Below are 144,179 nucleotides of genomic sequence, written 5' to 3'. Positions count from 1 at the left end.
TTTTATTTTTTTATGCAAATTTCCGAATTCGCTCAAACTATATCATTTTTTATAGTATTAAAGCCTCGTTTTCTGTTCTTTCTGGCCTCATATGCTTGGCCTCTCATAATATTTTAACCTATTATGTTTAAAAATCACTTTTATCATATTTTATTTTTTATGCTAATTATGGTAATGACGCCATTTTGGCGGGATATTCAAATTTTATTACTACTAATGTACCCTATATAAGTTCATGTATGTCAGGTTATGTTCTTTATTATCTACTTGAAGAAGCCTTTTTAGGCGAAACGCGTCTAGATTTGATATATTTTATATTTGTAATAAAGGAATTTTTTGGCACCAAAATATCTTGTCTGCCATATTCCTCTTACATCTTTATTTATTTACTTATTTTTTTACTTTAACCTGACCATACTTATATTTCAAAACCAACGCAAAAGCGCAAAGAATCCATAGGTGGGGATTATACCACCCACACGCTTACACCGAGCAGTTGAGCCTGCTCTATATACCGTGAGTATATTTCATTCTTTTACCATTTTTATTTGCTATACAGAGAGCACTATATTTTATTTTATTTTAATTATCGGCTGAGCTGGATCATCGCTGGACTCTTCATCTGCACTACTTGCTGATCAGCGTTATCCTATATATCCTTGAGTGGGGATCATTCCACTTCACGCATTCAATATCAGAGCTGGATTTTAGCTCTGAAAATTGTGAGTAATTTTCATTATCACTATTTTATCCCTTTTACCTTGCTGACATACTGTACCATTGGGATTTTGCTTTCCTGTTTTTATCTCCACATATCATCACCGAATTACAAGTGCAAAAGTGTAAAGACTGACATCATCCTCAAGCATCCTCCAAAACCATAATGGCATTCAGAATCCAACCTTCAAATCCAAAAGCTTTTCAGGGCCTCCCTAAGGAAGTCCCATCTGACCCTGTCAAAGGCCTTTTCCGCGTCCAATGACAGGGCCAGTAATGGGGTACCCGACTCATGAGTATAATCCAAAATATCAATCATTGTTCTTAGACTATTATTTGATTGTCTATCCTTCATAAAACCAACCTGGTCTCCATGAATTAGGGACGGAAGGACTCTTTGTAGTCTATTTGCCAAAATGCTTGCATAAATTTTTATATCAGAGTTTAACAAGGATATAGGACGATAGTTCTTTACAAATTCCGTAGGTTTGTCTGGCTTTTGTATGGGGAATATATTTGCATATAATTTTTCTTTGGGTATGTCTTTTTCTCTAACTATATTGTTGAAAAGATCTTTAAGATGAAATGCCAAGACTTAAAAATTGTTGATAAAATATATTCGGATAGCCATCCGGCCCCGGTGTTTTATTTTTTTTTAAGGAATCTATTGCCCACATAATTTCAATTTCTAAGAAGGGTTCATTAATAAATTTCAGTTGTTCCTTTGATAGTTTTTTTAGACTTTTATTTTGAAAATATGTTTCTGGATTATAGGGTTGGTTAGGTAAATTGTACAATTTTTGATAAAAGGAATTAAATGCATCACCTATTTTTTTCTGGTGTTAATTGCATCCCTTCCTCTGTGATAATATTTTGTATTGACCTATTCAGTTTCTCATAACTTTATTTGTGAGCATTTTGTTTGCTCTGTTTCTTCAATAGTACCATTTTATTCTTAAATATTCCAATTTTTTTGAAGTTTGCTGAAGTAAAATTTCATTGATTTTATTTTTTGTTATTGCTATTTTCTCACTTAAATATGTAGTTGGGTTATTGTTATTAGAATTTGTTAATTTATAAAGAGATATATACAATTCTGTCAGAGAAGCTTCTTTATGTTTTTTCTTAATTGAGCCTAATTTAATAAAGTGTCCACTCAAAACTGCCTTATTTGTACACCAAACTATAGCGTCTGATGTCCCTTTATTTTTGTTCTCTTCAAAAAAACGATTTGTTAAATCTTTTATGGTCTTTACATCTTGAGCATCCTTCAACAGAGATTCATTAAGTCTCCAATTATTCCTAATTTTAATATCTGGTGATATAGTAAAATCAAGTATTAATGGGTTGTGGTCTGACCAGGTTACTTCTTGAATCAGAACCTTTTTAATCCTATATGAAATCTCTATAGACCCTAAGAATAAGTTCAATCTGGAGTAAGCACAATGTGCCTTAGAAAAACAAGTAAAGTATTTTTCTAATGGATGGTTAATCCTCCATAAATCTAATAATCCATACTTATTTATCAGGCTTGAGAATTGCTGGTTTTACACATTTTATATCATTCACTGTGTGTAATACTTTAGCTTGGCAAAGATGGGTAAACAGTTTAAATGTTGCTCTATATCTGTTGTGTTCGTTTAACCCCTTAAGGACCAAACTTCTGGAATAAAAGAGAATCATGACATGTCACACATGCCATGTGTCCTTAAGGGGTTAATAAAGGGACACTGAAATATTAAAGATGTGCCGGAGCATTTTTTTATTTTGTCAATGAGCGACACTGGACTCCTGGGCATCTTCACGGCATGTTCTGTTCCACTATTTTCATTTTTAATTTTTGCACAGAACTAACTTAGGCAGTCCAAAATTCCGGGCTGTCTTAGTCATATGTGCTGGAAATGTAACTATACTCTGTCACAAAGGTGCAGATTACTCGGTATGGGCAGCGCTTCAATCAAACACTGCACATACAGATTGTTTGCTCCATGACTACTTCTGAAGGCAGAGGTGATCATGAAGGTTGATTTAACCCTTTAATTATTGACAACTAATTCAAGTAACAATTATATAGGCATCTCCCAAATAGTGTTCTGTTTGCATGTATCACCATTTCCACTACTCTAGTGACATCTAGTGGCAAAATAATATTCTGATTCATAGCAAGGTAGTTAAAGTAGTTAACTTAACCCCTTAAGGACGGCGGGCGTGCTATGCCGTCCTTGGGGACCCAGCTCTAAACGCCAGGGGGTGGTATAGCATGTCCGGGGGGACCGGGATAACCCTCTCCGGACCAGGGGGGTGTGGGGGGGGTGGGACAGGGCTCGAGAGCAGTGTTTACAGGCTTAGGCAGAGGATGGTCCACTTCCCCTGCCTCAAGTCTGTCAGTAGGCCGCAGAAATCTCTTTCATGGGTTGTGCCCACCAGAATCAAGCCAAAGCAGGCCAAACTCACAATGAGTTGCTCCTTGAAAAAAAAAAAAAACAAGCACGTTAAGGCAAAAATATAGTGTTATGTTCCAAGACGGGGCTTATTAAATGAGTTTCCCCCAGGAGCTCCAGCTATTTGCCACCATCTTGGTCAGCTATCATCCCGCCCCTGTTTTTTATTTTTAAGTTTATAACATGTAATGAAACACAATGCCATTTTTCAAATTATGCAAATTGATTGATCTGAAAAATATAACTTTTTTATCTGGCAGAGCAGTCATTTTGGTCTACTGCCAACTGGCCAATTGCTGCTCAACATAACGTTCCTGCTGCTGCAATTGCTTTGTGTTAGGATGAGCAGCAGCTAATTAGATATCAGTACATAACACAGGGTACATTTTAACCCTATGAAGAACCCTTAATTGGAAAGAGCAATCATCCTCAAATTAAAAAAATCCCAAAGCAATTTACAAAAGAAAAAAAAATCAGGTTGTTTCTCTGAAAAATCAGTCCCCTCCCACAATTTTGACATGCCACAATGCCGGAATCATGGGTAATAGAAGCATACAGCTTTTTTTCTCCTTCCTTCCTCCTCTTTCACGTTCTGTCAGTTCAGGAGGGTCCAGATCCCCCATCACAGCAACAGGTAGTGATAAGTTCGGAAGATGAAGGCTGTATTCTCACAATGGGTGCAGAAATACCACGATTTTATGAAAGGAGCAGACGAGCGGATATATCATTACCCATTGATGCAGTCGCCATTCCTCCCTGCAGCCATCCTCCTGAGTTATGTCTACTTTGAACTGTCTCTTGGGCCACGGATCATGGCAAATCGGAAGCAGTTTGACCTTAAGCCATTAATGGTTGTGTATAACTTTGCCCTCGTGGGTCTTTCAGCATTTATTATTTATAAGTTCCCCATGTCAGGCTGGCTAACTGGCTACACCTGGCGTTGTGAGCCTTTTGATGTGTCTGATAGCCCGATGGCTCTTCGGAAGGTCCGAGTAGCTTGGCTTTTTCTCTTCTCAAAGTTCATTGAACTCCTGGAAACAGTTGTCTTTGTTTTAAAAAAGAAGAATGGTCAGATCACAAAAAAATCCCCTCTGGGTTAATCGGAGCAGAGGAAAATCACACGATGCGTCTTAATGTACGGTCTTATTTCATTCCTAAACAGTATCGCAAGTCACCTTGTACTGTTATTAAAGCTTCTTCCACCCTCAAAAACTATGAAAAAAAAAATAGGTGAGTACCACCTCCAGGTCTGCTTCTTCGCTTCCACAGGGTACTCTGGAACAATTCAGCCAAAGTCACCGAAACTTGAGGTCTCTGTGGAACTTTTCCCCTCAACCAGGCTGCAGCTTCTTTCTTCCAGGCAGGTTTTGTTAGTTGTGTCTCTCAGACCTAGCTATTTTGCATGCTAGCCAACGGGTCTCAAGACTCTGTCACTGGGATCCCTGAACAAATCTACACAGGACAGAAAGTTCCAAAATGAACGAACATAACAATTTTTGACAAGGACTAGTGTTTGGGGACTAGTCCTTAAACATGTGGTTTAAATACAAATATGTATAGAACATTACCAAATTAATATTTTGTCCATAGTCTTGCTCACAGACTATGGGCAGGGGATCTTGGGACCAAGTGCATAGTCTGTGGGCAAGAGGCTGGCCTTCAAACCTCTCCAAAAGGCCATGGAATGGGAGCTTCTGTCACAGCCTTTGTTTTACAACGGACATCAGTATTGTCCAAAGTAAATGATTAAAAACAAAAAAAACACTAAAATCCTCCGCCAGTTGTTGAAATATTATTGTTTTCAAAAGATCCACGTCTGGGGCTTTAGCCCCCAGTGATTTTGTTGATCCAAAGAGCATCTGATTTGATTGAGTATGTTTTTCCTTTTTCGTGGCATTATTGGCCATCGTTTTAAATTGTTGTTTAGGGTTTGTTTTTTGTTTTTTTTGCCTTCTTATGGATCTACAGCATAAAAGTATGTGCTTAAAGATTGAACCTGATGGACTTGATTCCTTTTTTCAACTTAGAGTACTAATATTGAATTAGATTTCTCTGAATAAGAAAGGTGAAGTAATTGCAAATAATCAATTTAGCCCCAAAACATTATGCTCAAGCACTCAGCCCAAAAAAAATAACACTTTGTATGGTCGCAGAAAATTTGGGATGTGAGCATATATCAGTTAAAGCAATATCTTTCATAATAGAACAGTAATTTATCTGCATGACTGACTGGCCACATTAGTAAGGTATTTGTCTTTACTCCATGGTAGACATTCGGAAGAGGTGTGCTAAGGCATGCTCTTATGCTTATAAAACTCATTTTATCTCCCAGTATATCTGTTAATTAACATGCTGAGGCGCAATGAGTCTAGGACAGTACTATTTACCACAAAGGTTCAGTAAGGGGTTGAGAGAGAGAGTTGCACCCCACTCAACCAGGAAAAGAGAAGAACAGATAGAGCATAGTACGGGGTATATAGGGTAGTGATGGCATGAGTAGGGATAGTGCTAAAGCTACATATTTTCAAAGGGAATAATAGGGAAGAGTAATGGGTGGGGGAGGGGGTAGTAACTGAGATATCTCAAAATATCTCTGCCGTCTGTGATAAAGGAGGGAAGCAAGGAAAAAAAAAGCCTTGAACATCTGGCCCTGCAATTGTATAGAAAATCTTAAAATGGCAAAGGGGAACCTGTTGTTGTTAGGAAATGTGAGGTTGTCAGAAATGGTCTAATCACCCATCCATTAATTAATAGCTTCCAAGTGGAGTAGGGTCCAAAACAAACCCAGAGGAGATCACAGGAGATTACCCGAGTAGGTAGCAAGACTGTCTGCAAACTAGTGGAGTATAAACAATCTTGTGTGCGTGATATTACTCTCTGACTTACTGAGTGAGATAGTTTTGTGATAAGTGAGGAGGCTGATTCTTTATAGGAGAAAACTGGTCACAGAACAGTGACAGTAAAAATCTAGGTGCAGGGGGAGGGATGGAGAGCAGTGGTCAGGGCTTCCGTCAGAAATTATAAGGCCCTTTACACAACTCAAGACCTTTGTCTCTAGGGGGGCTGCCTCCAAGTACACCCACAGGGCCTGCCTCTAAGTCTGCACACAAGGATGCAGTGTGTGTAGAGTGGATAGAGGGTGTGTTGTGGATGCAGTGTGTGAATTTGTGTATTGGATGCATTGTATGTATGTGGACGCAGTGTGTGTTAGTGCATGAGAAGTGGATGCTGTACACGTGTGGAGTGGATACAGAGGTTGTGTGTGTAGTGGATGCAGTGTGTGTATATTGTTTATATACAGTAGAAAATGTGGTGTAATTAAAACGTCACTTTTAATTCTTCATACTAAAATAAAATAAACTATCAGAAACGACCACATAATCTAAACAAAGGTACAGAAATCACCTGTGATCTTCCCACATATTAAAAGAGAAGAAAAATAAATAGTTAAAGAGATAGTGAACCATAAGAGAAACGTGTGTTGTACTTAGAACAGTATATAATTTGTATCAAGAATTTATACAATTTGGTAAAATGAATTGCAGTTTATGCACTGTTTACCAGGGGTCACTATCCCCCTAGTTACTTGAAACCCATGAAGATCACTATCCAGAAAAAGGTTATAAAACCACACACTTGCAACCACATATACTGTTCTATAGGGGTCACTGTTCAGGTGAGTTAGTTGAAAATGGGCAATGACAGAAATATTAAATCTACCCCACTAGGGGTCGCTGTTTCCCCAAATATAAATAAATAATAATATTTTTTATTAAAGGGTCATATTAGGCTTTATCTCTTTCTTTATTCCTCAGCAGTAAAGAAAGGATATTAATGTATTAATATAAAAACTAAACAAATACCCCTTAACCCCTTAAGGACCAAACTTCTGGAATAAAAGGGAATCATGACATGTCACACATGCCGTGTGTCCTTAAAGGAACACTATAGTCACCTACATTACTATAGCTAAATAAAGCAGTTTTAGTGTATAGATAATTCCCCTGCAATTTCACTGCTCAATTCACTGTCATTTAGGAGTTAAATCACTTTATTTCTGTTTATGCAGCCCTAGCCACACCTCTCCTGGCTATGATTGACAGAGCCTGCATGAAAAAAAAACTGGTTTCACTTTCAAACAGATGTAATTTACCTTAAATAATTGTATCTCAATCTCTAAATTGAACTTTAATCACATACAGGAGGCTCTAGCAAGCTATTAACATAGCAGGGGATAAGAAAATCTTAATTAAACAGAACTTGCAATAAAGAAAGCCTAAATAGGGCTCTCTTTACAGGAAGTGTTTATGGAAGGCTGTGCAAGTCACATGCAGGGAGGTGTGACTAGGGTTCATAAATAAAGGGATTTAACTCCTAAATGGCAGAGGATTGAGCAGTGAGGCTGCAGGGGCATGTTCTATACACCAAAACTGCTTCATTAAGCTAAAGTTGTTCAGGTGACTACAGTGTCCCTTTAAGGGGTTAAAGGGTTAACCATCTAACATATTTAACCAATGGGAGCAGTCCTTGTTCCATATACTCTTATGTGACCTAAGCCACTCCCTCTTTCTTTGCTGCTGCTTCAGCTAAGTACCTCAGAATTTTTTGCTCTGCAGATTTGTGTTGTATTTTGCTATTTTTACTATGTTACTTTTCCATTGTATACTGTATTGATCTACTTTTGTATGCTGTTTGGTTAACTTTTCTTTTACAGTGTTCCTCACCCCTCCCGTGGGGCAAACCCTTCCACTTCTAATTCGTGTTGTTTATAACCAGGTCCCACTGCTTGCGGAAGACCTCGGGGTTCCGAGGTCCCCCTCCTCTCCCTACCTCAGAACGAGCCCCCCTGGCCGCCCTCCAGATCGCGGTCAAAACTGCTATCGGTGCCGCCCGCGCATCGTGGCGCCCATATTGCGATTGGAAAATTTGCTGCACTTTTTGTGATGCTCGTTCAGGGAGGGGCACCAGCTGATTGGCTAGCTAGGTTGTCAGGCAGCTTACTGGTGTTCCCCAGGGGCTAACATATTAATTTGTGCTGCCCATTTATAATCTGAACTGTTCATTACTGGCTCTTGGGTTTCATTTATACTGGTACTGCACCCTGTTTGCAAGCTGCCCTTCATCATCTGGCTCTGGTTTTCCTCCCTAACTCAACCCTAGTTACACCATAAGGTCAGGATTAACCCCTGACTGTCCTCTGTGTTGACTACTCCCTGTACTATAGCCATTATGCAAAACCCTTTTCATATGCAGGCTGCTGCTCCTAATGCCACTGCTAAGCCCAGCAGACACTGCATAGCCTCCTCGTCCGTGGGTCCTTCTGTAAGAAATGATGACCCTCTTACAAGGATATTCTTTTAGGGAATGTGTGATAAATAAGACACAAACACAAGTGTATAATAAAATGTATTATTAATATTGATTTAGGATACTGTTACAGATTTAAAAAGGGATATACTCATTATACATTATAACCATATCCAGTACATAATCAAAAGATACATAATAAAAGGGCAATACTTAGATATTTAAATGAAGATCTTCCCATTGCGCCTTCATCTTGGGTAATCTGGGACAGCCACCTGTGCTTGCTGCGCTGTCCTCTCCAAAAAAGACAGAGAGAAAAAGAGAAGAAGAGAGGCGTCCAACCTCCTTGGCTATTGTCCTTTTAAAGACTGATTCTTGGAGTCATTAAATACAAGTCCCAGAATCCCTTTTCCCTCCCAAAAGTGGTTTATCCCGCCCTTTTTTTCCAGAGAGTTCTGTCTTTACACAAGTCTTTCCCCTTGATCTCTTCCCTCCAGCTATACTATAACGTTCTGAAAGAAGTGACCAGTTAGGCTTGGTTTCTAGGTAGATTGGACAGGATGGCTTGAGAAAACACAAACTGCCATGGTTAAACCTAGATGTTCATTGCTCTTCTGATAACATGCATGGAAAACTGGTTGGCAGGAGAACTGCTGGAGGGATGTAAGCTTTTGATTTAGCTGGGTGTTGTAAAATGCAACTCAAATTTTTCATCATTATCTCACGGTTATCAAGTAAATGACCCCCACTTGTGAAACCAGTCACATACACAGAAAGTTATATACAATATTGCAGTTTTGCATATCAATTTCTTACAATACCACCCCTGGTGGGGTAGAGGAAGCGTCCTAGGAACACATTAACTCTGAAGAGTTCCATTCGCTCCTGGATGCTACCATGAGCCAATCAGTTACCCAAGCCATTTATACAGCCATGGGAGTGATGTCAGACAACTTGTCCCACTCCATCTCTTCAGCTATCATAGCATCTGGCCTGGCCTCCGGGACAACGCTCGCTGCGGCCTCTGATAATAAGCCGATGGTCCCTAGCAGCCGCAAGGCAACGAACAAATCCCACCATGTGACAAAAATTGCCTCCAAAAATTATTTGACGGACAGGTTGCGCCCTGTTGATATAGAGGACGTGGTGCTCCCACGTAAAAGATCCCCCCACCGGGCAAAAGCGGTGCGGATTTGGAAGAGGGCAAAAGCCCTACGTGATTCGTCCGACTCGGATTCGGACTTGGAGGAGGTTTCAGACGGGTCCGATGCCATCGAGCCGGTTTACTTGAAGGACTCTTCCCCTCACGCAGTGTGACTGCACCGCCAGCTTTAGAAGCTAGTCAGGAGGCGGATGAATCCGCCGTCTTAGACCCTTAAGGGGATCCCCTTTTTGACCCTGATTCCCTGCATAACCCTCGCTTGGCTGACTGGTACCTCACTGACCATGTGGCCATATACATTGCAACTAGGGTTAGAAAGCCCCTAGATAAGGCCACAAGGAGTAAACTAAGAGCAGAGTGCCCACGCCCTACAGTCCCAGACATGGCCTGTGTTACCCTGGAAGTGGATCCCAAGATCGCTCAATCTCTGGGTAAATCGGGTTGGAAGGCCAAACAGGGACTAGACTATTACCTGCGACAATGTCAGGACAAAGTCCTGGACGTGCTAGGGCCTGTAGCCAAGATATTTGACATGGTCGAAGCAGCCCTGACGGAGGGGACACACATAGACCTGTTGGTCATCAGAGAATGGATCCAGAGGTGCATATGCCTGATTGGCAACGCTAACACCGCATTGGCCACCGAACGGCGTAAGCCATACTTATGAAAATCGAGCTAAAACTCCTAAACCTTGCAATATCTGATCCTGGCACACAAGCAAAAGCTCTCCTGTTCGGACACGATTTCGTAAAATACCTGGTCAAGTATGTCAGTACCTTCACGGCACAAGACAAAGCACAAATGAGTATGAAATGGGTGTTCTCCCAGAAGGTTTTAAGTGTGGCCGGCAGACATAGGGGCCATCTGTCCAGCAGCTCCACCTGGAGTTCGTACCGGGGCTATCGAGGCTCTGCCACAACAAGGTTCAACCTCCGGAACCTAGAGTACCTTCACCATTCTTCCCGACCAGGGGCAGGTCGTGGCAACCCCGTGGAACCAGGGGATCCTCCTATGGCCATCGGCCTTATGGTGAGTTATTTTCCATCACACACCTTTTCTCATATATGGAGGGCAGATTATCCAGTTTTCTCGATGCATGACACAAACTAACATCAGATGTTTGTGTCCTAGAGACCATTCTGGGTTATCACATCGAATTTGTACAACAACCGATCCAATTCTCACTACCATATTGGATTATTTTTTTCCCAACAAGACAAAGGAGGAGATTTGCACATTAAAAGAGAAAGGTGCGATCTACCAGGTTCTGGCAACCACTACCGGTTTCCCCTACAACATATTACTGGTACCCAAGAAAGGTGGTGGTATGAGACCGGTAATCAATCTTCGACCCCTCAACGCCTTTGTCCTGTACCATCATTTCAAGATGGAAGGGATACACTGCCTTCGGGACCTCCCCAGACTGGGAGATTGGATGGTCAAACTCGATCTCCAGGACGCATACCTGACGATTCCTATCGCGAAAGAGTGTCAGCACCTCCAATTCCAATGGGAAAATACTATGTGGTGCTTCCAATGCCTCCCGTTCGGCCTGTCCTGAGCCCCGTGTTGTTTCACCAAGTTGCTGAAGCCGGTGGTCGCCCTCCTACGCAGCAGAGGTGTCCGTATGATCATATACCTGGACGACATGCTACTCATGACCCACGACACCCAGTTACTGAGTCAACATCTCTCTTGGGCGCAGTCCCTTCTTCAAAATCTAGTTTTTTTTAATCAACTGGGACAAGTCAATCCTGCATCCTTCCCACACCATGGAGTTTTGGGATTCAATATAGATGCAATTCACAGAACGCTCATTTTACCTACCACAAAAGTGAAACTCATCAAGAAGGAAATCTGGCGGACGCTAGCACGACCGGTCTTGACCTTGCAACAACTCGCAAGGATAATCAGCTTTCTCTCAGCCTCCATACAGGCGATTTTTCCAGGACCCCTCCACTGCAGGGTCCTGCAGCAACTCAAAGCCATGCACCTACGCTTGGGTCAGTCTTATTCCAATTCTGTTCCACTAGATTTCTCGGCAAAAGAGGAACTCGCCTGGTGGCTTCAACACATGGAAGCATGGAACGGCAGGACAATCTTCGGAACCACCCCGGATCTCATCATGCAAACTCGGCAGGGGTGCTCGTTGTAGTCCCACCTCTACAGGTGGAAAATGGTCCTCACACTAAAATATACTTCACATCAATGGCATGGAACTCCTGGCAGGGTCGTATGCCCTTCGGAGCCTCATCGGGGGCACAACCAATTGTTCCATCCTACTGCTCATGGACAATATCTCGGCCGTCCGCTACATCAACCATCTGGGTGGCACGAGATCCTCGCTACTCACGAATCTGACGAAAGAGTTTCGGTACTTCTGCCTGAATCGCAACATATCGGTACAACCGGAATACCTTCCAGGATTATCCAACATCGTAGCAGATTGGAATTCCAGGAATCTACAAGACAACAGTGCCTGACGACTGAACCGCACAATATTCCTGCAGCTTCAACAACTCTGGGGCCCAATGCCCATCAACCTCTTCGCCTCCTGATTGAATTCTCAACTTCTGTTATTCTTCAGCTGGAGACTGGACCCAGACACCCTGGCGGTGGATGCCTTCCTACAACCCTGGCTGGACAAATGGCTATATGCTTTTCCTCCCTTTTTTCTAATAGATCGGACCCTCCTACATCTACAACGCTCCCGAGTGTCACTGGTATTAATAACACCGTTATGGACGGCACAGCCTTGGCTCCCTTTGCTCACGGAAATGTCTATCGACCTCCCCAGCCTAATCCCGGGATCCATGGACCTACTATCAGATCCCGATGGGAACTCTCACCCCCTTCTTGTTCAGGGACACCTCAGACTCCTGGCGTGGCTCCTCTCCGGGGACCTTGGGTCATGCCGAACGTTTCACAAGCAACTCTTGACATATTGGCAGGAGCTTGGGCTCAGGAACAAGAAAATCCTCTACCCATGCCTGGAACACATGGAGTGGTTGGTGCATGGAACAACACGTGGATCCCATATGTGCTTCTATAAACCACATCTTGAGTTCCCTTACCGCCCTGTATGACCAAGGCTTGGCCTACCGCACAATAAACGTATATAGATCAGTGATCTCAGCTGGTCATAGCGGATTGGATGGCTTCCCGGCTGGGCAACACTTGCTGATTTGTCGCCTTCTATGAGGCATTAGATTTGCACGTCCACCACAGCCCCGATACACGGCTTTATGGGACGTCAATCTGGCTCTTCGTCTATTGGAAGATTGGCCTACGAACTCGGACCTTAGGGTGTCGGACATCCGAGCTCTGGATATCGATGCATGTTCCTTTACTCCAAACAGTGTTTTGTTTAATATCACCAGACGTACAAAATCGAAGATCACTTCAGTCTTCTACCCCTGTTCCTGGCTCTGAAGCAACCTCATCGCCCAGTATACACTGTGAATGTCAGCTGCTAAAATTGACACAGTTTACGGAGCTCGTTCTACTAGAGGCGCTATGGCTTCAAAAGCATTCACAGTGGGTTGTAAACTGGAAGACCTTCTCTGCACAGCTTATTGGTCTCAAGAATCAACATTCAAAGAGTACTATTTTAGTCCAGCAGAACACATCTCTTCTATGGTTGTCTCACAGCTTTAAACTAGCCTAATATGTGTCTAATATGTGTATAGCCTCCGTGTCCTTTAATAAAATTACCAGATTTTACTAATTACATGACGTAAAGTTATGATTTTATTAAGGACACAGAGGCGAGTATTAGCCCACCCAAAAGACAGGTAAGTCGTAAGTTTTGTCTTCCCACCCAATTTCGACAGCATGTATGATTTGTCTGGACTTTACTGTGGGTTGCCGAATACTTAGAATGATTTGTTTCTTTGCTTAACTCACGGTGTAATGGTATTTATTAATTAATAACTTTACATCATAAAGAAAGCATAGTTAGCGAAATGCTTTGAAGACACCACTAGGGGCAGTGTATAGGAAGACATGTGCTTCTAGCAGTGACATCACAGGCCAGGTTACTTAGGAATACACTGAATAAAAACCAGATGTAGGAGGAACTTTTTTTTTGCCTTATCTGACTGAACTGAAGATGTAGTACCAGCTCTGACTTAATTCCAGCCAAAGGGCTGGGGCCTTGTAAGTAATATGAATCCATTGTAACATTTAGCAACTGTTATAGCCTTTTGTAAGTAATATGTTGTAGTTTTGTATTGTATAATGATTTTAGTACAGTGACATTTTGCTAGCATCTGTTTATTTATTATAGTTATTTTAAATATGCATTTAATATTACAACGTTTTGTGTATTTTCTATCCACATATTCGACCATAATACCACAAACTATAAAAAATATTAATGATGTTACTTATTGCTTAATTATTATATATTAAAAGATTAATATTCATATTTAAGTCACGGTGACATGTTCAATTTGATAAACTTTTAATTGTCACAGTTACAAATGTATGACAGCAGTATTTGAACATATTTACTACATGTTTCTCTGTCTCCTACAGCTTAACCCCTTAGGACACATGACATTTGTGACATGTCATGATTCCCTTTTATTCCAGAAGTTTGGTCCTTAAGGGGTTAAACCTTTACAATGGGTCAATTGGGATTGATTTTCTTCTCTTAGTTACAATGGAGAATGCTCCCTAGAACCCTCTACCAGCGGATCATGTCTTCGAATCTTTCGGAAGTTGGAATCTTGGTCATGTCGAGTCATTTGCTCATGTTGGTCGTTTATTGTTGACTTTTTAGGCTTCGGCATCATCAAGAAAGAGGGAGTGGCTAAGGTCACATGAGTGTATATGGAACAAGGACTGCTCCCATTGGTTGAATATGTTAGATGGTTAACCCTTTAAGGGGTATTTGTTTTTAATTACATTAATACCTTAATATGCTTTCTTTGCTGCTGAGGAATAAAGAAAGAGATAAAGCCTAATACTCGCCTCCATGTCCTTAATAAAATCATGACTTTACGTCATGTAATTAGTAAAATCTGGTAATTCTTTTATATTTAGTACAATAATTGCAATAATAACATATATTCATAATCAACTTAGAATGTCATGACAATATTGGCCCCCCACCAAAAAAAATCATCCCCAGTCCCATTTTGTATACATCAAACAGCACAAAACCAGATAAGTCCTACTTGTCTCTAACAGCAACCAATTGTGATGCCCTCTAAATTCGTAATCTAATTTCTGGTTTGGATGTATATAGGTGGAGGACCAAACTAAATAGTCCAATAGACAGCAGTAATCAACACTGGAGCAAATCTATTAGTCTAAATCCTGATCAAGACAGGTGGCAAGGCTGTTTCCTAACAACATCTCTATTCCCAGCCGCTTTCTAGCTATGCTCTAATAATTTTCCAGCGAGTCACCAGTCCTGATAAATAAATCGAATAAATAAACTGCCTAATTCCAGTGTGAGTCTACTTGCTCACCCGACACACGTCTCACCAGGTCAGTGCTACCGGGATCATCAGGACTGCATGTGCAAACTAGGGGAATATAAACAATCTTGTGAGGGTGACCTTACTCCCTGACGTAGTAAGTGAGATAATCAACAAAATAATCATGCACATGGATAACAAAGTACAAATGTGCATATATAACCCCACCACCAATTAATTCATCAATAAAAATAAAAACATGTATTTAAATGACATACATGATATCATTAGTAAAACATGACATTGAGTTTTTTTCAAAGTATGAAGCATTATAAAGCTAAATATATGGTATGGAATTTGACAAGGCATAAGATGGTATGTTTTAATGTTAAAGGCACAGTGCACCATTAAAGATTATATTCCAGCAAACTAGGGATACCGAAATGAAAATTCTGGGCCGAAACCGAAAATTCAGGATGCCCTTGGCCAAAAAACGAAAATGACTTTTCCCCCCAATTTAAAAAAAAGTTTTTTCCTATAATTTTTTATTAATATTAGACTTTTTAATGAATTTAATTAATCTAATATGAAAAACTTCCCTTCTCTTTTTGTGCCACCCCCCTTAATGTTCCTCTCCCCTCCCTCTTTTTTAGTGTTCTTTCCTCCCTCCTCCCCAGTCCCATAATGCTTTTCCCCCTCCTCCCCAGTCCCATAGTGTTCTTTTCTCTGCTTCCCTGTCCCAGTGTTCTTCCCCCCCTCCACTGTCCCATAGTGTTCTTTTCTACCCCTCCCCTAGTGTTCTTTCCCCGTTCCATGGTGCTCTTTCCCCCTCTCCCCTGTCCCATAGTGTTCTCCCCCCCTCCCCTGTCCCATAGTGTTCTCTCCCCACCTTCCCCCCATCCCAAGTGCAGTATTCTTGACTTTTCATGTTATCATTACTATCTTTCATTGTGATATATAATCATCTGAATTGTTAATGCAAGCATGTCTTTTTAAAAAATAAAAATAAAAAAATTTGGGCAAATTTGACCCGTTTTCAGCCGAAAATGCTATGCATCCCTACAGCAAACTAACAAACATTTAGGGCTATCTTGATCAATATGTTGCAGATGGTAGAAGTATGTATCTATAACAAATGAAGGAAAATCACAGCATTTCATCTGATACAATGTCATCAAGACATTCTCTAAGTAATATATAAAATAAATCTATTTATAATCTTAATATAGGTCATATGCAATTATGTAATATAAGCAGATAGAAACTGTATTATCTGAAGAGTCACGTTCTCACCACCTGTGATCGCCATGAATATGGTGGACAAAAAGTTGGGATCAGACTTCTAAGTCAAACATGCTAAAACGTAAATAGGAAAAGTAATATAGTTCCAGAAGCAGTGTATATAGGTCATATGCAATTATATAATATAAGCAGATAGAAAACAGAATTTGTTTTACCAAATACTTACCGTAATTTTCTTTTCCGGGCTTTTATTCATGGCAGCATCACTTATGGGGTTTATTCCACCCCCAGCAGGAATAAATTAATTAGTTAGACCAGACTGTAGGAATAAAAGGTCCCTCCTCCTTCTACCCCACAGTCTAGTTTTAAAGGCTCAGAACAACAAGGGTGGGTTGCTGATGCTGCCATGAATATAAGCCAGGAAAATAAAATTATGGTATTTGGTAACAATTTTCTGTTTTCCTGGCTTATTCATGGCAGCATTACTTATAGGTAATACCCAAGCTAAAATCCAAGGAAGGGACAACACAAAAACTCTGAAATTGCTGCAAAGATAGTTTATTTGTGTGAGTTAACTGAGGACAATACTTCTCTCCCAAAGGTCGTAGATGAGGAAGCCAGATTCAATTTATAGCTTCTGATAAAAGTCATTGGCGTGGACCTGGTAGCTGCCCTACAGATGTCGTCAGCTGAAACCTCTGCCCAATTAGCCCATGAGGTAGCCAATGCCCTTGTCGAATGAGTCTTCATCCTTTTAAGGTCTTTCAAATAATAAGCCCTTTTTATAGTGTTAGATATCCAACGTCTCAAAGTAGCAGTAGAAGCGGTATCACCTTTTTTGCAACCATTCTAAAGAACAAATGAATGTTGTTACTTGCGAAAATGCTTAGTGACCTCTAGATATTTTATTAGACAATTCTTTACATCCAGCTGGCTAAGTTTTTCTTCTTTAGCAGAACAGGTTGAATAAAAAGACAGAATGACTACTTCCTGTTGTATGTGGAACTGAGACACAACTTTAAGAAGGAATTCAATCCTAGGTATTAAAATGATTCCATCATGAATAACCCGAATATGATCATCGTTACTAGAAAAGACCGGCATTTCCGACATTCTTTTAGTCAATGCTACCGCGCCTGCTCTGATTACCTGAGAGCAGAAAGATCCCTGCGGTCGGCGAAACGTTTAATTTGTTCCTGTCCTGTTGGGGGCGGAGCTAACCCCATAAGTGATGCTGCCATGAATAAGCCAGGAAAGTGGAAAATTTATTCATACTTACCGTAATTTTCTTTTCCTGGCTATTATTCATGGAAGCATACACACATGGGTTAGCTCCTCCCCTACAGCCGATAGGACAGGAAAACCACCAAGGTTTTAAAAGGAGGCTCCATCCCTAAGGTCCTCAGTCAGTTTACAAGCTCTCCAGTACATAAATAGAGACATTAATGGGTGGGAAGTATATGCTGCCATGAATAATAGCCAGGAAAATTACGGTAAGTATGAATACATTTTCCACATTCCTGGCTAATCATGGCAGCATATACACATGGGGAATACCCAAGCTTACAAAGGGAGGGACAGAATAGCCAATCAAATAATCAGAATAATTCAACATAGATAGAAGAATGAACTGAGTTAAATACTTGAGTACCAAATTGTGCATCATAGACTGTTTTAACGAACAGTATGAAATGCCAGACAAACGTGTCTAAAGTGGTTGAAATGCTAGCTTACAAAAAGTGTCAGCAGAAACCATTGCCATGGCAACCCATGATGCTGCAACAGCATGAGAGGAGAGTGCCCTGATACCCTCCAACACAGGTAGAGAACGGACGTGACGTCCAAATTGTGCCTCATTAATTGCTTCAATGTCCAATATGTAATGCAGGACAAACTAGTTCAAAAAGGTCCATATGCCAACTTTACAAAGTTTCAGCAGATACCATTGCCATGGAAGCCCACAAGACGCTGTAACAGCACTAGTGGAGAATGCCCCAAATCCTTTGGTACAGGTAGAGAATGGCATTGAAAGGCTCTCACGTTAGGCAGGATCAGGGCCGGCCTTAGGCATTTAGACGCCCTGTGCGAAAAATCTTCACAGCCCCCCCCCACCGTCATCCATGTATGCTGTAATGTTTGTGTTGTCTGTGTATGTGATAGTAGGTGTGATGACTGTGTGTGATATGTATGCTATGTGTGATATTTGTAATGGGTGTATTAACAGTGTGTGATATGTGTGTATTGGTTGTATGTGACACACACACACACACAGAGTCAGACGGCCATACACACACACACACACACACACACAGACACAGACAGTAATACACACAGACACACACAGTCATACACACAGAGGCAGACAGTCATACACACACACACACACGCAGACAGTCATACACACAGACACACACAGGCAGACATAGGCGTGCGCAGCCTATTGCATTAGGGTGTGCACCCTAAAGCACAAACACACGCCGCGTGTATATGTATGTGTGTATATATATATATATATATATATTTATTTACACACACACACACACACTGCTGTGTGTGTGTGTGTGTGTGTGTGTAAGGGCGCTGTGTGTGTGTGTGTGTGTGTGTGTGTGTGTGTGTAAGGGCGCTGTGTGTGTGTGTGTGTGCTGTATGTGTGTGTGGGTGCTGTATGTGTGAGTGCTGTATGTGTGTAGGTCCTGTGTGTGTGTGCTGTGGGTGTGTGTGCTGTGTGAGGGTGCTGTATGTGTGAAGGTGCTGTATGTGTGTGTGTGCTGTGTGAGGGTGCTGTATGTGTGAAGGTGCTGTATGTGTGTAGGTGCTGTGTGTTTGGGTGTGTGTGCTGTATGTGTGTGGGTGATTGTGGGGGGTGGAGGTGGGGGTACATGACTCAATATCCCCCTCCCTTCTTACCTTATGTAGGGAGGGGGAATTCTTGTTCCTGCTGCCTTCCCTGGTGGTCCAGTGGATGTGAGGTGAGGTGCCGTTTAGTTAATATCCCCCCTCCCTTGTTACCTTATGTAGGGAGGGGGGACCATGCTACCGCCATCCCTGGTGGTCCAGTGGAGAGTGAACTCTACCCTGCGGGGCTAGAGTTCACTCTCGCGAGATTTGAGCGTTGCTGCGGCAACGCTCAAATCTCGCGAGAGGAACCCGGCGGAGCTGCTGGCAAGAGCTCCGCCGGTCCTCTCCTGCCTCCCTCCCTGCCTGTGGGTCGGTGGGGAGGGAGGCTGAGAGCAGAGCCGGCGCTCGGATAGCGCCGGCTCTGCATGAGCCGACAGCGGAGATCCTGAGATCTCCCCCACCGGTCTCAATACATAGGCGTGCTGCGGGGATTAGGGTGTGCCCAGGCACACCCGGCACACCCCGTGCGCACGCCTATGCAGGCAGACAGTCATACACACAGACACACAGAGGCAGACAGTCATACACACACACACAGACAGTAATACACACACAGAGGCAGACAGTCATACACACACAGACAGTAATACACACAGACACACACAGTAATACACACACAGAGGCAGACAGTCATACACACAGACACACACAGGCAGACAGTCATACACACAGACACACACAGGCAGACAGCCATACACACAGACACACAGAGGCAGACAGTCATACACACACATACACACACACAGACAGTAATACACACACAGAGGCAGACAGTCAAACACACACACACAGACAGTAATACACACAGGCAGAGAGTCACACTCACCTGACAATCACAGTTACCTGTGGAGTTCATTGTGGAGGCAGTGCAGCTCCTGGTGACTGTTTGGTGGGGAAGCAGGGACTCCTTCCTGCTTCCCCTGCATCAGTTTCCCGGCGCTTTTAGCTCCGCCCCGCCGCACGGTAAGCCCCGCCCCCACTGCAAATTTTTAAAAAAATTTTTTTTTTTTTTTAAATACCGGCCGGCTGTGCGGCCGCACGGCGCCCCCTGCTACATGGCGCCCTGTGCGGCCGCACAGCTCGCACACCCCTAAGGCCGGCCCTGGGCAGGATCTCTGGTGCTACATGCAAGACAACCATATCCTGTTGAAATTCAGTGAATGGGGGTACACAGGATCAAGCCTGGAGTTCACACATTCACCTTGCTGAGGTACCAGTCACCAGCAACGTCTGTGCCAACATCATGGAAGCTCCTGTTAGAGGTTCAGTCAGAGTCCGTGAGACCAGTGGTACGTCATATTGGTTTCAACAACCTCAGCGGAGGCTTGAGTTAAATTGTTGCTTACATGAAGCAAAGCACCAGGAGCATCAACGCTCAATTGATACCCTTCAGTACAGGTAGAGAATGACATAGATAAGCATTCACCATAGGCAGGATTGTCCGGTGCCAAATGCAAGATGACCATATCTGTTGAAAAGTAGTGAAAGGGGGTTCACAGGATAAAGCCTGGAGTTCACCCATTCTCCTTACTGGGGTACCAGCCACCAGCACCTTCTGTGCTACCACCATGGAAGCTCCTTCTAGAGGTTCGAATAATGGTTCAGTCAGGGCCCGTGTGACCAGTGGTACGTCACATATTGGTTTCAACACCCTCAGCAGAGGCTTGAGTTAAATTGTTGCTTACATGAAGCAAAGCACCAGGGGCATCAACGCTGAATCGGTACCCTTCAGTACAGGTAGAGAATGACATAGATAAGCATTCACCATAGGCAGGATCTTCAGGTGCCAAATGCAAGATGACCATATCTGTTGAAAAGTAGTGAAAGGGGGTTCACAGCCTGGAGTTCACCAATTCTCCTTACTGGGGTACCAGCCACCAGCACTTTCTGTGCTACCACCATGGAAGTTCCTTCTAGAGGTTCGAATAATGGTTCAGTCAGGGCCTGTGAGACCAGTGGTACGTCACATATTGGCTTCACCACACTCAGTGGAGGCATGATTTCAATCAATGCCTATATGAAGCAAAGTGCAGGTAAGTGCTCCTCTAGAGTGTTATAACACAGAACCTTTCAAGGCCTGAACGAGGAGTAATTCCAACAGACAAAAGCATGTCAAGCTTAGTAAAGCCTGTATAGGATCTCAATGACCGTCTCAGGGATGCCTATACTAATATGGACTCCCGCATCAACACCAGAACTTGAGGATCCTGGTGTGTCATGGGGCCTTGTAATAGGTCTGGACGTACTAGAATTTCCCTTGGAAGTTCCAGAATCATCTTATTCATCATAGGAATTAGAGTCGACACGGTCTTCCACTGTCACCTTTTGCATTGCCTTTTTAGGAAAGTCGAAAACAGCAAAATATGTACATCAGACCAAAATTCTAAATTTGATTCAGTGTATCCTGAACCTGAGCATTCTGGTCCTAGCCTGTAAAAAAATACTTATGGACCTGGTAGTTCCAGGAAATGGCCGTCAGATCTATGTAGGGTATCAGATAATCTGCGTCAACCGCGAGGATACGTCAGGACATGGTTGCCAATCCATCTTGTCCACAGTTATTCGGCTCCAGCAAACAGCTATTGTATTCTGAGCCACTGTTTGTTCTTCTGAGCCCTGATCATCTTCAAATGCACTGCAGTTTTCCAATGACTTGCGGTATTACATGCAACAGTATTAAATGCAAATTTAAATGAAACAGTTTTAAATGCCACACAGCTTAAATGCTTCCTAGCAAAAGCACAACCGCATAATGTACCACAATCTTAAAAATAAGGTACAGCTGTATAATGCACTAGTTTAAAGATATCAAAGCTTAAATGCATCACAGTATAAAAGCACAACTGCATAATGTACTACAGTAAAACAGGCAAATAAAGATTACAAAAACAGAAAAAAACATACATGTCCATAAGTAAAGGGAGCAAATTGCTCACGTCCTAAGGGCTGTAGGACAGGAAAAAAACTGAGGACCTTAGGGATGGAGCCTCCTTTTAAAACCTTGGTGGTTTTCCTGTCCTATCGGCTGTAGGGGAGGAGCTAACCCATGTGTATATGCTGCCATGATTAGCCAGGAAAGTTTATTTTCTGAAGAATCAAGTTGTCCCCATAAGAGACTGCCATGAATCAGGTGGACACAAAATTGGGATCAGACTTATAAATCAACCTTGCTAAAGCGTAAACAGGAAAAAGTAAAAGACACACAGAGGAACACACATATACTGACACACAGGCATACATACTGACAGGCTGTCACTTCCTTCAAGCACTGGCTGTGGCTGCCATTCTTAAAGGGACCCCAGCTATTAAAGGGCCGCAGCACTGACCATGCCCCTGAAGACATATGCCCATCGGGTGGCTCTAAGTGCATGGGGGCCCTGGTGCAGCTGCACTGGAGGTCGTTCCGCCGCTACAGATTTGGAATGTGGGGCCTGGACGGCTGGGCCCACAAGAAATGCCAGGCCAGTGAAAACCATCATGGTTGTCACCACCTGACGGCAGCACTGGCAGATGAATGTTGACTGGGACTCCAGAATATACTTATAAATTTGAGAAACCAAGGTCAGTAAGGCGACGGGCTATCCTACCAGAAAGAAACCAACTCACTATCTCCCATAGAGGAGATATATAATAGAAGCTCGGGTGGTTTAAGGAGAATGCAATACAAAATAAAGTATAACAGAATGAAATATGAATATAACAAAATGAAATGAAATATGTACAATAAAGTAAAAACAAAAAAAGTAATCACTAAATAATGTCAAATTATATGGCAATATAAGTGAGCATATACAAAGAAATATGCAGAAATCCCCACAGACCAATTCCGATCTCCTGTCAATAAACACAAGGAGAATTCCATTTTTTTTTTTAAGTAGTTAACCAAAGGACCTGCATAGATTTTCCTGGGGGGGGGGGGGGGGGTTGTAGTGGGACTGGGGAAGGGTCTTCAGCAGTGATGATAAGAGCAATTCCAGAGAGCTGATGTCGGGCATACCATGAATATAGCTTTCACTCTGTCTCTATCTTTTGACACATTCTTTCTCCATCCATTCTCTGCTCTCAGAAAGGATTCCAAGGACCTCCCCATGATTGGACAAAACCTAAGACCAATCATAGTCGGCGTTTCACAGCTGGACTCTGCAACGTTTTCTCTCCGCCGCTCTCATTGGCTCCAAGAATCCCCCCTCCATTCCCGCTCCTTTCCCTCTCAAGCGAAGCAGCTTGCAGGCCCTTGGAATGTGATTCCGCAGACCCCGCACGGCGCTCCTGATTGGTGGAAAAGGCAGAGGAGAAGGGGGCGTGTCCTGGCTCGGGGAGACGCGCCATTTTACCAGCGTAGTGCAGTAGCATTGGGGCTCAGGGTGTCGCAGCTCGCCCGGTGGGTGAGTAGTGCTTATTTCATAGTCAGTTCAATGGCGGAAGCTCGCGGTTTGCGGCTGCTGTGAAGTTCCGTGTCAGAGGTTTGGCTGGTGGCCGCAGACTGTCAGTGTGAGCCTCAGGCTACCGCCTTTGCTTTGTTGTGTAGTGATAAGCAGGAGGCGTGGAGCCGGTATCTGTTTGAATGGGGTTAATAATTGTACATACACGGAGAGCGAGCGAGAGAGAGGCTATACAAACACTACATTGGCTGCTAATATAAGGTGCAATGCTGGATACAGACACACTGATAATATAACCTGCCAGCATGCAGGGAGACACCAGCTTTCAGAAATGTTATTACAATAAATAGGGCGATTTCATACAGCAGCATATACATTGTCTACGGGGATTATTTACCAAACAGCGAATTTTAATGAATTAAATATTTATATATTTTCCAAAACTGCACCCTCTCTCCCCCCCCCCCCCCCCCCTATCCCCATGTATTATTCACTCCATTCTGAATTCTACCAATTAAAACCTCGACTGGCAAAATTTAGGCAATAGAATGGCCAAGCTGTCACTATAGCTTTGCCTTTGTTGAAGGTTTTATTATTTTTTCTTCATTAGTATTTAATTTTGAACAGTTTATTAGTTAAAAAAAAAACATATAAAAAGCCGTTTGCCTAAATTGTGTGACTGTGCTATTGTACATTTTTTTTGTACAATATTACAAAATTTTACATTTGCTATAGGTAAGTGGATAATAGTCAATTTTTCCTAAATCTGTAGTTCATATGCATGTAACCCTAAAATAGAACGCTAGCATCTTTCTGCATTCATGTATATGAATGTGTGTAGGTGCTTCATTTGTATTTATATAGCACACTTTAACTTGGAAATTATTTTCTTTACATGTTAGTTGAATAGATGATGGCTTATTTAAAAAAGAAAAAAAAAATATATATATATATATATACTGTACCTTGCACTCAGGCTACCAATTCGTTCAAAACCGGGTGCATTACCAGGGCCAAAACATCATAGATTCAAATAGTATGGCTGCACTCACGGATGTTTCTTTAAAAAATAACTTATTCTGGTTCCATTAAAATAGATCGATGAAAGTCCACAAGTTGGTCTATTTTAATGGAACCAGAATAAAAGTTATTATTTTTTTAAAGCAATATCCGTGAGTGCAGCCATACTATATATATATGTGCTCGGAATTTAATATGAAATGGATATTTGATTGATATGAAAAGTTGGTTGTGGTGTGCCGAAACCAACGTCCGAGTGGGCCTGTAAATAAAAGAGGGCCCACCAAGGAGAATTGTATGTTCTAAGGGTGCTGGTGGGTGGGGAACACTTGAACTTGAACGTCAGAGGTGAGTAGGGGCTAGTGGTTTAAGTAGGGGACTTACTCCTCCCACAAATTCAGGCCTAATGGCCTTTCTACTTGTGCTCGGAATTTAATATGAAATGGATATTTGATTGATATGAAAAGTTGGTTGTGGTGTGCCGAAACCAACGTCCGAGTGGGCCTGTAAATAAGAGGGCAAAGAGAAGTTTGAAAGAACACACTTTATTGCATTTGTTTACATGACTAAATTCCTGAAGGCCTGGCGAAGCTCTCGTTCTGATCGTGGAGTGTACGTATTGTATATAGAGGATTTCCAACGACCCAGTCTTTAAAGATGTGGACCGGAGTGTTAGAACTAGAAGCTGCTGAAGCGGCTCCTATGCGGAAGGAATGCTCTGAGGATGAAGCTGGTTGTAACTCAATTACCCCAATAAAAAATTCTAACATGCGTGGTGAATTTTCTGTAGTGAGTGGGTGCCCTTGTAGTTGCAAGAGTGGTGAGTTTGCAAATTATGCGTTATTTGTAGACCGTAGGTGGGCTAGTGCCTTAACTGGGCACCAAGCATTGTTTGTTGGAAGAGATGGATGATAGTGGGGTGTGGTGAATGATTAGTTTTGGTAGATGGAATAGTGAGAATGTAATAATCGTCTACTTTAGTGAGTTGTGATGTTTTAAGGTTGTGTGTGGTATCTCCTTGACAAACAACCGTAAATTCCCTAGGTCTTAGGAACCCATAAAAGCTAGATAGATAACCGATTTGATCACCAGGTTTGTGTTTCGAATCAAATGGGGATTCGTCAAGGAGATTGCTGAGTAGTCTGAAGATAGGCCCATCTATTGGAAGTCTGGTGGTGATAACTGGAACCGAAACTTTAAAGATGCCCTTTAAGATTTCTTAATGGGGTAGGATGAAAAACAAAGGGGTGTTGTAAGGGAAATTAGTGAGGCTGTGATGCTGCACCCCCGTGAGGTATAATTTGATTGTATAGTGTGAAAGTTTTAAGTGTAAGTGGAAAAGGAGGCAAAAGCCACCATGGTTTGGGTAGAAAAATCACCTTGTAATCCAAATTCCGCTGTGAATTAATTGAAGATGGTAAGTGCCCTATTGCAGGTGATAGTTGTGCTGGGTGATAGTGCTTGGTGTGTGAGAGCCCTAGCGTGGTGCATAAGTTTGTTTAATCCAGGATTAACTCGTGAAACGTCTGTGTTCTGGATGGTTGATGGTGGGCTGACGGGAGCGCCTGGAAAAAATACCTGGAATTGAGATCGAGACAGAGCATCAGCGGCCGTGTTGTGAATACCCGGGAATACTGGACGGTTGCTGCCAGCCAGGTCAGCTTGCGGGTCGGCCGCATAATGGTAAGGGAGGATGAGCGCCCTTTGTTAATGATATCGCAAGCTGACGAATTGTCGGAATAGCATCTTACTGCCCTGCCGGACCAGAGGTGACCCCAGGTGTGTGCGGCCGCCACGATGGGATAAATTTCAAAAAGGGGAGATGTAACTCTAAAAACCCGGCAAGGCCAGTGACCCCTAAACCAGTGATTCCCGAATATAGCTGTGAACCCCGTGTTGGCTGCAGCGTCAGTGTAAATGCAGGGTGAGGAGTTGGAGAGAGGGGGAATAAACATGGAGATACCGTTCCACAGTCAAAAACTTTCCCCACGTGAGTAGGTCAGCTTTGGCGTGTTGGTCCAACGTAATTGGGCATGCGTCCGGTACCCTGTGAAGCAGACAAAGAAGCCTGGACACGAAGGATCTTCCCTGCGGAATGATGCGCATCGCGAAATTCAGGGACCCTAGTAAGGACTGAAGTTCTTTCCTGGTGCATACATCACTCCGCAGGAACATTTATATTTCCCCTCTGAGGCGGGCCAATTTCCCAGGGGGGAGACTGGCACGGAAGGTACAGCTCTATCCCTAGGAAAGTGAGTTTATTAGTGGGTCCGATAGTTTTTAGAGGGAGACAAAAGGTACACCAAGGGTGGAAAAAGTGCAGAGGTGCTGAGAATGTCAGTGGGTGTGTGTGCGCTTGGTTCTATTATGAGAAAGTCATCTAAGTCATGAATGGCTGCGTGACACCTAATAATGTTCAGAAGCAGCCAGCATAGAGTTTCTGCGAAAATATCGAACAGTTTTGGGCTGCTCTTGGACCTGAAGTAAGTCACGTGGAAAAAATAGTACCTGTTACGCCATTTAACACCGTGCAAGTGCCAAAGTGATGGGTGCAGGGGCAGTAATCTAAATGCGTTAGTTATGTCTGTTTTACTAAGCCAAGCGTTGTTACCGGTTGAGATGATGGTTTGTATGGCGTTGTTGATTTTACGTACTGTAGTGAGAATTCGTCTGCGGGAATGAGTGTGTTAATGCTGTTGTAGGACCCCCCAGACGGGTGGCCGCATGGATGCTGACATGACAGGGTGGTCCCTGGTAAGATTTCCGGCGTGTGTTTTCCGGCCCCCCGGTGAGACCACAGTGCGGTGTGGTGGGGACCGGAATGTAACTCACGTGTAGCTAAAAAGCCGGACCGCCGAAACCGGAGGAGTTTAGCCGTGCAGCCAACACACCAGACGCCCGAACCGGAAGTGACGTGAACCAGGAAACCCGCGAACCGGAAGTAGATCGAGGAACACTTCAACTCGAACGTCAGAGGTGAGTAGGGGCTAGTGGTTTAAGTAGGGGAATTACTCCTCCCACAAATTCAGGCCTAATGGCCTTTCTACACACATACATATATATATATATATATATATATATATATATATATATATATATATATATATATATATATACACATACCAATGACATGAGTGTTGTCAGCTCCTGTCAAGTATAGATTCTTAATTGTAGGTGGTATGCTCCTAAAGATGAGTTGCAGGGGATTGTAATTGCAGAAATTATTTAGATTGGTGAGATATATGTGGTATACCATGGGATAGGTTTAGTTGATTGATTCTGAATATAACTGATTAAAGTTACTGTCACTGTCTGAGGACTTTGCAGAATTTGAAACACTCCCAACTTTGACATTGCTGTTGGGCAGGGGATGCAGGAAAAGTGAGTTCTACTGGCCTGAACCAAGACCTTGGTATCCTTCATAGACCAAACTTATTCTCTGAAGCCATTACTGGTGACATTGGGTGTATTGACACTTCTAGGCAACGGTAGCTCCGCCCAGTGTCTAGAATTGTAGGAAACATACATAAAACAAAGTACCGTAGTCTCTACTTTGACTTATGTTTTTAGTTAGAAGAAAACAAGAAAGACAGAGTAGGAAAGAGGAAGCGATTGGGAAAAGGATAGTACGGCGTGACAGTACAGCTTTTATGAAAAAAATTTTGTTCATGAATTACTCAGAAGTGATCTAGGTGTGAAAGCGTTGTTTTAAAGGACACCCTAGCACTGGTGACTCACTGATATGGGGCGGGGATGGTGGGTGGCGGCAGGGAGAATTAATGGCAAGATGACTCTCCGGTGGTTACAGTAGAAAAAGGTGAAGGTTCTAGAGTGGGGAGATCTCAAACATTCGGTTCATGCATGATGACCAAAGACTTTGCATGACCTGGAGTCATTTTGCCAAGACAAATGGGCAGCTTTACCACCTGCAAGAATTTGGGGCATCATAGACAACAATTACAAAAGACTGCACGCTGTCATTGATGCTAAAGGGGGCAATAGACTGTATTAAGAATGAAGGGTATGCAGACTTTTAAACAGGGGTCATTTCATTTTTTTCTTTGTTGCCATATTTTGATTTATGATTGTGCCATTCTGTTATAACCTACAGTTGAATATGAATCCCGTAAGAAATAAAAAAAAATGTTTTTGCTTGCTTATGTTTTCTTAAAAAATGGTACATATATTACCAAATCTCCAAGGGTATGCCAACTTTTTAGCACGTATATATTTCTTGCACCATAAAAAATGTTAATCAAAACATAAACATATGATTAATATTTAAAAAGATCCAATATGAAAATAATTAAATCATCTGTACCTAGCATATCTTGAGTAAATATCAACAAAAAAAGAATTTACTAAAAGTTAGCTTTCTTTTCCATTGTTTTAATTTTTCTCCTTTAACTAAAATATCTCTGCAATCTAACATAAAAAATACATATATGATAAATCTTAATCATTAATCTCTTTAGCTTTGGGGCATTAATGTTTCTAACTGAAAGATCAACTTGGTTCCTAATTTTTATATCCTCTTTGCCCCAGAGTTTCCATCAGTTATAACCTGTTGTTAATATAGAATATGAAAGCAGATAAGAAGCGTTTGGTCTATCTAGTCTGCCCAATTTTCTAATTACCGTATATACTTGAGTATAAGTCGAGTTTTTCAGCACATTTTTTGTGCTGAAAAACCCTCACTCGACTTATACTCGAGTTAATGTCTGTATTATGGCAACTTACATTGCCATAATACAGACAAGGACCGCCGGGCTCATTACAAGCCTGGCGGTCCTGTTGGGGGGCTGGCAGAGAGCATTAACTTACCTTCCTGCAGCTCCTGTCAGCTCCCTTCTCCTCCGTGCAGCTCCCTTCTCCTCCGTGCAGCTCCCTTCTCCTCCGTGCAGCTCCTCTGTCAGCTCCCACTGTAAGTCTCGGGTCACCGCGGCTCTCGCGAGACTTACAGTGGGAGCTGACAGAGGAGCTGCACGGAGGAGAAGGGAGCTGACAGGAGCTGCAGGAAGGTAAGTAACCGCTCACTGTCAGCCCCCCCTCCTACACAGCCCATACACTGGACCACCAGGGAGTGAGAGCCCCCCTCCCTGGCAAGCTAACAAGCAGGGAGGGGGGACGAAAATTAAATCAAATATTAAAAAAAATACAATAAAATATATTAAAATAAAAAAATTATAATAAAAATGCCCTCCTCCCACCCAGTACACACACACTCTGCATTCTACACACACTCTGCATTCTACACACACTCTGCATTCTACACACACTCTGCATTCTACACACACTCTGCATTCTACACACACTCTGCATTCTACACACACACACACAACACACACACACACACACTCATACAAACAATCTGCATTCTACACACACTCATACAAACACACACTCTGCATTATATACACACACACTCATACAATCTGCATTCTACACACACTCTGCATTATATACACACACTCATACAAACAATCTGCATTCTACACACACTCATACAAACAATCTGCATTCTACACACACTCATACAAACAATCTGCATTATATACACACTCATACAAACAATCTGCATTATATACACACTCATACAAACAATCTGCATTATATACACACTCATACAAACACACACTCTGCATTATATACACACACACTCATACAAACAATCTGCATTCTACACACACATACAAACACACACTCTGCATTATATACACACACACTCATACAAACACACACTCTGCATTATATACACACACACTCATACAAACACACACTCTGCATTATATACAAACAATCTGCATTCTACACACACATACAAACACACACTCTGCATTATATACACACACTCATACAATCTGCATTATATACACACTCATACAAACACACACTCTGCATTATATACACACTCATACAAACACACACTCTGCATTATATACACACTCATACAAACACACACTCTGCATTATATACACACTCATACAAACACACTCTGCATTATATACACACTCATACAAACAATCTGCATTCTACACACACTCATACAAACAATCTGCATTCTACACACACTCATACAAACAATCTGCATTCTACACACACTCATACAATCTGCATTCTACACACACTCATACAAACAATCTGCATTATATACACACTCATACAAACAATCTGCATTATATACACACTCATACAAACAATCTGCATTCTACACACACTCATACAAACAATCTGCATTCTACACACACTCATACAAACAATCTGCATTCTACACACACTCATACAAACACACACTCTGCATTATATACACACACTCATACAAACACACACTCTGCATTATATACACACACACTCATACAAACAATCTGCATTCTACACACACTCTGCATTATATACACACACTCATACAAACAATCTGCATTATATACACACTCATACAAACAATCTGCATTATATACACACTCATACAAACACACACTCTGCATTATATACACACTCATACAAACACACACTCTGCATTATATACACACTCATACAAACAATCTGCATTATATACACACTCATACAAACAATCTGCATTCTACACACACTCATACAAACAATCTGCATTCTACACACACTCATACAATCTGCATTCTACACACACTCATACAAACACACACTCTGCATTATATACACACACTCATACAAACAATCTGCATTCTACACACACATACAAACACACACTCTGCATTATATACACACACACTCATACAAACACACACACTCTGCATTATATACACACACACTCATACAAACACACACACTCTGCATTATACACACACACTCATACAAACAATCTGCATTCTACACACACTCATACAAACACACACACACTGCATTATATACACAGTGTGTGCGTATATAATGCAGAGTGTGTGTGTGTTTGTATGAGTGTGTGTGTATAATGCAGAGTGTGTTTGTATGAGTGTGTATATCGTTCTAAAAATCACAGAATTTCATAGCCCCAAGTTTTACCCTCGACTTATCCACGAGGCATAGCATATTTCACAATTGTTGGTCACAAAACTGCCCTCGACTTATACATGAGATCGACTTATACACGAGTATATACGGTAGTCCCTGGCCTTATCATATAGTTAGGATAGCCTCTGCCTATCCCACGCATGCTTAAACTCCCTCACTGTGTTAACCTCTACCACTTCAGCTGGAAGGCTATTATATGCGCCCATTACCCTCTCTGTAAAGTAATACTTCCTGTTGTTATTTTTAAACCTTTGCCACTCTAATTTAAGACTGTCCTCTTGTTGTGGTAGCTGTCCGGATTAGCATTATGTAATTGTTTAAAGCAGGGCTCGACAAATCCTAGGTTGCCATGATGACCAGGAAATTTGTCCTGGCGCCTGGTGTTTGTGAGGCTGTTCAGCCCCCGAGGGGACAAGCTGCCTAAGAGCAGAGTCGGGCAGGCGGCTAACAGAGGGAGGCAGACTTGTGTAGTATGGAGGGAGTAGGGCGGGCACAACTTCTGGATTGCTGAGGGAGGGAGGCGGGCACCCTGCTTATGGAGAGCTGAATGAGGGAGGCGTGCGGTTGACTTAGTGCTGAGGCGAGGGAGCTGTAATCTCCTTGCACGCCTTGCAGTGATGCCGGGAGCTGGGTTATGACGTCAGTCCGGCCCCCAGCTCGTTAAACGGTGCCCGAGAGGGAGCTGAGTAGGGAAATGACAGCAGCCCCACTGGACCCCAGGAAAAGCCTTACCACTTACCACGTAGGGAGGCTGGGTGGATCTAAATTAAAATAAACAAACAAGTAATTACTTGTGAGTCTGTCTGTGAGTGAGTGAGTGTGGGTGTGTTCCCTCCAATCACATGGGGAAAAAAAGTTTTTACTCACCTTTTTTCCCACACTGTGCTGGTGATCTCGCGACTGGCCCCACATCTTGATGATCTCAGCTAATCCAATGTTTCCCATAGGAATGTATTGGGAGACTATTGCACATTCACGGCAAAATGCCACTGCACCAATTTGACTTATCATAGAGATGCATTTGAATCAATGCATCCCTATAGGGAACATTAAAGTAGGTGCTGCACATTGTTAAGCACAGACCCAGGAAGCACCTCTATAGGCCATCTGAGTGACTGTCGCTAGAGGTGTCACCAGGCAGCAATGTGTAAACACTGCTTTTTGTCTGAAAAGTCAGTGTTTACATTAAAAAGTGGTCAGGGACAGGATATAGACTTCAGAACAACTACATTAAGCTGTTTGTCAAGCCCTGGTTTACAGTGTTTAGGATTAGATGTAGTAGACTTGGGATTTATTATAGAGATCCTAAGTTCCCTAAATCTTGTTTTTAGCGATCTAGAAGTCTGCCCAACATACTGATAACCACATGCATAATTTAATAAATAATAAATGTGCTTTCACAATTACATTTTCTATATACTGCAAAATCTGTACTATTGGCGTGGGAACTAAACTTTTCTGACACTTGATTAACCCCTTAAGGACTGAGCTAAATGTACACTTTGTGATCAAAACGTAAACAAAAACTCCAATTTGCGCGATATGTCTGTTCAGGCTGTTCACCTCTTTCATATTATGTGCACCCACACTTATTATATATCATTTTATTCATGGGAAACAGGGCTTTCATTTAACATCAAATTTTTAGGTATGAAACATAATTTGATATGAATAATATATTAAAAAAATGGGAGAAAATAAGAATTGTTTTAAATTGTTTTTTTTTTGTTTTTTTTTTTAGTTCTACGTGACATTTTAACTGAAGGTCATAATACGGTATGCTTTTACTGCAATAAAATACACGTATTTGTATTCAGGAATGTCTCACGTGTAAAACAGTACCCCCTATTTACAGGTTTTATGGTGTTTTGGGAAGTTACAGGGTCATATATAGTGTGTTACATATTTCAGTTTTTTTCACATTAAAATTTGCCAGATTGGTTGCGTTGCCTTTGAGACCGTATGGTAGCCCAGTAATGAGAATTACCCCCATGATGGCATACCATTTGCAATAGTAGACAACATGGGTATGTCCAGTCTTTTTTAGTAGCCACTTGGTCACAAGCACTGGCCAAAGTTTTGTGTGAAAAATGAAAAAAAAACTATTTTGAACGCCAATTTTGGTAGGTGTTTGTGACCAAGTGGCTACTAAAAAAAGACTGGACATACCCCATTTGCAATACCTTGGGTTGTCTACCTGGGCTACCATACCAGTCTCAAAGGCAACGTAACCAATCTGGTGAATTTCAATGTGAAAAAACTGAAACACAAGCCTTATTTTTGACTCTGTAACTTTTGAAAACACCATAAAACCTGTACATGAGGGAGGGGTACTGTTATACTCGGGAGACTCCGCTGAACACAAATATTAGTGTTTCAAAACAGTAAAATGTATCACAACAATTATATCGTCTGTGTAAGTGCCATTTGTGTGTGAAAAATGCAAAAATAAAGTCACTTTCACTGACGATATCATCGTTGTAATACATTTTACTGTTTTGAAACCCAAAATGGAGACGTAAAAGCGGAGTGACAGCATAGGAGATTTAAGTAAGATTTGTAGGTTTAGAGGAAAATTACCATAGTTTACCTGCAAAAGTCTTGATTCAAGCAAACTGTACTTGTGACATGGTACAATATACAAAGCCCCGGCGTGAGTGATAGTGGTCGTGAAACTGCGTGAAGCTTGCGTACCTGTCGTGGTGTAATTGTGTGCTTAGTTCAAGATTAGCTCATGGGATGGTGGTATCCTGGATGGTAGGTAGTGGGTCGTAGGGAGTGCCTGAAAGAAGACCTTAAATTGAGAGCGTGAAAGAGCGTCGACGGCTTTGTTGTGGACACCAGGAATGTAAATGTAGACTAGAAAGAACTGAGAGGTTGCTGCCAGCCAAACCAGCCACATAATGGTTAGCGAGTATGACCGCCCTTGTTAATGATGTCGCAGGCTGCAGAGTTGCCAGAGCAGCATTTAACTGATTTGCCGGTCCAAAGATGACCCCATGTGAGGGTGGCCGCCACGATGGGGTAGATCTCCAACTGTCAGGATTACTGTTTGATCCAGAACGTAGAACTGTATAGCACGGATGACAAATAAGTAACCTATTACTGGTTGTAACGCACAGTTTCAGCAGACAAGGGGTTAAAATCGTTTAGGCAATAATCCCTTTTTCAAAGGCAGGCACAGCTACTGTAGAATCACCAAAACTCTCGAATTGGATATAAGTGAATGCACCAAACTCCCGAACTGCATACAAGGGAATAAGGTAGCACTCCAAACTCCCGAACTGGAACCTCACGAATAGCTGCTAGCAGACGAACAGGAAAAGCTCCCAAGCGGCTTACACTCCTGGCAATCAGTCTCTATCAGCGTACAGTGAATCCCCCCCAAGAACGAGACAAGGCTCCGTGTTGAGGGTCAAGCAGTGGTCTGTTTATTGAGGGCTACCTGCCCCTTTTTATGCAGGTCTCCCACCTGGTGGACACTCCCCTAGGGGACCAGATTGAAGACTGTAACAGTGGACAGACAAGTAGCATTTCAGGACATAGTCACAGCACTTCCCCACAATGCATCTTGGCTTCCTCTCCTCTGCCCTGGAGATAATTGAGAAGTAATTCAATTTTCTCCCAGGACAAAGGCAAAACTCCATTACACACGTGGGGACACAAAAACAGCAAACACTTTAAAATACATAAAGTCACCTTTTACACATAAAACATAGACAGGTCACATATTCCCAGATAGGAGGGGTAACCAGCAATAAAATGATAATGATAATAATTGTCATTCCCGAAGATTTAACAATAGGTTACTGAGCTGGTTACGTTAGCCATGCTAGCCCAAGTATATGTTTGATGCGCTACTCGTGAGGAGGTTAAGTAAGGCGAGAAAAAATGTTTCATCTGGGTGAATTGGGCGGGTGGCGTTTACCCGTGCTTAGTCAACTGCGCTAGTGCACAACTCTGGGGGATAGGGTGAACTGTTGTGATTTACAGCATGCATATTAATTGCGCTAGGCTACCTGCGCTGAGTTATAAGTGTGAGCATTTTGAATCGCTTTAAAGGGTTAACCTAGGTCAGCCACAAGTTATACGGCATGCGCGTGTTGTACATGGTAAAATGCTAAGCGAGATACACATTATTAATAGACATAACAGTACATTGCAGCAAGATCGGTTGTCTGTCTCAGAGAGGTCAGGCATAAAGTTTATCAGGACATAGTCCATTGCAACTGCGTAGCTGCGGTGGCGTGGCAGCGGTCTAGGCCGCCGTGCAGCAGTGATAGTTAATGAGTCACCCTATGCCTGCAGTCGGCATTGGCAAGGCACATGTTGAATAGTCCCAAGTGTAGGAAAGGTCAGCACAGGGCGCGGGCCCCCTCCAGCCCCAGGCCCTCTTTGAGGGTGGCATCTTCTGACCACTGGCTCGATGTCTCCATGAGGTCGAGGCAATCCCATTATGGGTGCAGTTGGTGCCGGATCTCTTTCGCCGCCAGCGGCGGGCGTTCCTCCTGCAGGGTGGCCGACGCTTTGGGGGTGTTACCCTCCTGGCCTCCGGCCTGGGCGGGCTGCGTGTTTTCGCGGTTAGCCTGTGGGTATTTGCTGTGCCCGGAGTGGGACACCTCTTCCCCGTGTCTCTCGCTCCATGCTTGCGGCCTGGCCTTGGTCGCGGCTGTGCTGTTCTCTGCACACCGTGAGGTCGGTTCGGTCTGCATGCTGCCGGTTTGGGTGGCTTGCTCGCCATCGACGCTTGAAGCCTCTGCTCCAACCTGTGCCAGAAACTTGCAAAGGCTGCGTTTATGCGTTGGTGGATATCGCAGAGCTCCCCTGTTTCAGGTAAGCGGTTCGTACATGAGGATTGCTTGACGCCGCCATTTTGGATTTACCATGCGGTAGGCTGTCTTGATGTTGCAGTGTGTAGGGCTGCATGCTTTGTTCGTGCTCGTTAATCCAGTCGCTTGATTTGGACCGAGATGTCCCCCATCGGTCCATAGGGGGGGGGGGGGGTAGGAGTTGACTCTATCGAGGGATCTTTGTCCGGGTCGGTCAGGCTGGGGAGCGGCCGTCTCCCTGCCGTCCGAACTCCGGTAGATCTCTGGGTGTGCTGCTCGGTCTCCGGGTGATGGCTGGTCAGAGTTTGGTACTGGGCGGTACCCCTGAGTGTCCCCAACATATTAGGAGCCTTCCAGTTGTGCTCGTGGCGATATTTGGGGGGATTATCCCCGAAAATTGTCGGTTGTAGCGGGAGCCGAGGCACAGCACGACCGCTCTGTCCGGATGCTAGGCTCCGCCCCTTGAATGGCTTTTAAACCAGAGGTTAATGGCCAGTGTAGTACAGCCTCTAGTTTTTTAGGATCCATTTGAAATCCCGATGCAGAGATGTTGTAACCCAAAAAGTGGACTTCAGGCTGGTCAAATATGCACTTTTCTAATTTACAATAAAGTTTATTTTTCAACAACGTCTGCAGAACCTGTTTCACATGGGAGTGGTGAGTTTGAAGATCAGGGGAATACACCAAAATATCGTGCAAATAAACCAAGACAAATGAGTAAATTAATTCCCTGAGTACATAATTTATAAAGTCTTGGAATACGGCCGGGGCGTTGCATAACCCAAATGGCATTACCATATATTCATAGTTTCCACTACGGGTATTAAATGCCATCTTCCACTCATGATTCTCTTTAATTCTAACCAAATTGTAAGCGCTCCTAAGATCAAGCTTAGTAAATACTTTAGCTCCCTGAAGTCTATCGAACAATTCAGAAATGAGTGGGATAGGGTATGCATTTTTTACAGTGATTTTATTAAGTGCCCTGTAGTCTATGCAAGGGCGTAACTCACCACCCTTTTTCTCAACAAAAAAGAATCCTGCACCAGCTGGTGAGGATGACTTTCTTATGTGCCCTTTGCTCAAGGATTCTTTGATGTATTCCTCCATTATTTTACTCTCCTGGTCTAGTGGAATAAACAGCCCCCTTAGGTGGCATAGCGCCTGGAAACAGGTTAATGGCACAGTCATATGCTCTGTGGGGAGGCAATACATCGGATTGAGCTTTGTTAAACACCTCCTGAAGTTCTCGGTATTGTATGGGAACTCCAGGAGTTTGGGGAGTGGTAGTGGGAAGTTCAATAGTACCCAATCTCTTTAGTACTGGTTTTATACATCTCCCCATACACTCTTTACCCCATTCTAATATCTCCCCATTAGCCCAGTCAATATAGGGATTGTGCTTACTCAGCCACGGAAACCCTAATATGATAGGACATGATGGAGAAGTAATAACCTGAAACGTCATCTCCTCCCTATGGGAGGCCCCAATAGAGATCGTAATAGGGACAGTTTCGTGGGTTATAAGCGGTTGTGTGAGTGGTCTACCATCAATAGCCTCTACAGCTAGCGGCCTAGGTCTCTCCCTGACCGGTATCTCATTACCCCTAATAAACTGGACATCAATAAAATTTCCAGCAGCTCCTGAGTCCATTAGGGCACTGCAAGAAAACTTCTTGTTATCAAGGGAAATAGATACCTCAAGGAGGAATCTACTTTTGTTTTTGTTAGAGGACAATTCCATCACACCTAAGATATGTCCCCTTAAGGTTCTTAGGTGCGGAAGTTTTCCGGACGCACTGGGCAATTAGTTATCATATGTCCCTTTCTACCGCAATATAGGCATAACCCCTCGCTTCTCCTATACTGTTTTTCGGCCTCCGACAGTCTAGTGACCCCCAACTGCATGGGTTCGGACAGTACAGGGAGGTTGGAAAAAACAGGTTTAGAGAATTGAGGTGCTAGGGACATAGCCGTACGTCTGGTCTTGCTTCTGGTGACTTCTCTGAGTCTTAACCTATTATCAATATCCATGACAAACGTAGTAAATTCGTTAAGACTCTTGGGTAATTCTTTAGCGGCTATCTCATCTAGTATAGTCTCTGAGAGACCCTTTTTGAATGCTGAGATTAACCCATTGTTAGTCCAGTCTACCTCGGAAGCAAAGGTACGGAATTCAATAGCATAATCCGAGATAGACCGGTTACCTTGTCTGATGTGCATTAGGGCAGTGGAGGCGTCATCCTCTCTACCCAATGGCTCAAACGTGAGCTTGAATTCGGCAAGGAATTCCTGGTAATTATGAGCTATGCTCCAATTACTCTCCCACAATGGATTAGCCCAGGCAAGGGCCTTGCCCTTTAATTGATTCATTAGATAACCAATTTTTGCTCTATCCGTGGGGAATGACCCTGGTGAGGCCTCAAAATGGTACTCCACCTGATTAAGAAAACCCCTGCATTCCTGGATATTGCCATCAAACTGTAGGGATAGCAATAGGAGTCCTATAAACAGTGGGTGGAGGTACACAGGTTAGAGGTGCTATAGGAGGAGACGCTGCAGGCGCGCCATTCTAGCGAGAAGCATACTGAAAGCCTGAGCGAATTGATCCATGCGGTGATCATTCTCTTCTAATTTCCTCTCGCAAGCAGCTATGTGCTGACACAGTTTTACAGGATCTATGGCCCTGTCGTAATGTCAGGATTACTGTTTGATCCAGCACGTAGAACTGTATAGCACGGATGAAAAGTAAGTAACGTATTACCGGTGCTTAGAAAGGCCTGATTAAACGTACATAGAATAGTCAAAAATACTTGCCGAGGTCAGGGAACACAGAAAGGGACACAGCGATGAGGAAAGCCAGGAGTCAGGATACCAGAATATAGAGAAGTCAATAAACAAAGCCAAAGTAAAAAAACAGGTAGAAAACTAATAACAGGAACGCGCTCTCGGACAACCACAAGGGAAACCACGACACTGCACTGAGCAGGATGAGAACTGGGCCTAAATTACCCCTCCTTTAGTTCTGATAGGCTGTAACCGGCCTTTGACCCCAAAGTCAGTTACCAGGTTTCATTTGCATAATTGCTGCTCGGCACAATTTTTCCTGTGTGGACAGTAAATGTCATTAACCACATTTCTATAAGCGTATGAATACGTGACACCAACAAAGTAGAGGTCTCTCTAAAGGCCGGCAAGGCATCCGTCACAGTGGGCCAGTCATCCCTAACCAGTGATTGCTGAAAATTGCTTCGAACCCTGTGTGTGCTGCTGCGTCTGTGTGAATTGAAAGTGAGTGTTCTGAAAGTGGGGGAATAAACGAAGAGATCCCGATCCATGTGGCCAAAACTACTGTAACATGTGTAAAGCTGCCCTGGCTGGATCGTCCCAAATGGTTGGGCACGAGTCTGCACCTCGTGGAGCAAATTTAGTAGCCCAGGGACAAGAGACCTACCCCGCGGAATGATACGCACTACAAAATTTAGGGACCCCAATCAGGACTGAAGTCCCCCCCTTCAGTGTGTGCAACACTGTGCAGGAACAGGACAATTCCGTTCCTACTGTGGGACAGATCGTCTGGTAGGCTGACTTGGAAAGTAGTGGTGTCCAATACTATGCCCCAAAAAGCGAGCCTGGTAGAGGGACCGAGAGTTTGCCTGGTGACCGAGGGCTCCAGAGTGTCGTGAAAAAGGGGGCTGTGGTGGTGTGAGCACTGTTGGGTGTTTGTGAACCTGTTGAATCAACACAAATACATCCAGATAGTGGATGACTGATGGACACCTGAATATATTTAGGAGTGGCCAGCATAGGGTTTCTGCGAAGATGTTAAATACCTAGGGTTGCTCCTAGAGCCAAACATAGGCCAGGCAGCGAAAAATACTTACACCTCCATTTTACACCGTGCCAGCGCCATAGTGAAGGGTGAATAGGTAGTAGATTAAAGGCGTTGGTTAAGTCTGTCTTGATCGACCAAGCCTTACTACCTGCTGAAGAGATCGACAATGCCATGCAAGCTATTGCGCAATGCAGTGAGAACTCCTCAGCGGGAATGAGGGAGTTGATGCTGGGAATGGAAGAAGAGTGCGGTGCGGAAGAGGTCTATGATCAAACGTATTTTTGGTATTGTGAAAGGCTACCCCCGTGGGATTGGTACCCCAAGATGAGAAATGTGAAGACCGGAAAGGGCAGATCGTGAAACCAGCGTATGATTGCTGTGGACAGAAGGTGGTACACCGTAAGTGGGTCAGTGGATGCAGATAATAGGTTAGGGCATACCTGTGTACCTGAAGGGGTGGTGACAAGGCACATGTGAAACCCCTGTAAGAAACCCATCACCAGAATCTACCAGATGCCTAGCTGGGTGTGATTGCAGATAATATTCCAGGATATTAATGTTAATCTTAGTTAGGCATATCTTAGGTGACAGTTGGGCTGTATATGTGGGCTAGGTGTGGGCTCTGGAGCACATGTGCAATACCCTGCATGTAGTGAAATAGCATACCACAGCAATAAAGTCATAGCGTGCCTGAGCCTTGACCAGAAATGAAATGGTCAGCCCAGCTTGTCCTTCTGCCCGCCTCCCTGTCTAGTACGTGGGGTGGAGTGGTGAGAAGTGGAAGTGGCTGTCTCTATATGAGAGGCAATGACAAACTGAGGAATGGAAAGCTTGTAAAGTTATGGGTCTCACTGGGTTATGGGTACTGTTAGGATGTCTTGGGAAGTTGAGTAGTGATGTTATTTCCATCGAGAATTCCCTTCTCTATGGAAATTGGAACAGAGTGGACCGGTGGGACGTATGGAGTAGTGATAGTGAGTGGTGGGGGACGGGGAGGGAAAATGAGGGGTAAGACAGACTGTATGACAGAGATCGCCAGGGAAGGGCCTGCCCGGGCTAACAAGAAACCTGGTGTGGCTATAGCCGATTCCATTTACCAGCCTGTTTGTCGTTTGGAGGCTGGCCGGGATAGCGACCGGGGTCCCCTGAGGAGTAAGCTGGCAGCCCTTGTGAACTAGAGCCAGGCCAAGGGGACGTTGGCCTTAGCAGTCGTGAGCCGTTATAGTTCTGCCTTACTGGCAGTGGCTGGAGAGGGGGATACCCCTGAGTCTTAGCTCTGCTGACATTTTAGGAATGGTCCAGAATCCCAGGTAATGAGGGTAGAAGGGGTGAGGGATTCCTTCGGAGACCCAGGCCTGACTGGCGTGCTGGGTATTTCGTCCAACAGCAGACCGATTATTGGGATGGATTCTTGTGACATTCTGAAAAGGAATAATGATTTGGATAAGTAAGGTGTCGTAGAGGGGGGGGGGGTGAGACTTTCGGAGAACTGGCCTGTTAGCTAGTGCCGATGCGAAGAATTTACCTAGAGTGACAGGTGAAGCCCTGCTAGTGCCAAGTGGCGGAGAGAGGCTCTACCTATGATTTGGGCCGAGGGAATTTTGTGGCCACTTGAACGTGGTGGCAGGATGTTGGCCTCTCGGTGACCGTAAGAGATTCAAAACATGTGGCTGTGACTTAGGAAGCCCTAGCTGTAGCCCTAAAGAAGGGCGAGGGAGGTAGCTAACTATGATTTTGGTCGTGAGGCTAAACCTCCGTGTATAATGTGGGGGTGTAGACCTCGCGGGACCGTAGTATTACTTTGGATAGCGAAGGTCAGTGCCTAACCCTCAATGCCAGTTCACTAGCCTGATGGGGCTTGTCTCTTAGAATGGTGTAATTGAATGTATGTATATACTTAACCTTGAGTATTGTCCTATTTCTTTGGTCAATGCGCAGGAAGATTTTGATATATTCTTGCTTCCGCAAGGAACGGGTCCGGTGAAGATATCCTAAGGGTAATATAGATGCTAGAGGGCCTGAGGCGTGCCTCTGGTATGCAAAGTGTAAAAAATGTCAAACATATGGGTAAAGTGTAATAAAGAAAATTTAACGTGTACGATGAGGGACCTGAACGTAGGTCCGTAAGTACAGACAAGCCCCCGGGGTTCCCACGATTGTGACGATTTACATGATACGAAGGCGAAGTGAGGCCTTAAGGAGAAACGTAGTCGTGGTGAATACGATTTACAATACCTGAAACTGAAATGCAGGGAACCAGGTAGTCTTGTTGGTGGTTTATGCCGTGCAACTTGGCGAAACTGCAGTAATGACACAGGTCTGAGTGAAGAAATGTAGAAACAATAGACAAGTAAAGTACCGTTAAATAAGTAGTAGCAAGGTGGTGTAGGTTTGTGTGATTGATGTTCTAATCGTAGTGAGGAATCTCAGACCTGGCCCGTTTGAAGTTTAGAACCCACTTTGGGAGTTGGGGGGAGGCTGAATGAGGCCATGGAGGCTGAATGAGGCCTCGAGGGGAAAAAGAGAACTGGTACACCTTCTTACCTGATACAGTAACACAGGATTATAGGATACCACATCTTCTTGAAGACTGTTTGGAGGAAACTAGTAGAACCTAAAAACATATGCAGTCTAAGTGTAAGGAACCGGTATATTAGGTATTTTAAGGAACAGAGGTATTAAAATCGTGTTAATGGTCTGTAATAAGTGTGGGGAAAAAGGACCGTAAGGGCTTAACCTGCGTAGAAAACTAATACATTAGTGAAAGTACAATAGACTAAGTCCCCGCGGGGTTAGATAATGCCTGGAGGTGTATTTTTTAACGTAACTTATAAAGAGAAAGTGGCCAAACTATGCCTTTAAGAAGATTACACTGTGAAAAATAGGTGTCCCATAATTGTGCCCATGGACGGGAATAGTAAAACACATATTATTTACCCAGTGGTGACTTTAAGAGCCATATAATAAAAAACACACACATTCATCTAGGATAAAATAATGTGAGTGCTTGGTTTAAGTAAATGGTGTAACAAGGTACATTTGCAGTAGATTTGTAAATTTAAACACTAGCCTCTTGCGTTCGTTTAAACGAATGAACAAGAGAACTGTAAATAGAAAAAACTCCTGCGTTCGGTTAAATGGAGCATATGAAAAGATTTAAACGAAAGCCAATTGCATAATCCGCTTTAGTCTAAGTGGAAACTAACGAAAGGCTGCACGAAAAAAGCAGTTTGACCGTGTTCGCCTGTATAAACGTACGAAAGAACAGACGAACGTAGGGTATGTGCGGTCGGTAAATTTTTATTTAAACGAAAGCGTGTGTACTCTGCGGTCGGCTGTTAGCCGCACGAACGCAGAAGTACACGAACAGCGTAATTGCACAAAACAGGTAAGTAATGAAGGGAGCCTATCCCCGCGTTTTTAGGCCCGAACGTGGGAAATAGCCGAGCGCTATTTCCCACATTATGCTTACGTGGATGTGCTGGTCTCGTGACCGGAAGCCGGGTAGCGAGTAGCAAAGTCGGGTAGAAGCCGGTGGACGGGCACGGAAGATGGAGGCAGGAGCTGCTGGCGACTGATTGTTTGCTGGAGACTGGACTTTGGCGGGAACAACGGACCGGAAGTGCTGATTGCTATGGAGACAAACAGCTTGCACGACAAAGGTATGTAGGGGGTAGGGTTTAAATAGGGTCATAACTCCTCCCACAAATTCAGGCCAAATGGCCTATATACATATATACATATATATATATATATATATATATATATATATATATATATATATATATATATATATATATATATATATATATATATATATATATATATATATATATACACACACACACCATTTGGCCTGAATATATATATATATTAGGATATGTATGTAGCCTAGAAAGCAACTCTTATAACATGATTATAATATGATGTTTTGTATAGAAAATAAAACAATTTATTGCTGTTCTGTCACTCTTCTTGATTGCAAGAGGATATAAAATGGCAGGCCTGACTTCCTTACTTCCTGCCACAGAAAAGTATGTTGAATTGCACACTTTATTAATTCATTATAGCAATCAGGGAATAGATTCAAGGATCAGTGTTGTGCAGTATAGAGTACCGGATAATTTTGCAGGTTATAATAGCATCTAAATAAAGTGTAGAACAGTAGTTCTTTTGTAACTGAATGTAGACAAAATACCAATATACATAAATTGTTTAATTATTTTGGTATTATTATAATGCTCCATTGCTATGAATGCAATTTGGTTCTTTTTGGGGGATGCAAAAAATATTCCATATACTATAAAAGAATAGAACACCCCACACTATTTCTGTGAAAGATGAATTGAAATCTAAATACCTAAAATTGTGTCTCTGGGAAGTTTTGAATACACAGATTACTATTTAATCATTTGTTTGTGCTAGCTGTACATCCCATGTTTAAAAAAATAATAAATACAAAAAAATAATAAATGCTGCTGTACTCTTTTTAATGTTGTATATGTAATTTTTGTAGTTTTACAAATAATGCTTGTTACTAATAGTTAAGAGATGAAACATTTTGAAGCCTTGGAGAAAAATAAGTTGTTAGATCTCTGAGAACAAGTAATAACTGAGACTTCAATAGTTCCGACTCAGGGTTCAATGTTTCTGCTCACTTGTGTCATAACAGAGATAACTTTGTAGGGAAGTCTGTGTACGATGATTTCAGTCTTTGGACTTACAAGGAAGTATTGGGAGGCTAGTGCACATGTGCTGCAAAACACCAATCTGTGCTAATTCACTACTGTTGTAAGAGAAACATTTAATCCATAACAGAGTTTGACTCTTTTATAGCAGAGCAAGTGCTTCTAGTGACTGTATTGGAGGGCAAATGGTGGTAAAGGGCAAAGAGTGTAATGGGCTATAGCTGAAGGAGGGCATGACTGAGGATGGGGGAGGGGGTTTGTAACGTAACAGGCAGGGGTATTCCCAATGGGAGATAGATATAGAAAAATAAAAAAAGTTAAAAATAACCGATAAAATGTCCAATTAAATGTGCAAACTTGCAAGTAGAACAGCCAAATCGTGTCTCTTTATGAAGATGCCGGATCCGGAAATGCTTGGGTTCCTTATCAGTATACTACACTATTTGGTTTTCCTCAATTTTTTTTTTTTGTATATCACGACAATATATGGTACTAATAATTTTGTAGATCTTATAGAAACATAGAATATGTTTTCTAAACACTTTCATTAGTCCCTGGCCTTATCTTAGAGTTAGGATAGCCTAGGATATGTCTATCCCATGCTTGCTTAAACTTCTTTACTGTGTTAACCTCTACCACTTCAGCTGGAAGGCTATTCCATGCATCCAGTACCCTCTCAGTAAAGTAATACTTCCGGATATTATTTTTGAACCTTTGCCCCTTTAATTTAAGACTTTGTCCTCTTGTTGTGGTACTTTTTCTTCTTTTAAATATAGTCTCCTCCTTTACTGTGTTGATTCCCTTTATGTATTTAAATGTTTCTATCATATCCCCTCTGTCTCGTCTTTCCTCCAAGCTATACATGTTCAGATCCTTTAACCTTTCCTGGTAAGTTTTATCCTGCAATCCATGAACCAGTTTAGTAGCCCTTCTCTGAACTCTCTCTAAGGTATCAATATCCTTCTGAAGATATGGTCTCCAGTACTGCGTACAATACTCCAAGTGAAGTCCCACCAGTGTTCTGTACAATGGCATAAGCACTTCCCTCTTTCTACTGCTAATACCTCTCCCTATACAATAAAGCATTTCCTGCTGCTCTATTACATTGTTGGCCTACCTTTTTAAGTCATCAGAAATAAGTAGAAATTATGTAGTCCTACTTAAGTTTTCTAGAGCTAGAACCAACTCTAGTATGAATGGCATACAGTGGTATAATCCCCATTTATTAGATACGTGCAATGATATAGTCAGCAGATATCAAAGCGGTGTGGGGACCATAAAACCCAGGAAAAAAATAGAAAACACCAACAATAGTGCTCTCTGTGTAAATTGAACCAGGAGTAATAAATAAGATTTTTTTTTTATTTATTTTTTACTCACATTTATCCCCACCTAGGATTCTTTAGTGAGGTACTCACTGGAACGGTGAACAATTATACAGTTTACGTAAAGCCAGCACACACTACTCACATTCGCACATTACATATAGCCAGCGCACATCACGCTGTTATACTCCTTGTCTACTACAGTGACGAGGCTTAGCCGTTTCATACAACTTTCTTTATTGCTGCACTATTACTGTTTAACCTACAGGAATACATGAGTAAACATCCTATGCATTACTGATTCAAACTCTGAATTAAGATGGCTCCCATGCTCTCTGACCTGAGTCATCACAGCGGCAGAGCCACAAAAGTGTGAGGGAAGTGAGCGAGCGTGTAGTACGCATGCACATTACATATAACCTATGAAGCCATACACATCACATATAGTCAGCGCATACAAACCACACACACACACACACTCTTAATACAGCCGGGGCACAATAGCACATCACACACTGGAGGAGGACGGAGGTTTGAGACACTAAACTTAACATTTTCATTAAATTAGAACTGAATTGTGAAACTGGGGAACAAATATAGAGTTGTGAGTAAGGTAAGCTAGATATTTTTTTTCAAAATTAGCTATTTTTGCCTTTGTTTTTCCTTTTTGATTCAAGAGTTTAGGGAATAACTCTGTCAATGTTCAGGTCTAAGCAGGGTACCAAAACGTTCTAATTAAACATTGTGTCAGGGCAAGTAGATTGGGCTACAGCTTTAGTCCCTTAAACAGGTCAATATTAAAAAAAAAATAAAAAATCTGAGTTTGAGACCACTATAGTTTTCTCATAAGGAAGCAATTAGATGGCTAAAAAAGTAATGGAGTTGAAATAAGGGATCGACTGATATTGATTTTCTTTTTGTACCGATTACCTGTGAACTTTTCAGGCCGATTACCGATACAGGTATTCTGTACATTTACCGTCTTTGAAAAAAATAAACTATTTCTACACAAATCTACTGTTAACTGAACATGTTAATTATTATTATTATTATTATTTTTTTATTCAGGTAAATGCACAAAATATACATGCCAGTCATTTTTTTTTTTATGTTTTCAAGAATATATGTGTGTAGTGGATGCAGTGTGTTCGTGTGTAAATATGTGGGGTAGGAATCTGGGGTAGATAGGCGAGTAGGGGCACTATGGTGGATGGGGAGCATGAGCACTAGGATAGTAGGGGCACTGGGGTAGATAGGCGAGCAGGGGCACTATGGTTGAAAGGGAGCAGGGGCACTGTGGTAGCTGGGGTTGTAGGGGCACTGGGGTAGATTGGGTAGTAAGGGCACTGGGGTAGCTAGATTGGGAGCATGGACTCCTTCTAGTTTACCCCACACTTACCAGTTCAGGCCACATTTAGCCCCGCCACACGATAAGCTCCGCCCCTATTGCACTGTCTGCATTATCGGCAATATCTGTATCTTTATAGGCAGATACCGCTGAAAATTCTGAATATCGTACGATAATATCTAGTCAATCCCTAGTCGAAATATAGTAACATTTTTAGAATTTTTTTTTTTTTTTTATATTCTTTATTTTTGTTGTGCACAAAATGAACATACAGCTTCAGTACGCCACAACAGCGGTTTCAAGGAATATGGGAATACAAACTTCTAGACAACATGTGACGTTTGAAATATTTGGCACATTTTTTTGTTAAAATGTAGAAGATAGGTAGGCAAAAGATGGTCAGTTAGTTAAGCAGAGTAGTGATTTCTATCGTATTGTGTGGAGTGAGTTGAGCTGGCGTTTAGTGTTAGGTAGGTAGGTCATGCATAGTCAGATATGCGTTGTGTAGCGTACATATTTGAAAAGAACTGCAAGTTGATATAAACACTTTTACTAGTTAAGCATCGTTTGGCTAGTCACTGATACTTATACTGCCCTGCCAAGGCTGAGGTTAGTAAAGCTAGCATGGCTAAGTGAAAGAAAAATCAGAACATTAATGAAGAGAAAAAACATGAGTTGGTTCACACAACCAGGTGAGTATTGAGGTGATATGCACATCATATATTATGCTGTGGTATTCACCGTTTTAATTAAGTCCCATATGTGTTGCAGACAGTATGCGGAGTACGGCCATGGGTGTAGCAGCCAAGCAGCAGGTATGGTGTGTGGGCCTATCAGCCTATTTCACCCGGTAAGGCTGTGATGAAGTTGCTTGTGGGCTCGTGCGCCAAGGGGAGCGGCCGTCTCCCCCACGCTTCGGCCCCAGTAGGCCGCATTTTGATCTCCCGGCTTTGGCATGCACCGGAGTGGTGTTGATGTGCTCAGCGGATCACCCCCGACGTGGTAGCGCACCCTCGAGCGATTTCAGACTTAATAGCTGCCGCTTTTGTACCGGTTTCCACCCGCTGGGCCGGAGCTCGTGTCAGATGCGTCTGCACGGCTTGGTGGTCAGACTCCGCTAGGAGTCTAATTTCTTAACGGCAGAGGCAATTGTACAAGTTCTTAGCAGTACAAAATCTAGAATTTGAGCTATATGTTTTTACCCCTTTAATATTAAGTGCACCCACACTAATTATATATAATTTTGTTCAGGAGAAATTGGAAATTAATTTTACATAAAATATTTATATATGAAACATAATTTATTAATAAGGAAAAAAAAAAAGTGTGAGAAATTAAGAAATGTTGTTTCCGTGTTCTGTGTCGAATTTTAATGGTGACTGTCATAATACACTTAATTTTACTACAATAAAACACAATTGTATGCTGTGATGTACCTCAAGTACAATAATGCCCCCCATGTACAGGTTTCATAGTGTTTTGGAAAGTTACAGGGTCAAATAGAGAGCTTGCCCCTGAGCGGCAGGTGGGGGCCCTAAATGCAAATGTTAAACCCCCAACCCCCCAAGGGGACTAGGGGACCCCAAACCCCTAGTCCCCCTCCCACCCAAAAAAAAATAATAAACCCCTACCTACCCCGCTCACCCTAAAAATAGTGAGGGGTAAATAATAAAATGAAATCCCTGTAAATAAAAAATAAATTACCATTTGATGTCTAATTTTTTCAAAAATCTTCTTACTTGCCCAATAAAAGTCCATAATACCCGTCAGACTTTGGAGGAAAAAAACAAACAAACCGGACCCTAAAAAGTAATCCATCTTCTTCCATGGAGGGCACCGCGCAGACTGAGCTCCGCTGGGCGGGGAAAGGTTTCTAAAGCCTTCCCACGCCCTGCAATTGGGCTCAGAGTGCTCTGGTTGGTTAGTTTAAGCCAACCAATCAGAGTGCTAACAGGTTATTGAAGAGACTGACCGGTAAGCCTCTAAATTTACCTGTCACAACACTCTGGTTGTCTTGAAATCCAACCAATCCGAGTGCTCTGTGTCATTTTACACAGCGTGGGAAAGTTCTTTGGAATTTTCCCATGCTGTGTAATTTGACGCATAACTCTCTGGTTGAGGGCTGGATGGGGGGGGGGGGGGGGGACAATTTAGGTCTTTCAGCCTTTGGGTAGATAGCTCCCTGATACCCTGGGAATTTTAGGGAGTTATCTACTAAGCTGCAAGATGCACCAGCGGCACAAATAGGATCAGAGTTTCATTCATGCAAATGAAATTCTGATCCGAGCAAAGTTCTGAGTTGAATCCCCAGAGTATAGAGGATATGCTCTCTGCCTGGACGCCCCCAGGAATATGCTGACTGCATTTATTACTTCACTCTGTCTACAGGGCGCAAGCGGGCAGCACGGCATCGCACTCCATGATGTCCTGCCTCCCACATGCTGCTGCCCCCTTCCTGGCACCTGGGAAGACCTCTACAGTGGGAAGCCTGGCAGCATGACCTCCTGAGGCAATGAGGAGGTAACAAGTTGTATAAAATGTGCTGCTTTCAGTACCCCCAGTTTGTGTAGGTTTCCACATATTCACAAATTCACTCAGATTGCTTCAAATATAATGTCTCTGTTTGTATGTATTAGTATTATTATTATTACTGTGGCGGACCGCCCTTCACTCCCCGACTGGGTACCTCTGCCAATCACTCTTCGTAGTAACACTGACTACTATAAGCACCGCACCAGACACCATAACCACTGTAGCCCCCTTAGCAGCCGCAGCTTTGCTGGGGTCTCACCGTCCCTTCCCTCTCTGGACCAACACCTAGATCCATCTCCCAGTAGGAAGACTTCTCCTCCCAGAGATTATAGCAGGTATAGTGATCCAAAGAGCAGTATAGCAATCCCCACCACACATGAGCCAAGACTTAAAGGGACACTCCAGGCACCCTGACCACATCTGCCCTATGGAGTGGTCTGGGTGCCAACTCCCATCACCCTTAACCCTGCAAGTGTAATTATTGCAGGTTTTACAAACTGCAATCATTACCTTGCAGGGTTAAGTCCTCCTCTATTGGCTGTTTATCAGACAGCCACTAGAGGGAGTTCCATGTTCTTAAAACACGAAAAGTATATTAAACTACGCTGAATGTCCTCACGCTATGCATGAGAACCTCCAGCGTCGCCGGAATCCCCATAGCAAAGCATTGAATAATGCTTTCCTATGGAGAGGTCTAATGTGCGCGCAGCCTTTGCCACGCATGTGCATTAGGTCTCTCCCGCCGGCTGACGTCATCAGGGGAGGAGGTGGGTGGAGCCTGGCCCAGCGTCGAGCGTAATCTGCGCTAGATTCAGGTAAGTCACTGAAGGGGTTTTACCCCTTCAGCAACATGGGATTCCTGCAGTGTCAGGAAAACTGGTTTGATTTCCTGGCAATGGAGAGTCCCATTAATGCTGGGAAGTAGTCTGTTTAATGGAAGCACAGTCACAGAATTTATACAAGTTGTAAACTCCTCCTATGTGCCTGAGAGATAATTGAGTCAAGAACTGTACTAACTCAATTATCTCAAGGTACAGAAAAACACAGATTTTTCAGACACCCCAAAAGTACCCCCAAAACACATGGAAACCCCACAAAAGTTACATCCACTGACTGCCCCGATCTAAGTGACCAACATATCCAAAAATCACACAGATCGGTTTAGGGATTCAGGATTTCTATGGAAGTCGTAATTTGACCGACCGTGCACATGGTCATATGCCCAAAACAGTTCCATGAATTCAGAGCTAATGGTCGGTAGTTTCACAATTAACGAACTACTGAACTTAGTCAGAAGTCATACTGTGGAGCTTGTTCCCCTCATCCAGACGAACGATTCCAACGAACAGTGCCATTCTAGGTGGTGTAGAATCCGAACCTAGGCGATGATAGTTAAGCGGGGTATCTGGGAGTTTCCGTGTGCGATTTGAGGTCCATGAACTCGACAACCAAACACTGCTGCCTGCATTCGCAGGAACAAAATGTCCGCCACCTTTGTGGTCGTTCATACGAATTGTGGCCACCCAGACGAACAATTAAAACACTGCGGATAGAATTGCTAAGAGATGATGATAGGGCTTAACAAGGTGGTGGTCCATGGTGGTCCATGGTTTGTGCGCCTGTTCAATTTCCGAACATAGGAAAATGGCACGAACGAAGTCTTTTAACAGACTTTTTGCAGGGCCCATAGTCTTTGGGCAGGAGGCTAGCCAGCAGGCCCCTCCAGGAACACGTGGCAGAGGCATTTCTTCCACAATTACTATTAGCGTTTATATACCACCAATATATACTGCAGGGCTTTGCCATTATAGAAAGAGGATATAAACCAGCTAACAGTCTATGGTAATATTATTAGGTGATGTGGTCTGACCGAGATTTGAACTTGGGGACCCTGGCTCCATTGCTTTAACCAAATTATAATCGTACCTGGAAAAACTCATGGAGCATCAGTCGCAACTGCAGCATGGAGTAGTGTCCTCCCCCTGTTGTCCTGAGCATTGTAATCTGCGCTGGACTGAAGGAGACGCTTACCTGGATCCGCACACGCATATTCTTGCAGCGAAATACAACTGTTTCTCCAGTGCGATCAGTCTGGTTGTCCAAGTTGGCACCTTGACCAGTAAAGTCTAATATCATATTGGCAGTATTAGTAAATATGTATGCATTGGGCAGTGGATGTGTTATTACATAAGGCAGCGTGTTTATGTAAGTATGTTTCTCTGTGATGCCTTTTCTGTAAAGAAAACAAATGCATTAATTTATTTTCTTGGCCTTTTTCATAACTAAAGTCTTATATTTCTCTAGTAACACCCCTAGTGGCAGTCACTCAGACGGCCACTAGATGTGCTTCTTGGGTCACATATCCTCCTGCCGATCACCGGCGATCATGCCCCCAGGCAACATTGCGGTCAATATTAGAAGGCAGGAGCACTATATTAAAAAGTACCTGCTTCTTTCATCTGCTTAGTGGAGTGAACGGAAGTAGATGTGCTCTGTTTTGAAATATAAAAGTGCAAATTTTTACCGTGAAATTGGCACTTTTATAAATGAGAATTTTAAAGAGATACTCCAAAGCCATATAGCAATTTAGCAAACTGAAGTGCTTTATAGATGCATAGCGCTCCTTTAAAATACATTTAAAAGAAAACCGCATCATGTGAAAAAGTTAATACAAGTATTTATTATAGTGTTATATCCATAAAAGGGACAAACTTGGAAAAACTCATCTGTCACCAAGAGAATGTGTATGAGGATTAGGACTCAGGACAGTGAGCTGCAACCTGCATGTACAAGAGGCTGCTTCTTGTGTAGTTCAGTGCAGCTCAATGTGGCTTGTTCTGCAATTTTATGATGCATCCCATCCTACAGCAAGAGCTGCACAGTACTATGTAAGCAGATTAGATGGGGGAATTACTCTGATCTGCCGTCACATTCTATGTGTTGTTTGGTGCCTCATGGAGCACACTCTGTGCAGCTTCACTCTTACTCCAAATACACTATTTGAACACAGTTGATGAGCTTAAAGTCCCACTATAGTGCCAGGAAAACAAACTCGTTTTCCTGGCACTTTAGGGTATTTAGCATACCCCCCCTCCCTCCCTCAGGGTCCCACGCCCGCTGCGCTGAACACTTACCCTTCTCCAGCGCTGGGGAACTCTCATCCCTTTCCCGACATCAGCTTTGAATACGCATGCGCGGCAAGAGCCGCACGCTCATTCAAACAGTCCATAGGAAAGCATTTCTCAATGCTTTCCTATGGATGTCAGCGTCTTCTCTCTGTGGTTTTCACAGTGAGAACTGCCTCTAGCGGCTGTCAGTGAGACATCCACTAGAGGCTGTATTAACCCTAGTGTAAACAATGCAGTTTCTCTGAAACTATGTTTACAGCTGCAGGGTTAACACTAGATGGACCTGGCACCCAGACCACATCATTGAGCTGAAGTGGTCTGGGTGCCTATAGTGGTCATTTAATTGCTCATACATTTTAGTGGGAATCCTGGGAGCTGATTGTCAATTTCCAACTTTGAACCTATAGGTGTGGTTTTTAAATTCTAGAATGTTTGTGTTAATGCTGCTAAATGTTGTAGATTATGCAACACACTTTATATACATATATGCAGACTGGATTTGAGGTGACAAATATTTACAAATTTGACATTTTATTACAGAATTGAATCTCTGGAGTCATGAAAACCTATAAGCAAAGAGATAAACAGGGGACAAAAACTCAGGAAAGTGTCAAAGCACCTGATGAAGCAAAGATAAAGGTAAAAATGTGAAAATATTCAGATTGCTTTTAAAGGGAGACTATTGTCACCAAAACAACTTTAGCTTAAAGAATCAGTTTCATTCTCACAATGCTTTGTTTGGATTTTGACATGGCCAAACCTCTCCACTTCAGGAAAATCGAGAGGTTTCGAGATGTCGTGTGGTTTGTGCAGTCTTTTTCAAATTGTACTGTCCAGAACTTTAACATTAAATATGCAACTGAGGATTGCAATTTTCTGAGCATTTCACAATCTGACCCTGGGTTAATTTGTTGGGATGTTCACTACTGAGAAGATTTGCATCCGTCTTGAATGTTTTCTACTTTTGAATAATCTTTTTCACTGTAGAATGATGAACTGTAAATGTTTTGAAATGGCCTTATAGCCTTTTCTAGTTTGATGGGCAGCAACAATTGCTTGTCTGTGATCATTGCTGATGTCTTTCCTCCTTGGCATTGTGTTAACCTCCTGAAGCCCAGCCCATTAACTTGTGTACTGGACATTTCGTTCACATGTATCTCCTTTTATTCTTGAGAGCTACTCTATCAATCCCTGTTGTATTCTAAAGAGGACATCCTGGGCTTTCCAGTGATATGTCACATGACAGGCTGGGATGCTTGGAGCTTCCTCTTCCTTTTCATCAAAAATGGAAAGAAATTGGAAGACATTTTTTTTCCTTGGTTCCCAGGATGTTAACACACACCTGAATGATCCAGACCAGCAAACTGCTAAAACTTCAGTTTTTATAGAAGTGATCACACTTGCTGAAGATCTTTTTATCAAGGACATTTGATTAGCAGCACCTGTCTGCTAATTAGCTTCTTAATTCCTATGGAAGTAGTAAGGGTATACATTTATGTTTTTCCATACATGGCTTCTCCATTTTGGGTAACTTTTGTTAACCCCTTAAGGCAATTTTACAAGTTCTAATCAAAACGATACCTGGAATTTGTACTATAAGTCTGTTACTCTTTCATACTAAAGGAACACTATAGGGTCAGGAATACAAACGTGTTTTTCTTTTCTTTTTTTCCCTTAGACACAACTAGGCAATCCCTAAATCCTGGACTGGTAGGCCGTGAGGATAGGTTTGAAAAAACACTGTTTTTCTCATGAAAATGCCTGCAAGAACGGTTTAAACTTACCAGAACAACTACATTGAGCTGTAGTTGTTCTAGTGACTACTAGGGATCGGCCGATTATTGGTTTTGCCGATATTCGTTATTTTCGGCAATATCGGTATCTGCCAATATAGATACCGATATTGCCGATAATACCTTCTAGGACCGCCAGGCTCATTACAAGCCGGACGGGCAGGAAGCGGTTTCTTGCCTTTTCTGCAGCTCCCCAGTGCAAATCTTGCGAGTCCCGCGGCCATCAGCGTAACTGCCGGTTACCATGGCAACGCTCAGCGCGGCACAAATGGCCGCGAGATCTACACTGGGAGCTGCAAGAAAGGTAAGAAACAACTTCCTGCGAGCCCCCCCAGTACTTAACAAGCCACGGGACCACCAGGGAATACTATATCCCCCCTCCCTGGTAAGAAGCAGAAAATAAATTTTACGCAAATTACATCACTACACAAACACACACCCTGCATTATATACACACACACACACACACACACCCTGCATTATATATATACACACTGCATTATATACACACTACACAAACACACACACTACACAAACACACACGCTGCATTACATACATACACACTGCACAAACACACGCTGCATTACATACACACACGCTGCATTACATACACACACTACACAAACACACGCTGCATTACATACACACACGCTGCATTACATACACACACGCTGCATTACATACACACACGCTGCATTACATACACACACGCTGCATTACATACACACACACACGCTGCATTACATACACACACACACGCTGCATTACATACACACACACACGCTGCATTACATACACACACACACGCTGCATTACATACACACACACACACGCTGCATTACATACACACACACACACACGCTGCATCAGGCCCGGACTGGCCATCGGGCACACCGGGCAAATGCCCGGTGGGCCGCGATGGCCGTGGGGCCGAGGCCGGCAGGGGAAGTCCCAGGATCTCCCCTGCCGGTCTATGCAGGGCCGGCACTATCCAAGCGCCGGCCCCGCTGTTTTCAATGATGGGCCGGTGGGGAGATCAAAGATCTCCCTCACCGGCCCACATACAGTATATTCCGGCCGCCAGCAGGGAGAGAGGGAGGGAGCCAGGAGAGGACCCGGCGGAGCTCTATCTTGCAGCTCCGCTGGGTTCCTTTCGCGAGATCCGGCGCGTTGCCATGGCAACGACCGGATCTTGCGAGAGTGAACTCTAGCCCGCAGGCTAGAGTTCACTCACCCACTGGACCACCAGGGATGGTGTCACCGTGCCGGTCCCCCCTCCCAGATACCACCATGCCGGTCCCTCCCTCCCAGGCTAAAAGGTAAGAAGGGAGGGGGGGACATAATGCATACTTGTTTTTTGTTTTTATCTACCCCCCCCCCCCCCAAACACACACACCACTCTCACACCCATCATCCACAGCACTCTCACACACACAGCACTCTAACATACACATCACACACGGCACTCCCACACACACGGCACTCCCACACACACGGCACTCCCACACACACGGCACTCCCACACACACGGCACTCCCACACACACGGCACTCCCACACACACGGCACTCCCACACACACGGCACTCCCACACACACGGCACTCCCACACACACGGCACTCCCACACACACGGCACTCCCACACACACGGCACTCCCACACACACGGCACTCCCACACACACGGCACTCCCACACACACGGCACTCCCACACACACGGCACTCCCACACACACGGCACTCCCACACACACGGCACTCCCACACACACGGCACTCCCACACACACGGCACTCCCACACACACGGCACTCCCACACACACGGCACTCCCACACACACGGCACTCCCACACACACGGCACTCCCAAACATATTTATATTATATATATTCACACACACACACACTATAGCCTGTATGCACACTCTTGCTACGTCCCCTATACACACATTCTCTTCAGCCCCTAGCCACATTTGCATTACATTACACCACAAACACAACACGACTAAAACCGACCTTATAACACAATACCACACCACAATCAGCTCACTCTGCACACACACAATGGCAGGCTCCAAAAACATGCACAATACTCTTTCCTGGCATTTTTGTCTCCTGGTATCCATTTATAGAGACACCAGAGACAAGTTGCAAGGAAACACAGTGCAAGCATGTTATTAAATTTGCTTGCGCTGTGAAGAACAAATACAGGGCTTTTTTCTCATGCTAGAGCTCTTCAGCAGAGCTCTGCGCATGGTCTTCCCTGGAAGAGCATTGAACCAACATGCTCACTTTGAGAGGGGGCGTGTTTGTCATTAATGATGACAAAACACTCTCTGCCCCGCCCCCTTCTTTGTGGGCCGCTGTGATAAAAAAATGCCCGGGACGAATTTTTTTTCCCAGTCCGGCCCTGCGCTGCATTACATACACACACACGCTGCATTACATACATACACATACACACACACGCTGCATTACACATACACACACACACGCTGCATTACACATACACACACGCTGCATTACATACACATGCGCGCCGCATTACATACACATGCGCGCCGCATTACATACACATGCGCGCCGCATTACATACACATGCGCGCCGCATCGCATGCGCGCGCCGCATCGCATGCGCGCGCCGCATCGCATGCGCGCGCCGCATCGCATGCGCGCGCCGCATCGCATGCGCGCGCCGCATCGCATGCGCGCGCCGCATCGCATGCGCGCGCCGCATCGCATGCGCGCGCCGCATCGCATGCGCGCGCCGCATCGCATGCGCGCGCCGCATCGCATGCGCGCGCCGCATCGCATGCGCGCGCCGCATCGCATGCGCGCGCGCCGCATCGCATGCGCGCGCGCCGCATCGCATGCGCGCGCGCCGCATCGCATGCGCGCGCGCCGCATCGCATGCGCGCGCGCCGCATCGCATGCGCGCGCGCCGCATCGCATGCGCGCGCGCCGCATCGCATGCGCGCGCGCCGCATCGCATGCGCGCGCGCCGCATCGCATGACCTCTATAAACAAATCTCGGCTTTAGAGTTATGACATAAACGATCCCAGCTAATGGAGACATATGGGGAGTTGATGCAAGCCAGAAGACGGCTGAAGGAACTTTTTTAACTCGACGCTACATTCGTTCCCTGCAACACTTTAAGGGCCTCTTTCATACACATGCCAACAAAGGAGGACGATTCCTCGCCCGCCTTCTGAAAGGTAACGCTCCCCGCACACAGGTCCCTAAACTGCACCTCTTGACAGACGCCACATCTACATTCCCGACTGATATTGCAGAGGATTCAGAACGTACTACCACTTGCTATACAATCTGGCAGCACAAGTTGGTAACGGTATAACCAAGATGGAGGACGCCCGTGTACAGTAATACCTACACACTGCAGACATGAGAATGATGCACGCGGACACGGCAGCGGCACTGGATGCTCAAATCACTGGAGGAACTTGCGGCGGCATTGAAGTCGACCAAATCAGGCAAGGCACCGGGCCTTGATGGGTTCTCCACGGGGTATTTTAAGACTTTCTCCATAATGCTTCTGCCGTGGCTGACGAAAGCTGTTAACGCGGTCACTGATGGGGGGAACTTTGGAGCGGAGTCACTAGCTGCTACCATAACTGTCCTCCCGAAACCCGGTAAGGACCCGATGATCTGTGGCAGTTACCGCCCAATCTCATTACTGAATGTGGATACTAAGCTGTTCACGAAAGTATTTGCAACTAGACTTCAATCCACACTGCCATCCTTGATACACGTAGACCAGACAGGATTTATACCGGGGTGAGAGGCATGAGACAGCACACTATGACTATTCTCGATACAACATCGAGTGAGGCAATCGCAACAACATCTCTTTCTGCTCTCCACCGACGCTGAGAAGGCGTTCAAACGCGTGCAATGGCCATATATGTTCGCCACCCTGAGGAAAATGGGAATAAGACAGAGACATCTGGCATGGATCCAAGCCTTATACAACAAACCCCGAGCTGCGGTAAGGGTTAGTGAGGCTCTCACAGTCGACTTTGAGATCTCAAACGGAACACGGCATGGGGGCCCCTGTCCCCGTTGTTATTCGCCATGACCCTGGAACCCATGCTTCAGACGATCTGCAAATGCCCTGATATCCGGGGCTACTCCTGGCAAGGGCTGGAACATAAAGTCACCGCCTATGCGGACGACCTCCTCTTCTTCATCACTAACCCTAGAACCACGATGCCCTGCCTGCGTTCAGAATTTGAACGATTCGGCGTGATCTCTGGCTTCAAACTCAACCTGGCTAAATGTGAGGTGCTGAACGTTACACTCCCAGATGAGGAATATAAGGCACTAGATTCACTATTCCCGTTCAGATTTTGCGCTAGCAAAATGAAATACCTCGGGATCTGGATAACCCCAGATCCGGGAAATCTATACCATTATAATTTCATCCCTCTGCTGAAAACGCTGACAGCGGACCTTGACAGATGGGCACATAACCTTGCACGGACGCATAGTGGCTCTTAAAATGAATATACTCCCAAGGCTCCTTTTATCCTTTCCAAACAATCCCGCTGGCCCTGACAGCATCTTTCTTTACCACACTAAAATCAGCAGTTCTACGATACGTCTGGCGGGGGGGAACGATTGAGGCTTCAACACGACATACTATGCATGCCCAAACGCTGTGCGGGTCTGGTTTAACCAGACTTTCAAAAAATACCACGAAGCTACGGTCCTACAACTTATTCTGGAATGGCACACAGACCCACTGCAGAAACAATGGGTGGCCCTAAATAAAGGAGTGGGTACTACCCTACCATCAACGATATGGGGATGTGGAACGTGGAGACAGAAAGGGACCAGTGGCACAGACGCTGCTCAGTTGGAGATCCCTGAGGGAACAACCGTACATATCGCCTACACCTAACCCTCTACTTCCGATCACCTACAACCGCACACTAGGGAAGGGACTCCTACGGAAAGCATGGCCATTCTCGGAGGGACGGGAATTTCTTCCCATTCATACAGTTCTACTAAATGGGGCGCTACGGACCCTGGACTCATTGCTGGAGGGTAAACCACGAACCTCCTGGTGACATCCCGGTATATGCAACTGAAACACTATTACGACACACACTTCGTAATAACGACCGCCTACACAGAAAGCTCACCTGGTTTGAGGAATACTGTGAAAAAGCGATCTCAACACTCTATCAATACCTTATAACTGGACATTTAACAGAACATAATACCTTTCACAGGCAATGGGAAACGCTTCTAGATAAGCCCTTTACGCCCCAACAATGGGACAAAGCCTTACTTTGGCAGCATAAGAGCTATATATCTGCTCACAGTATCTGCTTTGGTATAAGACCCCGACTCTACTCCATAGGATATTTCCGACGACGCCACCGACCTGCTGGAGATGCCAAGCAGAGAGGGGAACAATGATGCATATCTGGTGGGAATGTCGCGGCATTATCCAATACTGGGAAATTATTAGGCTCAACATAACAGAGGTCCTGGGAGACCTGACCGAATGGACAGCTGAACTAGCCCTTCTACATATATCACCAATGTCAATATCTCTATACAAAAAATTGATTCTGAGACACCTGCTAAACACGGCCAAGACGCTTATCCCAGTCGTCTGGAAACAGACGGAGGTACCCCGGAGAGAGGAATGGATACGCAGAGTGAGGGACATTCAGGTAACCGAAGCGATGCATGCATCTCTTCTGGGTAGTGGGAACAAACATGCAGAGACATGGCTGCTGTGATTCGTATTTGTTTCTCGGGGCCTCTAGGAAGGAGACCTCTGGGGAAAGGGGGTGCGCACTGGGGGCCCCGGCACCTCAGGGCGGAGGCCACAATGCTCACATCACAACCCGTTTTTTCCTCGATCCAATGCCCCTGCGCAGACACACTTCACCGATTTACCCCTCGATACACGAGGCTGGATAACCTTCCCCCTCGATACACGAGGCTGGATAACCTTCCCCCTCTTTTCCATTTCTCACCCTGTCTTCCCTGCTTTCGTAACCCATACTTACCTAGTTGCACCGAGAGACCTCCTGACACAATTAAAGCCACACTCGCTATACCACTATAGTTAACCCCAGTGTTGGCACTAGGATGAAAATAGCTAAATAAGACACCCCCACACACTTTATATACATCTCCAGTACTATAAAGATGTAATGGACAGACTGGGAGCACGCGACAAGCATTGACAGAATGTCTTGGAAGCCAAGATATACCTTACATAGTCCTAGAACGGGATAGGCAACCTTCAGCACTCCAGATGTTGTGGACTACATGCCCCATAATGCTCTTACACCCATAATGCTGTCTGTCAAAGCACCATGGGAGATGTAGTCCAAAACATCTGGAGTGCCAAAGGTTGCCTATGCCTGTCCTAGAACATGATAAATGGGATCCAACAGATCCTATGGGCAATGTCAAACATCGATATACCCACTCTTGTATAGATAATTAATAACCTTGCTACCACACAGTTATGTAATTCACACCATGCTATGTGTAAAAAGCGAGGATCCGCAAAATAAGGGAGGCGGGAGGGAAGGGTGCACAAAGGAGTTATTGAATGTTATGGTAATTGATCCCCTTATATGGCACGAATAGATAGATTACACAATACCATCACGATTATTTATGACATCTATAATCACACTTCAGCTGTGGATCTGTATGCTTTTAAACTGTTGACTTTTCTGGTGGAAGGGCTGCCACCTCACCCCTATATCTATGTTGGCGAAATTGTCCTCTCATGATACTATAATTTACTTGGGACCTGCGAGTCCGCACAGTTGATTTATCTATTACTGTACTTCAAACTCTCTATAAAACAATAAAAGATTTAAAAAATAAAAAAAAGTAAAATGTATTACAACGATGATATCGTCAGTGAAAGTGACTTTTTTTTTTGCATTTTTCACACACAAACTGCACTTACACTGATTATATCATTGTTGTGATACGTTTTACTGTTGTGAAATACTAATATTGGTGTTCAGCCAAGTCTCCTGAGTATAACAGTACCCTCCGATGTACAGGTTTTATGGTGTTTACAAGGAATGAGAATTTACCCCCATGATGGCATACCATTTGCAATAGTAGACAACCCAAGGTATTGCAAATGGGGTATGTCCAGTCTTTTTTAGTAGCCACTTAGTCGCAAACACTAGCCAAAATTGGCGTTCAAATTGTTTTAGTTTTTTTGTTTTTTTCACACAAATATTAACGTTAAATTTGGCTAGTGTTTGTGACAAAGTGGCTACGAAAAAGACTTGACATACCCAATTTTGAATACCTACGGTTAACTACAATTACAAATGGTATGCCATGATAGGGTTAATTTTCATATCTGGGCTGCTATACGGTCTCAAAGACAACATAGGCCCAGCAAACCAATCTGGCACATTTCAATGTGCAAACATGAAAAAGGGGAAAGCCCTAATTTTGACCCTGTAAATTTCCAAAAACGCATTAAAATGTGTACATGGGGGGGGGTCCTGTTGTACTCGTGAGACATTTCTGAATACAAATGTGTGTATTTTATTGCAGTAAAATCCAACAGTATTATGACATTCACAGTTAAAATGTCACGCAGAAAATAACACAATTTCTTAATTTCTCAATTTTTTTAATTTTTTTTTTTTAACAATTTATTCATATTGGTTTTATAAATAAATATTTGATATGAAATAAAAGCAGTGTTACTCCTGAGAGAACTTATATATAAAATGTGGGTGCACTTTATATGAAAGAGGTGAATTATGGTTGAACCACATAGAAACACATAGAATGTGACAGCAGATAAGAACTGTTCGGCCCATCTAGTCTGCCCATTTCTCTAAATACCGTATTTATCGGCGCATAACACGCACCTCATTTTAAGAAGGAAATTCCAGGAAATTTCCCTCCCATAGTATTCCCCCTCCCCCATCCCATAGTGTCCCCCCCTTGCCATATTATTCTCCACACCCTCCCATAGTATTCTCCACCCTCATCCCATAGTGTCCCCCCCCCCCCCTTTCCATAGTGTTCCCCCCCCCCCCCCCATAATGTCCCCCCCCCCCTCCCATAGTGTCCCCTAGTGCACTTTCCCTCCCCTTGTCCCATAATTACTTACCTGTCTTGAAGCGTGGGCCGGCTTCACAGCGCGCACCGCGGTACTGGAACTTCAATTTCAGGTTCCGGTTTCCGGCGGGACTGAAAGGAAGTGTGCACAATTCCTTTCAGTCCTGCCGGAACCTGAAATTGAAGTTCCAGTACTGCAGTGCGCGCTGAACACCGGCCCACGCTTCAAGACCGGTAAGTAATTATGGTATATCGGCATATAACACGCACCCATCATTTCCCCCCTATTTTCAGAGAGAAAAGGTGCGTGTTATACGCCGATAAATACGGTACTTTCATTAGTCCCTGGCCTTATCTTAAGTCTAGGATATTCCACACATGCTTAAACGCCTTTACTGTGTAAACCTCTAGCACTTCAGCTGGAAGGCTATTCCATGCATCCACTACCCTCTCAGTAAAGTAATACTTCCTATATTATTTTTAAACCTTTGCCCCTCTAATTTATGACTGTCCTCTTGTTGTGGTAGTTTTCTTTCTTTTAAATATAGTCTCCTCCTTCACTGTCGCCGAGGGACATTGACGCTGGATTAAGGTAAGTCACTGAAGGGGTTTTACGCCTTCAGGGATGGGGGGGGGCACTGCAGAATCCTGCAGTGCCAGGAAAACTGGTTTGTTTTCTAGGCACTGGAGAGTCCATTTAATGTGTTGATTCCCTTTATGTATTTAAATGTTTCTATTTAGCGAAAATTCCAGGTTTTGTTTTGATCACAACTTGTACAATTGGCACAGTCCTTAAGGGGTTAAACCTTCTTGTAAACTTTGGGTAGTTGATCTTCTTCAAAAAATATTTCCAGACCTAACTGTATGTTTGTGCATATGCGTAAATCTAGTAAGGATTCAAGTATATATGACACTTATAATCTGCTGATGGTTAAAGAGATGTGTCATGGAAATATTTCTCTAATTGAAGCATTTCTTTGTCCAAAAAAGGTTGGGAGCAATGTACTACATTCATAAATAAGAACATCAAGTATTCATGTGTCATGATGTAATGTGTTCTTCCCCCTACTCTTCTCCCTTTTTCCATACCTGCTGTCATATGTATTCGCCTTAATGACTGGGCCTATCAACGCTACAGTTTAATTTAGCACTTCAAGCACAGATGTGGAAAGTGTAACTGGAGATTGTGTTATGTTCAGTAATGTGCTTTTACGTCCTTTATCGGTTTACAGTACATGAGGGCAGTTAATATATAGATTATAAGATATGCTTACCCGAAGATTGTTTCCTCCACATTTAATGTTGGAATCAAATTGAGGCAGCTGCATCCCACAATTCAAAACTGCTGCATTACTTGTGAGTTATGCAGATGTTGTTATACTGCCTATTTGTAGTTATTACTGTACCAACTGCATGGTGATAATAATAGACAATTTTTTTTTTTAAAGTACCAAACTATGTTCTATGCAAGGTTCAGGGGAGCGCAACCTATAGATCACTTTTTATTTTATATAAAGTACCACATTTCACATTACAGATTTATTTTAGCTGCCACCAGTGTAGCCTCTCATAGAGATCATTTTAGTTTTGGCTTTGCCCTTATATATTGCTGTAATGTATATAGATATCTTATCTTTCAAGTGTCCCTATTTTGAAGGGACAATCCCAATCTGGGACACAAATTCCTCTGTCCCTCTTTTCTAGGTGCTCCATGTATTGGTCTTTGAGAGTGTATACAAGTGCTCCACAGCAATAATACTTATAGTAATGTGTCTCTAAACCAGCGTTTCTCAATTGGTGTTGCGCGGAACAAAATTGGGGTTCCGCTTGTGGGAGATCTGTGCCCATCAGAAGGGTTTCTATGTCTGCCCACCTGTGGGTGTCTGGCGGTGAGTGCCATTCTATGATTTGGGCGAGTTGGGCTGAGAGGTAGTAGAGAGAGAGAGGTTAGGTAGTCCCAGCCCTCCCCTGCATTTCGGGGTATATAGAGTCTGTCGTGCTATTCTATGTCTCTTTCTAGCCCAAATAAAGTAGTCTATCGCTGTTTGTAGCACTTTTAGGTCTCCTTTGGTGACCTTTATAGGTAGTGCTTGGAACAGAAAGAGAAGGCGTGGGAGGAGATTCATTTTAATGCTATGTAACCTCCCTATCCATGATATCGTTTTTTCGTGCCATTTGTCCAAATCTTTCAATAGGGTGTTTATGATGCGGTGGTGGTTTTCTGCGTATAGATCTTTGGGGTCTGTCGTCAGTTTGACGCCAACATATTTGATGGGTCGGGGGCTTATGTGTAGGTTTGTATTGTGTTTTAGCCATGTAATGTCTGCGTCCGCCATTCCAATCGGCATGCCAACCGATTTGTCCAGGTTGATCTTGTAACCCGAGACCTGGTTGTATGCTTCTAGTAGCGTAACTAGGTTCGGGATCGAGAGGATTGGATCGGTGAGAGTGAGCAGGATGTCGTCCGCATACGCAGAGACTTTGAATTCTTCTGTGATTTGCGGGTGGGATCTTATTAGGTGCAATAGTGGTTCTAGGGCCAGTATGAACAGGAGGGGTGACAGTGGGCAGCCCTGACGTGTTCTGTTTGTGAGTTCAAAGGGGCACAGCGGCGCACCCTGTATTACCGTTTGTGCTCTGGGGTTGCTGTATAGTGCTTTCACTGCAGTTATAAAGAGGTCTGGTATTTGCAGTTTTCGCAGTAGGGCGAACATGTAGTGCCACTGGACCCTATTGAACGCCTTCTCCGCGTCCAGAGAAAGGATCAGAGAAGGCGTTCGGGTCCGCCCTGTCCACCACATAAGGTCTGACGCTCTCCGCGTATTTTCGTGCAGTTGTCTGGTGGGTACAAAGCCCACTTGGTCTGCATGTATGTATTTCATAAGGAGGGGGTTCAGTCTATTTGCCAAGACCTTGGCATACACCTTCACGTCGAAGTTTATTAGGGATATGGGGCGGTAGTTGGCCATTAGGGTTGCGTCCCTATCTGGTTTGGGAATGAGCGTGATGTTCGCAGTCATGAGGTCCGGCGTCGGGGCTTCTCCCGCCATCCAGCATGCATACATATTGGTCAAGTGGGGCGTAAGGTCCTCCTGAAAGGTCTTATAATATGCCCCGTCGGGGCCCGGGGCTTTGTTCCCCTTGAGTCCTGCTATTGCCCTGTCCACCACCTCCGTGTCACGGGTGGCGGTCTGGTGCCCGGAACCCAGACACAGTGTCCAGGCGGCGCATGGACCGGGACCCATAATGCCTGATTATAAGTGGGAGTCTTCAGCGTGGAAATGGACTATCAGGGCCTGGTGCAGGGTAACCACACGCCCTCTGGTGTTGAGCACCAGCGTTTGCGCGGCCACATACCAGAACCCTGATGCAGCTACAGCGGATCCCAGGAACTAGGAAATATGCAGACCTCCCAGGAACTGGATAGGGAGGCTCTGCAGCAGTAACCAGGAGCTTGGATATTAAGCAGACCTCCCAGGAGTTGAATAGAGAAGCTCTGCAGCAAGATTGTATCCAGTACTAGAATCAAGGCAAGGCTGCAACAGGCACCAAACATGAACACAAGACAGAACTAATAGAACCCAGAACCGGAGAAAGATAGTAAGCTAAACCTAGAACATATACACAAGACATGAGGAAAACATGAGCATAACATGGGCATGACTGTACATGACTGTACATGGACTGGGTATGCAAACTAAAACTAGACAGGATAACATAGGCAAACCAAATAACTAAGTACTACATATGGAAATCATGGGGATTTAGTCACACTATATGATCATACATTGCATAAGCCTGCCAACAACGCCAATGTACCCCATATCTGGCAGGTCCTACACTGCCTAATGTATGCTAAAACAACCACAGATTCAGAACACATATATAGCACTTACCTGCAAGAAAGGGCAGAAGCTTTGAGCAGCTGCCTGCAGGAACTCTGACACATAATGAAGACTGAAAACAAACGGGTGTGTCACGATAAAACAAACATTTAAATGAATCCAAGAGACTGGGAAATCCAGGGACGAACTATAGGAATGAACCCAGAAATCCCAGCATAAAGAAAACCAGACATAGAATAGAAAACCAAAAAACCAAGAAAACTAAGCAAGAATAGCAAAAAGAGTACTGGATATTAGAAGCCAAAGCCAGACATCTCTGCAGAACATGGCATGAAGTGACACTCTGCTCCTATGGGGTCCCCTAGGGGAGCAGTCGTCAGGTCTGCTTGAGGTAGCGGGAGCTGGGTCTTATCTAGGTACTTTGTCACTGCTGATACGTATGCTGTGTTATCGTCAGTGAGTGTGGGGGAGTGGTTGTATACCGCCCTAAAGAAGTTTGTGAATTCAACGTTGATGTCCTTAGGGTTCGTGAGGATCTGTCCCTGTGTGTTCCTTATTGCGGCCAAGGAATGGGGCCTTAGTTGTGGGTCTAAGGGCACTCGCCAGGAGCGTGTCCATTTTATTAGACTTTTCGTAAAAAAGCCTCTTCGCTCTAAATAGTTCTTTACTGATGTCGTCTATCATTAGTTCCCTAAGTAGTCGTCTGAGTTCTGTTAGTTCTCTAGTCGTGGTCTGGGTGACCGACTGTTTGTGGCGTAGCTCTGCTTTTCGTAATTGTTTATGCAAGTCTGTTAGTCGTTCGTATTTTTTTTGTTTTTGGTGGGTTGCTATCCGTATAAGGAGCCCGTGTATCACAGGTTTATGGGCCGCCCAGAGGGTCGTTGGGGATATGTCGGGTGTGTTATTGGTTTGGAAGTAGTACTTGAGTTCCTCTCTGAGGTCCACTTTGATCTTCGGGTCTTTGAGGAGGGAGGCATTAAGCCTCCATCTCCAGGGGGTGTGGCCGCTAGGGATTTTTAATGTGAGTGCAATGTCTGCATGGTCTGACCATGAGATCGAGTTAATCACTGAGGTTCTGATCCAGTTCATGCCTAGTTTGTTAGGAACAGGTCTATGCGCGGGTAGGTTTTGTGTGCTGCGGAGAAAAATGTGTAGTCCTTTTCTCCTGGGTGTTGGAGTCTCCAGGGATCCAATAGACTTGTGTTTTGGATAAATGTGTTTAACAGTTTATCTTGTCCCCCTCTATTGTGTGAGCGGGGGAGATGCTGTCCCCCGCTGCGGTCCGACACCGGGCAGGGTGTGGTGTTTAGATCCCCACCCAATACAATTATCCCCCTTGGGAGGGACCTGATCAGAGTCTCCAGGTCCAATCAGAACTGACACTTATTCTGGGTCTTACCAGTCGCCAGGAGCTATGGGGGCGCGTGTCCACTGCACTGAGGGGGATCTCCTCTAGTGGGGTGGAGGCTCGGCTGCCAAGCACCCTGGCGAGACTCATATTTATTTTCAAGAAAAAAAAAACCACCATCTTAAATCAATCATTTATAAACAGCCATCTCTAAGCCACTCAACTCTGTGAGTTTGCTGGTCTGTGGGTAGTGGGGGAGTGGCCAAGACAGCCCTCACGTCCTGTCATGCTACCACGTCTTGAGCGCTCGTTGAGGGTGTGCTGCTGTTTTTATTTCCCTTTTTTTTTTTGTGTGTTTGTTTCTTTTCACGGGTGTGTCTGATAGTTGGTAGTCTCGCGGTACGTCTGTTCTAGGGTTCACCGTCCGGCATTGTGGATGCAGCTAATGCGGGGTCAGTGTAACTCGGGTGGGCGTTCGTGTGGGCATCTCAGGTCGGGCCACGTTCAGCCAGGGGCAAAAAGCCCCCCCGGCGTTTATTTACTGTTAGCATGTTTGGGTCTTTGGTGATGGGCATTTCGTTAAGGAGGCTGGGCCCGTGCATGTCGCGGGCTGCAGCACTCGTCAGCTGCATGCTCCTAACGTGTGCAAGTCTGTGCTCTAGCTACATTCGGGAGTCTACCTGTCACCCCCCGTCATCCCCCTTACTACGAGATATATCGGGTTCTGTTGTCTTGCCGTTTTTTGCGTTTTTCCCCCTTTTCTTTGGTTATTTGTTACTCCATGTGCCCGATACTTCCCTTGCGGGGTCAGCAAATCTCGCTGTGTAGGTGTCGTGGGTCGGGATCTGGGCCTTTGGCAGTCAGGGGGGCACCCCCGTTGCCCAGTCTCTGAGCGTACTGGCAGGCATTTTACTCTGTGAAGGAGTTAGGGCCTGTGCATGTCAAAGGCCGTATCTATCGTGAACGCCAGACTTTGTGTGTGAACGGTCCTGTGCTGAAAACTTGGTCGGGTTATGACACGTTTCCCCTATTCACCCCACACACTTAAATGCATTTCAGATCATGTTGAATACCGTCCCCACCCTCCCCCCCCCATGTGCAATATTACATGCCCTTTTTAAGAGCCCTTCCCCAGTCCAGCTATGTTAAGTGGCTGTTGAGCCTGTGGAGTCAGTAACCGAGAACTATTTAAAAACCTTATAAAACTATGTCCAAGTCCCGATCGGTTCCCAGTCTTGGGTCCCCATCACCTGACTCGGGTTGTGCCGGAGGGATGGTCTGCCCAGGCCTCCGGTAGTAGAGCCAGTCCCTCGTGGTTAGCCGGGGGAAATTGCAGATCCGCTGGAGCCGTGATTCCAAGGTCTGTTAGATATGCTTTTACGTCCATCGAGGGCAGTAATACCGGGGGTTTGGGACCATTGAATGTGATGATTTTAAACGGATAGCCCCATGCAAAGCGAAGGCCCTTCTCACGCAGGAGGTCTGTAACCGGCTTTCATTCTTTTCTACGTTGCAGTGTTGCTGGGGCGTTATCCTGGTAGAGTTGCAGTTCTTTTCCTTCCCATTTATAGGGTTGCAGCCTGCTGCGCCTGAGGATGGCTTCTTTGGTCTAGAAATAATGCAATTTTATGATGACATCTCCGGGTAGGCTGTTGTTAGGGCCCTTGGCTCGGAGAGCTCTGTGGGCTCTATCGATCATCCAGAGATGTTCAGGTACATCGGGCAGATCTTGCCGGAGGCAGTCCACGAGGGTGGTTTCCAGGTCCGCGTCGCTAACCGTCTCCGGTAGGCTGCGGACCCGTAGGTTGTTGCGGCGTGCTCTGTTGGAAATGTCCTCGAGCTCTAGTTCCAGATCTGTGATCCAGTGCCTCAGGGTGTTGGTAAAGGTTGCGGAGCTGTTCTGTGTTGCGACTAGGCGGGCCACACGCTGCTCGACCACCGTGGTGCGGGCCCCAATGGCGGCAATTTCGGCCTTGACTTCCGCCGCTGTGCGTGTTATTTCTGCTGCCAGGAATCCCTTCACCTCTGTTAGCGATTTTAGTATGGTTGCGTTAGAGGTGTCAGGTAGGGTCCCTTTCATCCCGGACGGGTCATCCGGTTCTGGTAGTTTCAGGGCCTGGTCTGCTGGGGCGCCACGCGCCGTTGGCCTCTTCGTGGTCAGCATGTTTGCTACGGAGATGGCCTCTCTCTGGCTGTGTTTGACCGATTTACGGCTGGGCATCCGTGGTAGGTACTGGGATCTCGCTCGGGCTGTGTCGGGATCGAGTTGTTAGGTCGCGTCTCGGTGGTTGTAGCTGTTTGCAGGGCGATATTACAAGTCTCGGACGCAGAGCTCTGGTTTTAGGCGGCCATCTCGTTCGGCGGTCAAACTACGCCCCCTACACTGACTTTTTTAAGCGAAAGCTAAAGGAGTATCAGAAGAATAAACAATTTATGAGCAAAAAAATTCAAAATGCAAAAGAAAAAGCCACAGCATAGCACTTGCAGGAGAAGCACACACAATTGGGGAATCACTAATAAAAAAATGTGAAAAAGAAATAGTGTCATGTATTTTAAGTATGAAGTTGAATAAAAAAAATTAAGCTGTGCCACTTTCCAAAAACAGTTTTGCACCGTATTCATGATCTTGCTGATGACATCCATACTGAACTTATTTCTTGACTGCATCAATCTGATGGGTACTCACTGCAATTAGACAAGTCCACAGATGTTGCAGGACTTTCAATTTTGTTGTTTTTTTAAAGATATAATTTTGACAAACAGATTGAAGAAGACTTGCTTTTGTGTGAAACTTTCAAAACTCATACCACTGGTGAGAACATCTTTAACTGTATCCAGAAGTTTATGAACACACACAGTATAAATTGGGACAAATGTGTAAATGTGAGCAGTGATGGTGCCAAAACAATGGTTGGAAAAGTGGCAGGTGCTGTGACTCGAATAAGAAATGTAGCAAAAAACAGCACCAGTTGTCACTGTGTTCTTCACTGACATGCACTGGTAGCTAAAAATATTTGAATCTCACTTAAAACTGTGCTAGACGAATCGGTCCAGATGATTAATTTTATAAAAAGTCGACCATTACAGTCACGACTATTTTAAAATTATATGTGAAGATATGGGTAGTCACCATTCTGCTCTGCTTTTGCATTCAGAAGTCTGTTGGCTATCAGGAGGTAAAGTCCTTGTTAGAATGTTTGAATTGCGTCAAGAGTTGTTTGCATATTTCCAGGATTATAAATTTGGATTATCTGATCGATTAACAAACACTCTGTGGTTATCCGAAGTAGCATATCTTGCAGACATATTCCCAAAATTAAATGACGTATGTTTATCACTCCAAGGAAAAAACACTTATATTTTTAATGCAAGAGATAAATATTTTCACTGTCTCATAAGCTGCAGTTTTGGACCTCATCTGTTGAGCAACATAATTTGAACTCTTTGCCAATATTTAAGGATTTTCTTGAAGAATCAGAAATTGAACTTGAAGATGAAATTCGCAATGAAATTGCAGATCATCTTTGCCAATTAATCACATCTATTAATCGGTATTTTCCATTCTTGAATGAAAACAATAATGAATGGGTTTGAAATGCATTCTAAAAAGACAAGCCAGCCAATTTTTCTGATGTAGATTTTGAGAATCTGATTGATTATAACTTCTGACAGTCAATTAAGCCAAACAATTAAAGAATTTTCTCTTACTGTTTTTTGGGGTAATTTACACGAAGAATACCCAGAATTGTCCAAGCGGGCAATTAAAGTTCTGTTGCCATTCGCCAGCACATATTTATGTGAAACTGGTTCTCTCTTTACTCTGCAACAAAAACAAAGTATTGAAATCGACTTGACGCAACTGCAGACACGCGAATACAATTGTCAACAATTAAACCAGATATAAAAAGAATTTGCCAGCAAAACAGAACATTACACTCCGTTCATTGAAAGGTTTGCGTAGCACTGCACTTGGCTCCCATTTTTTTTGTTGGGGTTCCAAAGTTTTGCTATACCATGTCAAAGATTTCAAGGGAAAAATGAATTGGGAAACCCTGCTTTAAACTATACTACATGTGTATAGAAATCACTGTAGCAAGGGTGTGTGGCTTAGCCAGCCACGATGGTGTCTGCCTTTTAGAGAAGGTCCTGTGACACATGGCACAAACAGTTGAAAAGTCACATTTTAATATTATCCAGAAGAATTTCTAATATTTTGTTATAAAATAACCCAAAAACGTTTGCTGAACATGAGGAGCCAAAAAGCAGATGCTGTCAAGTTATTAACACCTGAAAAGCCTTCACTAGGCCATGGGCCTACTAAGCTGCCAGCGGCTCAAGTTCTCCTACCACCTGTCAAATCCTCCAGTCTCCTATGCATTAATATGGGAAATGTTACAAACTATCAGAGAAGATATAAGACCGGATCTTACAAATATTGGAAGCAAAGTCGCAGTGCTTGAAAAAACAACTGAGCCAATTAAAGTTATGTTATCACAACATTCAGAAATACATAATGACCTGTATGGAAAAAAATGAAAAATATGGAAATCCAGTTTAAAGCTGAAAATGCAAAACTGACGGCTGAGGGTAGCTAAGTTAGAGGTCAGAAGCAGGAGAAACAATATCAGGATGAGGGGTATTCCAGACTCAATCCAACCAAATGAGCTGATCAACTACCTAAAAGCTGTTATGTGGTCTGTTAAGCTAAACTTCACAAATGCAGATTTATTAATAGACCGCATACACAGGCCCCCCAACCCAACTCAGCCCCCAAAGATGCTCCTAGGGATACAATGGCGAGAATTAATTCCTACACTATTAAAGAGGATTTCCTCCGGGCTATAAGATCCTCTGGTTTACCAAATCAAAAATATAAAGATATTTCAGGACTTTTAACCTGCGACAATGCAGACGAGGAGAGAATTTGACTCATTCACAGCTGAGCTACGTAAAAGAAATATTTAAGTACTGCTGGGGTTTTCCAGAGAACATCCTGTTTCGATTAAATGGACAGCAATATTTAATTCTCCTGAAGAAGGCATGGAGGTCGTGCAAACTCTACAACGATCTGATCCTGTGACTCCAAAGGCTCAATCTCCATAGACTCCACAGCAGCAGAGTAAACATAGAAAAGTGGGAATAACCTCCTATCAAGAGATTCCGTAATGTAATCCAAACATGGATTTATTTGTTCCTATTCCTGACTTAATTCTCTAGTTCCTGCTTTTAGTTTTTCATTTGTGGTGGTGGTAAATGGATCCTGCTTCATATTGTTGTTTATTTTATTCATGTCTTGGAGTTCCTGTATCCTTATTTGTGATTTCAGATGTTTTGGTTTCTATTTTAATTTCTTGAGGTCATCAATGGATATTTTATTTAACAGAGTGTGATATTAAACTTTTAAAATTCATGTTTCATATTTGCCGGTGTCCTTAGTCCTTTTCTCCCTCCCAACATGGGCCTTTGTTTTTTACGAGAAGGGATACTTTTTTATTTTTTTAAAAAAAATCTTTATTTTTGTTGTGCACGAGGTAACAAAACATCTTACGATGCCACAACAGCATATGTAAGCGCAGTGAGATCACAGTATTTTACAGATACGCCATTAAAGTATCGGCACATTTTTAAGGTATATAAACAGACAGGTTATGCTTACAGTCAAATCGTGTGTCATGAAAGGTATAGAAAATCAAAACATGCAAGACGTGCTGGTTAATATGCTTGTTAGAGTACTGGTAGTGTAACTGGGTATCTAAGAGAGTAGGAAACAATCTAGGAACATCAGCTGAATTCACAGGGTCTGTTTGGTAATTGAGTTAGATCATATATATCCATGCTTAGAAAGGTCGTAGACAGAGTATTGGTAATGGTAAGCAGAATATTGCAGTGTGCAAACAAGCTAAAGCAACAGCATTTGATACATCAGGGCTGGCAGTGTGGTTGATCCATGCAGTATGGTATAGCGAATATGTATAGAAATGTTGTAATTAATGTCATAGATACGTAGTATATAGCAAAGGATGGGTTAACTACCATTACTAGGACTGCATGCCCGCCTTTTGCCGGTTGTAGGTACGTTATTGCAGTATGTTCAACTTAGTGATAACTATGATTTTATTAAACATGCTAAACTGCGCGTATGCAATAATGGAGAATATGCCCCCGGCCACATTCCTAAAAAATAAAAACATTGCTATATTGCCTGTGGGAGCGCAAGAGGTCCCACCATAGCATAGGTAGAGTTATTAATAAAAAGTATTGGCGATTAACTTAAAAAGCGTAAATCATAATAAACACTTGTTTTGTGAGAGTGAGTTCTCGCTGATCAGTGAACGAAATGGTTAATACATTTAACCCCCAAGGCTTTACTCCCTAAATTATAGCTGCATTGCACATGTTATTACAGGACTCCTAGCGACAGGATCATTAGTCATTATAAAAATAAAAAAAGAGAGGACACAAATAGAGACCCAACTGTTTCAACCTGAGAGTCAGCATGTCTCTGTGAGTTTCTGGCATAGAGGAAGATCCAGCTACACATGATTATCAAGCAGGTTTAGCATCAGTTTTGTAGAGAGTTCGCACTTTGTGGAGTTGGGCGAGAACTATGGGCAGCATAGCAAGTCAGTCCATACCAGTTCATCTGATGCCCCGTCTGGAGGCCGTGGTTACATGCTCGGAATGGGCATCGATGAGCCTCCCTGGCTGCACCTTGGAACCCTGGCATCCACTTGAGCTTCAAAGTGCATTTCGAGTGAGGTGCCACTCCTGCCCTGAGACCTTCATACCACTATTTCACGGAGCTGCCACCGTCGTGGGGCTGCATAGGGCTGTACTCCGTTGCTTCCGTGGGTGCCTTGCTCTCCTCCACAGGCGTGGGTGGTGTGTAGGGGTCGCACCCAGTGTGGCTCTTGTCCCAGGTGGGCTGACAGTGTTATAGTTTGTAGTTTCGTTGGCTGCTTTGCCCGGTTGGGCCGTTCAGGGTCTAAAGCTCTGGCTGGCTTTCATGACGTGAGTTCTCTTGTCATGATGCTGACTTGTGATGGTGCTAGAGGTTGGTGCCTATTCTCCAGGTGTTCCTAAAATTGCCTGCATATGGCGTTGAATCTTGCCTGGAAGGCTGCTGCCCAGTCGCTGGGAGTCTGTCGCTTTGTGCCGGTAGCGGCGCCGTCAGCCATCTTGGTCAAGCCTCGTGTCTCCTGCTTGTCAGATATGTGCCCTGAAGCGATTTGTAGGTGAGTACTTTCTGTCTGGGAGTAGACCGGGATGACCCCCGCCGGTCCGGATGGTGAAGGTTTGTAGGCCTCATTCTCTACTCTGGTAAGTATTGCTCGAAACGTCTCTTGAGTGGTGTCAACTTGTGCTGCTGAATGTCACCTCTCTGTTGAAAGTCTGCTTTAATCGCTGCATGCAGTAGGATGTATTTTTTACATCCCTTCTCCTGGCAATTTTTTTGTGCATATTTTTTTAATTTAATTCTTCTTTTTCCCTTTTGACTCCTGTTTGAGTATTCATCCAAGTTTTATTTCCATTTTTTTTTTTGTTCCTTTATTTTCATTTACAAAATAACCATTTTATCCGCTATATGTGCCTTTTACCCCTTCACGACTGCAGACGGTTCAGGACCGTCATCGGAAAAATCTCCTTGAGGACCGATGACGGTCCTGAACCGGAATAATAGAAATATTTACTCACCAGATCACTGTTGTTCCCACCCCCGGCAATCGGCGTTGCTCCTGGTGTGAAGGGACTGCCTGACAGGCCCTCGCATCCATGCGATCGCTCTAACAGAGCGGTCACATGGCGGCAATAGGTGTCCATGTGTTTGCCTGCATGGGGGCTGCCTGAACTGATGGGCAGTACCCCTGCTGGTGAAAAAGAGTTTAAAAAAGTTATAATTAAGCAGTCACAGTAAAAAAAAATTGTGTGTATATATAGATCTTATATAAATATAATGTCAAATTAAGTGTATTTTTATATTCATACATGAATATAAAAATACTTATAATTAAATTACACGTGTTTGTATATGATTATTTTTATATATATATATATATATATATATATATATAGTGTGTGTGTATGTATGTATGTATGTATGTATGTATATAAATATATATATAGATATATATATATATATATCTATATTATTATAAAATATAAGTAAATACAAATACACTTTTTTAAAATAATACATTTAAAAATGATATATGTAATTTTATTCTAACTGTATTTATATACTTGAATTTTTTGCTTGAACTTTTGCTACAATAAAGAAGCACTATTTTTGAACCATATAAAGTCCTGTGAGTGCTTTCCTACAAGGCATTCTATATTTATATCAAAATACACTTAGAATGAAATTTTATATATATCTACGTATAAATAAAAATACGAAATATATCCATATACAAAATTACATAATGAATTTAATAAATCTAAACGTAGACTTCAAATATATAAATATGTATATATATTTAAATTATACGTGCATATTTATGTAATATTTTTACATAATTTTATTGATTACAATTTGAGGGACCTGCCTGACAACCCAGGCAGAAAGTCCAGAGAATTTAGTTTGCTAGCACTGTATTTAACCCTGTAACTTTACATAACACCCTCAAACCTGTACATGGGGGGTACTATTTTACTCAGGAGACTTCACTGAACACAAATATTAGTGATTCAAAACAGTAAACCATAACCCGCATCAAACCACCTATACACACCCTGGAGTTCTTTGACCGGCTTGGCGAAAGCCTCTGGTCAGCACTCCACACCAAAAGCCAGATCTTTAAGCTAGCTATGAAACGAGCAGCGGCATGGATACGCCCCACGATCCGCCGCCAACTACGCAGACACCCGTCAGCAGCTCCCAGGGCGGCCTCCCGACGAAGGTTAAAAGACCGCCAGCAAACTACGCAACCCACGCAGGGACCTGCACAAACAGCGGGTGAACGGGTCGGCCGGCAGCGGAGACAGGGAGGCATACCCTTGGGCCCAGCGACAGACAACCCACGCATCCCCATACCACAGAGCCTACCCGGGCTGGAGGCCACAGGGGTGAAGACCCAGAAGCATCGCCCACATCCACGGAGGCTTCAGTGCCGTAAGTGGCCCAAGTACATCAGGCCCTCCACTACCCCCGAACGGGGCGAAAACTCGAGCTACAGAAGCTGCAGAGTTCGTGGCACAGAGATGCAGGCCCATACAACAGCCTGGGGCTGGAGGGATGCCGCCATACTGTCCACTGCTCTGGCGGCCCCAAATACCTCACCACCAAACGCTAGCTGCTCCCACAGAGACGGCATCGGATGAAAGAGCCATACCACACAAAGCCTCTATAAGGTCAGCCGGGCCCGCCAACTAGCAGCTTCATCTGACAGACTGCACGACCGGGACTGACACCCACAGAGAGCAGAGGGCAAATATACAAGCAGCCCCGAACCACGGCGGTTCTCAAGCATGTAAAGTCTGAATGTTGGACTGCTGTTATACCACAGTTTAGCTCTGAGAAAGTGTTACATTGATTTTGTAGTTTTGTTAAATGGCTCATATTGTTTACTGTCTCACTCTGCACATGTTTTCACGGTAGCCCGATAGGCCCCAGAAAGGGGCAGGCATTTTTTACTGTCGCTACCTCCTCTAACCCCACTCCCAAGCCTTGAATGCTCCCAACAAGTTTTATAGCCAGCACTAACAAGTGGAGCATGAATTATGCCTGCATATCATGGGTTAGCCTGGTCAGCCAGCTGAAGTTTAAGATCTGCTTATTAATCTTGTTTTCCTGATAACGTGTACCAAGCGAGGTCCCTATCGCTAAATGTTTTATGCCTGCTCTCACTTTAACCTTAGTGACGTTCAATTGGACAAACGCCACAAGCCTGTTTATTAATGTACCAACCTAAAGGAGCTGAACCAGACTGACTGGCACTCGAGTATTAATCTCCACTGTTTAAGCCGTATTAATCACATAGCAGGCACGAGAGCAAGTAATAAGAATTATTTCTAACTTACTTTAACACCTTGTAGACTTTTACGACTCGACTATAAGTGGTAACGTAGCTTAACATATGCTTACCTTATTTGCCTGTTTAGTGTTACTGCTATGACGCTGCCTGATTTCTCACTTAAGTCCAACCACTACTCTCTTTACTACTACGTTAAACTAACTAGACCAACTCCTATTAATAAAAAATGAGGCTCAAAGTTAAGCACAGATGATATATACTGCATTGTATTATACCCGTTATGTATGAAGCATTATCGTCTCCCCTCTCTCATTCTGTATCCCATATACTTTTATGCCTCAATAAAAAAGAGATTGACAAAAAAAAAAAAAAAAAACCAAAAAAAAAAAAAAAAAAACAGTAAACCATATCACAGCGATGACCTTGTCAGTGAAAGTGAAGTTTTTTTGCATTTTACACACACAAACCGCACTTTCACTGAAGATATTGTTGTGATACATTTTACTATTTTGAAACACTAATATTTGTGTTCAGCGAAGTCTCCCAAGTACAGGTTTTATAGTGTTTTTGAAAATTACTGGGTCAAACATAAGGCTGGATATTCCTTTTTTTTTTTTTTTTTTTTAATTATTATTTTTTTTTACCTTGAAATTTGCCAGTTTGGTTATGTTGCCTTTGAGAGCGTAAGGTAGCCCAAGAATGAGAATTACCCCCATGATGGCATGCCATCTGCAAAAGAAGACAACCCAAGGTATTGCAAATGGGGTATGTTCAGCCTTTTTTAGTAGCCACTGGCCAAAGTTAGCGTTCATAATTGTGTTTTTCATTTTTCACACAAACAAATATAAATGCTAACTTTGGCCAGTGTTTGTGACTAAATGGCTACTAAAAAGACTGGACATACCCCATAATAAATACCCATGATTGTCTACATATGGGGTGTGATTCAGAGATTTGACAGATAACCTTGTTACAATGTCACTATTGATAAATTTTGAAACCGCAATTTCCTATTTGTACTTATAGCCCTATAACTTGCAAAAAAAAAAGCATGTCCACACTGGGTGTTTTTAAACTCAGGGCAACATTTTGAATATCTTTAGCAGTTTTTTTTTCCATTAGCTTTTGTAGATACTGTATATACTCGAGTATAAGCCAAGTTTTTCGGCACATTTTTTGTGCTGAAAAAGCCCCACTCGGCTTATACTCGAGTCAAGGTCTGTATTATGGCAACTTACATTGCCATAATACAGACCAGAACCGCCGGGCTCATTACAAGCACGGTGGTCCTGTTGGGGGCTGGCCGCGAGTTCTTACTTACCTTTGTAGCAGTTCTGGTCAGCTCCCGGCAGCTATGTGCAGCTTCCCAGCTCAGCTCACAGTGTAAGTCTTGTGACATCCACGGCCGTCAGAGCGTTGCCCAGGGTTACCCTGGCAATGCTACGCTCGGCACGCAGACCGCAAGACTTACCCCTGTGAGCTGAACTGGGGAGCTGCTACAAAGGCAAGTAAGAGCTTGCTCCGCCCCCCCCCCCCCCCCCCTGCACAGCCCATGCACTGGACCACCAGGGAATGTTACAGCCCCCTCCCTGGCCAGGCAACCAATTTAGGTCTTTCAGCCTTTTGGGAATTAGGGTGTGATCTATTAACCCCTTAAGGACCAAACTTCTGGAATAAAAGGGAATCATGACATGTCACACATGTCATGTGTCCTTAAGGGGTTAAGCGGGTGTAAGATGTAGCCGCGGCACGAATAGGGTTGAAGTTGCATTCATTCGAATGAAATTCTGATCAGAACAAAGTCCTGAATTGCATCCTAACACGAATGGAGAAACGGTTCTCATTCTGTTAAAACGAAGTTAGGTAGTTTCGCCGGTGTTCTAAGTGACAGAACGTTCGTGAATACTGACAGGAAGCATCACAAGATCACGGATCAAAGGTGAGAATTGTTGGAAAATTGCTCTGACCAATGGAAATGAAGCACACTTTGCTCCTTCAGTGGTCAGGCATAGGAAACCTACATAAGACAAAGTAGTCCCTACTTTGTCTTATGTTTTAAAGAAAATGACAGTAAACTGGAAGAAATGAAGAACAGATCCTGACAGAGGGAGAGGAGAGGAATCGATTAAAGAAAGGAAAGTTCGGCATTTAATTAAATTCATTAATAAAAACATTTGAAGAGAGAAATCACGGTAGCATACTTACCGGTAGTTCCTATTAATATTAGTAACATTTATATAGTGCAAACTTATTCTACAGCTCTTTACAATATTACAAAAGAGGAAATTTAACAATAAATGAGACCATTACAAAATGTTACGAGAACATTAGGTTGATGAGGTCCCTGCTCAAACGAACCTTTGTTATTGCATTAAGTCACCTAAAATGCCTCTGGACAGCTCCACACCTGGACACATCCCCACTCACACCCCTTACAATAAGTGCACAGAAAGGGATGGGGACAAAAGAAGGGCACAGGATGAGATGGGGAGACTGATGAATGGCGGAGGTGGGGGGGCACGGGGGCTGAGGGGAGGACAAAGATATGTAAAGTGGAAAGGGAAAAAGAGACGCACAAAGGGGCTTGGGGAAGAAAGATGCCAGCCAGCAAGCAACCGTTAATAAGGTGAGAATACCTTACTTGGGCTAGGTATGTTATAATACCATATTGTGAATAGGGACCAGATTGTTAGAGAGAGAGAGAGTCAAGGGATAATACATGTATACTGCCCATGGACAGCATGCAGAATATGTCCGAAACCGCTGATTTCGCGTCATTTCTGGTGACGTGCCTGCAACTAGATATAGAACACTGTCTCGACCGGGGCAGTATCTCAAAATTATGCATGTCTTAAGTGTCACCAACATTAAAAGTTTGAAAATCTCTGGTTTCTGGAATTTTCTGGTGCGTGATCTTTTTTTAGCTTGGGCAATGTGCTCTCTAGCTTCCTATGAAAATGCACAAGACATGGGTTTGACTTGCAACCCCAACTCACATTGTGTGTGCGCGCGCGCTGGGGATGCATTGTGTGTGTGTGTGCCCGCGCGCGCGCTGGGGATTCATTGTGTGCGCGCTGGGGATGCATTGAATGTGTGTGTGTGTGCGCGCTGGGGATGCATTGTGTGTGTGCGCGCGCGCTGGAGATTCATTGTGTGTGCGCGTGCGTGTTGGGGATGCAGTGTGTGTGCGCGCGCTGGTGATGCAGTGTGTGTGTGTGCGCTGGGGATGCAGTGTGTGTGTGTGTGTGTGTGCGTGTGCGCGCTGGGAATGCATTGTGTGTGTGTGTGTGCGCGCGCGCCCCCGCTGGGGATGCATTGTGTGTGTGTGTGTGCGCACGCGCCCCCGCTGGGGATGCATTGTGTGTGTGTATGTGTGCGTGCGTGTGTGCGCGCCCCCGCTGGGGATGCATTGTGTGTGTGTGTGTGTGTGTATGTGTGCGTGCGTGCACGCACGCTGGGGATGCATTGTGTGTATGTGCACGCGCGTGTGCTGGGGGTGTATTGTGCGCTCGCGTGTGTGTGTGCGCAAGCGCGCGCTGGATATATTGTGTGTTTCCGCACCCTCGGGTGTGGGTGTGCGCTCGCACACACACGCTGGGGATGTAGTGTGTGTGTTGGTTGTCAGGGACCGCAAAGTGAGTTTGTCCCCAACCCGCCATTATGGTTTTATTTTTGTGTACCCCTGGGGCACTGTATCTCTGGGGGTACTCGTACCACAGGTTGGCAACCCCTGAGTTAGTGGATTAAAAATAGTGCTAAGTAACCCTATTTTTACAAAAAACATGTGTTTTCTGCTGTGGTTGTCTTGGTCACCAATGAGTTGCCTGAAATTTTAGCTCTACCCATATCTACCTGTTTTGTAGAGTATTTGTCGCCATGAGGAATACGAATGTTGGCTTTTACCATGATGAGTTTTTTGTTTTTGACAGAACATATTGGTGATATATTGGTTATGGTTTTCTTTTAAATCTAACTATTAGCTATATTTGTTCTTCCTGGAATTGCATATCTAATATTTTATACTTCATCCCTCTAGGCATTATTAGAAAGGACTGGCTATACATTGGATGTTACAACAGGTCAAAGGAAATATGGAGGTCCTCCTCCAGAATCCATATCCTCTTGTGCTCAACCTGGGATTGGAACAGAGGTCAGTATCTGCAGATAACAACCACAGTGCTTAGTGATCCTGAATTGTATGTCTAGGTTTTACCTAGGGAATATACCCTTACTATTATACAGGATGCTTGATTTAAATCATTAGTCAGTAAGACTCAATTTTTCTAATTTTTTTCTTTTTAAACATGAAAACTTATTCCTTTTGTATTACCGTATATACTCGAGTATAAGCCGACCCGAATATAAGCCGAGGCCCCTAATTTTACCCCAAAAAACTGGGAAAACTTATTGACTCGAGTATAAGACTAGGGTGGGAAATGCAGCAGCTGCTGGTAAATTTCTAAATAAAATTAGATCCTAAAAAATTTATATTAATTGAATATTTATTTACAGTGTGTGTATATAATGAATGCAGTGTGTGCGTATGAATGCAGTGTGTGTGCGTATGAATGCAGTGTGTGCGCGTATGAGTGCAGTGTGTGCGCGTATGAGTGCAGTGTGTGCGCGTATGAGTGCAGTGTGTGCGCGTATGAGTGCAGTGTGTGCGCGTATGAGTGCAGTGTGTGCGCGTATGAGTGCAGTGTGTGCGCGTATGAGTGCAGTGTGTGTGCGTATATATTAATTGAATATTTATTTCCAGTGGGTGTATATAATGAGTGCAGTGTGTATGAGTGCAGTGCGTGTGTGTATGAGTGCAGTGCGTGTGTGTATGAGTGCAGTGCGTGTGTGTATGAGTGCAGTGCGTGTGTGTATGAGTGCAGTGCGTGGGTATGAGTGCAGTGTGAGTGTGTGTGATGCAGTGTGTGTTTGTGTATGTGTTGGTGGGGGTGGGCGTTTTGATATATTATTCATTTTTTTATTAATTATTATTTTATTTTTTATTTTGTAATATTATTATATTTGTTTATTATTATTATTTATTATTTAAACTGAATTATAAATTTTAATTTTTTTTTTATTATATTTTTTTTTCGTCCCCCCTCCCTGCTTGATATATGGCAGGGAGGGGGGCTCCTTCCCTGGTGGTCCAGTGTCATTGGCAGTTCAGTGGGGGGGAGAGGGGTGCTGGCAGAGCTGTACTTGCCTTTCCTGCAGCTCCTGTCAGCTCTCTCCTCCTCCGCGCGGTCTGTGCAGCTCCCTCTGTCAGCTCCCACTGTAAGTCTCGCGAGAGCCGCGGCTCTCGCGAGACTTACACTGGGAGCTGACCGAGGTGCTGAACGGACGGCGCGGAGGAGGAGAGAGCTGACAGGAGCTGCAGGAAAGGTAAGTACAGCTCTGCCAGCACCCCTCTCCCCCCAGTCTGTATTATGGCAATATAAATTGCCATAATACAGACTCTGACTCGAGTATAAGCCGAGTTGGGGTTTTTCAGCACAAAAAATGTGCTGAAAAACTCGGCTTATACTCGAGTATATACGGTAGTTTCTTTACTGTACTGTCTATTTTACCAAACTCTTCAGTGCTTTAGAATAGGTTGGTGCTTTATAAACAGCAATAATATTGTTTGCTGATTTTTTTTTTTTTTTTTTAAATCTTAATATTTGCAACCAAATGAAGGTATAATCTTTAGAATAATACTATTTTAGATTAGACTAATACTATGTTATGAACGTCTCTTTGAGAACATTGTATAACATTTTTTGCTGTGAGGCATATATAAAATATATAAATTGACAGTTTTAAAAAGAACATGACTTTTTGTGAATGGATTAATGAAAAAAAAAAAAATATCAACAAACTATAAACACTTGCATAAATATATAGCTTCATACTACATAACAAAAAAATCTAATCCCATGTTCACATTGAATTTTAGCCAATAATGTAAGTAGAAAACTATCCCCATATATGGTTGACTGTTTGTTTAATTTTATTTTTCACAATACAGATTTAAACAAATAGATTTTTCATGATTTTGTTAAAGCCGTTCATAGCAGTTTGTTTTTGGTTTTAAGCAGGTATTTGTTGGCAAGATACCAAGGGACTTATATGAAGATGAACTGGTACCGTTATTTGATAAGGCAGGTCCTATTTGGGATTTACGACTGATGATGGATCCCCTTTCTGGCCAGAATAGAGGCTATGCTTTTATTACATTTTGTAATAAGGAAGCAGCCCAGGAAGCGGTTAAATTGGTGAGCATCTGCTTTTTTCCTTTTTGAAACTTTGTATGAAACATTCTTAATCCATTTCATCCCTACTGCCTGGGTGATCATGCAAATATATAAGGGAAAAAAATAACTGTTAACCTGACTTTTTTCTAGAGCTTAAATGTGTGCTTATATTTATGAAACGTTCTTTCTTTAAAATTATTTTTTTGTGTCCATAAAGAGACATTCAAGATTAGATAGACATCTTAGCGAGGGTACATACAATATGAAACGAGATATCCTGAGACATTTTAAGCTACACCTATAACTGCACTTTTTATGGTTTTCAATCAAGAGACAACAACATGTTAAGTTTACACGACTGGTGGGGTGTTTCACTGTAGAGCCAATTTGTCTAGACCAGCGGTTCCCAAACTGTATGCCAGGGCGCCGTGACTGGCACACAGGGGAGCTGCAAGATATTTTCCAGGTGCTATGATGATAGCACCGGGAACTGTGCTCTCCCGTGCCGGCTCTGCACGACTGGAGGAGAGATCAGAGATCTCCCTCTCCGGCCCGCTAGCAGAGAGAGAGGGGACCTGGGGGAGCGCTAACCTGCAGCTCTGCCAGGTTCTCTTCTCGCGAGCTTGGAACTTTACTGCGGTTACCATGGGAACGCTCCAAATCCAGCGAGAGTGAACTCTAGCAGCTCCTGAGGCTGCTAGAGTTCACGCTCACCACTGGAACCACCAGGGTTCTCCACTGGACCACCAGAGACTGCAGGTTATGCCCCCCCTCCCAGGCAAAGGTAAGCAGGGATGGGGGATATTAAAGGACCAATATAGGCACCCAGACCACTTCAGCTTAATGAAGTGGTCTGGGTGCCAGGTCCATCTAGGATTAACCCTTTCTGCTGTAAACATAGCAGTTTCAGAGAAACTGCTATGTTTACCTATGGGTTAATCCAGCCTCTAGTGGCTGTCTCAATGACAGCCGCTAGAGGCGCTTCCACGCTTCTCACTATGATTTTCGCAGTGAGAAGACGCCAGCGTCCATAGGAAAGCATTGAGAATGCTTTCCTATGAGATTGGCCGATGACATCAGAAGAGGGAGAAGAGGGAGGAGAGTCCCGGCGCTGGAAAATAGGTAAGGGATTAACCCCTTCCTACCCATTCAGCCCAGCGGGAGTAGGACCCTGAGGATGGGGGCACCCTCAGGGCACTATAGTGCCAGGAAAACGAGCTGTTTTTTCTGGCACTATAGTGGTCCTTTAAAAAAAAAAATAAAAAAAAAAAAAATATATATATATATATATATATATATATAATTTTTTTTTTTTTTTTTAATTAAAATTAAAGTACATTTTTTTTAAAATAGACTTTATTTATATGCTCTCCTACCCCCATACACACTACACACAATTACCCCCGCATACACACACCACCACACTGCCCCTCCCCACCATACACACACACACACTGCCCCCTCCATACATATACACACACTGGACCTCTCATGCACTAACTGCTTCAAATACACACACACACGGCATCCCTCACATACAGTGTACTCTTCACGCACCAACTGCCTCACATACACACACACACACATACTACATCCTTCACAATGCCCCCTGTACACTCACTGCACCCTTCACACACACAATTGCACCACTCACACACACTACTGCCCCTATCCCCTGCTACAGTCCCTATTCTGGCAGATGCCCCAGGTAAGTTGTCAAAATGTTCTTAAACAGTTTGACTACTTACTCTGAGAGGGCTTGCCCCTCCCAAGATTAGGTTCTGAATCTGCGATTGAACGGCAAGCATTTCTGCCGAACAGGGGCCCAGTATATGCCACTGTGCTGTACATATATACAACCTAGGAAATTATTTTAACTTGGGGCAGCTTGGAAAAATATTGAAATATTAAGGGTGCCTTGAACCTAAATAGTTTGGGAACCACTGGTCTAGGCATAGAGGCTAAGAGACCATATAGTCAGGCTTGGCTAACCTGTCAGAACCATAATAGAATAGGTCGGACCAGTTTAAGTCTCGGAACAGTATAGTGTGCATTACTGAGTGTCCACCCCCAACCTCTGCCGCTATCAGCAGTATCTGCCGGTATCAGCAGCTACTAGAGGCATTTCTTGAAGGTTCAGGGAGTTTGACTCTGTGAAACGACCCTGGACGTCCTCACGCTCTGCATTAAGACATCCAGCGTCAGAGAAAACCCCATAGGAAAGCATTGAGTCAATGTTTTTCTATAGAGCAGGCATAATGCGCGCACTGCACTAGCCGCGCACGAACATTAGGTCCCACAATCGGATGATGCCAGAAGAGACTGGCTACGACCAGCGCTGAGGGACAAAGGCACAGTAAAGGGGTAAGAAAAGAAAAAAAGTTTTTAACACTTGTGTGCAATGCAAAAGGGGGGCAGAGGGCACTATAAAGATTCCTTTAATAAAAAAAGTGTAAATTCCTAGAAGTGCTGGAACCAAGTAAACAAGAATGCATGGTTCTTTAAACTGAATCCTCAATCTGATATGAGTCATTAGATATACTTTGTTGGGGAAATACAGAACTTGATGTTAATATGCTCCACAGTTTAAAGGGCAACTACAACATCAAAACAATATTTTCATATAATTTTCATTTGATCAAGTTTGAAATGAAATAGATACATTTTCCAAACATATAGTTGCAGTACCTGTGGGGTGTATGTCTTCTTAAGGACAAACAGACTGTAAAAAGTAAATAAATTGAAATAGTCCCTCCTACTTCTCCTTTAAATACCTGATTCAACCCCAGGCCCTTCAGTATTTATTCAGTTATGCATCTACAAAAAAGATCAGAGGTTTGCCAATAGGTCCTAAACTAATGGAACTAGTTTATAGGGAATGGAAGAACCCAGAAAAAAGGGCATTCATCTCCAAGCATTTAAAAAAAATGAATTTGGTTACAAGACGAGTTGAGCTGGGAAGACCTGCCTAAAATAGACACACAGGTTGCACAATTATCTTAAAAAAAACAAACAAAAAAACACTACCCTGCCGATCAGTGAGGCTTAAAGAATCATGGATAGAAGAGTGGAAACATCCTATAGGAGAGCATTCCAAGCAGCAGGTTATCAATCTTGCTTACCGGTTTCCTCCAGTTCCATTGATTACAAAGGTACTACAGAAGATCAGAGCAGACCAGGCACAAGTTCTTGCAATCCTTGCTTATTGGTCGAACAGGTGCTGGTTCTCGGCATTAAGACAAATGGCGCTAGAGTCTTTGGAACTTCCAGTCTCTGATCATCTATTGAAGAATGGTACTCTTTCAGAAAAAATGCTTAAAATGTTCGGTTTGGCTGTTGCACTGCTGATTTTGCTAAATAAAGGTATACCGGAAAGTCGATCTAATGTAATTCTGAACTCTATTAAAAGATCAACTTCAAAGATTCTCCATTGGTGTATTCGTAATGAATGCATTCAGTATGACCCATCTATCAAGATTATTCTTCAGTTTTTGCAAGAGGGGTTTGAAACCGGTCTGAGTGTTTCTACCTTGAAGGTGCAAACAGCAGTCCTTTTTTACTTAAGGATTTTGCTTCTTATTTGTTAAGACGTTTTTAAGGCCATTTTGCCGAGAACTCCTCCTCTCAAGTTTCAGTTTCTCCTGGGATTTATCATTGGTGCTTAATTTTTGTGTGACGATCTGTTTGAACCACTAGAGAATGTATCACTCCAGTTACTGTCCATCAAGACTTTGTTCCTGGTAGCAATTAACTCGGCCAGAAGGATTGGGGAAATTCAAGGCCTTTTTTTCCATCATTAGAATTCACTGTCTTTCATCAAGATTAAGTTGTGTTACATCCTAAACCTTTCTTCAAATTGGCTCACAAATCATGCAATGTTCCTTTGCCTTTTCCTATTAGGTCACATTCTACTATGTCGACATCCTGGACGGAGAGATCCAACGCTTCTGAAGACATTTGCAAAGCTGTTACCTGGTCTTCATTTAGTACACATTTATAAAGTACTAGCAGCTAGACATCTCCTCTGAAGCCACTTTTGAGCGTAAGGTGCTTAAAGCCGTCGTTCTGACACCCACCCTTTTTAAAAAAAATGAAAATTATTTCTTTGGTCTTGTTGTATTCCCACATGTACTGCCACTATATCTTGGGAAGAATTGAAATTTTACATACCGTAAATTCTCTTTTCCTTAATATAGTGGCAGTACAGTTCCCTACCATATTTTGATAATACATTTATATTGAGTATGAAATGGTGTTTCCTTTTCATATAAAAAAGGGCCTGGGGTTGAATCGTATTTAAAGGGGAAGTAGGAGGGACTATTTCAATTTTATATATTTGTTACTGTCTGTTTCTCCCTAAGAAGATATACACTCCACAGGTACTGCCACTATATTAAGGAACAACTTATTTACGGTAAGTACATTTTATTTTTAATTTTTTTTTATTAAGCATATTTAAAAAAAAAAAACACAAAAAAACCCTCACTCTTATATTTAGTATATGACAGGATATTTCAGCTATTACATGTGCACCTTTGTTTGGGCAGATTTAAAAACTGTCTCAATGGATTTTCCTTCTTCATTCCCTGCACATAAAGAGGAACGAACACCGTTGCACATAGGACTGAAAAATCCTGTCCTATACTAATGAAAAGGTTGTTTTTTTTTGTTTTTGTTTTTTTTTAACGTATATTTAAAATAAAATAAAAAGCTTTAATAATAAGGATTATTCTATTAAAACCATAGCTTTGAGGTGGCAGTTTTTAGCATGTAAGATTTTTAAGTGTAGAGGTCATAAATAAACTCTGAACTCATCATCTCTTATATAGCAAAGTCTTTTGTGAAATTAGCATGCTAGACCCGGAAAGTTTCCAGATATATATTAATCAAAGTTCGCCACTGAAAATAGTTTAGTCCTATCACTGAATATTCTTGCATGGGTAAAAATCTCCAGAAACATTGAATGGCATTAACATGTTTAAGTGTTATGTATCTTGTATATTATATGATATATATTTTGACATCGCTCTGCTTTTCAGTGTGACAACTATGAAATAAGACCTGGAAAGCACATTGGTGTATGTATTTCTGTGGCAAACAACAGATTATTTGTTGGGTCCATACCTAAAAACAAGACAAAAGAAAATATTCTGGAGGAGTTCAGTAAAGTTACAGGTACTAACTTACACTTATTGTTCTTCAGCTGGCTAACACTAAAGATTTTCATTGTTGCATGTTAAGTTTCAATTTTCATGCGGCCCTAATATTAGTAAGTAGCGAACGGTGTTAATGTTTATTATGATCTAAGGCCAGCACAATTGCCCTGTAGCATATCTTTATTTGATATTTAGCACAATAGGTGTGTATGCGGATGGCCATGCTTTGAAATGGAAAGATAGCACATTTCTATTTAGTAGATCTGTAATTTCTTTTCATTTTATGGTTTATAATTTTATATTCTATTTTCTCCAAGCACGGCAAAAGTTTATTTTCTGCAATATGGAATTGATGACTACATGCATAACAAGTTTTGACATTTTTCATCTTTTTTTTTTTTTGCTTTGCAAATTATTGAATTGTGGTTGTCTATGCATGCCTACATATCTTGTGGTATAAAGTATGGGTTCATACTTTGCTTTTTGACAGTCAAAATATTATTTGAACTAGAATGGTTATCATATCCACTAAATTTACTTGTGTGCTTTTCAGAGGGGTTGGTGGATGTGATCCTCTACCATCAACCTGATGACAAAAAGAAAAATCGTGGTTTCTGTTTTTTGGAGTATGAAGATCACAAAACCGCTGCTCAGGCCCGCCGCCGATTAATGAGTGGGAAGGTGAAGGTGTGGGGCAACATAGTGACTGTAGAATGGGCAGATCCAGTGGAGGAGCCAGATCCTGAAATTATGGCAAAGGTAAAAATGTCTCGCCAAAACAATACCTAGAATTTGAGCTATATGTCTGTTCAACCATTATTTACCTTTCATATTAAGTGCACCCACACCAATTATATATATATATATTTTTTTTTTGGTAAATCTCTTTATTTGTTGGTTGTAGGATAAGATAACAAGTCGGCTCGCAGGCCATCATGAAAAACAATTGACAGACAAATGTGGTATCGGACAGTTTGAATCATAAATCATCATTCCAAGTAGCAGAGCTCCATTATTTTGTTGCGATTTGTTTCATTTTCCCTCTTTTTTTTTTTTTTTTTTTTTTGGAATAATACAACTAAGGAAAATATAACAGGAGGGTTAGGTTCGCAGGCCTTTGGTAATGACAAACGTCGTTTCAAGACATGTAAGGGGAGTAGAACGGGGAGGTTAGGCTCGCAGGCCTTCAGTAGTAACAAACATAATTTCAGGACATGTTTACGCCTTATGGCCCTCTGTAAGCATATTAGCAGTGTTGTGGGTCAACTTTTATTTTTGTCCCAACGTCATATGTAGGTTATATTATGTAATTCGTGTGTAGTAGACAGCGTCTACGAGCTCTCCTTATCGCTTATGGGTGTCCATGTTCTGTATGAGGACCTATGACGGGTGGCCTCGCATGTGATATGTACGTAGTGGGCCTGCGTCATGTCAGTTGCCTATGTATTCGCTGCTCTCATGTCCCGGTATATTAGGTCTGGTAGGGTTTCATGTGCACCCTGTCCAAGCTGCCCTCTCCGTCATTGTGCCGTATGTCTGCTCTCAATTCTGCCGTATCTGAATGTGTGTCCATGGGTAGCATTTACAGTGGTAGTGTGTCTTGTTTGTTTTTCTTCTGGTCGTGTGATCGTGGCTTGTTTTCAGTAAAATCAAATGTAGGTGCTTGTATATGGTATGGAAGGTGAGTGTATTATAGTCACAAGAGTCGTGACCTAGAAGAAGGGAGAGGGAAAAGGGTAAGGTTGCGGGTATTGAACTATGAATTGAGACGTGGGGTCCGCCCCGAGGGTCCGGCCCCCCCCCCCCCCCCGTGCCACCCTATCGAATTCTGGACACATATGCGAACCAAGGGCGCCACAGCTCTGCGTGTCTGTCCCCTCTGCCTAGTAGAGATGCCTGCATCGCCTCTGCCCCCTGAATGTCCTCCACTCTGCGTATCCATTCCTCCACACCGGGGGTCTCTGTTTTTTTCCAATATATAGGGATCAGAGCCCTGGCAGCGTTGAGTAGGTGGCGTAAGATCGATTTTTTATACCTTGCTATCGGCATTTGTGAAATATGCAGTAGAGCTAGGGCCGCGTTCCACTCGGGTATCTCTTCCAGGACGTCAATTATGTTTTGTCGTATTAACTCCCAGTAGGGAATAAGAGCGCTGCACTCCCACCAAATATGGATCGACGTGCCCCTTTCCTCTTGGCACCTCCAACAAGTTGGAGGGGTTGGCGGGAAGATCCTGTGGAGGAGCGCCGGTGTTCGGTACCAGGACGCCAGATCAAGGCGTTCTCCCACTGTGTGGGTGTGAAGGTAGTGTTGAGCATGGTTTCCCATTGTCTGCGGAAGGTGTTGTTTTCCGTAAGGTGTCCAACTAAGAGGTGTTGATAAAATATGGAGATTGCTTTTCCCACGGGTTTGCCTTTTTCGCACAATGCTTCAAACCACGTCAGGGTGCGGTGTAGGCGTTCTCTATCACGCATGCGTTTGTAGAAGTGTGTCACTTGCATGTACCTGAATGCTATGAGCTGGTTCCAAGGAGTATCCCCTAGGAGGGAGTCCAGTGCCTTTATGTTGCCGTCCTGTAGTATCTTCATGATTGGGACATATTCACAGCCTCCTCCGAAAGGGAGGGACGTCGATGTGAGCCCCCCCCCCCCCTATTGCGTCGTCGTAGGTGATGGACATCATGGGGCTTTGCGTGGGTGAAATGTGTACTTGTTCCCTCACGCGTCTCCAGCTGGTGAGCGTTTGTGCTACGATATCTTCCTTTTCCCGGTCCAGGTTTGCGTTCACCTGTGTCCCCCATACCGCAGCCTGTAGATGTACCCCCCGTTCCTCTTGTGCCAGATTAACCCATTGTTTGCGCCTTTGTGGGTCTGCGTGTAGGTCTAGGATGCATTGAAGGACAGTGGCCTGATGGTACCTTTTAAAATCGGGTAGTGCCAAGCCTCCTCTGTGTCGCGGCAAGCATAGGATGTCATGACGAAGTCTCGAGCGTTCGCCTCTCCAGATGTAGTGGATGACCGCTGATTTTAGCTTGGCAAAGAATGATGGGGGTATTGCTAACGGGATCGTCTGGAACGGATATAGGAGTCTTGGTAGGATGTTCATTTTCAAGACTGCGATCCGCCCATGCCAAGATACATGTGGGTATGCCCATTTATTTAGGTCCGCCAGTATAGTTTCCAGTAGCGGCGTAAAATTTAGTGAGTACAGGTCGTTCGGGTCTCTCGTTATCCACACCCCGAGGTATTTCATCCTACCGGAGCACCACCTGAAGGGAAACAGAGATGCTAGAGCTGAGTATTCCTCCTCCGGTAGGTTGACGTTAAGTACTTCACATTTGGAAAGGTTAAGCTTGAAACCTGCCAATTTGCCGAAGTATTCCGTCACTGCCATGATGTTGGGCATCGTGATTCTGGGGTTAGTTACAAAGAACATAAGGTCGTCCGCGTATGCGGCCACCTTATGTTCTGTGCCCCGCCAGGAGAGGCCCTGAATGTCTGGGTGTTGTCTGATCGTCTGTAGTAACGGTTCCAGGGAGAGGGCAAACAGTAACGGTGAGAGTGGGCAGCCCTGTCTCGTGCCGTTGGAGATCTTAAACTGTGTTGTGAGCGCTCCGTTTACTCTCACCGCTGCCCTTGGTTCATGGTATAGTGCGCGTATCCAGGTGAGGAGTTTGGGCCCCATTCCCAAGTGGCCTAAGGTGGTGAGCATGTAGGGCCATTTCACCCGGTCAAAGGCCTTTTCCGCGTCCGTGGAAAGCAATAGGAGTTGTTTTCGCATCGCTCTCGCCCTGCGCTGGATTGCGAACAACCTCAGGGTACTGTCACGTGCCTCCCGGCCGGGTATAAACCCCGTCTGGTCCGCGTGTACCAGCGATGGGAGGACCCTTTGGAGTCTGGTTGCTAAAACCTTCGTGAACAACTTAGTGTCCACGTTTAGCAATTAAATCGGGCGGTAGCTGCTGCAAGCTGTCAGGTCTTTCCCAGGTTTTGGCAGTACCGTTATTATTGCTGCTAAAGATTCTTTTCCGAAATTTTCCCCCTCCGCCACAGCATTGATGGCTTTAGTCAGCCAGGGCAGCAGGATCGGCGAGAAGGTCTTATAATACCCGGAGGGTAGGCCATCGGGGCCTGGTGCTTTTCCCGTTTTGGTGGATTTCAGGGCTGCCTGGATGTCTTCTGGCGTGACTGCAGCGTCCAAGTCTTCTGCAACGTCTGGATGTAAGGTTTTCGTCACGGCCTCCCTTAAGTATTCCTGGGTACTGCCATGTTCGGGTATCCCGTCCATTTCTCCGTCTCGGTCCTGTAGGTTGTACAACGATTGGTAGTAGCGTCTGAATTCTTCAGCGATTTGGTCCGGGAATGCCGTCATGGCGCCTGAGGGGAGTCGCAGGGTGCGAACCTGCGTGCGGTGCGTATTGCCTTTCAGGAGCCGTGCCAAGTATTTGCCACCTTTGTTGGCATGGGTGTAGAAGAAGCCCTTTGATTGTTGCAGGGAGCGTAGGTGGCGTTTTGTAAGGAGGTCCCTCAGTTGGCGTCTTGCCTGCATTAGTTCCCCGTATGTTTCCATAAGCTGGGTCCTCTTGTGTTGCTGCTCTAGCTTCGTAATCGATTTGTAGAGGTCTGCCATTTCTCGAGTGGTTTCCCTTTTCCTTTTAGATGCCATCCGAATGAGGACGCCCCTGATAACGCATTTGTGGGCCTCCCATATAGAGACCGGAGAGGTTCCTGGCGTGTCGTTTTCCTGGAAGTATCGTATCAGTTCTTCCGATATTTGCCCGCGCACCCCATGATCCAGAAGGAGGGCCTCGTTGAGTCTCCATGTCCAAGTGCCAGGTCGGAAGAGTGGCGATTCGAGTTCAATGGTCACGGGACCATGATCTGACCACGTTGCCGGGTCGATTTTGGCGGAGAGGAGGCGCGTTAGTCCCGCTTGTCTTATGAAGATGTAGTCGATACGCGAGTATCTATTATGTAGCGAGGAGTAGTAGGTGTAATCCCTTGTGGTGGGGTGAAGAGTCCTCCAACAGTCCACAAGATCCATGTCTCCCAGGGTCCGGTGTACGGAGCGTATATGAAGTTGAGTGATGCTGCTATGGCCCGTTGATGAGTCTACGATGGGGTTTAAGGTGGTGTTAAGGTCTCCCCCTAGGATTAGCGTGCCCTCGGAGAATTCTCCGAGTTTGCCCAGTGTCGTCCTGAGAAATTGGGCTTGTCTCTTATTGGGTGTGTAAACGGTAGCGAGCGTGTAAAGCATCCCCGCAATGGTCCCTTTCAGGAACAGGAAGCGTCCCTGGTCATCCTGTAGGCTGTCTAGCAACGTGAATTCCAGATCTCCAGCGATCAGGATGGCCACGCCCGCCCTTTTGGTCATAGGGTGGTTGCAGAAATGGTTAATCGGGTAATGTCGGTTCCGGAGTGTAGGTGCGGCGTTCTTTTTGAAGTGTGTTTCTTGCAATAGCGCGATCGAAACGCGTCTCTTCTTCATGTCTCGTAATATGTGGGTTCTTCGTTCGGGCGCGTTCAGGTCCCGACAATTAAGGGTGAGGACAGTCAGGGGTATATAATTTTTTTTCAGGAGAAATGGGGATTTCATTTTACATCAAATATTTATAAATGAAACACAATTTAATATTAATAACATCTGAAAAAGTGTGAGAAATTAAGATTTTTTTTATTTTCCAACTTTTACTGCTTTTACTGCAACATAACACAGCTATTAATATGCTGTGATGTACCACAAGATATAACAATGCACCCTTATGTACAGATTTTATGATGTGTGAGAGCCTTGCCAGCACCTTGAAGAGAAATATCACATTAATTTTTTTGCAGGAGCTTATGACCGTCAATCTGAGAATGGATAGAGTGCAAACCTGTATCGGTCAGGTTAACTTTAAAATTACAAGTCTTAAAATAGAAAGAAAAAAAATTATAATAATGTCGGCAAAGATTAGGCAATATTGCATACTGAAATTACTTGTTTTTTTCCCCTTTGCAATTTTATTATCTACATGAATCATATTGACATCAAATCATATTGTTTAAGGAATGTGTTTTAGGAGCAAGAAGAAAGTTGTTTAACGCAGATGTATTCATGCTTGCCATTTAAATTTATATAAAGAATAACTAATCGGACAAAAAGGTGGCATAATTTGAAAGTTCACAGTTATGAACTGAAACGTTGACCATGTGGATTAAATGCCTATTTTTTCACGTTGAAGTCCTTGAGTGCTGGCTTTCTTTTTGGAGACCGGGCCAAGACTTGGAGGAGAGTTGGTGCAAAACTCCCATCGTATTGTGTGTGTGTGTGTGTGTGTGTGTATGTATATGTATGTATGTATATATATATATATATATATATTCCTTCTTTAACAAATCATAGATATTAATTTACTGAAGTTCACCGTTTTATTGATACATGCCGTGTAGTAATTTAATATAACTTATCCTCAACGGTATGTATCTTTTGTTTGGGTGCAACTTAGCTGCTTCATTGTCTTTGCAAACACTACCCTTCTAACCCTGCCCAGACTTTCTGTGACTGTATAATCAGACTTCCCAATGCAGCTAAACGAGAAGTCTTTGCAAGGCAGGTGCTCTGAACCATTGTTGCCTCTAGAGTTTAGCTACATGAGCTAAACAACCATGAAGTAACAGGACCTGCCAGGGGGATATAACAAAGTTTTTTTTTTTTTTTTTTTAAGTTCTAAATTCTATTGAAATTTGCACTTTATGTAAAACTGAAAAAAGGACACTCTTCACACATATAGCTTTTCAGCAAGCTAAAGTGCTTTAGTGGTAAGAAAGTGACCTTTTAACTGTATTCCACAATGGGTTAGTGTTGAGAAGAACTGTGTTTTTTCACAAATTCTTGATTATTTCCCCCTCTATATTAGGTTAAAGTACTGTTTGTGAGAAACCTGTCTTCTACAGTTACTGAAGAAATCCTGGAGAAAGCCTTTGCTGTCTTTGGAAAGCTGGAACGAGTGAAGAAACTAAAAGATTATGCATTTGTTCACTTTGAGGACAGAGATTCTGCAGTGAGGGTAAGACTATATATCTTTCAGGGATAATTACCTTGTTTCTTCTATTTAAAAATATGAGGCAGGCTGTATAATGCAGTGGCAATATGTATATTTTCTTACTGCATTCTTTATTTGTATTGGTTTGTTACACTGTTGTTTTTTTAATTGAAGTGTTTACCAGGGCAATAAATACAGCTGAGGCAAGGGTAATCTATTTTTTTTGTCATGCCAGGCATGACATTTTTTTAAATTAGATTATTTAAATACTGAAAATTAGTGAGTCTTTATTAAAATTAAAAAAAAAAAGGGAAATGATAAAAAAAAAGAAAATAGAATGTACAACAATTTTTAGTTGACCTATTTTTTACTTGATATTCAGTTGAGCAAAAAGCTCAAGTGGCAGTTGTTCTGCTGTAACACTTTGCCGATATAATTGATAAAATTCATGGTTTACGGTAATTTAATGTTTTTGTATCCTCTAAGGCCATGGATGAAATGAACAACACAGACCTGGAAGGGGAAGAAATTGAAATTGTTTTGGCAAAGCCTCCCGATAAAAAGAGAAAAGAACGGCAAGCTGCACGACAGGCTTCCCGTGGTAATTCGTGAGTATCTTAAATGAGTTTTTGAAAATAGAGTGGCTGCTTTCTTAGCTTTAAAAATTATTTCATACTTTTATTCTTGGAACAGTGCTTTGCTTTCACCCCACCCCCCCTGTATTCTTAAAGTTGTCACCCTTTTTATGATATTTTTTTTTAGAAACCTTTGTGTCCAGTGCTTAATGTCCATCCTGATCAAAACTTTCTATCTAGGCAAGGAAAACCTAGATCACTAAAGAAATATAAATATAATTTAACCAGAAGTTTTAACCAAGGAAAGTGTAACATCTCATCTAAAATATTCTTAGCTAATATTCTGTCCTGTTTACATACTTTGTACCTCATAAGAAAGACCGCACTCCTCAGCTTATATTTTGGTACTTGTTTTCCTTGTCTTTTTTGTTTGTTTGTTTGTTTTTTGTAGATATGATGATTATTACTACTATCCCCCTCCACGCATGCCACCACCAGGAAGAGGCAGGGGTCGGGGCGGTAGAGGTGCATATTCTTACCCACAAGACTATTATGGTTATGAAGATTATTATGATGATTATTACTCATACGATTACCATGACTACCGTGGAGGCTATGATGATCCTTACTATGGTTATGATGATGGATACCCAGTGAGAGGAAGAGGTGGCAGAGGTGGTCGAGGTGGTCCTCCACCACCTAGGGGAAGATCAGCACCTCCTCAACGTGGAGGCCGCCCAGCTTATTCCCCAAGAGGATCTCCCATGGGCCCACCTAGAGGAGCACGGGGTGGAAGAGGAGGGCCTTCGCAGCAACAACAGCGAGGACGAAACTCACGTGGCAATCGTGGTAGTAGAGGTGGGAATGTTGGTGGAAAAAGAAAGGCAGATGGATACAACCAGCCAGACTCCAAACGCCGCCAGACCAACAACCAGCAAAACTGGGGGACCCAGCCCATAGCCCAGCAGCCATTGCAACAAGGCGGTGATTACACTGGTAACTATGGTTACAGTAATGACAACCAGGAATTTTATCAGGATTCTTACGGGCAGCAGTGGAAATAGGCAAGGCTACAAATTTTCATTCTTCAAACACCTACATTTATATACACGCTGCAGTAACAATCTCCTGTTATTTGTACTAGGCTGAATCTCTTCACATCATACTGTAAATATATTTCTTTTTTTATTTTGTTTTGTTTTGACATTGGTATCCATCACTTATGCTCTGGTAGAATTAGGGTCATGACCTTTTTCAACAGTAGGCCTCTGCATTATATGCTCTTTTGGGGGTATAGGTATGTAAGTTGACTAAAATTTCAATGACTTTTGGAAGATGTCCATACAACTTGTTTCTTACATTAAAAAAGAAATGTCCTAAAGTTGTGCAACGGTGTTATCCACTCAATGTGGGCTACAGTGTTTTGAGATAATCTTGTTACTTGCTCCTTCATACCAGAGTATATATGGATGCCAATGTTTCTGTTTTTATTGGTTTTTAGAACTTTTTTTTTTTTTGTACAGGTTTATAAGGCTGTTTGGGGACAATGTTTAATCATGATGCTATTGGAAAGCTGTGGTTTATTTGATAGTTTCCCCTTGATTTTGGCATGTTTGCCACATGATAATGCTGTACATAAATTTAAACACTAGAGCGGTCTTTAGAATTTTAAACCATAAAACATTTTAAGGTTTATTGTGTTTACTGTATGTTTCGTAGAAGTAGGTTAATTTTTCCCTTCATGCTACCCAAAACATTATTTAACAATTTTTTATTTTTTTTTAAAGTAAAAGGCCCTACAAATTTGTTTTGGTTTGGGTGCCAGAATCCTTGGCAACTTGTTCTGTGATTGTGTTTCCAGTTCTCTTGTTCATGTGAAATTTCAATAAAACTCCACAAAAAAAATAAATAAAATCAACAAAAAAAAACCCTACTTCAACAACCTCTATTTCGAAACACGGTTGTGTCCTATTAAACAAAAAAAATCCAAAAAAGCAATTCTCAGTTGTGATTCTTACAACAAACACCCATTTCAAAAGATTGAACTGCATATGTGAGTGATCAAATCTGTTTGCAAATCAAATGATACACTAGGCACACTTGATTGTCAAATGACATCATTCTGGTCACGTAGCAGCAAGGACAGAGAGTCAAATTTAATTTCTATCTTATTTTTTTTTTATATTGCATGTAGAAGACCTTCGGGTTTTCTGCAAGAGGTGTAAATGTTTTTAAAATTGTAATTTGTCTAGCTTAAAATGAAATCCTAAATTCTTCTCATATGCAGAAAACTGAGCTGGTTTGAAAGTACTAGAGTAGTTTATGAACTGTAGACTCTCTTCAGGTCGAGTATTTAAGATCTTAAACCTGATTAGGCATAAATGTGATGACCTATTTATTGGCAAAAATTGTTACGTTAACACATGCAACAGTACTGAAACTGCTAATTCCTTTGTGCCAAAAATGAACACAGAACCATTTTAAAGTTGGGGGGGAAATTAAATAATTATTTTATCTTGATGTTTTTTGTTCTCTTCTCTGCACAACATTACTTTTCTATAGAAAAGGGCTGTCAAACCTGATTCATTTTCAGATGTAGTCTACAAATACTTTCTGATGGTCTATAGGTTTGTTTATATAATTTGTGCATGGCATAGGCCGGTTAATTACTTTTGCTATTCACAATAAGACTGACAATTGCCTTTTTCACCTTCTCTTTGACAAAAGCCCAGGCTTTTGGATATTACTTCTCCCAGGTCCCCAAGATGTTGACCAAATATTATTCTAAAACAGGTTAAGGTCCATTGTTATCTGGTACTAGGTAACATTGAATGACCTTTGTGGTTCATGATCCTGGGCCTTTAGTGGGACCCTATGCTGAACCTTTAAATCCAAATCTAGAACAAAATTATTCTTCTCTTACCCTGAACAGGTAATTTAATCTCATACTTTCTGAGATAACGAATGCTTCATTTCTTTAAACCAGTGGTCCCAGACTAGTCCTTAGGGTCCACCAACTGTCCAGTATTTATGTATTTCCCTTTTTTATTCCAATGGAGATACTGAAAAAACCTGGACTTTTAGTAGGCAATGAGGTCTGGTTTGGGAACCACTGCTTTAAACCTTGCTTACCTTGTCATTCTCGTTCTAATCTTCAGGATCTTATCAAATCGCTAATAATTACAGGTACTCGGCTAAACCAGTCACTGTCTTAACAATCCATATGTGTAATTTATGGATCAGATTGGACTTTTGTAAATTTCTTATGGTGGTTGTAGGAACCCTTGAGGTAAAATGTTTGATAATACCTGCTGTGATGCATAAGTTACTATTCTCTTTTTATGATTGTTCTGTGAGTTTACATTTTTAGTCTCCTTGCGTGGTCATTGGAAACATCCACAGATAAAAGACTGACTGGGACAGTAATTTATTTGTGTGTGCACATGTGAGGATATACCGTATTTATCGGCGTATAACACGCACTTTTTCTCCCTGAAAATAGGGGGAAAATGATGGGTGCGTGTTATACGCCGATATCCCATATTTACTTACCTGTCTTGAAGCGTGGGCCGGCTTCACAGCGCGCACCGCGGTACTGGAACTTCAATTTCAGGTTCCGGTTTCCGGCGGGACTGAAAGGAAGTGTGCACACTTCCTTTCAGTCCCGCCGGAAACCGGAACCTGAAATTGAAGTTCCTGTACCGCGGTGCGCGCTGTGAAGCCGGCCCACGCTTCAAGACAGGTAAGTAAATATGGGACAAGGGAAAGTGCACTATGGGATGAGGGGGTGGAGAATACTATGGAAAGGGGGGGGGGGGGGGGAATACTATGGAAGGGGGGGGGGGAGAATACTATGGAAGGGGGGGGGAGAATACTATGGAAGGAGGGGGGGAGAATACTATGGAAAGGGGGGGAGAATACTATGGAAGGGGGGGGGAGAATACTATGGAAGGGGGGGGGAGAATACTATGGAAAGGGGGGGAGAATACTATGGAAAGGGGGGGAGAATACTATGGAAAGGGGGGGGAGAATACTATGGAAAGGGGGGGGAGAATACTATGGAAAGGGGGGGGGAGAATACTATGGGAAAGGGGGGGGGAGAATACTATGGAAAGGGGGGGGGAGAATACTATGGAAAGGGGGGGGGAATACTATGGAAAGGGGGGGAGGGAATACTATGGAAAGGGGGGGAGAGAATACTATGGAAAGGGGGGGGAGAGAATACTATGGAAAGGGGGGGGAGAGAATACTATGGAAGGGGGGGAGAGAATACTATGGAAAGGGGGGGGGAGAATACTATGGAAAGGGGGGGGGAGAATACTATGGAAAGGGGGGGGAGAATACTATGGAAAGGGGGGGGGAGAATACTATGGAAAGGGGGAGGGGGAGAATACTATGGAAAGGGGGAGGGGGAGAATACTATGGAAAGGGGGGACACTATGGGATATGGGAGGGGGGGAGAAGACTATGGGAGGGGGGGCACTATGGGATGAGGGGGAGAATACTATGGAGGGGGGGGAATTTCCTTGAGGTGTGTGTTAAACGCCGGTGCATTTTATACGCCGATAAATACGGTATTTAAAACCTGCAATTCCTCGTTCTCCTGTTTAAATTAAGAAGGGTCTGTTTCCTTAATATCACAGAAAAATACACATTCATAGTTTTCTTCTTTAAAACAAAAATAACAATCGCATTCCTTGATGGCAAGTGATGCCGCAAACAAGTTATTAGGAGGATGATAAATTCCTCAAAATGCTTTATAATTGAAAGGTTGATTTGGGGGAAAAAAAATATACAAAGAAACAAACCAAGAGAGAGAATGCAGTAATATGTTACTGCTGTGCTGTAATAAATGACAGTACAAATGTAGCTCTGACCTTAGAATACTCATCAGGGCTCAGTAAAATACTGAAGACAGGTCACCACTGCTCCAATTAATGTTTCTGTTGATACCATGTATTTTTGAGTCTAACAAACACTCGAAAATAGTACGTATCTGACTGCTTTCGGATTTTTTTTGTTTGTTTTGCATTACTTGGTATGACTATTATATTATGAAGTATTTTGCCAAACTTTAGAATAAATTAAGTATTTTATATAGTCTTCTATAGAAAGAAATATATATTATTTTGAAAGCTAAAATGCACCTTTTTCCAACTGTTCACAGACCTTATACCTTATTGAGTTATTTACAAAGCATGTTTTTACATGAAGAATGTCATCCTCATTCTGTTTGCACCCCCTCAGAGAATCACATATCTTTTACAACTTGGTAATACACATTCACTAAATCTGATAGTATATATTTGTAAGGTTTATAAAAAGTGCAGGGCCAAAGGTATAAAATAAAAATTGAGCATTCAGTTGGATATTTTTCTGTCCTTTGTGATTGAGGCACATTTGTAAAATGCAGCGGTTACCATTGAACAATTGTGACCAATTTTGATTTAGAACAGCTTTTTATTATAACCCCCATTTGTCATATTTCTATGAGAAAATACAATTTTTATTCATACTTACAAGATAGAAATATGCTTTTCTCATGTACAAGAACCTAGCTCCCAGAAACAACAATGTACAGAAGAACATGGTTGTGGTTTTAGGAGTATCTTAGCGTGCTGCATATGTAGTCATGCAAAGTGTTTCATTTCAAGCACTTAAGACCGTGACTAACCAAAATGTAGTTTTATATATGTCTAAAGCAATTTTTTACATTTATTTGCTTTTATGAAACAAAAAAATCCTATATATATATATATATTATAAAAATACAAAGTCAAAATTGGAGACATTCCATTTCTAAATAAATATTGAGATCCTAACCTGTAATACTTTTGTAGTCTACCACCAGAAGTTAGCATCTCTAGACCTCTCTTAACAAATGCTTTAAAACAGGTTTAATTACAGCCCACAGCTGTTTTGGATAGCAGGCAGAAGTTTTTAGGCCTGCTTCATAATGGGCAGGGGGTGCAAATTGATACCTCAATTTAAGAAAGATGTTTGTAGTATAAGCAGACATCAGTTAGATGCTTTTTGTCTTTTTAAAAATAATTGATTTAAAGGTGCATGAGCCTGTGACAATTTTCAGATTACTTGGAGCTTATACTGCTACTGGCTTGCTGGTTAATGATGAATTGTAAAAAAAAAAATGTAAACTCTACATGGATGGATCGAACAAAGGTTTGTTTCTCAATTTGTGAATATCTAACTTTCCACAGCAAAATATGTACCACAGATCCTCCACATCCAAAGCCAGCAGGCCAAAATAACTGTTCCAAATGTCAAACTTTCAGAATGCTTTTTCTCAATGTATTTTAACAGCTCTTTCTATGAAGATGCTGTTAGTAATACTATATGTCTAGTTTGCAATAGGCATTTTCTGCTATGATTGTTATAAATAAACCAATGATTAGCAGTAATTTAAAAAATCTAACAAATCAATCTGCGTTTGTTCTGATTCTGGCAAGTAAATGTGCAGGAGAATGACATTATTAATTGTAAAAACTCAAAATGGTTCCAAAATGTGAAGTGTTTCCCTTATGAGACTTTCCTGTTCGGTGTGAATTTGCTTTAAATTTTCAATTTTATATATAAACACGTTTAACTTTTTTTTTTTATCTACTAATCAAAATCTCACACCAAAAAGATTTAAAAGGAAAAAAAAATCCATTGTTTTACATCAAGGAATTATCATTTAACCATATGTGTTGCTAGAAAATTTTAAAAAATCTTTAATTTTAGCATTCTAATTCTATTTGATCACTCATTTAAAGCAGTTGTAACAAAACACCATGAATGTATATGATGTATGAAAACAAAATTCATATTCCAAACAGGTCTGACCCAGAGGATACAAAGTCAGTTCAAAGATCTCAATACTTTACTGACTGTGGAATCATTTAACTTTTGATGTCAAGATCTACATCAAGAATGTGCCATCCAAATTCACCGTATAATTTAACATTTGTAAATAAAGTGATTTTCATTTTGTTATTGAAAGCAAATTAAACTCTGTAATTCAAAGTAATTGTAAATTTTCAAACTGTAAAAAAAACAAAAAAATCAAATTTTTTTTTTGATCCTAAGAAAATTTATTTGTAAGACCATGTTTAACAACTGAATTGAAACTGCCTTTTGTGCTTTAATTGAAGTGGACTTAATTATCCTTTAATTCCTTTTTATATTTAATGCCTATGTACAGCTTAGCATTGCAGCAAATTGGACAAACAAAAAAATTGACAGCGCATTGTTTTAAATTCGCAATTTTCAAATATGCAACGTTAATGTCATACAATTTTGCATTCAGTCTTGGCTTTTCAAGTTGTTAATTCACAAAATGGTGGTTTGTGGTGAATTGACACCTAAATTGCAAAATCTATTAAAAAAAAAAAAAAAAAAGTGGAGTTTAAACAAAACCTGTTGAGGTATCGAAAAAAAGTCTTAGAATTTAAATTTATCCTGTGTTTGAGAATTTCACAAGTTCACAACAATTCTTTATTTAGCCCCCTCAAGGACCACAAGTTTTCTTGTCCCTAAAGTCCCTGTGCCCTCATGGAATGTACTGCGTATTTTGTATTGACAGTTCTATACTACTTGCTGTAATTTAGTGTGTCATTCCATTCAGGAATAGGATCCTTACAGGCTTGATTGTTATGATCATTGGTCCTCAAGAGGTTAATGAGAACACTTGATACTGAGCAGTCAGTATTTGTGTGTGTCATATATATATATATATATATATATATATATATATATATATATATATATATATGTATGTATGTATGTATGTATATGTATGTGTGTATATATATATATATATATATATATATATATATAGATAGATAGATAGTGGTTTTTTTTTTTTTTTTTTTTAAACACTGGTAGTTACTTTAAGGTTTTGCATAAATATTCTAGTTACATGCTATAGTTCAGTCTTCCCCAACCCAGTCCTCATGGACCACCAACAGTGTAGGTTTTGTCAGTATCCCCATTGGAATAAAACGGGAAAATACATACATACATACATACATCCTGGACTGTTGGTGGTCTCTGAGGACAGGGTTGGGGAACACTGCTATAGTTTACCAAATTTGTTACCAAAGTAGTAAATGTGGAGAATGACATCCTTTTTTTTTTCTTTCTTCTTCTTCTTTCTTAAATGTGCTTATGTTTAGTTTGAAAATAAGTTAGTCAATTCTTCATCATAATAATTTGTAAATAAAACTTCCAGAAACATATTTTTTTCCAAATGTGACTGCACCTTCATGGATGTTTTAAAAACGTTAAAAAAAAAAAAAAATTAAAAAAAATATATTATGGTCACTACTAATGTTTCCATGTGAAATACAGGAGGTTGTAATTAGATGATCTCTGCTAGTTTTTTTTAAGTAACACCAAACATATCTTGTTGCAAGAAATTAATTATATATCCATTTGCCAACATGTTCACTCTTATCCAATTGACAGAGTACATAAGACAGTCAGGAAAAATATACTTTGAGATATAGTTGTTTAGTTTTTTTACAGGTATAAGTGCAATTTAAAAATATATTATTTAGTCTTGGAATAAGCAGATGGCATAGAGATGTAAAACCCAAAAGTAGCAACTAATTACATACACAATTTAAAAAAAAAAAAATAGATTTCTAAAAATTAAACAAATGTAATGCATAGATATGTCAGCAGCATTCCAATAGCTAGATATATGTTGTGCCTTACTAAGACTTAATGTGCAAGAATGGATTTAAAGGAACATTCCAAGCACCATAACCACTACAGCTTGCTGTAGTAGTTATGGGATCAAGTAGTCCGATTAAATAGGCTAATTGCCCAGAATCTGCTCGCTGCTGACTCTTGTTTAGAGAGTGCAATTCTCCTGCTAGGAGCTTCAGTTACCTGTGCTGAGCTAAGCCCTGCAGTGCAGGACCAGTTCATTGACTAAAACCTTCAGCTTATCACTCTTAATTAATGAGGTGCGCCCTGCATTACCAGATTTGCCTCAGTGAAGAGAGCTAGTGGCTGCAGAGTGGCCAATGGACCTCGGATAAAAATTCAAACCTATAGCAAACTGTTTGAAGCATGCTGCAGTGGGTATGATGCAAGGAGTGTTACTTTAAAACAATGTCATGCTAAAAATCTGTCCTGAATTCTCTCTTCCCCGGGTGAGCATTAGCAACAGGCAGTGACATGCAAGTTAGCAGTTTGTTAATATGTACAAGGTTTTCTGGGAACATGTTTCAAATATGTTCCTTTTGATAGATTATAGAGCAAGCACCAAACTGACTTTAGATTTTTCTCTCTAATGAAAATCTTGGTTGAGAAGTTCTCACCCAAGACATTGGAAGACCTGTCTGTTTCTTTTCCATTCAGCTTTATGTAAAAGAGTGGCAGTTGGAAATTGCAAAATGGCAATCATGCAAAGCTATCTTACATTATATGTAAACTCACGGATTGCTGAAAACTGATTAACCTCTATTTAAACGGACACTATAGTCACCAGAACAAATGCAGCTTAATGTAGTTCTGGTGAGTATAATCAGAGAAAAGGCAGTGTTTTCAATGCCCCCCAAGGGACACCTCCAGTGGCCTCTCCTCAGATGGCCACTGGCTGTGCTTCCTGGGGCAGTGCTGCACAGTAGGCAGTATTGCAGTTCAGAGTCTCCACGCTCAGCATGGAGACGCTGAATTTTCCTCATAGAGATGCCTCGTCACCTATGGGCCAGCATTGGATTGGCTAAAAATCATAAATTGTAACGATGTCACAAAAGGAAGCATATTTGGGGCAGGGTGAGTTTTAACACCTTCTAAGAAGGGGGCGGAGGGGCAAGCCACCTAAATGGTGGTTTTAACCATCTAGGGTCAGGAATACATGTTTGTGTTCCTGACCCTATAGTGTTCCTTTAAAGGGTTTCTCAGCCATCATAACAACTACAGACCGCTTCGGAATAATTAGTTGAAATTAGTGAAGTCTTTAAATAATAAAACGTTACCAGGGTTGTTTCTTATTTTTAGTTTGGTATTAAAATACCAATACGTTTTTCAGCTGTGGATCTCAGATTTTAAGCAGATAGGTATTGTAATGTTCTGATTTGCATTGTGGATAGAGCATTCGTTCCACTCTGTTCTTGCTTTGAAAGGAGTAAGTGGCTTGGAAGAACTGCAGATGTCATCTAGGTAAGAATAATCTTGCCTTTCATTGCACCACCCTCCACTTAAAAATAGGCTACAGTCTGTTTAGATATATTTTTAAAATGTTTCAGTTCATTTATTTAGTAGTAGTTGCGAATGAAAATGTACCCCAAATGCATGTGCTGTGCATCCTGCTTTTTAAAATGGTCATGGTGGCAGGAGTCTGTATGGTTTAGCACCCCCGGCATACGTGATTTAGCAGTTTGGAACTCTGTTCCGGAGTTGCAAATGCCAATTATGCAAAAAATATGTACGTGGTCAACGTGCAGGGCATAATTAGCTTTGACCTTGCATACAGCGCCTACAAGAGGAAGAGTTTCTTAAATCCCTCCTTCACTGAAGCCCTTCCCACCTCCCTATAAGTACCATCAGTTTTTTGTTTTTTTTTTTTTTTTTAAACCTCCCTCCTCATGCATGTGCTGTGAGACTGTTAAATGGGCCAATCAAAGGCTTGATTGACCATGACTTCAGGAGGAGGCATGGAAAGCTGTGCCGGGATCTTTGCCCAGCACTGGATTCCAGGTAAGTTTTAACTCATTTTTATTGTAATTTTAGGGTTTATGAGGGGAACTGGACCTAAAGGATTATATTCGATTGGGCATTATTTGTTTAAAAAAAAAAAAAAAAATGCTAAAAAGGGTAATTCTTTAAAGTGGCATAAGGCCTGAATTTAAAAAAATAAATAAATCGATATGAAGTATATTTTTAAGCATATGATTTATAGGCCCTTTAGCTTCACAAGCCAATAAAAATTAAGATGTATTTTCTGCCTTCGAGATTATTTTTTGGCGGTCAGGTATAAATTTATATTTTATTGTAAGTATCACTCATCTAAGATCTATTTTTATAAATATAAAAAAATACCTATTTAAAATGAACTTGAGCTGCTAAATTCTGATGTAGGTGTTCCTTCATTCCTGTCAGCTGAGTTGTCTATCAATGTATGACTGAAAAGACGAGATGCATAGGACTATCTGATAGGACACCAAGGCACTTCTTGTTTTGTAACATTACAGCAGACTGTAGTGCTTATGGTGCTTGGTCCTTGAAAGGCTCCCTTAATCAGGGCTCAACATTTCTACTAGCTATTGGTGGGTAGAAATTTACACTGCTTAGTGACCTCCTAGGACATGAAATTTGAAGCCTACTACATTGTTTGCCCACTTATTCAGTGTGTTTGTAAAGTTTTCTAATTTGTGTTATTGGAGCATGGCCAGGAACCGTATTTAAGATGGGAACATAGCTGCTGAACTAAGGATAAGAAGGTGAAATGCTTTACATATCAGATATCTAAAACATTTACTATAGATTTATAACAAGAAAAAAAATATATAGAAAACCAGACATTAAGGTCCACACATTTGGAGAGTGGGTATGTTACCATGACAACACATTTGCTAAAATGTATGTTTAGAGTATAACTCATGACTGAAATATTTGCATTGTAATGAATGTCCACATGCATTTCTCTGAATGTCACCAGGAGCATTATTTAATAATGACATCAAACAGGACTAGTGCCATCAGTGTAAAAACTATGCAGTCGTACTGGGTCGAAGGAATGAGGAGCTGGCATTTCCAGAGAAATTGTAATTACACTTTAATGGAAGTGTGTATTTCCTCTGTGCAAGTTTAACCTGCTTAACATTGTATTTTATCACATCAAGCAGACCTGAGAGTGCATAAAATGCTTCTAGAAATTTATTTTGGCACATGTAGGTGCCATGGTTCTGAAACCACTCAATCTAATAACATATTATCCTACCATCTTTTTTTCCCAAAAGTGAATTCAGTAAACGTTTACATACCTTTTTCAAACTATAGTTTTTTTGCTTTATTGCCCTAAAAAATATTTACAGTTTATATGCCTTCTTGATCAATGTAATTTTAATATATGCTGGCCCAGCTTAATGAACTCGGCAACTTAAAAAATTGCAAGTGCAGATGCAAAGTTCTGCTGTAGGGATAGCACTTTTTCATAGGTACCGTGAGAGAATTAGTATGGTGGTATCAAACATTTAACTGTTATTTTTTATGTATAAAAACGAATATTAACCCCTTAAGGACACATGACGTGTGTGACACGTCATGATTCCATTTTATTCCAGAAGTTTGGTCCTTAAGGGGTTAAACACATCAGAAGAATACCATTTTTAGTTTTACCCCTTAAGGACACATGACGGAAATATTCCGTCATGATTCTCTTTTATTCCAGAAGTTGTGTCCTTAAGGGGTTAATGAATACTTCTACAGGGACCAGTAGCTGAGAACAGTCTTCTATTATTTCTAACACACTGTGTATTATATAATAGGGAATCCTGTAGGTAGTAATTGACATTGTAATCACATGCACATATCTGTTTTGCAAGCTTTCTCGTGGAAAGCTATGAACATGTTCATGGACATTTATTGTATAGTTGACATAAAATCTTTTTGTCTGAGTACAGTGACCCTGTCCTTTAAACTCCGCTTCCTAAAACATTGCAGTGTTCTAGAAAGTGCAATGTTTACATTGCATAGGGTAAAGACACCTCCAGTGGTTGTCTACATGACCACCGCTAGAGGCACTTTCGCTGCACTTGCCGATTAAAACACAGTCACATGATGCAAAAGCCCATATGGGGAAAATTGCATGTGCATGAGAAAGTTTGCTGTGCATGAGCATATTGTCCCCAATTTTCCTCTATGATGAACATTGGATGTAAAGTTGCCACTTTTCATTGAAAAAATAAATACTGGCCATTCTAATCTGCATAATTAACTATCTGTTTTACATCCCAGAACAGGACAGCATAGTATGTAAATAACAAGGAGTGCAACAAGTAAAAATAAATACATTTGGAAAGGAGAAAATCCTGTTAATAACCCGGGGGGGGAGGGGGGGGGAGGGGACTTGGTTTGGTTTTGCTGTATAGAGCAGGGGTTCCCAGCCCAGTCCTCAAGTATCTCCAACCAGTCCAGGATTTAGGGATTACCCTGTTGTGTCTAAAGTGTTTTTGTTTTGTTTTCCTTCTAAAAATATCTTAGCCACAATTGGGTAATTCCTGAATCCTGGACTGATGGGGGGTACTTGATAACTGGGTTGGGAACCACTGGTATAGAGAGGGGTTGCTTTGCAGCTTGGGAAGATTAGACTACTCTTCTGAGTGCTCTGAGTCTGCTTCATAGACCATACATACAAATACACAGGGGTTTTATTCTCTTCTAAGCAACAAATCAAATTAGAATCCGAATTGCAAAATGTAGGTTCCAGCTGTGCCTAGGCTGAATTAGAGAATTTTATCACATCAACTATTTTTTTTATGTACAATTAATATTTACATTTTCTAAATTTCAATTTAATACATACATCTCTGTGGTTTATTATCTAAACTTGAGCATGAAGTGTAGAAAACTGAAAAACAAGCTACAAAGTTAATTCTAAAGTAGAGGATTTTAATCTTTTTAATGTTGCTTTGTGTGAATGCATACGTGAATTAAGTGTGTAGGGTTACTTTTTGTGCAGTATATTATAGGCACACTATAAAGCAATTCAGCTTACTAAAGTGCTCTGTGTCTGTTTTGTATTTATTTATTTTTAATTAAGTTTATAAAAGTGCAGATTTCAATAGAAATCAACACTTTTACAAGTATGATCCTAAAGGTTTTCTTCAGCTTCTGCTAGCATGAGCGAGCACGCTTTCTCAATGAGGAGTACTGCAGCCCTTGAAGCATTGTAAAGCCCACATATGCGACTGTATGTGTTTGGCTCCAGCACAGAGGGTTCTCCGTAAGAAACCTCAGACTGGAGTATTCTTCAGCACAGGCTGCTTTGTTGACTGGCACTTGCTGGCGTTAGTCAGGAATTTCAAACACTAAAAGGTGCTCTATAGTCATCAGAACAACTACAACTCATTGAAGTTGTTCTGGAGAGTATAGTAAGTCCCTGCACACATTTTCATCCAAACACTGGTGAGCGGTGTTGAGGGAGCTGCTGCAAGGGAGGGAGCCTTACCTCATAATCTAATCACCAGAGGAAGTGGAATTCTGCCAACTCCACCCCCTGGTGCAAACTACCAATCAGAGCTCAGTAGGCTGACTAGTCCATTAAAGGCAAGTTTTGTCCTGCCTATTTGGCTCCATAACAGTTTTGATTAGGGAACAATAGGGTGCTTCTGGGCAGCCAATGACTATCTATTGGGCACTCATATTAACCCCTTAAGGACCAAACTTATGGAATAAAAGGGAATCATGACATGTCATACATGTCATGTGTCCTTAAGGGCTTAAAGGTATATTGACCCCAAAAAGTTAAAAACCCAATAGAAAAAAAATATTATATAGTTTATTTTTTTGCAAGAAAAACTGGTGGGGTGCTGTCTCTATAGACGAGTCTCCACTGGTGTTAATGTATATCTAAGTAGTGGGGGGTAAATCACCTGCGTTTTCCTTTAATTCAGTAATGTATTTTTTAAAGGATGTCATTGTTTCACTATTATGTTTCCACAATTTACTACCCTCCTCATTCTCTTTATTTTATATCCCTATATTCTGTCTTTCTTACTGTCCAAACCCCCATCTGTGTCTCTCCTCTTGTTAATCCCCACCTGTCTTTCTCTCCACCTGTCAATCCCCTCTGTGTCTCTTCTTGCAGCCTATCCTCCCACTTGTCTTTCCATTCTCACTTACCTGATCTGTAAGCTACTGGCTGAATGGTCTGTGCTATGTAGCTGCTCTTCCACAGAGTCAATAAGCAGAGAGGCAGGGAGATGATGCAACTTCCCATCCCTGCCTCTCCACACTCTGCAAACCCTACTGGCCTGCATGGTATTGTAGTCTAATCTCAATCACAGAAAAATACTGACATTTGTATTAGGTGGGAACCCTAATATTTGGATTTGTATTATCACCAGAGGAGGCCATGCCTCCTCAATGTCGTGGAAGGTGGAGTGTTGAGCAGCGATGAGGAAGCTATAGTTCTACAAAAAGGTAAGTAAAACTTTTGATTTTTATTTGAAAAGAAGAGGGATGGCACTTGAGCATCAGGAATAGATTTGTTTTTTTCATGCTATAGTGTTTCTTAAAACATGAAGGAGAAGCATAGCTTACCTTGTGGTATTACAGGCAAAATTTTCAAGGCCATATAAGCAAGAAAAAAAGGGGGGGGGGCTATAAAGATTTATTGTGCTGTAAAAGTAGGGAACATTTAATTTAAGGTGGAAGGGAGGTTCTATATGAAGTTCCAATTTCATTAAAATGGTTAGCCGCCATAAAGAAAATGAAACACATGGCTTTTCAAATGAAACTACTTGTCACTTAATCGTATTATGTAGTTTATCTAGTATTCTGACCCTTCTTCATATTGCATTACTTATAAATGATCAGAACATTAGATACATGCTGAAACCCTGCCTAGAGCTGCACTTCTATCAGCAGTCTTAAGTCATCATGACCACTGCAAATCTTTGAAGGACTTGGTGCTTGAAGAATTGTTCTTCATGACACTTAAAAAGAGCAGAGGCGGTGAACCATCTCGAGGAGTATAACATTTTGACCCCAAAACCACTACATGCTGGTGTAGTGGTTATGGTGATACTAGGATTTGGGCACTCTCCAGGTCAAACTTATTTTGAGGTGTTTGACCAAAGCTAGGACTCCTGCAACCAGACTTAACACATTCCTATTAATGGTACACTCAGATGACCCACTCAGAAACTGCTTATGTGGAAATTTAACTTCCATGGACATTTTAATTGCGGTCTGCAGATAGTTATATATAGTTATAGATATGAACTATCTTTCTGTGATAAACAGGTTTTTAAACCTTGTAAATAAAAAAAAAAAATTCTCATTAGAAAAACCTTTGAATTGTTCAGTTTCTAAAATGTTCTTGAAGATGCAGTCCCATAATATTTTTGCCATGTTGCTGTAGACAGAGGAGATGCACTTTCACATATCTCTATATTATTTGTATTAAATGTATCTAGTGATTTACTTTACAGGCTGGTCTGTTTTTTTAAATATATATTGAAATAAGCTGATACAATTTCTATGCTTTGTTATGGCAAGGGTTGATTGAGAACTTCAACAAGGAACTGCATCACTTCATACACTGCCTACGGTGACTTAGAAAGCGCTAGTGGTTTTATGTTAATTATCCAGAAAGTAAAAACATGTCCAATATGCATATATTAACTACTTCCTTTTACCTGACTATCAGGAGAATCTGCTCTGTCCTGAATTCTTACGGATGGGAGGTATGACAGGCTGCAATGTCCTTGAGCCCTTATAAACCTCGGATTACTTGGTAAGATTTTTGTTTAGTTTTTTTAATTTTATTCAATTTTCTGCGCTAACTTCTCAAAAAAATACTTAAGGTTAAAGGAACACTCCAAGCACCAAAACCACTGCAGCAAGTATAGTTTTTACTTTTTGTAATAAACTATTAGTACTTAATAGAGCCAGCACACAAAAAGTTAATTTGTGTGATATAAACAAAAATGAAATAATCATTTACAGAAAATCCATAGAATTTGCTTCTTCTGCAGAGACCAGGGAACAGTTTGAGTATTTCGACTAACCTTGCTCCTCAGTGACAGAGCTTTACACACTTATAAACCGTGGCCGCATGATATGAAGCGGTAGTATGTTCTGCTTTGTGTGTTTGTACGGAACCAGAATGACTTCTCAACATTACTACAAGAAACAGCTAGTGGACCTTTTGTATGTGCAACTGCAAAGATAACTACGGAAATACAAATAGGAGAACTGTGTTTTCCATGAGCTCCTGCCCAGGAGGGATTTCTGTAAAGCATTCATGTAGCTTTAAGTGTTGAGTGAAGCACAATTCTGTACTAAAGTGTTTTGTGTACTCCTAAATCTTACATCCTTTGAGCAGCTGCCTTTTACTCTGAGACCGACACTGTACATGAAACCAAAGACACAGTGGAGGCACATCAGCAGTTTATAAAGCTTCAAAAGCAAAATAAACATAGTTTTGGCTTTCGCCTTAGTCATGTATCAGTAAAAGGGAAAACCAAAACGCTGCAATATAATTAGCTGCTGCTAGAACAGCTAAACCTGTTCATTGACCAGGTTGTCTCTTGTTGGAAAAGGGGAATAGATGTAGTGCAAACATGATAGATTTGCAATTTTATTATATATATATATATATATATATATATATATATATATATATATATATACATACACACACACATATATAGTTAATACAATGTTAAACAAAAATCTGCACACCAGTCAAGCCATAAGACTTAGATACAAGGTAGTGGGTTCAGCGCTTAGTGGTCAATAGAAAACTGAGACTGAATATAAAAAGGCTGCAACCTAAAATTATGACGTTCCCTCACAAATCGTAAAAAAAAAATGGGATGGATCTAGAGAATAACAATAATAGGTCGTGCCAAAAAAAAAAAAAACACACTGAAAAGATATAATAAAACCAAAAATAGATAGCAGAGATAAAATAATGGTGATAATAACACCGCAATATGCTATAAACTATATATCACTAGTATCTCTACTAGTTTATAGCATATTGCGGTTTTATTATCACCATTATTTATCTCTGCTATCTATTTTTGGTTTTATTATATCTTTTCAGTGTTTTTTTTGGCGCGACCTATAATTTTTATTCTCTAGATCTAAGCCATAAGACTTGCTTTTCCCAGAGGAATTACACATTTGCAGTGATGTTACTACCGCAAAGGCTTCTGGGTGGGCATATGTAAATTAGTTTAACAAAGAATCACATTTTTGCCTCATTCCATTTTATAAATATATATATATATATATATATATATATATATTTTTTTTTTTTTAAACATGCATGTGAATACTAATAGAATAATTATTTTCTAAATTATTGCACACATGACATAGCTGCAGATTATGGTGTGTCTGTATTTTCTACCTCTCCGGATTTTTGTAGGAAGTGTTTGAGAACACAAATGTGCATTGTTTAATAAGTTTTACTGCAGCTAGACATAGGCCAACATAAATAATGTTTATGTACCTAATTAATGTAAATCCCCTCCAGGTGACCATTATGTCTTACAGGTCCTGAACAATTAAGTCTTACTGTAATGTTTAGCACTTCACCAATAATGTGCCAAGCAAATCAAGGAAAACTATCCAGTGGGGAGCGCTTACGTCCATGACTTATCATGCACTAATACACAAACTAAACAGTATACATAGTGTGGCTGGCACTGTGGTTTTGTATAAATTTTATCGAATGCACAACAGTATGGAAAAGAAATAGCAAAAGCTGTGACTACAGTTGATTTGCAGATTTTGTTTTGTTGTTCAATCTGAAATGGCCTATATTTAGTTTTTCAGTTCACTGCAGTTTGGAGTTGGGTAAATAAAACTGTGTATTTTACGGTGATGAATACGATTAGTACAGTAGTATTTGTTTTGATTAAAGGCTACTTTAAGTGCCATGACCACTTAAACTAACACTCCACTGCTCATGTTGGGAAGAAAAATCAATCACTGTATAGTAGATTCATCCTCAATGAATGCATGTATGAATTCATTGGGGGTATATCTTAAAACAGTTTGCAGAAGCCACAGCTATTAACTGTAGCCTTTGCAAACCTACCCTTTTTTTTCCCCGGAAGAGACTTTGAGTCTCTACACTGGTATATAGCCAATCAGAGGCTTCTGAGGAATGGACACTGATCAGCTCAGGGAAGCCAGTGTGGTGTTTCATTAATTATGTATAAAAGTGTTGGTTTTTAATAGAAATTGGCACTTTTATAAATTGTCATTATTATGGGATACTCTTCACCCATAAAGCTTTTCAGCAAGCTGAAGTACTTTATGGGAGTAGAGTGGTTCTTCAAGCACCATGACCAGTTTTAATAACTTGGTCTGTATATGCAGCCTTTCACTGATGTTAGTAATTGCTAATGTCAATTCTGTGCACATCGTGTCATCAGCTGCTTAAGTCCCTCCCACAGCCTGTGCTCCATGACATGCCTCTCCCTCCAGGAAAGGGAAGTGACTTCATCCGAATAGGATTAGGCTTCCAAGACAGCTTGGCCTCTGTGCTAGAACACCGGTAAGTTGCTCTATTCTTCAAATTTGGGGTGGGGGGGTTTATGTAGTGAGGAAGGTATGCAATGTCCAAGGTCACATGTAGTGAACTTTGTTTCATTAGCCACTTAATCTATTCAATCACAGATGCCCACTTTAATTATAAGTACAACACCGTAGCATAACGTTTAATAATAATGGCAATTTAATGTAGTGAGGAATGCACACACTGACCCTGATGAAATGACTGGATAGATTTTTTTTGTAATTATGCTTGTTAAAATAGCAAATAGATTTTCAAAGTACATAATTAAATTAGATTAAGAATAAAGCCATTGGCTATTTAGCGTGAAACAGTTTTTATACATTAAATAGCTAGCAAGGTAGTGCTCAGGTAAGAATAGATAAATAATATATACACTATACTCCAACATTAAGAAATATTTAGACTCCATAAATGTCATGACACCCTGAAATTGATGGAGTGAATGCACATGCAGCCATTATTTTATTACAGCACAATGTATAGATGAAAGTTCGATCTATACTGTATACATTCGTGTCAGGTAATATAGGTGTAATTTAATTTACACCCAATTAGATTTTGACCCAGTAGAATTTGGAGAGTATATTGCAGATGCCAGTATTTAGTGCAAAAATTCAGTATGTACCAATTGCACAAAAAATAAATCGCTTCAAGCCACATAAGTGATTTTTTGTCAATGCGTGCCTAAAAAAGTAATACAGTACCCCATGTAAAATATCCAGGGATGTTTATTATTGAAAATTGAAATGCTTTTAATTTGTCCGACTGCTAAACTTACCAAAATGTGTCAATGTCCTAGTAAAAATTTGCATGCATCCCAAACTTGGCCCCAAAATAATGAGACACCTACACATTTGCACATTAGTTTGTTTCTAACTTCATTGGTTGTGTGCCATTATAGTGAAATGTATGATTAAAAAAAGTTCCTTTTGGTGTTCAAGACACTCTTGAATATCACTTTGATGTGTGGCACGCATTGGATTGAGGTGAAAAAGAAGAGTTCTCTTTTTACTTAATTTGTAAAGTGCCCTAAAAAGTGTGCTATGCAAGAACTGTAAAATAAATAGAATCGGTTAACAACCTTCAAAATAAAATCCCCTTTTTGAACATTAGACTGGGATGGTGTAAATCAATGGTTGGTAACCCAGTCCAGTTCTGTTTCTGTGTTATGAACCATTGCTAGTGTACATAAAATAGTGTTTACTTATAATGTTCATTATTACACTGAACAAAAACTATACATATTTTTCAAAGCAGTATCAAATAATTATATAACGTTAATGGAAAGTTATTGCCAGACTAAAGTGGGGATTCTATTTTTAAATCATGTAGCAGTTTTTGATCCTTTTTGTATACTCATTTGTAGTCTTCTGATTTTTAGGAAAACAAGTAGGAAGCATTCACCCTTTTCTCTTGCAATCTTTAAATAGCTTGTTTGGTATTTTTTTGTAATGCAATGTTCAATTCTCTGCCATTTAGGAGTGAAATCATTTGGTTTGTCCAGCTCTTGTCACACCTGCATGTGATATACACAGCCTTCTTAACCCCCTTAACCCCTTAAGACCGCAGCCAAATGTACAAGTTGTGAACGAAACAAAATGTAAACAAAACCTGGCATTTGCGCTATGTCTGTCCAACCATAATTCACCTCTTTCATATTAAATGCAACCCCCCTTATTATATATCATTTTATTCAGGGGAAACAGGGCTTTCATTTAATATCAAATATTTAGCTATGAAGCATAATTTAATAGGAAAAAGATTTTATTTTTTTAGTTCTACATGGCATTTTAACTGTCAATGTCATAATACTGTTTGCTTTTACTGCAATAAAATACACATATTTGTAATCAGCAAAGTCTCACGTGTAAAACAGTACCCCCTATGTACAGGTTTTATGGTGTTTTGGGAAGTTACAGGGTCAAATATAGCACGTTACATTTGAAATTGAAATTCGCCAGATTGGTTACGTTGCCTTTGAGACTGTATAGTAGCCCAGGAAATAAATTTACACCCATAATGGCATGCCATTTGCAAACGACCCAAGGTATTGCAAATGGGGTATGTCCAGTCTTTTTAGTAGCCATTTGGTCACAAACACTGGCCAAAGTTAGCGTTAGTATTTGTGTGTGAAAAATTAAAAAAACGCCAATTTTGGCCAGTGTTTGTGACTAAGTGGCTACCAAAAAAGACTGGACATACCCCATTTGCAATACCTTGGGTTGTCTACTATTGCAAATAGTATGCCATCATAGGGGTAATTTTCATTCTTGGGCTACCATGGGGTCATAAAGGCAACGTAAGCAATCTGGCGAATTTTAATGTGAAAAAAATAAAACACAAGCCTTATATTTGACGCTGTAATTTTTGAAAACGCCATAAAACCTGTACATGAGGGGTACTGTTGTACTCGGGAGACTTCGCTGAACTCAAATATTTGTGTTTCAAAACAGTAAAAAGTATTGCAGCAATAATATCGTCCGTGTAAGTGCTGTTTGTGCGTGAAAAATGAAAAAAACGTCACTTTTACTGCCGATATCATCGTTGTAATACATTTTACTGTTTTGAAACACTAATATTTGTGTTCAGCGAAGTCTCCCGAGTAAAACAGTACCCCCCATGTACAGGTATTATGGTGTCTTGGAAAGCTATAGAGTTAAATATAGTGCTAGCAAATTAAATTCCCTATACTTTCGGCATGGGTTGTCAGGCAGGTCCGGCTAATTGTAATTAATTAGGATACCTAATTATGTAAAATTATTACATAAATATATGTGTAGAATTAATATATATATATATATATATATATATATATATATGTGTGTGTATATATATATATATATATATATATATGTGTATATATATAATTTTTTTTAAATATTTTTATTTATATATATGTATATATAGTGATATATACGTATATATTTATGTATATAGATATATATATATATTATTTCGTTCTACGTGTATTTTGATATAGATATATATATATTAATATCACAATACAGTTAGAACGAAATAAAACACATCTATATATTTTTGAATATTTTATTTTTAATTATTTTTTAATTTTTTTTACGTATTTACATATTTTTATATATTCTAAATAAATATATATATATATATATATATATATATATATATATAACAATAATTATATATATTTAATCAGTATCAGTCTACGTGTAATTTGATATTAATATATATATATATATATAATTATATATATATAAATATTAAAATACACCTAGACAGTTTTTGTGTATATGTGTATATATATATATACTTAGATCATATATATATAATATATATATGATCTAAGTATATATATTTTTTTTTTACACTTTTTTTAACTTAATTTTATTTTATTTCTAGCCAGCAGGGGGACCAACTGTCATTACAGTTAGTCCCCCTGCTGGCATTGCTGCAGCCAGCTATCCCGGCCATGTGATTGTGAGGTCCTCGCAAGGACCTCACTCTCACATGACCGGGGGGGACCGGAGGAGGAAGATCTGCCGCGGGGGGGCTCCCTGGGAGTCCCCCCAACCGCGATCGCCGGCGACCGGGTAAGTGAAAAAAAAAAAACGGAGGGCGTACATTTACGTCCTGCGGCGTTTAGAGCCGCTTTAAAAAGGACGTAAATGTACGCCCTGCGGTCTTAAGGGGTTAAAATGTACAAGTTTCGGTCAAAACAAAACGTAAACAAAACCTGGCATTTGCGCTATATGTCTGTCCAACCGTAATTCACCTCTTTCATATTAAATGCACCCACACTTATTATATATCATTTTATTCAGGGGAAACATGGCTTTCGTTTAACATCAAATATTTAGGTATGGAACATAATTTAATATGGAAAAAAATATTTAAAAAATGGGAGAAAATAAGAATTTTAAAAATTTCTTTAGTTCTACGTGACATTTTAACTGTGAATGTCAAAATACTGTTTGCTTTTACTGCAATACAATACACATTTGTATTCAGCGATGTCTCACGTTTAAAACAGTACCCCCTATGTACAGGTTTTAGGGTGTTTTGGGAAGTTACAGGGTCAAATATAGCGTGTTACATATTTCAGTTTTTTCATATTAAAAATTCGCCAGATTGGTTATGTTGCCTTTGAGACCATATGGTAGCCCAGGAATAAGAATTACCCCCATGATGGCATACCATTTGCAAAAGTAGACAACCCAAGGTATTGCAAATGGAGTATGTCCAGTCTTTTTTAGTAGCCACTTGGTCACAAACACTGGCCAAAGTTAGTGTTAATATTTGAAAATGCAAAAAACTAATTTGAACGCCAATTTTGGCCAGTGTTTGTGACTAAGTGGCTACTAAAAAAAACTGAACATACCCTATTTGCAATACCCTGGTTTGTCTACTATTGCAAATGGTATGCCATCATGGGGGTAATTTTCATTCCTGGGCTACCATACGGACTCAAAGGCAACCTGGCAAATTTTAATGTGAAAAAACTGAAACTCAAGCCTTATATTTGACTCTGTAACTTTAGAAAACACCATAAAACCTGTACATGAAGGGTACTTTTATACTCAGGAGACTTTGCTGAACATGAAAACTGTAGAGAGATTGTGTAGATTGGGTAGCTCCCCCTTTAAAAAAGAAAGAGGGGGGGACGCTCCCAATCAGCCTGGTATTGGAAAAGAACTCAATTTTATAGACTTGTACCTTGAATATGTCCTAAAAAGGTATCGCTAAGAACAAGCATATGGATATTGGAAAACCTAGACAAACATGTATCCTGACATGAGCAGTGAAACACTGTAACTTTATTTAATGAACTGTGGAGAGGATACAATGTGTCCGTGTCCGTGTCCAATAAATGCTTGATATCAGAACAGATCCTAAGTGGATATATCTCAATACCCCAATACCAATCAAGGCAAATTATGCCGAAATAAAAATGGATGGTGGTAGAGTGGTCCACAATTCGAAGGAAAAGAGAATATGATACCTTTAAATCTTATATAGAAGTTGGACTAATGTAACAGTTACAGCAGTGTAGTACAAAATGAGGGGGGACACCAAGTGTCCGTTTGAGCTGTAGCTTTAAAGTTGCCCCGAAGGGTAGGTTAAATGCTAAGGAGTAATAGGATGAAGTGGTAAATGCAATGAAGGGAGTTCCAAATTCCCTGGTAGTCCACTATCCTAAACTCCTGTAAGCTCCCCCCAACACCTTCGTGGGTGTTCTATTCTTAGTAGAAAGCTATGCTCTGTCCCCTTCTACCGCTGTTACATCCCTTGAAATTTTAAATCTTAATTAAAGGTTGCACAAATGTAACAGCTACAGCTGTGTGGTACAATATGAGGGGGGACACGAAATGTCCGTTTGAACAATAGCTTTTGAATTGCCCAGAGGAGTGGGTTAAATGCTAAGGAGTAGTAGGATAAAGTGGTAAATGAAAACAGGGGGTTCAAAATTCCCTGGTAATCCACTATTCTAAACTCCTGTAAGCTCCCCCCAACACCTTCGTGGGTGTTCTATTCTCAGTAGAAAGCTATGCTCTGTCCCTTTCAACTACTGTTACTAAGTTAGTCCAGCTTCTAAAGAGAAATCATAGCCATTCTGTTAACGAAAAGAAAAAAAGAGAAAATTATACTAAATAAGTGAGTATCAATAATGGATTCCCTCGTGCATCGTGATGTGCTCGGTGGGTGAGGGAAATCCAAGTGGAAACAACCCGACGCGCGTTTCGGAGTACAAGACTCCTTCGTCAGGGGCTAAAAAGGTCTTTGCTGAACACAAATATTAGTGTTTCAAAACAGTAAACCGTATCACAACAATATCATCAGTGTAAGTGCCATTTGTGTGTGAAAAATGCAAAACATTTCACTGTCATTGACGATAACGTCGTTGTAATATATTTTACTGTTTTGAAACAAAAAATTATTACATAAAGATATACGTAGAATTATTATATATATATATGTGTGTGTATATATATATATATATATATATATATATATATAATTTTTTTATATATATATTTCGTTCTACATGTATTTTGATATCAATATATATATATTAATTTTAGAATGATATTACGCATGTGTATATATATATATTTATCTTTATATTTTTTATTTTTTAAATTGAATTTAACGTATTTATATATTTTTTATTATATATAAATATATATATATATATAAATAATGAAAATTATATATATATTTAATCAATATCATTGTACGTGTATTTTGATATTAATATATAATGTATAAATATTAAAATACACGTAGACAGTGTATGTATATTTGTGTGTGTGTGTGTGTGTGTATATATATATATATATATATATCTTATTTATTTTTACACTGATTTAACTTATTTTATTTTCAGGCAGCAGGGGAAGTACCTGTCATTACAGGCACTCCGCCTGCTGGCATTGACCTGGGCGGCTATGCCGTCCATGTGATCGCGGGGTCCTCGCGATCACATGACCCAGGGGGGCCGAAGAGGATGGAGGGGGGACTCCCTGGGCTCCCAGTTAAGTCCCCATACCGCGTTTGCCGGCCTGGGATCGCCGGCGACCGGGTAAGTAGAAAAGATTACAGGGCGGCGTTCTATGCCACCCTGCGGTGTTTAGAACCATGTAAATAAGGACGGCATAGAACGCCCTGCGGTCTTAAGGGGTTAAACACTTACTGTAAAGAGAGATCTCATGTTTAACCCCTTAAGGACCAAACTTCTGGAATTCTGCTCTGTTAATATCCTGCTAGACCCTGAAAAGTCTCCTTTGTGTGATTAAAGTTTTATTTACAGGGCATGAAATTAAAACTTCTAAAGCAAGTTAAAATCTGATTGAAACATGAAACTATCTTTTCATGGAGGCTGTGTCAGTTACAGGCAGGTGAGGTGTGGCTTCATCTGCATGGGTGTAAATAAAAATGTTTTGCCTCTTAACCTCTCAAGGATGGCAGGCGGTCCCCCACTGGTGATCGCAATGGGGGACTTACCTGGCATCCCAGGTAGTCCCCCTGCGGCTGATCCGGCCCTTGTGATCGCGATGACGACGCTATCACATGGACGCAATAGCCGTCCACAGCAGGGGGCCTGTCTGGAATGACATGTTTTTTTAAATAAAAACATTATATTTATAAAAAAAATATAAATAAATAAAAATTATATATGCGTAATTTCATTCTAACTGTATTTTGATATTAATATATTGATATCAAAATACACTTGGAACAAAATTATATATGTATAAATCTTTATATATATATATATATATATATATATATAATGAAAATTATTTAAAAAAAAATCCATATATCCATACACATACGTGTGTTTGTGTGTGTGTGTATGTGTATATATATATATATATATATATATATTTGTTTAAATTCTACGTTTAAATTTATGTAATAGAGGCGCCTGAGTTTTGTCGTGCCTAGGGCAGCACAAAACCTGGATACACCACTGTTAATTACAACCTGCCTGAAAACCCAGGCATAAAGTCCACAGAATTTGGTTCGCAAGCCCTACATGTAACCCTGTAACGTTCCAAGACACCAGAAAACCTGTACATGGGATACTGTTTTAATCAGACTTTGCGGAACACAAATATTAGTGTTTCAAAACGGCAAAACGTATCACAACGATGATGTTGTCAGTGAAAGGGCCATTTTTTTGATTTTCCACACACAAACAGCACTTTTACTGACTATATAATTTCTGTGATACGTTTTACTGTTTTGAAACACTAATATTTCTATTCAGCAAAGTCTCCCGAGTATAACAGTACCCTTCATGTGCAGGGTTTATGGTGTTTTCAAAAGTCACAGAGGTTTGTGTGGCAAACCTAGCCACTTCTGAACTATGTTCATTGCAGGTTGTCCGTAGGCTGAATGTATAACGTGTTCCGTTGACTGTATGTGTATTGTATTGTGACCGTTCGCATGCTGGCAGCCGTATGCCGCCAGCATACAAAGCATTCGTACGACGAAACACGGCTATCCTGGCCGTTCGCCGTACGAATGTGGACTCCCCAGGTAGACCACACATTCACAGGTCGTGTGGCACCAATTAACCGGTTGCAACATTGTTGCAATCGGTACTTAAGGGCTCTCCTAGGTGGCCGTCGATCCCCTACCGACCATGCGGCGGTCGGCCATCTTGGATCCTTTGTCTCTGCAGCGGTGTTCGGTCGTCGAGAGCCTGGAACTGGAAACGGCTACTCAGTGATCCGAACACCGCTGGACTTCCAGAGCGTTCGGGAGTACCGCGTTCGGTACATTATGTGTCCCGTACTTATTCGGTACTTTTAAACTCACCTTGATGTTTAAATGTGTTATGTGCGGCGTTCGGTCAATTCAGCTGGGATCGGAGCGGTATTCTCACAAAGTGTGCGCCCCGACCCCAGCTATCTACCGAACGTTCGGTTATTCTAAAGTACCGAATATTACGGGAATTATGTATTTTAATGTCAATTGTCGGTTTTGCTGCACGAGGGGATAATCCACTTAATCGTCCATTTTAGTGGGAGTATCCTTCTCGTGCAGCGATGCCTGTTGGGAAAGTCACAATGCATGTTGGGAGAAATCCCCTGGAATATCTGTATGGAAACCCCTTGCATGGGGAACTGCATAAATACGCTGCCTGTGAATAAACCGAGTTAGTTGACTCCCAAACTGTGTTTCGTCCGGTTATTGGGAGGATTGGGGATATTGCCTTGCTTTCTACTCTGACTGTGGATTTCCTGAAGATACCAACGGATATCGTGGACTAATATACTGCATTCCGTTACAATTGGTGGCAAGCGACGGGATCCGAACCTTACAGCCGAAAAGCAGCGTTCGTGTAAACTGGAACTACCGAACAAGGAAAGCAAGGGCAATTCGTATGGAGATTGACTATACCATACTGAAACGACAGACTTTAAAAGAACTATTGGAAGCCAGGGGTAAGATAGCCAGCAACAAATCTAAGGCTGTGCTGATCGCAGAACTGATGGAGGGAGACCAAGCCCGCAGCGCTACACCCCCACCAGCCATGGAAGAGACCCCATTCCAAAAAGAGCTACGAACCAGGTTGGCGTTCCTACCACAACCATTACCGCTGGAAATAATGACCGTGATGATATCGGATGTACAGGATTATCTGATGGCAACCAGCACACCAGCAACACCGCCTAGGGCAGAGTCTGTTACTGCCTCCACCTACGGACAGGTAAAGCCCAAAGTCCCACATCACGCATTTAAAGCGTTTTGTGAAGAAAAGGACAAAATTGATGGGTATTTGCAGGACTTTGAGCGGCTGTGCGATTTGCACGATTTGGAACCCGGCACATGGGTGCCGCTGCTGGCAGGCAAATTATCCGGTAGGGCAGCTGAAGCCTACCGTGCTGTACCCCGAGAGGACAGCAAAGATTACCCTAAGGTAAAGAGGGCGATCTTAGAGAGGTATGCTATTACCCCAGAGGCGTACCGGCGGAAATTCCGGGGCTTGCGCAAGCCTGAGAAAGATTCACATGCAGAATGGGCGCACAAGCTGGACCAAGCATCACTAGGCTGGATACAGGCCAGCAACGCTACAAACATGGAGGAGTTGAGGCAGTTAATGCTGCTGGAACAGTTTTTTAATGGTTTGTCCCCGGAAGCACAAGAATGGGTGAGGGACCGTAAACCACTCACCCTACCCGAAGCCGCTAAATTGGCGGATCAGCATTTTGATGCCAGGAGGCATCACGGTGCCCAAAATAAGACTCTCCCACGGATTACAGGGACACCCAATACTTTTATCCCTACCAGCCCCACCGTACCCCTGCACCGGCCAGCACTGAATACTCCACCACCCCCCTCCCGATACAACGGTCGGGCGAACATTCAGTGTCACACATGCAAACAGTGGGGGCACATTTCTCGAGAGTGCACCCAAAACAGGAGCAGGCAAGCTTGGAATCAAGTGCGACAAAATTTGGCACCCAGGGCTGCTGCGCACCATTACCAGGTAGCCCCCGCCACCCAAGAATTGCTGAGTGCTCAAATTGAGGAGCCTCTAGGGGTGCTGCATGAGGTAATGTCGGTCAGGGCCACCGACAACCGACAACATCACCGGCAGCTAGTAACCCTGGAGGGGAAGGAGGTACAAGGGCTCCGGGATTCAGGAGCCACTCTAACTTTGGTTGCGCCACATTTGGTACCAGGCACAACCCACACTGGCGGCTCAGTGGCAGTACGGGTGGCAGGGGGAGCAGTATACCGGCTACCTACTGCCAAGGTTCATTTGGATTGGGGTGTGGGAGAGGGAACTGTGGAAGTGGGGCTGATGCAGAATTTACCTGCAGATGTTGTGCTGGGGAATGACTTGGGCCAAATGACTTCCGCTTTTATTCCCCAGGCTCCGTACCAGGAGGCACACCCCGTAACCACCCGACAACAGGCTCGCACCACGGCTACACCGATACACTCTGAGGCTCAGGTAAGAGACCCTGTTCCCCAACTGACCCCCATGTCCTGGGATACCCCGACGACTTTTGCGACCGAAGTCCAGACCGATCCCACCCTCCAAGTATATAGGGACAGGGCACAAACAGACCAAGCAGGGCTAGAGGGGGAGCGGTTCATCTGGGAGAAAGAGTTGCTATACCGTGTCACGGCAAAAGATGTGGGGGGGTCTGTCACCTTAACTAATAAACAGCTAGTGGTACCCCAGAAATATAGACAGGAGCTGCTGAGAATTGCGCATGACATTCCCTTGTCAGGACACCTGGGGATGACCCGTACCCGATACCGTTTGACCCATGCCTTCTTCTGGCCCGGGATCTCTCAGGACGTGCGCCAGTATTGCACCTCCTGCGACGTCTGCCAGCGTGTAGGTAAAAGAGGGGATCGCCACAAGGCCAGGCTATGTCCCCTACCCATCATTGCGGAACCCTTCAGCCGAGTAGCGGTGGATATCGTAGGGCCCTTGCCAAAACCCAGTCCCTCTGGCAAAAGATATATTCTAACTATAGTGGACTACGCCACCAGGTACCCCGAAGCTGTAGCTCTCTCTAATATCCACGCTGAGACCGTAGCGGAAGCCTTAATGAAGGTATTTTCCCGGGTAGGGTTTCCCCAAGAGATCATCTCAGACCGAGGTACCCAATTTACGGCCGAAGTTACCCAACATCTGTGGAAGGTGTGTGGCATTAAGCCAATAGTTAATTCCGCCTACCACCCCCAGTCCAATGGGCTATGTGAGCGGTTCAACGGGACGCTGAAGCAGATGCTTCGGACGTTCGGGGAGACCCACAAAGACTGGGAGAGGTTCCTGCCTCACCTACTCTTTGCTTATAGAGAGGTTCCCCAGGAGTCGACAGGATTCTCCCCGTTTGAGCTACTATTTGGGAGGAGGGTGCGAGGACCCTTGAATTTGATTAGGGAACACTGGGAGGGAGAGAGTCCCACTAACGAAACCCCTATCATATCATACGTCCTGGAGTTCAGGGACCCAGGGGCGTACCTAGAGCATTTGGCACCCGGGGCGGACCCTGAGTGTGGCACCCCCCCCCCCCCCCCCATAATAAAAATTTAAGAAAACAGCCACAATATTTTGCTTTCCTATGGACTGTTTGAATGTGCGCGCAGCTCTTGCCGCGCATGTGCATTCGGCTCCACTCGGGAGCTGACGTCGGCGGGGGAGAAGAGGTCACCCCTTAAAACCCATTCAGCCACTTACCTTTCTCCAGCGTCGGGCTCCCTCGGCGCTGGTGACCTCTCCTCCCCCTGCCGACGTTAGATCCGAATGCGCATGCGCGGCAAGAGCCGCATGTGCATTCAAACTGCCCATAGGAAAGCATTACTCAATGCTTTCCTATGGACGTCCAGCGTCTTCTCACGGTGAGTTTTACAGTGAGAATTGCGGAAGCGCCTCTAGCGGCTGTCAGTGAGACAGCCACTAGAGGCTGGATTAACCCTCAGTGAAACATATGTTTTCAGCTGCAGGGTTAAAACTAGAGGGACCTGGCACCCATACCACTTTATTGAGCGGATCCTTAGAAATAGCATAAGAAAGGGATTTGGGTTCAAAAGATGTAGCGGCTTGGGCAGAGGTTTTGTAGAAGGGGGCCAGGGCAGGGGTTTTGTATAAATGCGCCATTTTTGTAGAAGGTGGAAGACCAGTGCTTTTGTAGAAAGGGCCTGGTGAGAAACTTCTAGAAAACTCCTCCCCTGCCCATTTCTACAAAGCCCCTGGTCTCGCCCCTTCTAGAAAACCCCTGCCCTTCGCCCTTCATATAAAAACCCTGCACCCCGATCACATAAATTGCATACACTCCCTACACATAAAAAACCCTGCACATCCCCCTTAATTAAAAAAAAAAAAGCTGCACACCCCCTTAAAAAAACAAAAACCTGCACACCCTTAATAAAAACCCTGCACACCCCCTTAATTAAAAAACAAAAAACTTGCACAACCCCCTAACAAAAAAACATGCACAACCCCCTTAATAAAAACCCTGCACAACCCCCCTAACAAAAAAACATGCACAACCCCCTTAATAAAAACCCTGCACACCCCCTTAATAAAAAACAAAAATCTGCAGTGCACATCCTCCCTTAATAATTAAAATACTGCAACCCCCTTAATTAAAAAAAAAAAACCTGCACCCCACCTTTAATTAAACATACCCCCTCTAAATAAACTTCCCCCGTGCTGCACCCCCTTTAATTAATCCACCCCCTCTTTAATTAAACCACACCCCTCTTTAATTAAACCACACCCCTCTAATCCACCCCTCTAATTAATCCGCCCCCTCTAATTAATCCGCCCTCCTCTAATTAATCCACTCCCCTCTAATTAATCCACCTCCTCTAATTAATCCACCCTCCCTTTAATTAATCCACCCCCCTCTAATTAATCAACCTCCCTCTAATTAATCCACCCCCTCTAATTAATCCACCTCCCTCTAATTAATCCACCTCCCTCTAATTAATCCACCCCCTCTAATTAATCCACCCCCTCTAATTAATCCACCCCCTCTTTAATTAATCCACCCCTCTAATTAATCCACCCCCTCTAATTAATCCACCCCCCTCTAATTAATCCATCCCCTCTAATTAATCCACCCTCCCTCTAATTAATCCACCCTTCCTCTAATTAATCCACCTCCCTCTAATTAACCCACCCCCTCTAATTAATCCACCTCCCTCTAATTAATCCACCTCCCTCTAATTAATCCACCCCCTCTAATTAATCCACCCCCTCTAATTAATCCACCCCCTCTTTAATTAATTCACCCCCTCTAATTAATTCACCCCCTCTAATTAATCCACCCCCTCTAATTAATCCACCCCCCTCTAATTAATCCATCCCCTCTAATTAATCCACCCTCCCTCTAATTAATCCACCCTTCCTCTAATTAATCCACCTCCCTCTAATTAACCCACCCCCTCTAATTAATCCACCCTCCCTTTAATTAATCCACCTCCCTCTATTTAATCCACCCCCTGTAATTAATCCACCCTCCCATTAATTAATCCACCCCCCTCTAATTAATCCACCCCCTCTAATTAATCCACCCCCTCTAATTAATCCACCCCCCTCTAATTAATCCACCCCCTCCTCTAATTAATCCACCCCCCTTTTAATTAATCCACCCCCTCTAATTAATCCACCCCCTCTCCTCTAATTAATCCACCCTTCCTCTAATTAATCCACCCCCCCTCTAATTAATCCACCCCCCTCTAATTAATCCACCCCCCTTGTAATTAATCCACCCCCTCTAATTAATCCACCCCCCTCTAATTAATCCACCCCCTCTAATTAATCCACCCCCCTCTAATTAATCCACCCCCTCTAATTAATCCACCCCCCTAATTAATCCAACCTCCCTCTAAATAATCCACCCCCCTCTAATTAATCCACCCCCTCTTTAATTAATCCACCCCCCCCCCTTTAATTAATTCAGCCCCAGACATAAAATAACTACTTTCTACTTACATTTTGATGATGCCTTGCTTGCATGGATGGAATGGATCCTTCCGCTGAAGATCCGTGAAGGCGGACTTCCGGCGCTGCGCACGTCGTCATCACGTTGCGCAACGCCGCGGCCCGCAACGCTCCTCCCCCTCCTCCTCATAAAGAAGGAAGTCCCGCCGGAGTTTGGCCGCAAAGGTGCTGCGGCTGTGCGCAGCGTAATGATGGGGGGTGACACATGACACTGGAAGTCATGGCACCCCCCTAGTCAGTGGCACCCGGGGCGGGCCGCCCCCCCCTTAGTACGCCACTGCAGGGACCGTCTGGAGGCGCTAACCCAGGCTGTACACACCAACCTCCAGGCGGCCCAGCAACGCCAGCGGCGCTGGTACGATAGAGGAGCCAGGGACCGCAGCTTTCAGGTGGGACAGAAGGTCTTGATCTTAAAGCCCGTCCGCACCGATAAGCTGCAGGCCATCTGGCAAGGCCCATACCAGGTAGTGGAGCAGCGATGCGACACTACCTATGTGATCGGCCCCTGCTCAGGGGTAGGGAAGAGACGCATGCTCCACGTGAACATGCTCAAACCCTACCATGAGAGGATCGAGGATGTGACGGCAATCTGTGCCTCCTCCTTAGAGGATCAGGAGAACCTACCCTTACCTGACCTACTAGAACCCGAGGAACAGATAGAGCCTTCCCGGGGAGTCCAGCTGGGGGAGCGGCTAAGTCCCCAGGAGCGTGCCCAGGTACAGGCGCTGATTGTAGCCAAAGGGACTACCTTCTCCAATTTACCTGGGTACACTCCTTTAGCCACTCACCGAGTAGAGACCCCGGGACAGCTACCTATGCGCCAAGCTCCATATAGGGTTCCGGAATCAGTCCGTACCCATATGAAAGCCGAACTAGACGAAATGCTGCAGCTAGGGGTTATCGAACCCTCCGATAGCCCCTGGGCATCGCCGGTAGTCCTGGTACCTAAAAAGGATGGCACCACCCGATTCTGTGTCGACTACCGGAGGCTAAATGGCAAAACGGTGTCTGATGCCTACCCGATGCCCCGGATAGACGAGCTGTTAGATAAGATGGCACGGGGCCAGTACCTCACTACCATTGATTTGTGTAAGGGGTACTGGCAGATTCCTCTAGCCGATGACGCCATCCCCAAGTCGGCGTTTGTCACCCCGTTTGGCCTGTACCAATTCAAGGTCATGCCTTTCGGGATGAAAAACGCTCCGGCTACCTTTCAGCGGATGGTAGATCGGCTACTGGACGGTTTTCAGGAATATGCCTGTGCTTATCTAGATGACATAGCCATCTTCAGCCAGACCTGGGAAGACCACCTACACCACATAGGGGCGATCCTAGATCGCATTGGGGAGGCTGGGTTAACCCTAAAACCTAGCAAGTGCCACATAGGTATGGCCGAGGTACAGTATCTGGGCCACCGTGTAGGATGTGGGCAGCAGAGGCCTGAGCCCGCCAAGATTGAGGCCGTAGCAAAGTGGCCTACCCCCAGGACTAAGACCCAGGTGCTGGCGTTCTTAGGGACGGCAGGCTATTACAGGAAGTTCGTCCCCGACTATAGCACCCTGGCCAAACCCCTAACGGACCTGACCAAAAAGAACCTTCCCCGACTGGTTGTCTGGGCCCCAGAGTGTGAGCAGGCATTCCAACAACTCAAAACAGCTCTCACCAATGCTCCTGTGTTAACTGCTCCTGATCCAACTAAAAGATTTCTTGTTCACACAGACGCTTCCATGTTTGGATTGGGGGCAGTACTGAGCCAAGTGGGAGCCGATGGCGGAGAACACCCCGTAGCCTATCTAAGCCGCAAGCTACTACCCCGGGAAGTGAGCTACGCCGCCATCGAGAAAGAATGCCTGGCCGTGGTGTGGGCCCTTAAAAAGTTGCAGCCATATCTGTACGGACAACCTTTTTCCTTACTCACAGATCACAACCCGTTAGTGTGGCTAAACCGTGTGTCCGGAGACAATGCCCGGCTGCTGCGCTGGAGTTTGGCGCTGCAGCCCTTTGACTTTACTATCCATTACCGGCCAGGAAAACAAAACGGTAACGCTGACGGGTTATCCAGACAGACTGAACTCGAGAAGTGATCTGTGAGTACTCTCCCGGACATCCCCAAGCCGATCCGTTAGGATCAGACTGTGTATGCCGGCTTGGTTCTGGGGGAGCATTGTGGCAAACCTAGCCACTTCTGAACTATGTTCATTGCAGGTTGTCCGTAGGCTGAATGTATAACGTGTTCCGTTGACTGTATGTGTATTGTATTGTGACCGTTCGCATGCTGGCAGCCGTATGCCGCCAGCATACAAAGCATTCGTACGACGAAACACGGCTATCCTGGCCGTTCGCCGTACGAATGTGGACTCCCCAGGTAGACCACACATTCACAGGTCGTGTGGCACCAATTAACCGGTTGCAACATTGTTGCAATCGGTACTTAAGGGCTCTCCTAGGTGGCCGTCGATCCCCTACCGACCATGCGGCGGTCGGCCATCTTGGATCCTTTGTCTCTGCAGCGGTGTTCGGTCGTCGAGAGCCTGGAACTGGAAACGGCTACTCAGTGATCCGAACACCGCTGGACTTCCAGAGCGTTCGGGAGTACCGCGTTCGGTACATTATGTGTCCCGTACTTATTCGGTACTTTTAAACTCACCTTGATGTTTAAATGTATTATGTGCGGCGTTCGGTCAATTCAGCTGGGATCGGAGCGGTATTCTCACAAAGTGTGCGCCCCGACCCCAGCTATCTACCGAACGTTCGGTTATTCTAAAGTACCGAATATTACGGGAATTATGTATTTTAATGTCAATTGTCGGTTTTGCTGCACGAGGGGATAATCCACTTAATCGTCCATTTTAGTGGGAGTATCCTTCTCGTGCAGCGATGCCTGTTGGGAAAGTCACAATGCATGTTGGGAGAAATCCCCTGGAATATCTGTATGGAAACCCCTTGCATGGGGAACTGCATAAATACGCTGCCTGTGAATAAACCGAGTTAGTTGACTCCCAAACTGTGTTTCGTCCGGTTATTGGGAGGATTGGGGATATTGCCTTGCTTTCTACTCTGACTGTGGATTTCCTGAAGATACCAACGGATATCGTGGACTAATATACTGCATTCCGTTACAGTTTGCATTTCTGTTTTTTTTGTTTGTTTGTTTTTTTAAACATAAAAATTTGCCAGAGTGGTTGTTGCCTTTGAGACCGTATGGTAGTCAAGAAATGATAATTACCCCCATGATGGCATACCATTTACAAAAGTAGACAACCCAAGGTATTACAAAAGGGGGGTGTCCAGTCTTTTTTTTTTTTTTTTTAAGTAGCCACTTAGTCACGAACACTGGCTAAAATACTTAATCATTATGTTTCATATTTTAATATTTGATATGAATTTAAGTCCTGTTTCTCCTGAACAAAATAACGTATAATAAGTGTGGGTGCATTTAAGATGAAAGAGGTGAATTATGGTTGAACAGCGCAATTCAAAGTTTTGTTTTGATCTGAACTTGTACAACTGCCTCAGTCCTTAAGAGTTTAATGGCAGAGAATTGTAGATTATGCTAACATAGTGTACCTATAATCTTAATTTTAATAATGACAGGAGGCGAGTATTTTGCATAAACTTTATTTTCTTATGCCTCCAGCAGCACAAGTCAATCAATCAAAAAAACTTTAACCAATCAGAGTCCAGCACATCCTGTATATAAGTCCCTGACAGGCATCTCATTTCTTCTTTCTTTGATGTAAACTGTTTATGGAAACGTCCGGGAATACAACGAAAACTTTAACGAACTTGAACACCGGTAACTTGTGTTGTAAAACTTGAGAGAATCCTGTTAATCCAGCTTCTGCATCATGAAGTGATGTTATGCTGAAAAAGCCAGAAATAAGTGAAAGGTGGTGGAAAATAACTGTTGTCCACATATAAAGTATACTCATAATCTTTGGAGTTAATAAATATACCTCGTATAGTACTCATTGATGAAACATAACAATATGTCCAGATTATATAAAAAGGTCATAACTTGTAATTTATTGGATGAATATCTAGTGGCATGCAATCTAAGAGTCCTATAGAGCAGTTTTTACCTATATCATATATAATGTATAGCATGAGATTAACCATCATAATCAGAGAAACCCTAAGAGTATAAGGAGGGACAGAAAAGACCCAAAAAAGGGGGGGAAATACTTGCCTCCTGTCATTATTAAGATTATAGGTACACTATGTTAGCATAATCTACAATTTTATCACATGGCAGGAGGCTTCCTATTTTGCATTTTTAACGCTGAGGCAAAAACGATAACACGTGTAAGGATTGGCGGAAATAGAAAACCCTGAAGGTATTTTCTCTGATCCAATCCGCTGTACGTAAAATGTCCGTCAAGGAGGCCCCCGCCGAGAAAGCCCTAGAGGCCGCCGCTCCTCGAACCAAATGGGCCCCGAAACACCCTTCTACCCCGACTAGGGATGAGAGCCATCGTACCCATCTGGCCAACGTGGTAGTGGTAACCGGTTTGTATGGTTTGGCATATGATAGTAACAGTTGTCCCGATCTGGAAGAGCGTAAAGGGGCAGTAACCTCTACATAACGGAGTAAAGTGTTGACGACACAGTGGCCAGGAACCGTTGGGGAAAAAAGGATAGGCACAGACCTGGAAATACTGCGGGATTCCAAAAACTTAATGCCGTCTGGGGTTATAGAAAACCCGTCCACGTCGAATGCTCGAACATCCGAAACACGACGGAAGGAAACTAGGCAGAGTAGCAGTGTGAGTTTGTCTGCTAGTTCTCGTAGTGATAGAGCAGGATTATCCAGCCAGTCATGGATGAAACGAATAACCAAATCTACATCCCATAACCGGTTATATTTAGGTGCCGGTGGTCTGGATAACTTGATGCCCTGTAGTAAGCGACATATCAAGGCCTCCTGGCCTACTGGGATACCGTTAACTGGAACATGAGCTGCTGAGATAGCGGAGCGTGTAACATTAATAGAACGGTATGATCTTCCTGTAGAGAATTGGTTGGATAGGAAATTTAGTATGGCAGGAACAGGAACTGTAAAGGGATCGAGAACCCTTTCCATACACCAGCAATTCCATGTATTCCATGCTGACATGTAGCTACGCCTGGTGCCCATGAATCCCATAGTAGGTTTTTAGTCGTTTGCGATAGGTCTGAGACTGCCCAAGCTCCCCTGAAAGAGTCCAAGCCACTAATTCCAGGCGTTCCTGAAGGATTAGTGGATGAGGTTCCCCTTCCGGGTTCGTGAGGAGCAGGAAGAATGAAGGTAGGACCAGTGGGTGATCATGTGACAATGCCAGTAGGTCTGAGAACCATGCCTGACTTCTACATAATGGTGTTAATAGTACCATCGATGTCTTGGACATGCGTAGTTTGTGAAGTACTCTGGCCAACAACGAAAACGGTGGGAATGCATAGGCTCCGATCGGGGGCCATTGTTGTAGAAATGCATCCACCGCTTCGCTCTGCGAGTCCGGTATCCAGCTGTAGTATCTCGGTAGTTGGGCGTTTGTTTGTGAGGCAAAAAGGTCTATGTGTAGGGTCCTCTTATCGCTCTCACCATGTTGAAAATTGATGTGTCTAGGTGCCAGTCGCTGCTGTCCGGCCAGTGTCGGGAGAACCAATCCGCCGTGAGGTTGTTGATCCCTGGTAGGTATTCCGCCCTGATAGTTATGTTGCAGGGAAGACAAAACCGATAAATGTCCCTCGTAGCCTCCGTCAGGGCTCGCGACTTGGCTCCGCCCAAGTGGTTTATGTACTGGACTGCGGATATATTGTCCATGCGTAGGAGTATGCAGCAATTGGACATGTGTTTGGCCCCAGGCTGCGTATCGCAAATGAGCCTGCAAACAGTTCTAGACAATTGATGTGTAGTAGTTTCTCTTCTCCTGACCAAGGTTCCCCTGTGCATGCATGTGTGCAATGGGCTCCCCAGCCCCAAAGGCTGGCGTCCGATTCCAGTATGAAGTCAGGGTTCGGTCTGAATATGGCTCTGCCCTTCCAGGCTTCCATGTGAAGGAGCCACCAACTAAGCAACTAAGTTCTGTCCGTACCTCCGCAGTTATCGTGACCTCTTGGTCGTATGAGTGTCCTAGTCTCAGGTGGTGAGCTCTCAATCTTTGCATGGCCCGGTAGTGGAGAGGTCCCGGGAAGATTGCTTGTATGGAGGACGACAGTAACCCGACTATCCTGGCCAGGAGGTGTAGCGGGATCGTGTCCTTTCGGACAACCCGTCGTATCTCTTTTCGAATATTCGCTATTTTCGATTTGGGAAGGCGTAGGATGCATGTTAACGAGTCTATCTCGAATCCTAGGAACTGGACGGTTCTCGATGGAGAGAGTGATGACTTTTCTCTGTTCACAATGAAGCCTAAGGATTCCAGAAAAGAAAAATATCAGTATGTCGTCCAGGTAGATCATGCAACGGATACCTTTTGCTCTTGGATGCGCCATGGCTGGCTTCAGCAGTTTTGTGAAGCACCAAGGGGCTGAACTGAGGCCGAATGGTAGGCATGTGAATTGGCATGTGCGATCCTTCCAGCGGAAGCGTAGGAAAGGTCGTCTGGCATGGGCTATCGGGACAGACAGGTAAGCGTCTTTTAAATCTAGTCGAGTGAACCAGTCGGATTCCAGTAGTAGGTCTCTGAGGAGGTGTATGCCTTTCCATTTTGAAATGTCTGTAGGTTACGAATGTGTTTGTTGCAAATTGATGACGGGTCGGCAGTTCCCCGTTTTCTTTTGGACTACGAATATGTTGCTGATAAAGCCTGTATCGTCCGGAGCGAATTCGACTTCTCCATTGTCGAATAACGCTCGGATCTCGTCGTCTGAGTTTCGCGTGCGCCATCGACACCCGTATCGGGGTTGGGCGGCGGGTTTGCACTGGTGTATCAGCAAAGTTGATCTTGTAACCCATAATCGTTTGGAGGATCCAGGTATCTGAGGATATCTTTTCCCAGTTTTCTGAAAAAAGAATCAGTCTGCCTGCTGTTATATGTGACTGGAAATACATTAGATGTGGAGTGCTCACCTGCATTGAAGCGGCCGCGGGTGCGTGCTCCTCTGGGACGGAAGAATCCCCTAGAGAAAGGTGTTCTTGAGGATGGGAAGAAGGCTTGTGCCGTCTGATTCCTGGGGCCTGTGGGCCAGAAGCGGCTGGTGGCTCGGCCCCTCTGGCGACCAGCCCTGCCGAAAACCCCTCTGTGTGGTGTGGGGTTGCGGAAAACTTGTTTAATAGATGTTTGTGCTTTACTTAAAGTAGTGAACAAATTTACATGCTTCTTTAATTCGCCGATGAATGAATCTCCAAAGAGTTTGCCATTCGCCAGAGGTCCCATTTCCTTCTTGCCCAGATCTAGGAGTTTGGAATCCATCTTTAGTAACGCAGCCTTGTGTCTCTCTGCGCACATGGTGACATTTGTGTTGCTCGTTGTGCCCATTCTCGGATGTCGTGGGCATCTAGTGCAGTGCCTCTTGTGAGGGCCGGATCCGCAAAGTATAGGATCTTGGCTAATGGACCGAGCATGTCCAGTAATTTATCTTGGGAGGCCTTCAGGCCCTTCTCAATGCCTTTACGTGGGTCACGGCCTGCTCGTGACATGAATAAAACCACAGTGGTATCGAATTCCGGGGTGTGTGCATTTTTGTCTGGTAGTATGGGTCTTGGGCATTCGGCCCTTAGTCTTGCACGCACCTCCTTCTCCATTGGTTTTCTCAGCCAGAAATGTGTCCCCTTTCGGGTTTTGGACCAGTAACTTGGCGATAGCCTTTTCCATTGAGGCTGCCACGGCTGTGTTAATCATCGACTGGAAGTCGGGTGGAGGTGGTTGCGGTGATTCGCTCATATTGTGGCAGTAGGTCTCTCTGTCTGTGGAAGACGGGATAGGTTCTGGTACCAAAGTACGTGGATAATAATACAGTGGCCTTCCACTTACGACCAAGGTTCACCCAGTGTCGTCAAATAGACACAACCACTTGGTTGGTAGATATATATCTGTATATTATATATATGTGTGTGTGTGTGTGTGTGTGTGTGTATGTATGTATATATATATATATATATATGGGCTAGGGAGGGGGTCACCCTCTGTGAGACCGGGATGAGCGGTCATGTAATCGGGACGGAGCCCGTCCAGGGCGTGGAGCCCTTATTATGATTTGGGGGTCACTGAATAAGTATAGCCAAGTGGAGCCTTAGTAAAGTACTCTTTGCCTCCTTGGTGATTAGGAGGTACTTTACGGGTCACCCCAGTCGTAGTGTGGAGGGTGCCGGTATCATGTATATTCAATTTATTGTGGGGGGGTCACCCCATCACAGAGGGGGGTCACCCCTGAATTGCTTATGCCACTGATTCCAGCGTAATTCACGTCTGGGGGTTACCAAGCGTAGGGGGGGGTCACCGCTGTAATAGTAATAATAGTAATAACCAGTTCAGAGTGACTCAATCCTTAGTAGCATGTGTAACTGTAGTAATATTGAATCAGGATTTTGATGGAGTATCCCACATAAAGTCTAAATCAGCCTTAAAAACGAGTGCAGCCTGTGATTACTGAGTGTTGGAGAGAAACTAGATTGTGTGAATCACGATCTGGTAGGAGACAAAGATGGCCGACTTGGATATCGCGTTCCGCGAGATCCAATATGGCCACCGTTTGCGCGCAAATACTGTATGCGCGGGCCGCGATCGCTGCTCGCCGGGTTGATTATATTTATTGTACTAACCTCCAATAACCTTTTGTCCAAAAAAATCAGGATCATTGTTTTTGGCTAAAAACTGATCTTTTAAATTAGCTAGGGAGCTAAAATCATCCTTATTACTACAATTTAAAAAAAATCCGTAAAAACTGTCCTTTTGGAATATTTTGTAACCAAGATGCACAGTGAAAACTATTAGTATCTACTTTTTAAAAAAAAAGGTTTGTGTGTTAATATTTCCATCTGCAATAAATATTTAGAGATCCAAAAAATGTACACTAGACTTGCTGTATTCACAAGTCAGCACAATATTTCTTTGATTAAGATTTAAAAATTTTAAAAATAGATCAAGGGAACATTGATCCCCATTCCATATTAAAAAAACACATAGTCTATGTACCTGCGATAGTGGACCAGGCCCGTCAATGAGCTGAAGTGGTCTGGGTACCTACAGTATCCCTTCTAAATTAATTTTCAGTTAACTCCCCTGAGCTTGGGTCAGCTCATTGCCTGAGAGAACCTGCTTATCACTCTCCCTGACTTAGCTCAGAATGGAGAGCTTCTGCCTAATTGAGGAATTGAGCAGTGTACTGCAGGGCTTGGACCAGGAGAGCTAATGGAAACTCCTAGCAGGAGTTTCTAAATTCAGGACCAGAAGAGAAGAGGCAGGGAGCAGTTCCCAGCGGACCTAGATAAGCAGTCAAGTCATTAGCAAATGATTTTACCTGCTGTGGTGCTTATGATTCCTGGAGTGGTCTTTTACCTTCTGTGGTGCTTATGATTCCTGGAGTGGTGTTTAAAATAAATCTTTTAACTCCCAATATGCAGACCTTTTTTTATATTATATAACTTTGCCATTTTATTTATTTATTAGTAATTTGTACAAATTGCACCACATTTTCTCTGTAAGTGAAATACACATATGTGCTTTCTAGAATCCTTGGTCATTAACTGCACTGTTAGTCTTCTGGATTTGCAGACCTTTAGTGAGTGTTTGATTCTGCCAGTTTATGATGTAAACCAAAAAGGTGATTTTGAACAGGCCAGTTCTCACTGTGAAGTTAACTTCCATAATGAATTATAAAACAAGTCACTTTGTTTCCTCCCAAGTTAAATTATTTTTTTTTTATCGCAAAACATTTTATGGTTTTATCTGTAATGTAATCTAATTGTTTTTTTTTTTAATCTTAAAATCTGATAAATAATGTTGTACTTTTTTGCAGGTTGTTCCAAAAAGAATGGGTAAGCCAGAATTACAGTAAGTATGTTATAAAGGGTTGATCGAGCCTTATCATAAATTATTACTCAGGCCAGGTCTATATGTCTGCTTATTCACTCTCCAATGATGATTAGGAAAACAAAAAGGGACATAGTAGTTACTATTTATTTTGCCTGGAAGTTAGTCATAATTTTCCTTGCCTGATTAAAGCAGTTTGTCTCAGAATATATAGTTCAGATAACTTTATTCCCAAGCAAATCTAATAAAAAAAATGTTTTCATGTAAAGCAAGCCTGTCCAGGCTTCTTCCTCATTAGCTCCAGCGTTTTGTGAATGACATACTCTTAAGTGACACCCGCATGTATTAGAAATACAAATAAATGCATATCTACATACATAACAATATGTAGGTAGATATGCATTTAAAACTAAGGAAAAGCATCACCTTTGTTTTATCTTTAGCTGCAGATTCTTGCAGTCATTATATTAAGCGGAAATGCTAAATATGAACTCCACCCCCAGCAGAGGTTTGTGAGAGAAGTTATTCTGTAGCATCAATTTAATTCATGAAAATACAGGAATAAAACTATGGTCCAAACTGCCTTGTCTCCCTGTGAACTACACTGATCTGCCACAACATTAAAACCACTGACAGGTGAAGTGAATAGCTGGTTATATCATTATAGTGGCACCTTTCAAGGGATGGGGGATATATTGGGATTGTGTTTGAAGCAGGTAAAATGGGCAAGCGAAGGAGATATGAATGACTTTTACAAGTGCCAAATAGTGTTGCCTAGACGACTGGGTCAGGGTATCTCCAAAACAAGTTTGGGGTGTTCTAGGTAAGCAGTGATTAGTACCTACTAAAAGTGGTGCAAGGAAGGACAAGCAGGACAGCATCGGGGTCATGGGTGCCCAAGGCTCATTAATGCAAGTGGGGAGGGAAGGCTAGCCCATCTGGTCTACTCATACAGAATAGCTACTGTAACTCAAATTACTGGCCATGATATGAATGTGTCAGAACACACAGTGAATTTCAGTTTGCAGAGTATGGGGCTGCATAGCTAGACCGGTCAGAGTGCCCATTATGACCACTGCTGTGAGCGTCAGAAATTGAGCAATAGAAACAGGTTGCCTAGTATGATTAGTCAAATTTTCTTTTAGATAAGGTGGATGGCTGGATACATGTGTGTTTTTTACATTGGGAAGAGATGGCAACAGGATGAACTATGGGAAGAAAGCAGGCCGGCAGAGACTGTATTATGCTCTGCCTAATTGTCTGCTGGGACACCTTTGGTCCTGGCATTTGTGTGTATGTTACCTTGACATGTACCACCTACTTAGAGATTGTTGCGCACCACATACACCAATTATGTTTCCTAAAATTGTGCCCTCTTTCAGCAGACTAATGCACCCTGCCACACTCCAAAAATTGCTTTGGCCTCCAAATTCACTAGATCTCAATCTGATTGAGTATCTGTGCAATGTGATTGAACAACACATACAATCCATGGAGAGCTCACCTTGAAACTAGCAGGACTTCAAGAATCTGCTTCTAATATCTTGGTCCCAGATAGCACAGGACACATTCTAAGGTCCATGCATTAGAGCTGTTTTCACAGCACGAGGTGGACCTACACAATATTAAGTAGGCAGTTTTAAAGTTGTGGCTGAATAGTGTTATATTTATTTAAAAATTAAAAAACACCTCATAAACCCCTTTTTCATGCTTTTATCAGCCATACTGTTCTGCTCATTCTCTTTCTCTCTCTCTCTCTCTCTCTCTCTCTCTCCATTTTTAAAAAAAAATATTTATTACATCACTAATGATCCTAATGTTGGTGAAGAGTGGGCACAAAATACGTCTAGATCATTTTATGGTTCAAATATCCAGAAATTAAACATTTTCAAAGGATATTCCGCCATGCTTATTTTACGTTTCATGACCACATCTCATTCTCCAGGGCTCCGGTGATACAGTTTAACTACCTTGAGCTCTTATCCTTGCAGAACACATTGTGCTGTTTGATTTGAAAAATTGCTATTTACCAAACATTTTCCAATTGCTGAAATAAGGGACAGTTATCTAATGTGTACCTACATAAGCACTCTGGTGGCTCTTTAAGAAATGATTTAGGTAGCTGTTAATGGTAGGCTGTTTAAATATCTGGATTATTATTATTAAAGGAACACTAAAGTTACCAGAACAAATACAGCTTACTGTACTTATTATGGTGAGTATAGTCAGTTCCTGCAGGCTTTTTGGTGTAAACACTGTCTTTTCAGAGAAAAGGCAGTGTTTGCATTGCCCCTTAGGGACACCTCCAGTGGCCACTCCTCAAATGCCCACTGGATGTGCTACTGGGGCAGTGCTGCACAGTGTTTGCATGGAGACACTGAACTTTCCATTTAGAGATGCATTGATTCAATGCATCTCTGAGGAGATTCTAAATGGCCAAGCCGGGGTTTGGCCCCACCCCCGTCCCTCCTACTTGCAATCTAAGCTCTTTAACCCCTTAAGGACCAAACTTCTGGAATAAAAGGGAATCATGGCATGTCACACGTCATGTGTCCTTAAGGGGTTAAGAAAGCATTGGATTGGTTGAGATGCTAAATTCTGATGGTTTCAGAAACGGAGGCGGATCATGGACGGGACTAGCGCCAGTGGACATGTGAGGCGCTGGAAACAAGGTATGTTTTATTACCTCAGTTCAAAACAAATGATCATTGAAAAATAGAGAGGCAGTAACAGTACGTAGGACAATATCTGGCTATGCTTTTTCAGTCTCTTCATGTATCCTGTAATTTAAAGTCACCTGTGCTACCAGGTAGGTACTGATGAACTTTATTTAAAAACTGTGCTTTATCTGAGATTATCATTTTCTATATATAGGTAGAATATGACCTCCATGTGTTTACTACTCCTTAGAGTGATATTATTGATACTGCAATGCTGATATGCCACAGCACAACCTTTATGCATTTTCTCCATCTTTATTCAGTATTCAGTACTGAAAATAAACCTTATTCTCAAATGCATTTAATTTAAATAGAATGCATGTTATCATAAAAATATTTAAGTATGCAAACCTAGTAAGATTTTGTGTGATGTAAACTATTAACATGTGCCAAAGCCAGGAGCAAACAGTTGCTGGGAGTAGTGCTTAAACCCTGCACTATATTACCATGGCATCACGATGCTCAGCTAACCTTCAACATAGACACCAACATTTACACGTGGTTGCTGCAAGGTGTTCATTTTCTCTCCTTCCATATCAGTTAACTCCGTAATCTTTTTTTTTTTTTTCTCTCTTGAAGGGAGTAACCAGATGAAATATGTTGTCATACACTTTTTCCAATGCATTATTAATTTTACTTGTGCATAACCATTTAAATATGTCTTTAATATAAAGTTGTTTAATAAAGTTATTTTTTTATATTCAATGTGAGCTGATTTGCTTTGTTTTACTTAACTAGGTGTTTATCAAAGAATAAAACTACACATCTGCATTAAAATGTTGCTTTCTTTCATATCCAACTATTGCTGTACTGAAGTGCAGCTGATGTGTGTCAGGCAAACAGTGAATGGGTGAATTTGGATTTCTTTATGTAGATACACTGTCCTGATATCAGACAATATATTTGTATGTATGCATATTG

General features: G+C 42.4%; 1 protein-coding gene across 5 annotated transcripts; it reads left to right on the top strand.

Moving 5' to 3' along the window:
* Window positions 1–23,455: 23,455 nt before the first annotated feature.
* On the top strand, window positions 23,456–143,048 carry LOC134611085 (heterogeneous nuclear ribonucleoprotein R). Of its 5 annotated transcripts, XM_063454672.1 has the most exons (11): window positions 23,456–23,581; window positions 53,850–53,948; window positions 82,398–82,511; window positions 84,436–84,615; window positions 89,634–89,769; window positions 90,304–90,509; window positions 96,649–96,798; window positions 97,261–97,382; window positions 97,801–98,345; window positions 113,737–113,823; window positions 140,525–143,048. In XM_063454672.1, exons 2-10 carry the CDS (start codon window positions 53,868–53,870, stop codon window positions 113,754–113,756), a joined length of 1,554 nt encoding a protein of 517 aa, XP_063310742.1. In that variant the 5' UTR covers window positions 23,456–23,581; window positions 53,850–53,867; the 3' UTR covers window positions 113,757–113,823; window positions 140,525–143,048. The 5 variants fall into 5 exon arrangements, with proteins under 5 accessions (XP_063310742.1, XP_063310715.1, XP_063310706.1 ...); XM_063454645.1 differs by lacking the exon at window positions 140,525–143,048 and having other exon boundaries at window positions 23,458–23,581; window positions 97,801–98,413; window positions 113,737–113,807; XM_063454636.1 differs by lacking the exons at window positions 113,737–113,823; window positions 140,525–143,048 and having other exon boundaries at window positions 23,459–23,581; window positions 97,801–100,799.
* The last annotated feature ends 1,131 nt before the right edge of the window (window positions 143,049–144,179 follow it).

Source organism: Pelobates fuscus, chromosome 1, assembly GCF_036172605.1.
Source record: "Pelobates fuscus isolate aPelFus1 chromosome 1, aPelFus1.pri, whole genome shotgun sequence".
In the NCBI taxonomy this organism is placed as follows: Eukaryota; Metazoa; Chordata; class Amphibia; order Anura; family Pelobatidae; genus Pelobates; species Pelobates fuscus.
This window is presented reverse-complemented; position numbering and strand designations above follow the sequence as displayed.

What these genes read in the sequence shown, in the direction of transcription:
- LOC134611085 (XM_063454645.1), top strand. Translation starts at nt 53,868, where the DNA reads ATGAAAACCTATAAGCAAAGAGATAAACAGGGGACAAAAACTCAGGAA. An exon ending in CTGATGAAGCAAAGATAAAG is followed by an intron (nt 53,949 to 82,397) that starts GTAAAAATGTGA and finishes TCATCCCTCTAG; the next exon opens with GCATTATTAGAAAGGACTGG. An exon ending in GGAGTTCAGTAAAGTTACAG is followed by an intron (nt 89,770 to 90,303) that starts GTACTAACTTAC and finishes TGTGCTTTTCAG; the next exon opens with AGGGGTTGGTGGATGTGATC.